This window comes from Lissotriton helveticus, chromosome 10, assembly GCF_964261635.1.
Source record: "Lissotriton helveticus chromosome 10, aLisHel1.1, whole genome shotgun sequence".
Classification (NCBI taxonomy): domain Eukaryota; kingdom Metazoa; phylum Chordata; class Amphibia; order Caudata; family Salamandridae; genus Lissotriton; species Lissotriton helveticus.
Window position 1 is genome coordinate 919376427 of NC_136071.1, and position 144179 is coordinate 919520605.

The 144179-nt window shown below is 46.3% G+C and overlaps 2 protein-coding genes across 2 annotated transcripts; one reads left to right on the forward strand and one right to left on the reverse strand.

The window, feature by feature from the left end:
* Window positions 1-10936: 10936 nt before the first annotated feature.
* On the reverse strand, window positions 10937-65037 carry LOC144784142 (vimentin-like). The gene is made up of 6 exons (XM_078662818.1): window positions 64715-65037; window positions 47898-47958; window positions 20390-20485; window positions 19839-20006; window positions 18374-18499; window positions 10937-11161 (listed from the first exon to the last, which is right to left on the reverse strand). The coding sequence occupies exons 1-6, from the start codon at window positions 65035-65037 to the stop codon at window positions 10937-10939; spliced, it is 999 nt and encodes a 332-aa protein (XP_078518944.1).
* A 1396-nt stretch (window positions 65038-66433) lies between these two features.
* On the forward strand, window positions 66434-100373 carry LOC144784143 (vimentin-like). The gene is made up of 6 exons (XM_078662819.1): window positions 66434-66756; window positions 74593-74653; window positions 93138-93233; window positions 93631-93798; window positions 95127-95252; window positions 100149-100373. The coding sequence occupies exons 1-6, from the start codon at window positions 66434-66436 to the stop codon at window positions 100371-100373; spliced, it is 999 nt and encodes a 332-aa protein (XP_078518945.1).
* Window positions 100374-144179: the final 43806 nt, after the last annotated feature.

A 144179-nucleotide genomic window follows, 5' to 3' on the forward strand; every position in this document is an offset into this window, starting at 1 on the left:
CACTCCCAGCTAATGCTGCTCACGTCCTGTTCCTAATTACTCTCTCTTGCACGTTTAATGCTATTTTGTCATTAAATTGTGAGCCAATTAAGCCTGGGCAGAGTTTGCGGAGTACTTCTTTACAGAACTCATCAAAGTGACAAAAGAACTCTTCCGTGCTATGCGGAGTTCCGCAAGCAGCAGAGTGCGTTAGGGTCATGCTGTTCATAGTGATTTTCAGCGCTGAGTGTTTTTCCCGTGCTGGAAAATCATTGCGAACTGCACCATGCGCAGTGCAAGAGGGCGCTGCTTTCTTTCTGTTGCTCGGGTAGATTTTCTACCCGAGCTGCATCTTTCTCAAAGCAAACGGAATGTTTCTCACCTTGTGCGGTTGCGAGCATACACAACCCCTCGCATTGAGAAATCGAACCCCCGTATTGAGAAGTCTCATCGGGAGGTTGATTTTCCTTGCTCGCCAACTAGACCTTGACAAGTGGGAGGGAGAAAACATCTTACCGGGAGGTGTATTTTCCTCGCTCGCACTTGCCAACTTGACGGTGATGAGCGCAAGCAAGGAAAAAACTCAGTGAAATGTGGAGTGCGGAAAACTTCGCAAACTCTGCAAACTAAAGAGGCACTTGTCAAGCAGCTCTCTACTGGTTAGTGATCAGAGGAGGATTGCAGTTGAAAACTGGAAGCCAGAGGCAGCATTGCAAAATCCCACTAGACATGTTGATGTAATGCACTTTGAGGGCTGTAGCAACTCCGGAGGCCGCAGGGAACGGGACACATGGTAAGAAACAGGGGACATAATTAAAGTCCACAAAATATGAAGAGGTGTGGACCCTTAGGGGATGAGAGCAGACGCACCATATGCCAGGGTTCTAGGATCCAGGGCAGAACTGCAACATACGATACCTGCTGTGGGACAAGGCAAAATAAAATGAATAACCATCAACATGTTCCTCCCCAGGAATCTTTAGAGCAGGGCCACTGCAATTATGCAATTTTGTCCATGTGATGTTTTCCGCATATTTATGGATTTGATGCCTTTTCCAAATAATCTTTCATCTGCCGCAAATTCTGCAGATTGTACCCAAAAAATACTCTAGCTCAAATAGATCAAAAGTTACTAATAACTCAGCAACGTATGTTATACTTATTGCTATATCTGTGTGTTAAACTGGTACTAATGTGATTAAACTTTTACCCAGGCAGTGTTAACATGTATAATTTACAAAATAATGAAGTAATACTATCACAAAATGTACTGCATTACGTATCATAATTTCCTTTTTCTTGCCACATAATTTGGTCAACCGGCAGCATATAATTTGGTACTCCCCAATGCATAATTCCAGTGGCATGACTTTAGAAGAGGGAGAATAAGACAAATGGTGCTAAGCACCTCATAGGTGTACCTGTTGGTACTTGTCCAGGTCAGATAAAACCCTGGCTTCCTGCAGTAGTATCAGAGTTGTAAGCTGTGGGCTACTTTTCCTATACAACTCCCCTAATGTCTATTTTTAACATGTGTAGCCATTGGTTCCCTCATGTCCCTCCTAAGCCAATAAAGCCCACCATGTAAGAGCAGGGCCACTGGAATTATGCAGCAGGGAAGCACTAAATTATGCAATAGAATTGACTTAATTATGCAGCATAATGCAGCATATTTTTTTAATAGTATTACTTCATTGACTTTTTTTATATTAACACTGTCTGAGCACAGATTTCACCTCATTAGTACCAGGTTAACAATCAAATACAGAAATAAATAACTGAAAGATGACCAACTAACCTTTGGTAAGGGCCTTCCAATACACGCAGACACATTTCATCATATTTTATTCACTTTTGATCTGTTTGAGCTAAAAATAATGTTTTAAGATTATGCAGCAGATGATGGATTGTGTGCCAAATCCCTAATTATGTGAAAAAAAGCTGCAGCTGCAGATTCACATATTTCGAGTGGCCCTGGGTAATAGTTTCCAGGTCCAATAGCCCAGACCACAGCTAGCTGAGGCATAAGAGTCTCACCACTGTGTGAAGTGTGGTTGATGCTCTGCTCAGAACACATTTATGTATAGTGACTCCATCTGTTTTTTTCATATTTTGGGTGATGTACCTTACTCTCATTAATAACAAACTCCAAAGCTGAGTATCACAAACCTTTACATTCAGAACACAAAGTTATGGATATTTGTGAGCCATCTTGCCGGGCACGTAGGTGAATAGCTATACCTACTTTTATACCACTGTGGCCCCTAATGTCCTTTTCTCCAGAGTTGCTTGAGTGCCCCATCTCTGATCCACAATCTGTGGGGTAAATTAAAGCAGCATCATGGTGTGACTGGAACAAAGAGCACAACCTACCCAATTCCGCCTATCTGTAACCACAGAGGCTTCTTGGGCCCAGAATACTATGATCTTGTTGAAGAGTAGCACTGCGGGGTTTGCGTTCACAGAGGAACATCATCTAAAGGCTTAGTATGGACCTCGGGCCACCTCTCCTTGGTAACATGAACAGACTGAAGCATCAGTATCCCACTGATACATACTACTCTGGGTGTTTTTCTAACACTTCGGGCCCCTTGTTATATACAGTCCTCCAAGAAGACCTGATACTGTTGAAGTTGAAGCCCCCCAGGAGGCTCTCCAACATCAATTGCTTCAGAAGACTATCTCACTCACCAGCACAATTTCTCACCGATCGGACTTCAGACACACCCCTTCACCCACCTGAGAATTCATATACTTGCATCATGACTAGCAATGTGGGCCCAATCCACAAAATCTATCAGGCCGCCTTTCTGTTGCTAAGGGATACAATAGCTATTCCACCAATTTCTAATCTGCACATAAGACAACCATCTACTGGACCATCAGTAGCATGTACAAAGGGTTGTTTCACTCACTTGGTACTAACAAGTACCTGTAACCTGATCACCGCACTAAATGACCCCATGTCACAAAGGCCACAGTGGTGGGTAGTGAATTCACTGTTGTATTTCAGCAATCATCCACTACCAGACCTAAAATCAGATGCACTATATGGTTTATCATGGGCATAACACAATCATAAGTGGTTCAGTAGAACCGTAGATTTCACCTGAAGCAATTACACATCACATGGTTACTTTGTGTGTTCATGCAGACTGGCAAGGGTGCTGAATGGGATTTAGGGGTGTGTGAATTTAAAACTTCAACACTGTAATTGGGAGATGGCATGAAACATTCACCGTCGCGAAGAAGAGTGAGGCTTCTTGTCACTCCTGCCCCTTTCCCTGGGGCTGCAAGTCTTGAGTGGCAGCAATGGAATATAATTGCTGCTAGGTGAGCCATGTTCTACCCATTAGTCCTGGCCCCTTGATATACCTCTGTAAAATAACTGCTGTCCAGAGATTTTCATTTTTGATGTGTGGTTTTGTATCATTAGAGAAGTTATTTAGTTTATTAATTTTATTTTTGAAGCTTATATAGCGCGCAGCTACCTCCAACGGAGGTGTCCCGGCGCTACGGACAGAGGGCAGTAGTGAGTATCTCAGTGTGGCTATGGGTTGGAAAACAGCCAAGTTTTTAAATTGCGCGGAAACAGGCATTCAGATTCAATCATATGAAGAGATAGTGGCAGGCTTTTCCATGACTTAGCAGTAATAACTGCAAAAGCTCTGCCCCCCATTCTGGAGTGATGAAAACGGGGAAGGCGTAGGAGGCATAGATGATTTGATCTAAGTGATCGATTGGACTGGACAAGCTTGAGCCTGACTCTGAGAAATGCAAGCCCTTGACCTTTTATTGCTCTGAATGTCAGGACCGGGTATTTGAACTGTATGCGGCTAGTCACAGGCAACCAGTTTAGCTTCTTCAGATGAGGAGAGATTGAGTGTCGATAGAGGATATTACATATCAGCATTGCCGCTGCATTCTGTGCAATCTGCAGACGTTTAATCAAATAGGCCGGAGCTCCCACATACAGACTGTTTGCATAGTCCAAGTGTGATGTTATAAGAGCGTGAATGATGTTCCTATGTGTGTCCATAGACCGTATCAAAAGCCACGGACAGGTCAAGGAGCACAAGCATAGCCGCCTCGCCTGCATCCACGCATTCGCAAGTAGACTCAGTCACCTCCAGGAGTGCAGTCACAGTACTATAACCGGACCTATATCCAGATTGCGAATCATGAAGCAGTTGTCCAGACTCAAGGTAGCCAGCAAGTTGTTCTTGCACTACTTTCTCTAGTATTTTGGCTGGTTTAGGCAAAAGGGAGATAGGCCGGTAGTTACTGAACACCGAAGGATCGGCTTCAGGTTTTTTCAAAATAGGGATCAGCATGGCCTGTTTCCATGGCGTGGAGAACAGATCAGTTTGTAATGAGGTGTTCCAGATCTAATTTAGTGGAGAAATGATGAGAGGGGCGAGAGCTAAATAATTGAACTGGACACGGATCCAACGAGGACCCAGATTTACACAACAGCATTTTTTTCAAGGATGTTTCGGTCAAGATAGTGTTGAAAGACATAAAAGCCTCCTCCTTGGGTACCCTGGAGTCAGGGGCTGGGTCTGACAGGGGTTGATTGAATGTAGCACAAATATCTATGACTTTTTCGTGAAAAAAGTTAGATAGGCCATCGCAGAGACTTTGGCTTGGGCAGGTCGAACTGGATAGTACAGCAGGTTTAGAAAACTCTTTCACTATTTTGAACAAAGTTTTGGAGGAGGTTTCAGCAGAGCTGATTTTTCCAATAAAGTACTCTCTCATTACAGTACGTTTAAGTATGTGGATTTTTTTATGGCGGTTCTATAGTAGACTTTAATGTCTGGATCATAGGATTGTCTCCAACTGCGCTCAAGCTTTTTGCAATTGCTCTTTTTAGCACGCAAGACAGGGGAGAAACAGGGTCCTGAGGGTTTTAGCCTAGAGGAAGCGATAGGTTGCATAGGGGCAGTAGTGTCAATGGCTGAGGATAACCAGGCATTGAAATTTGAGACATCAGTGTCCAGATCCCCTACTGACTGCCAGGTAGAACTAGCGAGCACGGGGCTAGTGAGGCACAAGTGATTTTGAATCATTTCCTACCATAGTCCCTGGCCTGAACTGAAATGTCGGTATGAAGGATAGTAGCCAGACTAAATGGGATTAGATAGTGGTCAGACCAAGTGAGAGGTGGGGGAGATGAAGTGGTCAGACCAGAATGATTGGTAAACAATAGATCAAGCGTATGGCCGGCCCGATGTGTGGGGTCACTAACCCGCTGGGTAAGATTGAGGTCCTCCATGGTATCCAGGAACAATCCTGCTTTGGTGCATGATGTATCATCTACGTGCAAGTTACAATCTCCTAAAATAATAAAGTGAGAGTGCTTAAGCGATAGGTCGGCGGCCGTGGTGTGTATATCAGTGAGAGATTGAGGGGAAGAACCAGGAGGATTATATACATGAATACCCGCCAAGATTGAGTTTGCGGCTTCCGAGATGCTAAAATACATGGCTTTGAGAGAACCAGTGTTAGAAAGTTTTCTAGAGACGGTCTTCCAGCTTGAGCATAGGATCACAGCAATCCCTCCCCCTGCCTTAGTGCCAATACGGTTAACCCCTACAAAATGGTAGTCCGGGGGAATGGCAAGATTGAGGTCAGGATTAGAGGAATCTTTGACCCCCCGTCTCTGTTAAAAACATTAGGTCCCAGGAATCAGTGGTAAGGGAAAGCCAGATATCTCCTGAGTGACGGGGTAGCAATCTACAGTTGAGCAGGCACGCCTTGATGAAATAGGAGGGGCCAGAGGGTGCGACTAACGGTCCAGTGGAGAGGAGAAGTGTTAGAAAGTTTTCTAGAGACGGTCTTCCAGCTTGAGCATAGGATCACAGCAATCCCTCCCCCTGCCTTAGTGCCACTACGGTTAACCCCTACAAAATGGTGGTCCGGGGGAATGGCAAGATTGAGGTCAGGATTAGAGGAATCTTTGACCCCCGTCTCTGTTAAAAACATTAGGTCCCAGGAATGAGTGGTAAGGGAAAGCCAGATATCTCTCGAATGACGGGGTAGCAATCTACAGTTGAGCAGGCACGCCTTGATGAAATAGAGGGGCCAGAGGGTGCGATTACCGGTCCAGTGGAGAGGAGAAGTGTTCTGGATGGAGCAGCAGGACCCAAATTAAAAGGGCAAGTGCCACAGCTAAAATGGTAATTGAAAGACCCAGAGAAATTGCAAAGTAACAGGGTGTTGCACCCTTTATTTCTAATTGTCAAAAGTTGGGACCTGGACCAACATATACGTGCTCCAGGGGAGCAACCAACAGCATGGCTGGGGCACGGACGGGCGCAGACAGGCTTGCCTTAGGCACGCCATCGGCACGCCAGTGGCGAGCCCACTACGCGCGTCCGCTGCACGTAGGAAATGACATGGCCCTTAAGTATCAGCAGAGGTAATGGTGCTAGATGACAAAGGACAAAGGAATATGAAAGTTTTCCTTTAATTTTTTAAGAGCAGGCAGTGGTCCGTGGGACCAGCTCTTAAAAAATGTTTTTACAAACATTCACAAAGGGGAAGAGTGTGGGGACACCTTCCCATTTGCTAATGGGTTACCACCTACTTTAAGTAAGTGGTAAAATGCAAATGTTTTGCAACCGCATTTCGGTCACAAAACATTTGTGCATTCCGAAGCGATTCGGTATTAGGAAGGGACACCCTAAACACGCCCCTTCCTAATAGTGAATGGCAAACCCATTTTGCGATTCGGTAACAGGTTACTGAATCACAATATATGATGTGCTGCATCTGAAAAGCATTTTTTGCATTTGAAAACCATTCTGCAAATCGGGCCATTTGAGAAGACAAAAATGCTTCATGCTTGTGCCCCCTGTTTGTAATGTCATGAGTAGACAGAAATACGCTCAAATTATAATAATGTTCTGATCAATAGTTATGTTGTAGAAGATGCAATTTGCTGTAGTTGTTTGTAGGAGTCTCTACACTTGCAGAATGACTGTCCTAATGATAAAGTTAGTAATATTTTGGATTCATATTTTTAATCTGTGGTTAATGTATCACTGTTTGATTTCAGCACTCGGCTAAGAAATATTGCAAAGGTTTTTAATGAAAAGCAAAGTCAAATCAGGAGCAAATATATATAAAACCTCCTTTAAGGTATTCTTTTTGAAATATTTATTAAAGCATTGGGAGTTGTGTCATACACAGTATGGAAAAAGATCTTTATTGGAAGGCGGGGTTTTTTGTTAAAAAAAACAGTATGCGGGCACAAGATATTGCTATTGCAGTTTCTGTAAACCAGACACTGTTGTAAATATGTTTTCTATCTTTCAGAAGAGGCCTCTGCTCACCAGACCTAAGTACTATCAGAACTATCTTGCGCTCTAAAATGAACTGCAAAAGGCACTTGCAATGTTGTCTTCATCTTGAACACTGCGGACAGCTTCGTCTTGCAGGTGAATGTTGTCTTTTCTGCTTCAAAGAAAATACATGCTGGGCTTTACAGATGTACCTTTTCACTCCAAATCCGGAGCATTCAGGGCGTTTTACTATGCCACAAGGGCCTCTCTTAAGATGATTCATTCTCTTCGTTATCACTCTGTTGAAAGGAATGGTTTGTCTTGAGTAGCGCATACCACAAATGAATCAATTATTAATAGAAATATTGCAACTGCATTATTTGAACTCAAAGACAATATATCAAATGCTACACTTTCCAGTTTGTATTTTACACATCCATGAGACGAAGTGAAGACAGCAACCTTAGGGCACCCTCTAGTTGTGATGACAAATAACATTTAACAAAAACATATGATTTCTAGGGTGAACGTTCAAAATTCTTGCTATTTTCCTGCTTTGGCGGGGCACTTATGTATCAGCTCCTTCGGTCTGGAAACTGACTCAGTGGTGAATCTGTGATATGAAATGCCATGATAAACAAACAAAATTAGACGGAAAAGCATAGATACAAGTGGCCCTTCCAATATGGCAACCGAATCGAAGTTCATCACGGGTGTCTCAGTTCAATGATTTCCTGCAGTTTTCGATGCAAAGATTGCTCAGGGTGTTTCAATGAAAAATCCAATTGGAGTAATTACTTTCTTACAGGACTATCAAGTGGCAGCTTAGTCATGGAATCCCGGGTTCCAGGCCACACTTTAATAGACAAAAGTATCTGCTTTTTAAGAGTGTGGTTTGGCTTACAGATATTAAAACATGGATAAAAGGAAAAAAAATCATAACTACCAAATGCACTTTTTCATAAATGCGTTATGCCTGTGGTAGCTCAGTGGCGTGTCGAAAGGCCAAAGTGTCATGGTATTACTGTGGAATGCATGTTGCTTGTCACGTTTTTTGTTAATATTTACTTACAACTTTCAGTGGTAGAAATGCGAAAAATATACATTCGAATAGGATCTTCATGTAAAGACCATCACCTGGCCAGACTCCCCAACACAGACCAAAACAGCCCAGGATCTGTTTTATGCCGTAAGGGAGCAAGAGGAGTGGTGTCGAGTGTGGCCATGCCAATCATGCTCAAAGATGCTTCTGGCATCTTGTCATGGTGAAGCAGAGTATGGTACAGAGGTCTGCTGATAAATGGACAATGCCTTATCATACATGTATTGAGATCCAAATCATGTGCAACAAAAAATGTATAATATTCTTCATTACACAGAGGAAAATGTTTTATGATATTGAAGAAGGAGTAAGAAGTGGTGTCTGAATCAGTGTAACTTACTGACCTATGGCAACTGCATGCAGGAATTGAAACACTTATCTCTTCAGAGGATCGAACACAATAATCTAGGTGGTGCTAAAACGTACCTGGCCATCTATTTTGACCAAATCTTTAATCAGATGTTGAATCTTCACGATGGTGTTCTTGGGCGATGATTGAACGTGTCCATCTGTAGAAGTTAGATATACAGTCTTTGAATGGAAGACTTCAAATGAAAGTAAACGGATTTCCCTACAAGCATGCATACAACATAACTAGAAGAAACAGTAAGTGCAGGCCACTTGCAGCGGACATACAAAATATGCACATCATCCCCAAGAGTGTGATTGAAGTTATTTACTCGTATCTGTCAAGAATCCCAGGCTAGCACCAAGCAAATCCCTCAATGAGGAATGAGCGCCTCCTCTCCTTTACCTGTGAATGTTTCTACACAGTTTATGACAATTTTTTAATCAAGTGAATCCCTCAGTGGGTGAATAATGCCTCTGCTGCCTCATCATCTATGAATGGGTATGTTACTACATAATTTATATGAACCTCTCAGTCAGTGAATAAAAGCCTTAACTCCCTATCTATGAATGAGTATCTTAGTACATACTTCATCCAGTGCACAGCAATGCTATGCCCATTGGCACATTTTACCCCTTGCTCGATGATTTGTAAGAAATGGTCCTGTGTTTCTCCATGTTAACTCTCTTTTTATTATTTTAGTCCACACGTGGGAATGTGCGCCATTTTTCCAAGTTTCTCCCATTCACCATGTGCCCATCCGGACCTCGATATGTAAACACGACAGAAGCGCTTTTCATAAAAAAGGCAGCGTTTATTCAAAATAAAACCCAATGCATTTCGGGCAGACTGTGCCCTTCGTCAGGGGTCACTGAAGATAGTCACTGAAGATATTCTTCAGTGACCACTGACGAAGGGCACAGTCTGCCCGAAATGCATTGGGTTTTATTTTGAATAAACGCTGCCTTTTTTATGAAAAGCACTTCTGTCGTGTTTACATATCGAGGTCCGGATGGGCACATGGTGAACAGGAGAAACTTGGAAAAATGGCGCACATTCCCACGTGTGGACTAAAATAATAAAAAGAGAGTTAACATGGAGAAACACAGGACCAGTTCTTACAAATCATCGAGCAAGGAGTAAAATGCGCCAATGGGCATAACATTGCTGTGCATTGGTTTGGGGGGAAAGGTCTACCCGCTTATTGGAGTTTTGTCTAAATCGCGTCATTTGGGCATGACACTGAGCCAGAAAGCACACAGATTTGTTTCAGTGCATAGTTCAAGTGAAATGTGGAGAAAATGGTATGCATCTCACCCCGATGTGTGAGTACATACTTCATGACATTTTATTCCGGAAGCGAAACTCTCAATGAGTGACTTACACCTCCTGTTCCTCATCTATGAATGCATTTGTTAATACATAGATCATGATATTTTGTTCCTAAAATGTATCCCCCAGTGAGTGAATAACATCTCTGCTCCCTCATCCACCAATATGTTACTACATAGTAAATTGCATTTTATTCATAAAGCTAAGCCCTCAATGAGTGAATGAAAGCCTCCGCTCCCTCAACTAGGAATTAATATATTACGTAGCGCATGACAATATATTTACAAGGGATTCATTTAATGTTTAATTCAATGTTTATAGGAGGTGGTGCTAATATGTATTAGTAATAGTACCATTACGATGTTATTAGCTTCTTTTGACTATTATCTAACCTGAAAGCGTTGCAAACACACTATTTCCAGTTTTCAATCGATGTACTGTACATTATAATTCGGAAATGCTGTGCAAACACCAAACATGCAGCATGTAATAGCTACTTCAAAGAAGATCAGTACTCAAAAAACAAAAAAACAAATAAATTATTGAAAACCATGTATTGCTTCTTCTAATAGGCCGAGACTGCCTCTTCTTTCTACTGATTATCTTAAGTTTATACAAATGTTACTATGCAAGCAGACAAGGTACTTTTTCGAATGTAATGTGTTACTACACTAGACATATGGTGTGAAGGATTAGCGGCGCACATGTACCCATGGTACGAGTTAGCGCTGGTGTACATTTCTTACCTTTCGTAGCAGAGAATGAGCGATCAATCCTGTAAAGACATGGAAAAGCAGATTATGGTCAATGAACTGGTGTTACTCATGAATAGTGACCACATGTAGTTGTTGTGGTATATCATGTGGTGCTCATAATGTTGGCAATCTACCTGCTCTCCTCCCCCTCCAACAGTGTCCTGTAAAATGCGATCTCAATATCCAAGGCCCTCTTAACGTTCAGCAGCTCCTGGTTCTCACGCTGCTGGCGTGCCACTGTTTCATTCATGTTCTGGATTTCAACACGAAGGTGGCTGATGATGTCTTGGTTGCAAGCAGTTTCCATCACAAAGTTATCTTCCCGCTCATGCATCTGGAGCACCAGAGACTTGTTCTGCAAACAGTGATAGGACCAGTGGTCATTCCAAGGAAACATTTCTTAATTATGACTACTTATTATCATGGCTAAATGAGAATGTGTGGGTGTCAAGTTAGGATGGGCTTTCAGAAAACTAAACCCAGCAAGTACATGAACAAGAAATCCCCCAGAAATCCCACAAACACCAGTAGTGGTTTAGCAAAAAATGATTGGGCCCTATTCTGCTATATGGACTTAGGATTAAATAATGGCCTTGGCTACCATTGTCTTAATTGCCTCTCTGTGTTTCACTTGCATCATTTTAACTTGCAATTTCATTTCATGTCACCTTAAAGCTGCAGAGTAGGAGAGTTTCAAAACAGCCTTGTTCGGAAAAGAATGTGTGTTTGAAAGCATGAGAGAGAGAAATGTGTGAAATTTAGTTCTCCGTCTCAGTGTGTGGTGCTAAAGGCAGTGGTGCACAAATGTGCAGTATGTTGTACATTGACTTTGACATGCCCTCATGTCATCTTGAATTCTGAGTTTTACACACACAAGCAGGCCCGCAGATTCAGATTGGTTTCCTCTTTCAAGGGAGTTTGCATACTTTCTGAAATGTTTTTGTACTTTCTCAAACCGATGCAAGATTAGGGAAACCTGTAGTATGGGAACGCAAAGAAATATGTGAAGCATCCTGTGCCTTGGAATGCTTGCTGGCGCCTGAAGCTATTGCAGCTGGTGAGGTATTTTCTCTGATCATTGGTTTTGAGACATATGTGCATATACATGTATATATGTATATATATATATATATATATATCCTGGTTCCACTCTCAACGCCAACATCCATACGGCGTCCACAAAAAACGAGAGAGACAGACTCTTTTCAAATTCAGCAGCCACTGAGTTTCTTTATTTTTTCAATTATTCCAAGTGCATTACCGTGCCTAACCAAACGCGTTTCGGCGTACCTGACGCCTTGCTCGCTGGTAGTGATCGTGAGGATCCCTCCATTATTTAAATTGTAAAGTACATCGTGATTGGTCAGTTCATCTTAATGGAAACAAAAAACATACTATACATTTTTATTTTGAAGGCCCGTTTTACCATCATTTCATCAGCCTTCAATTCACTTCATTTAAAACTGTTGATGTTGCGTTTTTTCAGAGCTATGCGGTTAAAGTAAATATAAATCACTTTCAAACCAGGCGATATGTAATGTCAACAAAAAGTCGGAAATGTCTGGTTTCTAATGAATGAGAGTCCCCTTCTCTTCTCATGAATCACCCTGCACATTTAAGTACACTCCATATTAACAGGCTTCTTGCTTGTACTAATTTCAGTTTCCACTAGTGTATATCTGACCAACTTATTCACTTTCTTATGTGCAAATGTGCATAAAGTGCAAATTTTTAAAAACATTTTCAGTAATAGTAAAATTTTTATCCTTCCGGCCGGAAGTATATAATTACAATTACCACAATATTCAATTCATTCTCTGTGTTCATGGGAGGGATTTGCGAGGAGCAAAAAGGCGGTTCTATGCATTGTTATGTTTTTACTCTTATACCTATATAAATACATTAATGCAATACTGCACACTGTTACAGAATTGTAGGTCCTGAATAATCACTTTCTAGAATAGTTTCACATTTCATACCTATGGGTGATTCTAGTACCATTCAACTGATATCCCGTTTTTTGTCAAATCATTGTCCAAACAAATACCTTCTACTCTCATTTGTAGTGTTACTTATTTCATATGACACACTGTAACTCCTGATTCTAGGGACACCATATAAAAAGTATAAATACATAAATAGTTTAAAACCCTTGTATGAAATATAAAAGGTTTCCCTATCTATTGCACCTCGCCAGGAATTAAAGTGCTTCGTGCTTCACTGCTATATCCTTTAATGGTATTATATTGCTCCCTTGTTAAAAATCATTATCAGTGTTCCAATTGATCGGGATATTTAAAGAAAATGGTACAAATCTTCACACGTGTTCAGGCCCTTCGGGCTCTTGCTGTCCAGCTCCATAATGCAACTGGTTTCCAGTCTGCGGAGTTCTTTCTCCCTGTCTCCCCCTCTTTTGCTGCTAGGAACATGATCAATTACAAAATATGTGAGAACATTAAGGTTGTTACCATGTTCGGCTTTTACGTGTCTAGCTACAGGGTAGCTGGGGTCCGAATTCACTGTGGCCCGTAGATGCTGTAAGATCCTAGCCTGTGCTGGAAGCTTAGTGCTTCCAACATACCTCAAACCACATGCACACGTTAAAATATACACGACATACTCAGTCTTGCATGTAAAATGCCCTTTGATTTTAATGGGCCGATCTGAGAATGCGTTTGTGTATGTGGTGGTATTGGAGCCAAATTTACAGGCCCTGCAGGACGCACATTTAAAAAAAACATTACGGGAGGACAACCAGTTATCTTTGTTAAAATTTTCAGGGCTGGTTTTCACAAGGTCAGATTTCATAGAATGGGCCTTTCTAAAAGTGAATGTGGGTTTATTTACATAGATCTCATTTAAGACCCCATCTGTCAGTATAATCGGCCATTCTTTAGCAACGATTTTCCTTATTATTTTAGACTGTCTACTATAGGTAGAGATAAACCTACAGCTTTTCTTGGTCTCATCAGATCCGACATTAGTTTCTCTTGTAGGTGCTGGATTAGGATCTATAGCAACTGGTTTAGGTTGTAAAAGTGTCTCTCTTTTAATGAGAGATACTTTATGAAGTGCAGCTTTCAAGTTTTTTTCCCGATATCCTCTTTCTAACAGTTTTTTCTTAGTAATGGTGAGGGCTTCATCACACTCTTGTGTAGAGCTACAAGTTCTTTTTACTCTGAGGAATTCCCCATATGGGAGACTTGCTATTGTGTGGCTTGGGTGAAAACTGCTTGCATGCAGCAGGGTATTTCCTGCTGTCGGTTTTACAAACAAGCTGGTTTCTATTTGCCCTGATTTTATGTTGACCTGTACATCAAGGAAGCTAATCTTACTTTCCTCTATCTGATGTGTGAATTCTAAATTCAATGAGTTATTATTCATAATGTTAATGAATTCACCAGCTTCTTCTTTTGTGCCTCTCCAGATTATAAACATATCGTCTATGAATCGCCATAGACGAACAATATGTAAGTCATAAAGGGCATGATGTTCCCGCCTGAGGACATGCTCCTCCCACCAGCCCACATGAAGACATGCGTAACTGGGGGAGAAGCATGCCCCCATAGCCACGCCCTGCTTTTGTCTATATACCTTACCATCATAAAGGAATCTGTTATTAAACTTGCACCGATGTATCATGCTGAGCAGCATTTTATTATGTCCATAATATTGAACATTTCGTTGACTAAGGAAATATTCAACTGCTGCCAAGCCATCCTCATGTTTGATACACGTATAGAGTGATTTAATGTCCAATGTTATCAGTAAGTAATCATCTTTCCATTCCACGTTGTTAAGTTTTGCCAAGAAGTCTCTAGAATCTTGAATAAATGAGGGCAATGTTCGTACGAAGTCCTGTAGGAAAAAGTCCACATATTTGGACGTGTTTTCAAAGTTGCTGTTTTGCGCTGAGATGATAGGCCTTCCCTGGAGTGGATTGATCCCTTTGTGGACCTTTGGGATTAGATAAAATGTTGGTAACTTGGGGAAATTGTTAGTTAAAAATGGGTTCTCCTCCTTGGTTATCAATTCCTCACGTGTCCATTTGTATAATTCTTTCTTGTATTGTTCATTCGTTTTATGGACCGCTGCTCCATTGGAAAGCTCATTGCAATTGGTATCATCGAGATGTCTACTAGCTTCTTCTCTCTATAAACTCTTATCCCGTAGGACGATGTTGCCCCCTTTGTCTGCCCGGTTTATTACAACGGTGTCGTTGTTCTTTAGTTTGGCCCTTAATTGAAAGTATTGCTTGTTTTTATTTGAATTTTTTGTCTTTTGAATGCACGTTTTTTGTGGAGAGATTTAAGTTCTTCCACCACTCTGTCATGGAAAACATCCACCGCGTCCCTCGGCATGACCGGGACGAATGTGGATGGGGCTTTGAATGGACTTATACCTCCTCTGTTTCCAACAATATCTTCCTCTTGCAGTAATTCTTGGGTGTTAAGAGTGGTGTCATTAGATGTATCAATTCCCAGGTTGTATAACGTTCTTAGCAGGGGGATTTCTTTTAATGCCATGTCCACTGTTCCATAAGTTTGTGTTTGCGCTTTCCGTGGGTTTTTACCTTCCGGGTTTTTGATGGTGAAGTATTTCGTTAATTTCAACTTCCTTATGAACTTGTAAATATCCACTCTAGTTTTCACAAAGTCAAAGTTGCTTTCAGGGCAATAACTGAGGCCTAAAGTAAGTAGCTGTTTCTCTGCCTCATTCAAGTCTATTTTTGTTAGATTGACGATGGTACGATCTGTGTTCCCGGTGATTTTTGTTTGTTCCAATTCTTCTTTTTCTGCTGCCAATTTCCGCGTCCTTTTGTTGGCTTGCCTCCGTTGGCGGCAGCTCCTGTTCCTTTCTGTAATGGTACGCTTTGCTTCTGTTGGTGACGCGGCCTGAGGGACTGAACTCTTTACTCTCGGATATATTCTAGTTCCTCCGCGTAAGATAAAGGGCCCAACAGTTCAGAGGCCTGTTCAGTACTGCCTCTGTCAGAATCTTCATCACTAGACAGAATGCTATATATATTATTGTCTACATGTGTTTTCATCTGAGTGACCATGCTGTGAAGTATTTCTGTTCCTAACTATATATTTATGTACATAGAGTTATTCTTCCATGCATTTATCATTTACTTGTGTTCTACTTCCCTGCATTTTTCTTGTGAATTTTAATATTGCTTGCATATACCTACATCTATCTATCTATCTATCTATCTATCTATCTATCTATCTATCTATCTATCTATCTATCTATCTATCTATCTAAATATATATGTGTGTGATCAAGAGCACGTGTTGCTCGAAACGCGTTACCTGAGAGGAGAATAAAACCTACCTTACTGCAGCCTGGGGTCCGTGTCTTCTATTGCAGGAGTGTTTTGCAGTGTTTGGAGACTTGGTTTCTATATATATATATATATACATATATATCAATCAGCAAATCTACGGACCACCTGCAGCTCTACAGAACCAGCGAAGAAGGAGAACAGACCACTGGAGTACGGCAAGATGTTCCTTTCTTTATTGCCAAGTATTACAAATGACGCGTTTCGGGGGCGAAGGCCCTTGATCACACAACGGTCACAGCAACCTTTTCCATTTTTAAATGCTTTAAAGTGCACACCCTTTTTCTCTTCCTCGTTCAATCCAACTTTATTTATCATCATGATATTTATTTTCGGGTAAGTGTATAATTAGGTTTGTATTTCTTTCCAAGCCACCGATTTCCTTTCGGATATGTATCAAACCCAGCTCATTCGCACCCCTCCAGTGGGGCTACTTATGTCACATTTCTTCTCTTCACTTTCCTTAGTTTCCTTATTCAGCTTCATCGAGGATTACTCTCTTATTACGCATGAATATATTGCTCCTCCGATTGATTCAGGCCGTGCAGGCTTAATGTTCTCAGATTTAGAATATGGCACGATTATTTTTGGCGCAATAGTTTTTCCCCGTCCCCACCACATTCTCTTTTTGGTACCGTCTCTATTCCAAAGAATTTCAACTGTTTCCAGTCCCCTTGATGGACCTGCTCCATATGTTTCACCACGGCATTAGCATGTGAGGGCAACCATACACAAAGACAGAGCTAATGCTGTGGCGAAACATATGGAGCAGGTGGGAAAAGGAAAGAGCATGGAGCACATTTAACGATCATGTGTTGAATAAAATTGTCAGTTGGAAAAGATTCATTGATGATTTATTCAAAATTTGCACCACAAACTTAAAATTTACCTATGAGATAAGCAATGAAAGATTAGTATTCTTAGATACGGAAATCTATATCAAGGATAATGAAATCCAAACAATGTTTGGATTTGATCAAGGGCACTGGATGCCCGAAACGCGTCATGGAGATCGAGGAGTGAAGAGAAATAAACAACTTTTCCGTCAAATTGTCTGGGTTTTTCGTTTCTCACAGTTCGCCGAAAGGAAATGCTGGGAGCAGTGTTGGATGTATATTATTGCACTATTCCACCAAGAAACACACACTACTCCGGAGCAGGTGCCTGTCTTTTAGGGCGTGGTAGTGGGACCACGAATTCTATTCAGCTTGAATTTCTTCAAAAGAAGAGACTGCACTCTTGAGGGAGGAAAATAACTCAATTTAATTAGACGAGTTACAGGTACAACGGAGGCGTTTTAGATTGAGCCTTCATCAACATGCTTACGTGCAGCCTCTCCATGTATTTTAAACATATCATTACCTACAACTTCCTGTGTCATCAAAAACTCATTGACATAGACATAGGACAAGAATGGAATGCATAGTCCACATTACATTTCTTGACCTCCATATTGGAACATGTCTATTTCCCACTGAAATCGCGATTAAATATTGCTTCATTATCCTTCACAGTCAATAATTTCTCTCATTGACAACGGGGGTTTCACTGTTAATTATTACATTTTATAATTATTTATTTCACATTGATTTATAATGCTAGGAAATCATATATGAAAACATTTTTGATATAACACACGCTGACATGATAGTGCTCTTTATGAGCCATTTGTTGAGTAATTCATGACATTGTTTCTTTCAATTGAAATGCAATACACCTTATTGTGTTTATTGCTTGGAATGTCTATAGCAAGTAATGTATATTGGTAGCACGATACATTGGACTAAACCAGCCAGTAAAGCAGGGTCTTGCATTACTCTCCATCACACCAGGTCTGGGTTAGATTGTAGCCTTTTATACAGTACTACATGCTAACTTGAGAATGTTATTCATATGAGGAGATAACCAAAAGTATGCACTATTTTAGTGACACATAAAATCTGATCAGAATAAAAGGCAAGCATGGTTTTCCCCGTTTCAATGTTACCGGACCCAAAAAATGTGAAGTCTGTATCATGATAGCAGCACATTGAGGCAGAAGGACCGTTACTGAAAATGGACGTGGAGCTACATGTAATGCATTTGGGGCTTACAAACAAAAATCAGCTTAAACTCTTGTACATATTATCAGAATAGGACGCTATTTTGTGAAAGGGCAAGCAAATAAAGGGAGCAAAATTGCCACTGGAAACATGGAGACATTAGATACATTTTACTCACAGTTACTTTCAGTGCATCGACTTCCGATTTCAGGGTCTGTAGCTGCCTGCGGGACTCATTTGATTCCCGTTTAGCTTTGCGCAGGGCATCATTGTTCTGGATCGCAGCTGTAGAAAGTTCTGCAAACTGGGGTACAAAAGTAGTAAATTGTGAAAATTTTAATGATATAAAATCTATATATCAGTGAGGTGCAGGCTTCATGGTCTCACAATAAGACAAGCACAAGGCCAACATTACTGTCCATGTGAATCTAATTCACTAGTAGTGCACTGCTGTTAATAAATCAGTCACACTTAGTTTAATAAAATCTTTCAAATAGGTCACAATACCATAAAACTGAGATTTCATGTTGCCAAAATTCACCAGATTGAAGGGCATCGTCCATTGAGTGCATACTCAATCTGGAGCCCAAAAACATATAATCGAAAAGCTGCTAAGTTTCTAAATACTTGTAAAATGAATGAAGTGCCATTTCAATCGTTATGAGTGCAAGTAGTGATACATGAGAAATATGTAATCAGTGGGTAAATCCATGCCAGATGTACGAAACACTAGTTGCAAAATACTGGTTGCATTCAGTGACCAGTATTTTTGTGACTAGTGTGGTATTTTACTAACAAATAGGTCGGTTCACAAAGCACTGAAGCGTAGTGGGTCACAATTTCACCTTCTTCATGAATATTAATGAGGTCGGTCACAAAATTGGGACCTACTATGATTCACTGACATCACAGGGATGGTGGACTGCTGGGGTCTGAGACTGCTTTTGAATAAAGCAATTGTTTTTTAAATGCATCCCATTTTCCTTAGGAAAAAAATAATTAGGACATTTCTTTGAAGAGTAGGCAGTGGTAAAAAAAAAATTCTGGCAACATTACCTTTTGCAAAATGTCTACCACTAGCTTTCAGTAGTAAGTCATCTATTAATGCTTTACGACTAGATTTCAGTTGCAAAACTTTCATACATTTCCACCAAATCACTATTTGCAAGGGGTGCCCTAAACATGCCCTTTAAAAATACTGATTCAGGTTTATTCACATGTCCAAATCAGCCGTGGCCTGCATTGGTAAGAGCGGAAGGGCAGAGTGAGGAGGGATTTTGACGGACGATGACCAGGGTGAATTAATTATTTATTTCATTTTCCCTGGTCATCGTCCGTTGAAATTCCCCCTCACCCAGCCCCACCACTCTTACCTGTACGGCCACAGCTGGTCCAAATTGCAATTCGGTAACGTGTTACTGATTCTCAATTGGGAATATTACATACAAAAAGACCATTTTGCAGTTGCAAATGGCCTTATTTTGTGAATCGGGCCCGGTACGACCACAAAAAGCCTTAGTGCATCTGGCTCCGAATTCTTAATAGTGGTAAAAATAATCTGTTGGTTCATGACCTTTGCCTTACGACAATGATGAATTGCCTTTTTGTCTATAATCTAATTTATATTAAATACCATTCTGTACCTTGGCCTTGTACCAATCATTTTCCTCAGAGAGGTTTTTGATTGCCATCTTTTCGTACTGTAGGCGGACCTCACCAAGGGCAGCTGCCAGGTCAAAATTAGGCACATCTAGTTCAGTGATGTTGTTGGCTGGCTTCTTGATCATATGTGACTGAAGTTCCCAGATTTCCTGCGAACACAAAAAACAGAAGTGGCGGCAAACAATTCAAGAGGACAACCCACACCTAACCCAGAGGGGAAAGCAAGCTTTGTACGTTAAAGTAAAACAGTTTAAAAACATTAGCACATGGTTAATGTCATTTTATTGCAGTGAACAGCTACTTCCTCTGTTCTTTTTTCACTCTGTCAGTGTTTAATGAAGCTTTCACTGCAGCAGAGAAAATATAAACAGATTAAAACATACTTTGAGGAAAACTACTTTATTTATTGTAGCTGTTATTGGTGTTTGATTTACTTAAAGAGCATGCAATAGCGTTGAAAGGTTTATGTTGCTCTTTTCCTTACCATAATCATGAACGTTTAAAAAAAAAACTGTCCTGCAAAATATCTTACTTCATTGTGAAGCTTCATCAAAAAGTCGATTTCTTCTTGGAGGGTCTTTACTTTACACTCCAGATCACGGCGTTCCTGTTTGACATTGTCAAGCTCCTTATTGAGACAGAAAACAATTGGAAGATGTTAGTAAATGCAGCTGTCCTCATTGTTTAGTCAACAGCAGTTTTGATACAATTTTAGGGTACTTTATGCATGCATGAAATGTAAATAATAATTATTCACTCGTCCCCTGAAATATTTAAAAGAAAATAGCAGTAAAACAATCCACCCTCCCCAATGATCTTAATGAAGACTGAGATGGTATATTTTCATGATTTCAACTCAGTGATAGGCCACAACCTCATGAAATTTAAGGAGGATTTGTTTGTGATCGCGGACTGGATGGCTTCAAACTACCTGCAGTTGAATGCCAGTAAGTCAGAAATTCTGTTGTTCGGGAGAGACCGTGATATGTGGTCTGAGCAATATTGGCCAGATCGACTAAAACCAGCTCCCCTGCATAAATAGGCAGTTAAGAATCTCGGTGTTTGGATTGACAGTGGTCTCTCCTTTGATACCCAATCTAAATCTGTAGCTGGGACCTGTTTTGGACTCTTGGGAGGTATAAAACCTCTACTTGGCTTTTTTGATTCGAAAATTCGTCAGAACATTGTTCAGGCTATGATTTTATCTAGATTGGACTATGGCAACTCTCTCTATTTAGGCGCCAATAAGTCCAGTATCTGGCGTCTGCAGAGAATACAGAACGCTGCAGCCCATATTCTCCTGGCGCTCCCAAAACCTTGCTCAGTGTCCAAATTGCTACCTAAATTACACTGGCTGCCAGTTGAAAAAAGAATCCAGTTTAAAAAACTATGGGGGTCATTAGGATGGCGGACGAACTTCCGTCCGCCATCCTATCGTGGGCAGGGACTGTCTTCCATAAGGGCAGAGGTCCTGTGCCTCGAATTAGGATGCACCCACCACAGTGCATCCCGCATTTTTAACATTGCGGCGAGCGGCGCTGAAAGCACCGTCCTCCGCAATGCCAAAAATGCATGTTGTGCGTTTCAAAGCACAACATGACAGGCACTGCGCGGTGCCTGCCATGTTGTACTTTGAAACGCAGGGGGGTACCATAGGTACCCCCTATGTGCACACCTCACCCCCCCTTCACCATGGGGGCCCACAACCGGCCCCAAAGCAAAGACTGTATGCCTTTCCGTGGCAGCACTGCCGCCACAGAAAGGCATTCCCCAAAGTACATCCTAATATGGCTGGCGGTGTCTGATAGACACCACCACCATATTAGCCCTGTTCCGCCATGGTCGCAAGGCGACCGCGGCGGAAAAGCGGTGGACGGTCTTCCCGTCCGCCGCGGACCCCCCCAGCCATCCTAATGTGGCGTGGGGTCTTTTCTGTGAGGCTTGTGGACGAATTGCCCCTGCTGGGCCGGCGGTGGCTACCGCTAGCCGGCGGGGGAAATCCGTCCTCCATCCTAATCGACCCCTATGTGTGGCTCACAGAACTCTGACTCAACAAGCACCACGGGGGCTGGCAGATCTGCAAGCCTTTTACGTTTCTCGGCGTACTTTACGCTCAGCTGACCAAGGGCTGGCTTGTATCCCCTGAGTCCTAAGAGCCAGAGCTGGAGGCCGCTCTTTTAGAACTCTCATGGCCAGACTATGGAACTAGCTCCCAGCCTCCATCAGAGGGATCCAGAATCATCTTGCCTTTCGCAAAGCCATAAAGACCTGGCTATTTCCGGTGTAACCCCTCTCCAACTTTTACAGTCTCAAGTCTTCGGTTGCACTGGGAAGCCCTGTTGCTGGAGCAGCCATGCGCATTACAAATCTTACAATAATAATAATAATAATATGGGATTATTTAAATCAATCCACAGCTCACAAAGCTAGAAAACAGAATAGTCCACAGAACTGTCCAAATATTAGGAAAACATTGGTCAAGTGAATATAAATCCCTGGGGTGGGTGGGGCAGCTTTATTCCTGCAATGTCATGTTTAAGCCTGTCACGTTTTACTATGAACTAAGATATAGCTTTCTGTTGGATCTTTAGCTTTCTTAAACAAGAATTTTCAATGCAATAGGTCTAAAATTTGTGAGAGTTAGAGCTATTAGCGTTGTAAATGACAATGGGCCAGATGTACAACTGTTTTTTGCTGTCACAAACGGGAGATCGGCCCGTTTGCAACCGCAAAAAAGGGTCATGGCATGTGCAAATGCAATTTTGCGAATCATTGCCTAACTTGCGACCACATTGGGAATTGCAAACAGTGTCTTAGACACTGTTGTACATTCACTTTTGCGAGTTGCAAATTGCAATTTGCAATTCGATGCAATTTGCGACTCACAAAAGTGAATTGTCGTATATCTGCCCAATGTCTTTTACCCATGTGTTTTGTTTTGGCGTTTGCTTGAAGCTAAATGGATGGGAAATGAGAAGGTAAGAAAGAAAAGGTGACATCTATAAAAGGGCCACAGCGCTAAGCCATGCAAAAAGTGCAGGAACACAAAGGCAACAAGGAAAAACAAGCAGCGATGGGGGTGGTGGGGTAGTGGCAAATTACATCAGGTAAGCACTGTGTGTGCTGTAGCTACAATAATTTGACAGATCTGCAGTAAAATTTAATGACTTGGCATACAATAGTTTTTAGGCACATATGATTTACCTTCTCAGAAAACAATACCTGCTGGTTGGAATGTGTCATTAGTTCTCCTTAAAACAGTCTTAAAACTCTATTGATGTTAGGTTAAATAGTAAGATGGTGTTCTAAGTGAAATTTTTATTTAATTTTTTTCAGAAATACATTTTTAGGAGAAGAACTTTCTCACGCTCCGGGATGAGGTCAAGCCTGCTTACTATACAAGCTCTCTCAGGGCAATGTGGGGTAGGTATGGCTATGTTTGGGATGGGTTACATTGCCAGGCCATTGTAACCAAGAATGCTGCAAAATGTTTTCAGTGGTTCAGGAAGTTTTTTATTTTGCCTATGGAGCCATGCCCATACATAGACGGTTTGCTGTCTTTTGGCGCCTTATGAAAGTGTTGAACCTGGTGATGAAAATGATCTACGTGTTTTTATGTATGTATTGGAGCCACCTAAGCATACTTATTGCCAGTCCTCCCAGAAAAGATGAAATATTACCCTGCAAAATGCTGTCATAACTATGGCTGGACATAGTGTGGGCATCTTTATAAACATGCAATATTTCATCCAGCAGAAAGGCTTCCAACCATATTACTCAACTGAAGCACAGTAAGCAACTTTTAAATAATATATAGCTTTTCATACTGCAGTTTTGGTATTTATACGTGCTGAAATTAATAAGCGATGCTATTGCTCAATTTACTGGCACTCAAAATCAAACTTGTATGCATGAACAACTCATTTGGGCCTCCGAGAAGTCAAAGGTGTGACGTGCGAATCATAGCAGATGTAACGCGGATCTATTTAACTCGATGGGCTTTCTGTCAGTAGATACACTGTGTTAAGGATATCATTTATACCTTTATATTTAGGCATTCCAGCCGTCTATAGCCACATATTGGTCAAAGCACAGAGGAAAAGTTTAAATACATTGGTTTGTTATTGAAAAGGCACACTTACAGAAAGCTTTCGTATGTAGAATTCGAACACAAGTGCAATGTACAACTGCAGCTCTACAAAGCGTGGAAGATATTATTTGCAAGCTTTTAATTTGCCATTATAGCTATCCATAAATCTATTATGGACGGTCTGCATTGAGAAGTAGTATTGTCCATGTGGGTTAAAGAACCCAATATGTAGTACACCATTTTGCTACTTGAGGGAATGCTCTAACCATTTTAATAGGAAGGCCCAATGTCAATACTACACAGACCTTCTACAGTACAATCATTGAAAGGAGAGCATCGCTTTATAGGTTTTGTGAGCAACGTTCAAGCTAGAGAAAAAGGATGAATCTCTGAATAAATCAGAGCTCCCAGAAGTCTCGCCACACAAAACAACACTTGGTAGTCTGTCAGCTGACAAATGGGCTCTGGTAAATATGTATACCTAGACGACAGAGTTAGTAGGTTGGTGGGAGTCTGTAGAGACCATCTATATGTTTTTTGGTACTTTAGGTGGAAACGATTCCTGGGTTTGACATTAGATGCGTCCCTGTAAATATCACTGGTACAAGAAATATTATTAAGGAAGAAACAGTAGGAGAAACACTTTGAGTTCGATAAAATGAGTACCATTGAGCTGGGTAACAACAAACATCTCGTATGCAGCGCCAAGATACCAGTAGTGGTGAAGGTGTGCCTTACAAATACACATTATATGTAGAAGTAAAAGGGCCAGTCCTCAAGGGAGGTAATGAACGAAGACAAGGCGGTACTAAGGAGGGTCCAACAACATATTAAAGAATCAGAAGCCAGCATTTACAAAGGACAAAGACACATGCCAATGAAAAATATGTGCGCAGAGTAGGCGGGCTTCAATTCTGTACTCAATACTTCATGGCTCACAGAGCAGTGCATGCACTCCCCAGGCTCAACCTAAAAAGAGGGGGTCCTGAAATATGTTTTCCCTATGCAAATTTCCATAGCACTTTTAATAAGTGAGACAGAAAAAAATGTCTCAACAGGACTTAGTGTAAATCTGTTCAGCTTTTTTTGATAAATTATTGGACAAAATATATTTGGTTCCACTAGATACTTTTTTGTAAAAATAGACTTCTGGCTGACCACAGATCGTCACAGAATATTGTGGCAGCTGTCCTGAATTATTTTGGGGAAAAGGCTGTAAGAGGGCAAGGTGACCCCGTCTCTGACCCCCAAGGCCCCGTAGGGGGGGGTCCCAAAAGGCAAGAAAGTAAAAAAAAACTAACCCAGACACCACAGTATTAAACAGCAAGTATCGGCATACCCAGCTAGGCCACCTGGTTCAAAGTCATGGTACCTCCTCTAATAAACGGACACACATTAAAGCAAGTTTTACACCACTTTCTGCTCTTTACTGGTATTATACATCTTGTATGTGCATTTTATATAACTTTATGGTCACTGGCACTCAATGAGGTGCTCCACGTCATCTTAAAACATAGCGAATACTTCAAATGAAACTGCAACTTTTTATTTCCTGTCATAACCCCTGTGCATTGCCTCTATTTGAATCTCCGATCCCAGCATACACCTTACATTAATCAAATTGAGTGAAATGTAGTATCCAGTGCTTCTGGGGATGCAGCACTCGAGGTGTTGCTCTGCCTGTACCAGTGCGCAATTTGAGCAGGTGGTTTCCGGTGTTCAGCACCATCACTTAATTGTCACCACCGCTGCTTGTGACAGTCTGCCACAAGGTGGCACTGTCTGGCTAATTTAAAGATAACCACTACAGCATTTAAATAGTAATTCAGTTTACATTAAAACTGACTATCACTTGATGCCCAAGCCGTTGTTCTAGCTTTGAGGGCCTGCAATGCACTGACTTGTCACACTTGTAGGGCGGTATGGTTAGTAGTGTGATGTTACCATCATTGGTAGCGCTGGAAGGGTGAAGGTGGGGTGCAAGCTGCAGTGGCCTCCTTACGAGAGCCCTGTAACTTACTTTTTTACAATGTATGGACTGGGGTGCACACATCAGTTAGATGCTTTGAGCTTTACATTCCGCAATTCCTTGCAGACTACTCACCGATGGGACTAGTGATCTGGCTTGCCAACTCTTAGCGCCAGGATCAGGATACCTCATATATATTCTCTCTGTCCTGAAGAAGACCCGCAAACAGAGGTTTAAAGTTGCACTCTACGCAATAAGCTGGGTCGAAACGTCGACTCATACCCCCAGCCCAGGGCGTGTACTACAACATATCACCCTGCCCTATTACCAGATGATGCCTTTCTTTGCTTACAGAAAGATGAAAGAATGAAGTTTAAAAATGTAATTGTGGACAGGCCTAACCAAACTGGTGTATGTTGTATCAATTAACCAGTGTTGATTTCAAACTGTTGAAACTACCTTTACGTTGAAAAGCCTTTACTCTGAAATCTCACCCTCCTTCTTTTCATTCATTTTTACCTCAAACTTGAGCACTTTCTTCTCTACGCCTTTTTCCCTTGAGCAACCCTCTATCTAGGAAATATGTGATAATTTCTTTACCTTCTTCTTGCATTTTTGAAAAATATATAAAACTAAGATTTCTACTTAAAAAACTGTGGCTGTGTTATTTTGCTCCTATTGGTGCATAATAATGAATGATTCTGGTTTTGATATGCATTAATTACCAGTTACTGAATATTTGAGCAGCCAAGTAACTAATATTCAAGAAATCTTCTTTTCTTTGTGTTTTTCTAAATCAGTCTGGGGCCATTAGTTTTTCAGATAATACTACACCCAGGTCCTTTGACTTTAATTGGGTTTCCCCATTAGTTGGTAATGACTTTGTTCATGCTGGTGCATGTTATTACTCTAGGGTTTGAAATCTGCACTTGTTGAAACATCTTTTTTTGAGTTTTTCAATTGCCTGGTAACATTAGCAACTAATGGGAAACATCATTTACTACGAAGGCATCCCCACGCATAACGTTTACCACGGTACACTTACCACGCAAACGTTTTTTCAACGTGGGTGCCTTCCACGACCGTCTATACCACGAAAGTACGTTCAGCGTGGGTTGGGGGGAGACGTGGTATTCCGTCCAGTCGTGCTGGGGGGGCTGGGGGAGGGTTGGGAGGGGGGCTAGGGGGGCTGGGGGGGCTGGGGGGGTCTCCCCCCCAAAAAATAACAACAATTAAGGAGAGAGTTAGATTTTAATAAAAAACGCTCTGTGGTATTAATGAAGTAAAAGGAAAGAGCCTCCCCCAAAGACGTGCAGTGTACGTCAAAAAAGAAGTCCTTTATTTATTTTGGAAGACGTGTTTTGACGCTTGTTTCCATGGTAGATGGAAGTAAGGGCTGCTGGAGAAAGACGTGCAGGTAAGACGTGGTACAATCCTTCGTTGTAAATTCCAGCGTGGTAAAACCACTTGCGATGTAAAATTCGCGTGGTTATGCCATGCGTGGAACTTGAAATCGTTGAAAAATCATATATTCGCAACTAATGTACCGAACTCTCATGACACATTATTCATCTGTTAAACGTACATTATAAAATAAAGTGCAGCATGCTAGGCTGCTTTCCCAAAAATATACTATAGCCTGAGCAGCATTAACGGAGCCCCCCATGTAAAAGCAAACAAGCTTTTGGAATTATTCATGTGGAACTGCCCGAGAGAGCCTCGTAAATGATTGGAAGTGAGGGGGGAGAAACAGCAGAGAGAGTGGGTGGAGGGGTGAGGGAAGAGAGACGACAAGGAAAGCAAAACCAGCACGGCCCGCTGGCGGAAGATAGATATGTTATAGAGATGCTGCAGTTCTCTTTGAAGACCAGAGTCAGTTCATGGCTGGGGCTGCTGCAAGGAGCAGGGAAGGCACAGACAGCAGTGTTCCCTGCTCTAGGGCAGACTGCAGGACAACCCTCCCTCTCCCTCCACCTGGCTCTGCTGTGAGGCAGGTTGGAGCCAGCTGACTGATTGGGAGGGGGAGGGGAGGGGAGCAGAGAAAGTGGGACCAAGGAGCTAGCAAATACACAATAAAACCAAAACCAGCGCGGACAATTATTAAGATATAATACTCACAAAAATACCCGAATGGTTTTAGCAACTATACCCAAATCGTACGTTGAAGCAAAAAAGAGGGGGAGAGAAATGGGGAGGATTGTGAAATGGAAAGACAATTATTGTCTTAAAGACGAGAACCCTCACTCACCAGAGGGTGACATGCTTCATCATTGGGTTCCCTCTTGCACACTGTGGTCGCAAGGTACACAGTGTGGGCTACAACTCTCCCTCCAGAGAGGAGCGTGAGGTGTTTTATTTCATCCAATGTTAAGATGAGTGAGGGGTAGAGTGCAAAAATGAATCAAAAATAGTGAGTTAAAACTATCTTCACAAAGGACACAAAACTTTAATAGTTGTCCTAGGCGGATAGAGATAAAAACAGTGGGAAAATAGGGATATGGATGTTCCATATATGTCAGGTCAACATGTTTCTGCCTTGATGACTAAAAGTTTGTGGCATTCATCAGGACCAACATATAGTCACTCTGCTACAACGTGAAAAAAAATATAAAATGACCATACTTAATATATATGGAGAGCCAAGGAACCAGCTGCAATCTGGTCCATTTTCTGTGAATAAAAACCTTTCACTTTTAAACCTGCTCAATATCCACAATATCCACAAAACCCATACACCGAGTGTTAGTGAGAACCAGGGCGATAACCATATCACTGCACACGTGTGAGATGGAATTATATCACCTCACCAATTTCTGACAGATCATCTACTTCTTCCTTCTAAGGTCCTAAATACACATGTCACAGGAATCTGGAATGTAGTGATCAAAATATTAAAATGAAACAATATAACACAAATTCTTTAGCACTTCAATTATTCACATGCGCATTCTCCATTACATAATCATGGTGTTCAATTCACTTGGTTAAACGTTCTTGATAGGCAAGCTTAAAGTCTAAGTCATCCAGGTTTAATATTTATCTTTATGGGGGACTCGAAGACTATCCAGCCAAATCATTCTACTTGAGGTGTCGCACCCGGCCGCCGGCGGACTAAAAGCCTCACTGCATCTGTCAGATCCCCTCAAAACAGTAGCGCTAGAGTCACATTAGCACTACTCCATACTTGATTTGCGCGGCTAATCGTAAAGGCAACAATGCTTTTCTTACATGTTAGCAAAGCTGCAAGGTGGGTCTTATCGACTTTCCTGGAGCCTACGGCTGCTGCATTCAGGCCAAAAGGAAACCCGCCAGGCTTTGCAAACATTTAAATACCGTGCCTTGCCGGCATATCGCATCACAGAAATATCCTAATCATATCCGGTTCACAAACAGACACATTATTATTGGAAAACCTCGGGCCACTTCCGGTTCAAGGACAATACAAGTTAAAGGCCTAACCCCAAATTTGAGTATACAGAATTTGCCTATCTATACTAATATAATAAAGAGAGTGCCCAAACCTTTGAGGCGGATAATCTCAGGAACCACAGCCCCAGTCACAACACCCAATACAGCATTGGAAAGGGCAGTTGCAGCAGAAGGACATATGCTATGCAGACGCCCACCATATACATTTAAAAGGTAAAAGAACCGTGCCAGCAAAGTAGTCCCTTGTGGGCGTGTCTGCGTTGTGCTGTGGGCGTGTGCTGGGGGCGTGACAAACGCTGGGGGCATGTGGTACGTTCTGCCCTTCATGCAATGTTTCATATCGTGTGCTGTGGGCGTGTGCTGGTGGCGTGGGCGTGTGTGGGGCGCGGGAGTACGGATAAAAAAGCGAGCGTTGTGCCCAATATTTCATTGTTTTTTCTTCCCAGGTTCTGTACATTCCAGCTCCGGGTGTGCTTGCCCCACGCTCCCAGTGACTTGCACCTGCTTTACTGTATGGATGTCAGGCATGGCACCATTCCTAAGGGCCGGAAGGAGCGTAAACAGGGGCCATTGTGCAGGAAATGTAATCTCGCCTTAACTTCCGGTGACGCCTGAAGCGCACACTGGAGATTTTCCACTTCTGTTGCGCACAGGCCTTGCGCCACGCACATCCGGACACAAGGCCCGCCTCCATGGAAATAGCAAGAAAGGGACTATCCTTCCCCGGGAATATGTGATGATATTCCGCAATTTTTATAACGCGGTACTATTACTCCGCAAAGACATCATTTCTAAAACGTTTACAACGCTTAAAATACCCCTGTACCCCAAAACCCAAACCTACCCCTGAACACTAAAAATACCCCTATACCCCAAAACCCAAACCTAGCCCTGAACCCTAAAAATACCCCTGCACCCCAAAACCCATACCTATCCAGAAAAACATGCTTTTACCATTCATGCATTTACAACGAATTTCGTTGTAAATATATGCGTGGTAAAAGCATATAAAATGTAATACCATGCGTTATAATGGCATTGCGGAGTCATGGTATTTTCGTAATGAAAGTATGCGGAGTGATGGTATGCGGAAAGAAAGTTGCGGAATAATGGGTGTTTACCCTCCCCCGGTAAGTACATTGGTGGCACGGCGGCAGACATCTCCAGCAACATACTCATATTTTTTCACCACCCATTTGAAAAATGCACAGGTCTCTCTCATTGATGGCCAGCACCGACATACACTTTTAGACACACCTCCCGCCACAAGTTCTAGAATTGCGAACTTTAGAGCTGGGGAGCTACGTTCGAATCTCAGCATCAGCTCAACATCCTGTGATTCCAGGCAAATCGCTTTGTCTCCCCGTGCCTACCACAAATGAATGTGTTCTTCTGAAATGTAAATTGTGCTCATGCCATGTTGTCGAGTTTGCGCTATAAAATATTGCAAGGAAAAATAAAGTAGGGAAACTCGAGTTCACACACTACTGAACGCGCACTCTTAAGTGCATCAACAGTTCACTGTGAATCGGAGCGTTTCACAGGCCTGTCACAGATAAGAAATGCTATCAAAACAAAATCCTACAAAACAATATACTACTGGCCGGCAGCAATTCATACCCGGACAACGTCGGGATGGGCTGCTAGTAAAGTATAAAATTGTAGAAACATTATATTTCGCAATTGTCATTATTGCAGTCATCTCGTCGTGTGAACGGAGCTGCAAGGGTATTGGGAATCGTAGTTCTAAATGATGATTTAATTGCCAGAACTACAATCACGCCGGGAAATGTAGTTTGCGACAAAAACCAATACCTGAATATCATGTTTTGGAATCAGGAGAACAATGGACAAAACTAATACCTGTCACACGTATATATCAATAATTGTTTGATTCTCAACTGTCTGTAATATACATGGGTGTACAAAACATGCTTACAATAATAGTCTCAACACGTCTGTGTTATCTATTACGCCAATTATGTTATGTAATTAGTATTACACACCATGTATTGTGCCAAAATCGAAGTGTAATCAAAATCTATATTGAACACCACGGTATATCCTCGTACAGTCCTATCTCATTACTTTTTGTACGGAATACTAATCTCTGTTCACGCCTAAACAGTACCTTGTCAAGGGGCCCCACGCTGGTATCATATCTAGGTTTATCCACCATGACCCATGAAAAATCATCCTCGGAATGGCCCATCTCTATGTTGTGTCTAGTCATGCGTGTGTTAGATTTCCTGCATCTGAAAGCACTACGGTGTTCAACCATTCTATGTTTAACTTTACGTGTAGTCATACCAATATATATTAGTGAGCCTGGGCAAGTGATCATATAAATTACCCCGCTCGTATTACAATTGGTATATATCCTGAGTTGCCAAGGTATTTTTAAGCCCATATCCAATTGTTATGTTATGTTATATTTAATTTATAGAGCGCACAGCTACTCAAAAGTGTCCCGGCGCTTACTTCAGAAAAGAGAGAAAAACACACCCGTCAGGTTAAAAAAGCAGCGTTTTTAATTTTTTCTTAAACAACAGTGGATCCTGATTGCCCCGCAGAGTCAGGGGCAGCAAATTCCAGGCCAGACCTGCTTTAGCACAAACGAATTCCTGCCAAGTCGCTGGCGCTTAAACTTCGGCGTCTGCATCAGCAGCTGAGCAGAGGAGCACAGCTGTCTCCCTGGTATATAGAAAGTGAACCTCTTCTGCAAATAGATAGGGCCTAGACCATGAAGGGCCCGATGAGCAATTGACAGCATTTTAAATTTAAGACGAGATTCAACCGGGAGCCAATGCAAAGTACGCAAATAAGTGCAAACACTATGCCTAGATGACAAACCTCCAAGAAGTCTGGCTGCTGAGTTTTGAACAACTTGCAGTTTCTTCACTAGAAATCCCGGACCGCCAACCAAAAGGGTATTGGCATAGTCTAAATGGGACAAAATCAATGCACGGACCACAGTTTCTCTGGCCGTGCATGGCAAAAAGGGAAGAAAGTTCCTCAAGATCTTCAACGTGCCAAAACAAGTGCCGGACAGTTTCTTTACTTGCGTCACAAAGTTCAAATTTTCGTGGAACCAGACTCCAAGGTTTTTGCCAGCACTTTTCCTCTCACTAGGATGAGGAAAACCAGAAGGCCAGAGCCTCTCACTGAAGTCCGTTGAGAAGGAGCCATACAGCAACACTTCAGACTTTCCTTCATTGCATTTCAGCTGTGCATTTGCCAGCCACTGAAAGACAGACAATGTTGGACCATCCCAACCGAGTCACCCTCCTTGCTCCAGGTAAACAACAACTGGGTGTCGTCTGCATAGGTCATCACCTTACCCCCCAATGACTCCGCAAGATAAAATAGTGGAGTCACGTAGATGTTAAAAAGGAGAGGGCTAAGTGATGACCCCTGCGGTACACCAGTAGTCACCCGCTTAGGCGCAGAGGCACACGGAGGGAGCCAGACCTGCTGCAGCCAACCCTCCAAAAAGGACCTAATCCATTTCAAGGCCATGCCAGAAATACCTATTTCAGATAGGCGGTCTAGGAGCAGGGAATGGGGCACAGTGTCGAACGCCGCTGAGAGATCTAGCATAACCAAAGCTGCTCTCCCGCCGGCATCCAAACATTCCCGAATCGCCTCCGTGACCTCTAACAAAGCTGACTCCGTGCTATAAGAGGCACGGAAGCCAGATTGTGCCGGACGAAGCCGACATGCCCCCTCAACAAAGTTGGTAAGTTAGAACGTAACCACCTTCTCGCATACTTTAGCCAGACTTGGCAGAAGCGAGAAAGGCCGATAGTTCTCAGGCAACAGAGGGTCAAGTGACGGCTTCTTAAGTAGGGGGAGAATCAACACATTTTTCCATCCCTTTGAAACACAAGCTTCACGCAGTGATTTATTAACCATAAGATTCACTTCTAAGTTAATAGTATCTGGCAAATCGGACAGAAGCCTTGCTGCACACGGGTCGTTAGGTGAGCCGGACTTAAGGGCCTTAAGGATTCTGAGAGAGCTGGCACAATCAACCCGCCTAAATTCAGAAAAGTCAGATTTAACCACAGGCTTAGGCAGCGCCAACCCAACACCGGAATTCCTGGTAGAAATCAAAAACGTCTCTTAGATACTAATGATTTTATCCCTAAAAAATGACGCCAAGGTGTTACACCAAGTCTCTGAAACCGGTGCCACTGCCACCTGGGCGCTAGAGGCCAAAAAACTCTGCACAATTGCAAAGATTTCTTATGGGTTGCTGTTGGCCCGCTCGATGCGAGCAGAATAGTGTAGGCCTTTGGCCGCTCCTATCACAGCATAATAGAGTTTTTGTTTAGTTCTGAGAGTGTTTTTATCAATCCGGCAGTAGCCACTGGAGCGCCAGGCTCTCTCTGCTATTTTGCACGCATGTTTCAGAGTCCTCAACTCAGGAGTGAACCACGGCCTAGAGGGGGACTCTCTCCTCAGCTTTGGCTGACATGGTGCAGACAGAGTAGCCACCGAGCTTGCAATCCAGTCAGCAAACTGAGATACATTTTCCTCCAGATCCCCCAACAGGGAAGGCCTGGAAGCTGCTAGAGAAACAATCAGCAGACCCGGGTCCATTTTCCTAATGGCTGGGGGTCGGTGGCAGGTGGCTAGTCGTGGAGAGTTCTTCATTGCCCGTGAAAAAAATATGGGAAAATGATCCGACCAGGAACCGGCCTCGGCCTTAACACCGATATAGGGAAATTAGTACAGATGGTATCCAAAATGTGCCCTCATAGGTGGGTAGGAAACATAACTGTTTGTGAAAGGTTAGCCAGATGAAGGGCAGCCAAAAGAACTGTAGAATCAGTCATGCCAGTGTGGTCCAGGTGGAGCTTGACATCACCAAGAAAAACATAATTTGAGAAACGCAGTGCACGCTCTGCCAGCGCATCCTCACAGGTATCCAGAAAGGTCCTGGATGGCCCAGGAGGCTGGTAAATCAGGGAACCCCCAAAAGTAAAGTGGTCTGAAAGTTGTAAACTAAAATCCAGACCCTCACAATCGCCCCAAAGGGTGGATATTTCACTGTGGAGGGACCAACCTTCCCTATACCAAATGGCTAGACCACCACCTCTGCCAACATGGCAATCCACCCGATGGACTTTGATACCAGCCGGTGTAGCCAAGGCCACGATGGGGTTAGAGAAGGCGTCAAGCCAAGTCTCAGTGACAAACGATATGTCCAGACCGTTGTCAGTAATCAGATCAGCAATGTCTACATAATGCTTCTTGACTGATCTAGCATTAATGAGACAGGCACTGTTATTCCCCGACCTAAGTGTGTCAGCTAACATATCAGTTGGCAGCGGCAGGGGCTCCGGTGAAAATCTAAACCCACAATCCTCACAAACATAGTCCCTAGTAGGTCCTATTTGCCCATCTCAATGGTATGGACAGGGAAGGGGTTTCAGGGATTTCAACAACTCACTTGATAAGTGGATGACATTACTGCTCCCAGAGTCATCTTGATCATAATGGCTCACCCTGAGCGCTGACTTAGCTCTGACGGCGCAGACGGGCTTGCCTTAGATGCGCCTTCAGCGCACCGTTGGCGCGCCCGTTGCTCGTTCGAGCAGACGCCATTCAAATAAGGTGTGGCTAAAGCTGGCGTGCAGCGTGCGTCATCTGGAACACTGACCGTGAACAACGCGAGTCGTGTCCAAGATGGCCGCTGTCCCGACTAACCCTCCGAGAGTGCCGCCCGATGAGGAAGGGGTATGGTGCACTCTGTTTAAAGACTTCCACACAATGTCAGCTAATAAAACAATTCCAATGCTGTATTTTAAAAAAATTCCTAAAAAGCCCCAATTCAAGCAATTCACACAAATAACCTTCCCTCCAAATTCCCTCTGTCAAACAACAAAGAACGCTTACTTTAAAATGAGGAGAGTGAGTAAAAAACGACCTTTTCCAAGCACCGCAAAGCCGCACTGACCCCGCTAAATAAGGAATTGCCTAAAGCCGGCGTGCAGCGTGCGTCATCTGGAACGCTGACCACAAACAACGCGAGTCACGTCCAAGATGGCCGCTGTCCCGACTAACCCCCCCGAGAGTGCCACCTGATGAGGAAGGGGTATGGTGCACTCTGTTTAAAATAAGGTTGTGTGCACACATAGACGTGAGTGCATCCCTGGTTGGAGGCACACCTTAGGGTTCCAAAATAAATTTAGACTCCAATAAAGTTCATGACATTGTTTTGTCAATTTATTCCATGAGAAAGTTGTTTGATATTAACATCATATCAAGGTGATGCGATCTTCAAAAGGCATAGTATATGCAGGTAAATGAGTTCCACTCCCTATGCATTTCGGGCAGAGCCCTTTGTCAAGGGGTATCTACAAAGAATGAAGAAGATTAGGTAGCCTGTTAGAGTAACGTAAGAAATAGGTGTATCATCCCTAAATAATATGTCTAGTTACTGGAAGTTGTTAAGTGCCTAAGTGGGCATGCTACTATGCTACTAACATGCTACGTGGTAATGCTGATGTGCAACAAACATGCTGCGTGAAGAACGTGGTGGCATATCCATGTATACAAGCAGTGGATAAAGCAAAGATAGTATTGCGCAGTAGATGTGGCTAAATAGCGACAAGGTCCTTGTGTCAATCAGTGATTTAATGAGTAAAAATGCTGACATGCAGTGCGCAAAGTGACGCCAATCTACTCAAGACAGGCGGTGATCTCACGAGTGAAAAAGCTGCCATGCAGAGCGTGGTGGTAGCGCGATATCAACACTCCGTGTGGGGACTTAAATATAACAAGCTGGTGTGCTTATCGGTATTGCGTGTTGAGAAACGCCTTTAAAGCTCACACCGTGGACCCTGAAAGACCAATGTTTACGTTGGTCTGCGAAAACGGTAAAAAACAACAATTAATGTCAAGAAGTGAAATATTGGAGCGAAACTCCCGTTAACAAACGAACGTGGTGCTCTCACCTCACTTACTAGGGCTAGTGGAAACTGTTCGATTAACTCCAAGGGACCGTCTTCAATCAGTGTATCACCCCGGTGAAAACCGCTGGCAGGCGACTGCTTACTAATATACGAATAAACGTGCAGGTGATAGGCTTTGGTGATGTATGCTAAAGATAGATGATGGACTAACGTGTGGTGTGTTAGACTAAAAGTAAAAGAAGGACAATGAAGAGAGTACGTAAAATGCACGTAATGTTATGAACTGTTGTAAATGTTTCGAGCATTCACTTATAAATATAGGCACTGGATCAAAGCTAGACTGTTACTGTGTGCTAGTATGTGAGGGGATAAAACTGTAAATACAAACAGGAAATGCACATAATGTAGTAAACTGTTGAGAATGTTATATGTAAACACTGGATCAAAATTAGACTGCTGCTATATGTTGATATATAGAGGGATGACCAAGGAGCATGTGTAAACATACAGTATTGTTGCATCAATACGGGAACATATTGTTATGAATTCAACAATAGGTATATAGATAACCAAAAAACTACATTACAGATAGCTACTAAATTCAGTCTGGTCATTAAGACCATCTGGCTTCATTGACTGTAATCGATAAATCCATGACATTTCTCTCTGTACGAGAAATTTACAATTGTCTCTACCTTCCACCCTCTGGATAATTTCCAATACAAGGAACTTGAATTGGGCCACGTTGTGCTTTTGTTCAATGAAATGGGCGGCTACACTGGATTTATCATTTCTAGTCCGGATGTTAGATTTATGTTCGTTAATACGCACTTTGATTTTGCGTTCAGTTTTCCCCACGTATATTTTGCCGCATGGGAATTTCAAAAGGTAAATGAGATTGGTGGAGTCACAGGTTGCATCTACTTGAAGTTTAATAGTGTTGCCTCTCATGGGGTGCGTAATGAATTACCAATTCCAATTCAAATAAGTCTTTATTTCGACTTTTAGTCATAAAAGACGTACATAAACATATTAAAATCAACATTTCATCATTATTACATCCATTTTAGATATTTACAGAGGAATACATCATTTAATCATCCAATTAATATTATCCACATATAGGGTGTTCCAACACGACCGATTAAAAAATAAATAAATACTGTGTTTGATAAAATCATTAAAATTGATACCATTTGTTTTCCTGCATGAATACCAGATTATATTTATGGAGGCTGCAATACTTTCAGCTTGTCCCTTCGTATTAACCACATCCACTTTAAAAATTTGGCAAGTGCAACCACCATACTATCAGAGCAATCGGTTTTGAGAATTCTGAGTGCTACAGTCCCACTCTGAATACCCTTTTGTATACAGATCGACCTAATCCATTTATGGCGAGGAGCTTTGTACACTCGGCACACAAACAACACATGGGCTAAGCTTTCAGAGTGTACTAGACAGAAAGGACACATATTATCATCTGTGTTACTCGACCATTTGCTAATGAATGTGTTGATTGGAAGGGTTCCTGCCCTAAACTGATGGAACAGTTTCCTATCATGTGGTATTGTGAGGAGGTCCCAATATCTCTCATACACAGGAATATGTTTCTGGTGGTTTGACTCCTTTCTGTCTGGGAGGTCGTTTCAGATCTTCGACGGAGAGACGATGTCCTCGAGCAAACCCCTGAGCTGCGGAGTACCACAGGGCTCCTCCCTGAGCCCTGTATTGTTCAACGTGTACATGGGGCCACTGGCGGGTGTTGTCGAACCATATGGCATTAAAATCGTGTCATATGCCGACGACACCCAGCTTGTGGTCTCGCTGGCCACGGGGAACAACGGGCATTCCCCAGCCGACCTGCTAAAATGTCTAGAGGACGTTAAGGGATGGATGACCAACTCCTCCCTAAAACTAAACGGAGAAAAGACGGAGCTCATGCTCCTAGGCCCAACCTCTCCTGTGCCTTTCACCTCCTTGTGGCCCAGTACACTAGGCCCCCCCCCACCCCTAAGGAAAGTGTTAAGAGCCTGGGAGTGTGGCTGGACAACAAACTCTCCTTCTCCACCCAGGCCACAAAACTGTCCGCCACCTGTTTTGGCCTACTTAGAATCTTGAGGAAGGTTCTCCCGCTACTTCCCCTAGAGGCCAAAAAGGTGGCGATACAGGGTCTCATCCAGTCTCGCCTGGACTCGAACAATGCCCTCTACGTGGGGGCACCTGAGATGACCCTCCGAAAATTGCAGGTTGTTCAAAACTGTGCAGCACGCACCCTGCTGAAAATTCCACGCACCCAGTCAGCCAGACCTGCTTTAAAAGGTCTTCACTGGCTGCCAGTGAGGCAGAGAGTGGCCTTCCAGGCGCTATGCCTGGCGCACCGCGCCTTCTGGAAAACGGGTCCAGCCATTAACACCGAACTTGTCACCCCCTACCACCCTAACAGGAACCTTCGGTCGACGGAGGCGTTCCTCGCCGTTGTCCCCAGAGTGAAGCGAGCCAGGTCTGGGGGCAGGCTGTTTTCTTTGAACACCGCCAGGCTCTGGAATGCTCTCCCCATCTCACTCCGGTCTAACCCAGACCTCCTCTCATTCCGAAAAAACTTAAAGACACTGCTGTTTGCCAAATCCTATGTACCTTAGCCTCCCGTCTCTTCCATGCTTCTACTCAGCGCTTGGACGCCTACGGGCAGCAACCGCGCTTAACAAATATTTTTACAATTTACAATTACAATTGCTCCAAAAAAACCCTAGTGAGCGATGAGCAGTATGTTTCTGGAACTCCTCTTGGGTTACGTGTGCCCAGTAAGCCTCTTTTAAAGTTTGTTTGGATGGGAAGGTGTTCTCCTCAGGTTTTTCCCATAGTTCCCCCATCCCTAAGGCCTTAAGCAAAGATTTTACCTTTCTGAACCACAATTTTTTACCCCCAGAGTCCATATTTCTTGTTTCCAGAAGCGCTAAAGCGTCATGAGAGAGTTCAGGCATGACCCATAGTCTCCTCCAATAGGCAATTGGTCTGAAGCTAGATAAGTCCTGTATTTTGCGACAGCCCAAGTCCATATACAGAGGTACAATTGGTGTTGAATGTGGGAGCCCTGTTATGCATCGCAAACATTTATTTTGTGCATTTTTTAAAGCTGTGACATCAGAAACCCCCCACAATTCTGCCCCATATAACATAGAAGATCTCACTTTTGTATCATATATTTTAAGTGCTGGGGCTATTGGTTTTGTACCTGAGGACTTAAACTCTCTCAGTAAAACACCTGCCAACTGTGCATGCTTGGTTGTTAGGTAAGACATACGTGGCTTCCACTCTAGCCGAGATCCCAATGTAATACCCAAATAGCTAAAGCTCTCTGTCTGTTCTAACAATTCACCATTCATGAAAACTCTCCCCCTTATTTTCCTGTGCCTGTGCATAACCATAAATTTCATCTTAGACACGTTAATAACTAGGCCATAGTCATTACAGAATTTTTCAAAACACCTGATTGCTTTCTGGAGCCCTTCTTGTGTTTTAGAGATTAAAAGGGTGTCATCTGCAAACATTAACAGGGGGACTGGGATGCCAATTTGTTTAGGTGCGTCTGTATATGCATCCCTATAATAATCTATGACCCGGTTAATGTATAGCGTAAATAATGTTGGTGCCAATACGCACCCTTGTCTGACACCCCTTTCTGTTGGAAATCTATCTGTGACTTGGCTCTGGTTTCCCCACCTGACCTGCGCGTAATTATTTTCGTGGAATTTGATCAGAACTGCGAGGAGTTCATGTGGCATACCTTGTTCGTGGAGCGCTCGCCACAGCCTATCTCGTGGCATGAGGTCGAATGCCGCTTTCAAATCGACAAAGGCTGCATATAGTGTGCCACCCCCAAGAATCACCCATTTCCAGTATATTGTTGAAAACCTAAAAACTTGATCCACTGTGCTGGTAGAGGGGCGGAAGCCAGCCTGAAGTGTGGACATGACCCCCGAATCCTCCATCCAATTCTGGATCCTGAGAAGTACCATCCTGGCCACAACCTTTTGAATACATGCTATTAGGCTGATTGGCCTATAATTCGCAGGATCGGCACGGTCCCCTTTTTTAAAAATTGGTATTATTTCGGCTCCCCTCCACAATTCCGGCAAGGTCGAGCCCCTTGCAATGGCATTTGCCAACAGTTCTATATACGGGACCCAGACCTCTTTACTATAGGTGTTGGTGTGATCAACACCTCAGTTACACTGGATAAGCTAGTGGAGTTTTGGGGTGAGATGCAACTCACGGCTTGTTTATGGCAGGTACTGGATGTAGACATGCAATCTCTAAGTAGAAGAGGCACACTGTCCAGAGATACAATATCATCATTGCCATTATGGCTCGCCTCGGTGGTAGAATAAACTTCTGGAGTTGGGTCAGTCAATATCCTATTCTTCATACTTTCAATCGAGCGACGACGTTCTAACCGCCGCTCTGCTAAAGTTAGTTCTTTAGAAGCTTCAGCAGCAGTTCTTATGAAAAAGTTATCCAGAGTTCCATTTGACAGACCCCCAGGTCTTTCGGACATAACAATCTCCGGACTTAACGCCGTCGTAGACATTGTAGTATTTTAAAGCGCGTAAATGGATGGACTTACTCAGACACAAGGGAAGGATGTGGACAAGCGACCAGGGGTTCTGGCCCAGTCCAGTCTCTTCAGGCCTCTGAGGGCCTAAGAGGGCCCGCCCTTTGCCCGGGCTTCGCCCCGGGCACTTCCGCGACACGGGGGTGACGCCTCTTTCAAGTACCGCCTGGCGCGCTCTGTCGCCGGGATTCCCGCCGCTAAGGCAGGCGGGAGATGTAGTTTGCCCTCTGGTGTCCAGTGCCCCCCTCCGCTCTGCGGCCGCAGGAGTGGTTGATGCGGCTGCGGGAGGGGGACGAAACAAACCCAGCAACGGTAAAAAGAGCAGCCTGCAGCGTGTGTAGCAGGTAGGAGTCCCAAGGGTTTAGAACAGCGTCCATGGAATTACCTTTAATAATGCAATTGCAGTTGTTGCAGTTTAAGCAAGGGTGAGTTCCTTTTTGAGTAGTTGTAGTAGCACAAGGTTTGGTCAATATTTCTTTGAGGGTTTTTGTCTCGCGTGTAAGCAAAGATTGGAGGAGCTTTGAAAATCTCATTAAAGTCAGATTCGACTTGTAGGATTGACCAGTGTTTTAGTATGATTTTTTTGTACATCGTGCTTGAAGTGGAGAATTTTGATACTAGCACCATTTTATTTTCCAGAGGTTTAATGGTGGGCTTTAAGGTCTCTGCTCTCGCAGTGGATTCCACGCGGTTCATGGTTTCAGTAAGGAGTGCTTCTGGATAACCTCTTGCGGTGAACCGTTTACTCATTTCCTTAAGACGTAGTTTTGCTGTGTGTGGATCTGATACGATGCGTTTAACATGTAGCATTTATGAGTATGGCAAATGTTTCTGTAGTGCTCCTTGGTGGAAGCTCGTGTAATGCAACGTATTGTTGCGATCTGTGGGCTTTCGGTAAAGGTCAGTACGAAAACCATCCTTCTGTTTAAAGACATCCACACAATGTCAGCTAATTCAACAATTCCAACGCTGTATTTAAAAAAAATTCCAAAAAGCCCCAATTCACACAATCCACGCAAATAACCTTACCCCCAAATTCCCTCTGTCACACAACAAAGAACGCTTATTTTAAAATGAGGAGGGTGGGCAAAAAACAACCTTTTCCAAGCGACTCATATGTTTGGTGAAAGGGCACACGAGACAACATCCACAAGGGAAATTACTTGTGACTGGTGAAGCCCCCCATAAAGTATTCTGTCTGGCCCCCTGTTGTGGTAGTCTCGGTCTAGTATGAACTAGTAGATCTTGCAGATTACTACTCCTTTTCAGAGCAAATAAACGCTTCTCCAATGTTAGAGAAGCTGTATTCAAAATATGCCAGGATTTTGTAACGGCCCTTTTGATATTGTCAGTCAAGTCACTGTAAGTAGTCACACAAACCATTCTCTTTTTTTCTGGTTCATCTTAAGATTCAAGCAATGCTTCTCAGTGGTTATTATGTGCTCTTTTTTCTGCTCTATACACCAAGTGAGTGGGATAATTTCTTGCAAGTAATTCTTCACTCAAATTCTTGGCTTGTTGTTTGTATCTAGCAACCTCGCTACAATTCCTACGTAGTCTTAAAAACTAACCTATAGGAAGATTCGTCAATAAGGCACGTGGTTGGAAGCTATGATAACTAAGCAGTGAATTCCTAGCCATAGGCTTTTGGTATAATTCTGTGTGGATTTTACCATTTTTAGGGTATAGCCTAAGATCTAGGTATGATACTGTCATGGTACTGGCTTCACCAGTAAATTTCAGATAAATGTCACAGTCATTCAACCAATTGGAAAACATATGAAGAGATCCCTGGTCACCTTCCCAGATGACCAGGATATCGTCTATATACTGTTTCCGCAGTTTGAGTTGAGGTTGAAAAGGATTGGTACTGGGGTATATAAACTTGGTTTCGAAGCCATGCATATATAAATTGGCCATACTAGGGGCACAAGTGCTGCCCATAGAAGTGCCCGTAGTTTGCCAATATAATTTCCCTTCATAACTTAAGAAATTTTCTTTTAAGGTTAAACTCGCACATCGCATCACAAAGGCAATCGGGGTCTGATCCTTACGTTGATGACACTCAAGTAATTATTAAGAACAAGCAACATGGCAGGAGGCAGGGCAGGGGAGGCAGCAGTAACACAACTGGGATGTTAAGAGGGGTTGGAGGAAGAATGCTATATGTAAATGTAAATGTAAATGTAAATGTAAATGTACAGGAATTTATATAGCGCAAATCACCGAGCGGTTTCTAAGCGCTTGCTTAGGGAACCCGTCCTGGTATTCCCCTGTGAGATAACCCCGGCAGGGTATCCGCAAGGTGAAAGCCAGGCATCCCGCCGCGAGGGGCCGTTGTGGAGATTAAGCAAGCTATTGCCCAGAGTCGCAGAGTGTGAACCCATGAATCGAGTAGGCACCGGAGCGAGAATTGTTGAGTCCATGGACATTTTAGGACTCAAGACCCCGCCGAGCCAGGAATTGAACCCTGGGCCCGGGCTGACCTCTGCTTCCAGGTCTGCCTCCTCTAACCAGTGAGCCACACTTCTCCACGTTAATGTAAGAAGCCAGGGCACTGACGCTGAACACAACAAACCGTACCAGAGCAGGAAACCAAGAAAAAATATGGTAACCCAGAGACCAAATAACGAACCATAGAGCAATGAGACAGTACTAAGCCCCTGCTCTGTGGGAGGAACAGAAGAGAGATAGGATGGAAAAAGAGGCTGGACTGACCACTAGCAAGAAAAAAATGTTAAAGGACACTGACATAGACAAATGAAAAGCAATATCAAAAATGGGGATGAACTTTAAGCACACAGACTGATTACAGCAGGTCTCGAAGTGGCAGCTGCGCTGTCCAGCTCGACTTAAAAAAAGGTTAAAACAAAAACAAAAAGATCAGGAGAGTGCTAAGAAAATATCTGCTATTCAATTTTCAAAAAGTGCCTTAAGAGAGTATTGCAAAGGAGCAGAGATTCCTCTCTGTGAATAACCGGTTATGTACCCGTTAATCTTTGAGCACGTTTAATAAAAGTTAGACCAACTAATGTTATTTAATGTACTTTTCTTAAATTGCTTGGGCAGAAAGGTCTGGCAACTATACACTTAACTTTTACTACAGAATTCCTGAGCTCAGGCATGAAAATATTAGGAACAAGAAAACAAACCTAATAATAATTCAAACAAGTATTTACCTGACAGCTGCAGTTCTCTTCAGGTTGCCTAGCTCCTGATTCTTCATGAGATGTGAGAACACAACAGGAGGTTGAGGAAGAAGGAAGACAAAGCGAAAATAAGCTTGAATGCACCAGTCTCTTGACTGCACCCATTGGAGGAAGGGAGAGCAGGGTGTGAAGGAAAAAGCCTGGCAGCAGCAGTCTCATGACAAAAGGGATGGAGTTGAAAGTAGGAGAAGAGGTACACAGTTACATTGTGCATGGCCTCCAGGCTACGTGTCAAAACAAAGAAGAGCAAAGAATAAACACAAGCATTTGCAATGCAAAAGGTCTCGCATTTACGAGACTTTCAGCTATTGGCAATAGCTTAAAGTCTCACAAATGCAAGAGCGATTGCATTGCAAATACTTTTTTTGTAAAAGTGCCCCATGCTGCGCTTACACATTAATGGCAGCCGAGCTCCTTTCTTTAGCCCCTTCGATGCTGTTGACGGAACCATTCCGTCATCAGTCACGGTTGAGCTGTGCTGATGACAGAATGGTTCCGTCATGACCACACCCAGTTAAGGGATGTCCAGCACCGGAGGGGAATCGGGGCAGCAGCCAAGGTGTTAGACGAGCTGTGTCCAAAGAAAGGTACACAGTGGCCATTAAAGTGAAAGCGTAGTGTAGGTCACTTTTACAAAAAAGCGTTTGTCAGGTTGACAAACAAATTTTTTTTTTTGTAAATGCGCCCCATGCTGCAGTTTCACTTTAATAGCGGCCGCGCGTCTTTCTTTAGACGTGCCACGTCTAAAGAAAGGGGCGGGCCTCCATTAACATGAAATTCTGGCAGGGGCGCTTGTAAACAAAAATACAAAAGTGAATAGATAGAAAAAATACAGACAGCTGCATTTGGTGCCACAAAAAAACCAAAGGCTTGGCCATCACTGTGGCGTGCTGTGCTATAAAAAAGAAGTGCTAGGAGAGAGCGTGTCTTGCCTTCAACAGCAGGAAGGTGAAAAACATTTAACGAAATAGTCGTCGGAGGCTATAATTAAAGACGTCCAAGTAACAACACATGTAAGCGGGCCAGTCCTTAACAGAGGCTACAAGACGAGACGTGGTGGTACTAAGAAGGGACTACTAAGCCTATTGACCAATGAAAAGCCACAGTTTACAAAAAACAATGACACAGCCAATGAAAAATATGGGCGATGAGTGGGAGGAGCTTCAAGTCCATACCCAAATGCAGCATGCCTCGCAGAGCAGTGCATGAGCTGCCCAGGCTTGACGTAAAAATAACAAAAATATATCTCCAGTGTTGATGCACAAACAGACATCTCCTGTATCTGCAAGAAAACACATAATGTATTCAAATTTGATTTTAATTGGATGAAGCCAGCTGACAAAAGTTTTTACAACTCCTATTTGCACAAGTTTGAGTGGCTTAGCTGAATCTGTGTCCAGTGATTTAGGGCTGAGATAGGGTAGGCATTATAGACACTGCAGTTCTGGTGAGAGTCGAAATTACCCGCAATTGCAGATGAGTGGGTAAAATTAAGGATTGGAAGTGATGGAGAGTAAATGTCATTTGATGGCTACCTTTATCAATTCTTACTAGTAAAGATCATTGCAACAATAAATTCCTCATGAAGACATGTTAACCGGTTAAGTCAAACAACGTAAGAGACACATAATGCATCATTATAAAGCATGTAGCGTGTTCTAACCCGATGAACGCAAACATTTAAACAATGAGAGAAACAAATGAGAATACACATAACTGTATCTATGTGTTGAGAGAAAATAAAAAATATGTTAACATTGAGAGTTTGTGATAACATTTATGAGTGCATCGAAATATGAAAATATATATAGGGGGGGGAGCACACTGCCTCTCGTCCCAGCACAGTTCACCCCTTTGCATCCTGGTAAATGCAGTACGCTTACTTTCAAAGTTGCTGTAATCTTTCACCAAAGTTGGTGCAGGTAGTGCTGTTATCTCTAAACACGTGTTTCTGTGTTTATTTTTCAAATTGGCCTGTCTGGCCTTCCGGGCACACACCCACTCAGGTCCTCTTTTTATTAGTTCCCTGATCACCCCTTACGCCCCCAGCCGCACTCTCCGTTCCTCCTCTCTATCTCTTTTGCACGTTCCCCGCTTCCGTAAATCCAGAACGGGGGCACCCGTTTTTCGGTCTTGGCCCCCCGGTTCTGGAACAGTCTTCCTCTCTCCATTCGCTCCATCCCCACCTACACCCATTTCCGCAAAGCCCTGAAAACATTTTTGTTTTCTCAGGCATTCCCCTGCTAGCTCCCTCGGATTCCTCCATTGAGTCAGGTCTAGTCCCTAGCGCCAGGAAGCCGCTTGGCCGCAGCGCGCTTTATTAAGTTTCTTTTTAATTTCATTTATCCCGTCATCAGTAGAGAGGAAAGAGTAGTAAGGAGCAGAGAAAAGTCATCAGGGGTTGCTGAAATGGTGCCCAAGTCTTCACAGGTCGCAGTACCTTTCCACAGGCACACAGGTGCATCCCAGGAGAGCTTGTCAGCTCGTTGGCTCAGGGAGCCTTTTGAACACAGGGGGGGAGGGAGCACACTGCCTCTCATCCCAGCACCGTTCACCCCATTGCATCCTGGGAAATCCAGTATGCTTACTTTCAACGTTGCTGTAGTCTTTCACCAAAGTTGATGCAGGTAGTGCTGTTATCTCTAGACATGCGTTTCTGGGTTTAGCCGTCATCAGTAGAAAGCAAAGAGTTGTAAGGAGCAGAGAAAAGTCATCAGAGGTTGCTGAAATGGTGCCCAAGTCTTCACAGGTCACAGTACCTCTCCACAGGCACACAGGTGCATCCCAGGAGAGCTCGTCAGCTCGTTGGCTCATGGAAGCCTTTTGAACACAGGGGGGGAGGGAGCACACTGCCTCTCATCCCAGCACAGTTGATCCCATTGCATCCTGGTAAATGCAGTATGCTTATTTTCAAAGTTGCTGTAGTCTTTCACCAAAGTTGGTGCAGGTAGTGCTGTTATCTCTAGACACGTGTTTCTGGGTTTGTATGATTAATGAATCATGAAACTCATTTTGTTTCTTTCCCCAGATAAACCATCAGCTGTCTTTCAATGCCTTGTACTGTATTGTGAGGCTACATGTATTAGTGAATTTGTCATTAAATCAGATTTGAAATGCAATTCTTCAACTGTCCATTCAAACTGAGGTTTTTATATAAATGTTTTCATGAATTATCTTTATCGATGCTGTCTTTTTCTCTTATACATATTTCTAGTCAAGGTGTGGACCAGTGTCTGCAAATCAGCAGAGATGTGCCAGGAAACTTGCGACACGCATCACAATCCATGCGCCACCAAAGATGCGCTGCATTTACAATGCGCTGCATCATGGCGCAATGAAATGTCGTAACGTTGGCGCAGTGCTGGAGTTGTGTCGCAGGCACGACGCAACTCCAGCACTGTACCAACCCGGCCTATCTTGCACATGGTGCGTCACTCCTTACGCCTTCTTCAAGAAGGCGCAAGGGTTTGACGCAGCGGGTTCGGAAAAGTGACCGAGTGAAATCTTGGAGATTTCCCTCAGGCACTTTTCCGAGGCGTTCCTGCGCCAGAAACCTCCCCCCTGCACCGGAACGCCCACATGAAACCTGACACAGGTTTCATGTGGTGCAGGGCTTTACAACGCGACGCATCTCCCTAGATGTGTCACGTTGTAAATTCCCTACAGCATGGCGCCAGCTTTACGCCGCCGCTGCGTCACAGAAGTGATGCAACAGCGGCGCAAAAGTGGCACATGGGACTTGTACACCTCCCCCTAAGAGACCTACAAAAGTTTAGTTGTGGAGATAAAAGTAAGTGCCCCAAACCTGTCTGTAAAACTTGCCGGTCTTCTCCGCCTTCTCTCGCTTCATTATTTCATCCTTCAGCCTGAAAACAAAAACATGACAGGAGAATCAGGAACAATTCCTCCAACAAACTTTTTGTCACAATTTGGGGTGTTATTGTGCATGTTTTCTTAATGTATATAAATTGTAGCAGGCAAAGTAAAATGTAAACTGCTCTGATTCCTATAGGGGCCTTCCTTGCACTTCATAAAAAATCTGAAAATAAAATTAAAAAGACTAAGAAACAGTCCCGGCTCCTTAAGGGAGTGCTGCGGGCGGTGGGGCGGAGCGGGGCAGGGTGGAGGGGTAGTAAACTCCAACATACTGCCGACCGGAGTTAAGTACATAAATAAATAAAACAAATTACATTGCGCGCGCTGCTACGCCATTTGCAAGGGGTTGGGTCTGAAGGATGGTGGGAGTGGGGGTGGCTGCCGATCTCTGTATTCACACCCAGCCTCCAATCTCAGCAGCACCTCTGGTGACATAACACAACTCCCACCCTCTCAAAAGATTTGACCTCAAATGCAGAGTACTGTGGGAGAGTAGTCAGTTGGTCGGCACGGGGGCATTTCAAAGTGTGAGACTATGGCACAAGTTAATTTATTTTTATTTTATTTATTTATTTAATGGATTTTTATATAGCGCAAACTGTACCCGAAGGTTTCAGAGTGCTTTACAATAGCACTTCAGAGTACATGAGTTACATAAAAGATAAAAACTGAAAAACTCTAAATTCACATAAGAATGGTAGTAAGTATAAAAGCCTACTCCAGATTCTAGTGGTTAGAGTTACGAATTGTCCAGATGTGCTTCAGGCTTGTTGGGATGGTGGCTTATCAGCGGTGCCCTATCACAATGAAGAAGCTGTCAAAACTCTTCAAAGCAGCTGCTTGGAGGCAGTAGAAGGATCCTGCCCCTTTGCCGCCTCGGTCTTCCATTCGTGTGCCACTGCGGTCGCGGCCACTCCACAAGGGCCCCCGCTCTGGATCAGGAGATCACCGGGAGGTGCGGCACCCCCGTTAGCCAAACAAAAACGCACACCTAAGAAACCCAGCTTCGGAAAGATATGCACCTGCCGGAGCAATGTCGAAAAACAAACTGTATCTAACTTCATGAGCTCGCAGCACTCAAGAATTCACAGTTTGGCAGGCAGAGGGTGTGAAAGAGTGGCCATAGCTTTATTAAAGAAGAGAGCGAGGGAAGACACGGGTAGCTGTGAGGGGGAACCAGATGTCCAAGGGACACACTCCTCGTCCAAAAGTACAGATGTTTGAGGGCAAAATCTCGAAGACGTTACCATGTGTTTGTAAACATGTTGGGATGTCAGCCCTCACGTTTTCAGAACAGAGGTCACAACCCACCATACCCATGAAACCACTCAGCGTGACATACCTTGCGCTGCCCCATGGAAGTAAAAGACGCCCTGATTGAAAAAGTGTCCTGAGTTCAAGCCATTAGTAGTAAGTGTTATATACACATCCTAATTCGCACCATGAAGATTTGAGGTGCTATTCTGCACTGAATCTGAGAGGGCACCACAGATGGAAATCAGATTGTGTCAAGTTAATAAGGTCCTTTGCATGCCCACCGGGAGGTGGCCAATAATGCTAAGGCTCGCTGCAGCCTTCACAGGGCACTCAATCATGGAGGCCCACCATGCCTAGGCTTCCAAAAGGTAGCCACAGGGTCACTGGATTATACTGCAAGAGGGTCATCAGAGGCCTTCGGGGCGCCTTCTTCTGAAAGTCCCCAGATTTTGCAAATCTCAGACTGGAGGCTGCTCCTTTTCAGTCTACATTTCATTTTGAAGAAGTTACCAAAGCAACTTCAGTTTTGTTACACCCATCCTTCCTTCTGAAACAAGCTAACAACTTTACTCTTTGAATAGTTCAGCACAGTTTATGTTCTACTATTGACGCTGGGTGGTCTTAGGGTGACAGTGTTCTTTATAAATACATTTTATACAATAAAAAACAAGCTTTCTCCTGCACTGGTGTAACAGACCTTGAGGGGCCCCTGCAAGCTACGTGGAGGGCCTCCCTCCAGACTCAATCTGGGGCTCTCCTGCCAGAGTACTGTGCTGAGGGGCACCCTGGAGAATGGGGGGCCCACCGCACCCCACGGCTGCGGGGGCCTGTGTTACGCCACTGTTCTCCCGCTAAATCCTAAAGGCATGGTCCCTCCTCCACGCAGGAGCATCTCAAGACCCATGTCTTCAAGCAATCCTCCCTCTCTATGTAACCTCCACTCTTAGACTTTCTGAAGAGTGTGATGCCATAAAATGCATTCATCCAATGGCTCAGCTTGTTTTTCTCCCTCACCAGTCCACCACTTCACATCATGCACCCTCCCCACTTTCAAGTGTAGCTTCTACCCCAGTATTTGATCACCACCGTTCCCGCAGTCCAGTATCTGATACTGCCACTCCCCATCTGGCCTTCGCCATATCATGCCTCACAGCAACCCCTATCTGTTACCTGCCGTGTTTCCCCATTCCATGTCTTCATCCATCTACCCAACACCTCCCCTATCCCCTAACAGGCACGTCATATCTACCTTTAGTGTCTTCTCCACTGCCTACGCTCCGGTCGCTGACACTCCTGCCCCCCCTTCCCCGTTGTGTTTCTGTACAAGGTTTGGTATCTTTGTAGCTTCGTTCGATGTTTAATGGTCCAAATACATACATGCATGCACCTCCACATTGCCTCTCACTGGCATCCCCTACACCAATGGGAGTGAGTAGGACTAGTTCAATCAATCAAACAATCAATCAGTGGTTTAGGTTCCAGGTTTTAACAGCGATGTGGGAAAAAGCTCTCCTGCCCGTTCTGCTTCTGCTGATGTGGGAGACCTCCGCCAGGGCGAGGTCAGCTGAGCAGAGGCTTCTCTTGGGTACGTAGAAATATACTCGGTCGTTGAGGTATTTGGGTCCGATGTTGTTGAGGGATTTGTAGGCGTGGGTGAGGAGTTTGTAGGTGATCCTCTTCTCGACGGGGAGCCAGTGAAGGGTTCGGAGGTCTTGGGTCATATGTTTGTGGTGCGGTGTCCATAGGACGAGTCTGGCTGCAGCGTTCTGGATGGTCTGGAGCTTGCTTATAAGAATTTTGTTGATTCCGGCGTAGAGAGTGTTGCCGTAGTCAAGTCTGCTGGTGATGAGTGCAAGGGTGACGGTCTTTCTGCAGTCGGGGGGGATCCATTTGAAAGTCTTGCGGAGGATGCGGAGGCGTTTGAAACTGGTGGAGGAGACAGCGTTGATCTGGCGGTTCATGGATAGGGAGGAGTCAAGGATATTGCTGAGGTTCCGAGCGTGGTCAGTCGGGGTGGGTGGGCTCCGGAGGGCAGAGGGCCACCAGGTGTTGTCCCATGCGGAGGTGCAGGGTCCGAGGATGAGGACCTCGGTCTTCTCGAAGTTGAGCTTTAGGCTGCTGTCCTTCATCCAAGCTGCTACACTTCTTATTCCTTCTTGGAAGATGAGTATGGTGATTTCTGGGTTCTTGGTGAGGGAGAGGATGAGTTGGGTGTCGTAGGCGTAGGATGCGACGCTAAGCCCGTGCTGTCTGACGATGGCAGCGATGGGGGCCATGTAGGTGTTGAAGAGCGTTGGGCTTAGTGAAGATCCCTGGGGTACTCCGCAGACGATGTCAGTGGGGGCGGAGTGGAAAGGGGGGAGTCTGATCCTCTGGGTTCTGCAGAGAGGAAGGATCGGATCCAGTCGAGGGTGGATCCTTGAATTCCTGCGTTGTGGAGTCTGGTGGCTAGTGTGCGATGCAAGACTGTGTTGAAGGCTGCGGAGAGGTCTAGGAGGATGAGGGCTGCGGTGTGTCCCTGGTCGAGCAGCATGCGGATGTCGTCGGTGGCAGCGAGGAGGGCAGTGTCTGTGCTGTCGTTGCTGCGGAAGCCAGATTGGGAAGTGTGGGACTTGGCCCGCAGGGCAGGTTCACCCCTAAACTTTTTTGCCTTATGTGTGACCCTGTGTCAGTGATTTCTGGGTCTCTGCGCACTTTCCCCTGGGTCCCAGAGTGAAAGTGCGTGCGTGTAGTATGGCTGGCCTGCCCTCCCATAGGAATGCATGGGGAATGTGTGTGTCCCTGGTAGTTCCTGATGCGTGGGGAGTGCAGGCTCGAGTTTAGTATGTGTAAACTCGTGAGAGTGAATGCTGCGAGATGGTATATGCGGCATGTATGTGTCTAGAAGGAAGTGCTACTTCTGGACATTGATGTGCGTGTGCTGTGAGGGTGCTGGAGAGTGATTGGCTGGAGCTGGCTGGCATGCCAGGCTCCAGGAAGTCTGGATGGGTCTGCCCGGTGGTGAGTGGGAGATTAGCATGAGTGATGTGTGGGAGGAGTGTACCTGTGTCCTGGATGGGCTGGGTTTTCCCCACACAATGCTGGCTCCGCCCCCCTGTGGTGTGTCTAACGACCCTAGCCTCCCCAGTGAATGAAATGGGTGGTTGGGCCATTAAGAGTGCTCCAGAGCCAGCTGAACCTGGTTTTCCCCCCACCCTGCACCTTGAAACAAAGGATTTGTTACTATAAGAAGGGGCTGTGTCCCCTTAGAAAATGTTCTGCTTTTGGATCCTGCCAGAGGGGGCTGTTGCTGCTGCTGGGGCCAGGAGGACCGCCACTTGGACTGTCTCCCTGCCTGGAGACCCAGTGTGCTGGCTCTGGCCCAGCCTTGCCCCCCCTGCCTGCCTCCAGCCCCTGCTGGAGCCCTGTCCTGTCCTCCAGTGCTGGGGAGCACTGAGGACTTCGTTGCCTGCAGCCTGAAAGCGCTGCTCTCTGCCCTTCAGCGCTAGGAGCGCTGAGATTGCCTGCCTAGCGCTTGAAAACGCTGGATTTTACCCCTAGCGCCTGGGAGCGCTTTTTGCTGCTGTTTAGCGCTTACGAGCGCTTATTTGTGCCTGCAGCGCTTGGGAGCGCTGTGGTCTGCAGAGGCCGGTGCCCACCCGGCATCCGATCGCCCCGTGTGGCGAGTTGACAGCGCGGGTGCCACCCCGCTTATTGCTGTGGTGTTGTGCCGATTTATTGATCTACGAGGGAGCCCACTCCTCGGATCATCTGGGAGCCCGCCTGCCTGCCTGAAACGGGCCGCCGCGCTGCCCGTGACGACCCGGAAGTGTTCCGGCCGGCCGGCCAATCAGAGCGCGGCCCCGGGAGAAGCAACCGGAAGTTCCGCCTCGCCGCCGGGAGAGGAGAGCCCAGCAGCGAGGAGAGCGGAGAAAAGGTGCCGGCAAGGCTCCGTCGCGGTGAGGAGAGCCCCGCCGCCCAGGAGAGCCCCGGGACCAGCGGGAGAGACCCGCCTCCGCTGGAGAGCCCAGCGCGAACCCGGTAGGTGCCTGCAGAGGAGGGGGGAGCGTCGGGACACATTGCCGGTGTCCGCCCCGCCCCCTCTCTGTAGCGCGACCTCGCGCCTTTGTGTTTTGAGCCTGAGGGCTCAGGGGGCACTTGTGAGCGACCCGAGTCCCCAAGAGGGGGACTCCAACCCGAGCCAGAGAGGCTCCACCGAGAGAAAGCACCTCCGCGTTTGTGGAGCCACGAGGTGCCCCGGGGGGCACCAGTAACGTTAGAGCCCAGCGAGGCTCTTGGCCAGCATTATTGCTTTGGGTCCCCAGAGCGAGGGACCCCCCAGCCCAGCGAGGCTGTACCTTTCTGTTGCTGGAGCCCTGAGAGGCTCAGCAGCCCCCCTTGCTGGTGAGAGAGCCTAAGAGAGGCTCACCAGTGCCACAGTGGTGGTTCTTTGAGCCCAGAGAGGCTCCAACTTTGCGCTAACTTTCCCTGCTCCAGTTGCCCAGCACTTTGTGGGCAACTGCCACGTTTAGGCCCTGACATTGGGACACCGGGACAGTCACAGGTGGTGACTGGTGAGTTTGGGGAAATTGGTATTTGTTCTGCACCTCTGAATGTATTGATTATGCGTCATGTGCCTTTACACCTCTGAATGTTACGGCATCATGTGTTTTGCTTACACCTCTGAATGGTTAGATTATTCATCATGTGTTCTCTTTGTCCTTTTTCACCTCTGAATGTTACGACATCATGTGTGTTGCTTTTGCACCCCTACAGGTAGTGTGACGTGTAGGTGGTTGTTTTCTCCCTAGTACAGGTGGTGCTAGTGAGGCCCTGTTACCAGTAATTACTGGTTGTATGCTATTACTGAAAGTATTGCTTTATTACTGAAAGTATTGCTTTATTACTGAAGGTATTGCTGAAGTGCTATTACTGAAAGTATTGCTTTATTACTGAAGGTATTGCTTTATTACTGAAGGTATTGCTAAAGTGCTATTACTGAAAGTATTGCTTTATTACTGAAGGTATTGCTTTATTACTGAAAGTATTGCTGCTAAAAGTGTTGATACCCTTGACAGTGGTTCAAGTGGCCCTGTCCTGTACAAATATCCCTTGTAAATTCCGCCCGTGCCTGTTGGCACAGTGTAACAAGATGTGTGTTTTATCTGATGTTTATTTAATATAATACAAAGGCTATTTTTATATAACCTTGTGTGGAGTTTTCCTTTGTGGTGGGCCTTTAGTTGTTGTTGCTGGGGTGCGTGCGCAAATACTTAACCTACATCGCCTCCAAGTTTAGCCTTGCTGCTCGCGCCACGTTACCTAGAGGGTGAGTAGGGGTTATCTTGGCGTGTAACTCCCTTGCCCTGACTTGGGTGTGGTGGTCTCTGACTGACTTTGGCGAAAGCCCTGGCCAGCCGGGGATCCCATTTCCAACATTGGCGGCAAGCGGTGGGATAAGGATTTGTGTTTGCGTTGTACCACAGTAGCAGCTGGCCGCACTTCAAAGCTCTACATTTGTTAGATAACCACATTTTGGGGATTATTGTTTTTGGTGAAATTCCATTGTTTCTTCTCCTGAAGAGTGTCATTTTATAATTGTGTTCAGTACATTTGTCCCCCGCCCTGCTTCCAGAGTTTGGTACCTGTGTCACTTTTGGTCAGGTTGAGAAGTCAGGGGTGGTAGAAACTGCCTTACCGATCCGAGGGGAGGGTGTGTGTGGATGAATGGTGTGTTTCCCTGGACGCATGAGTGAGTTCTTTTTTTAAGGAGAGTGTGGAAGTTTTGGAATTGTGTACTCCTACTTCAGATTGCTAGATCCCTTGTGTTGCACGTGTCTGTGAGCATCCTGTCAAGATGGAATCTCCTTTTAACCTTTGTGGCCTGTTTAAGTACAGTGTGCATGAGTTGGTACGGTTATGTAAGGAGAGAGACATCCCAGTGAGTGAGTCAGACACCCAGTCCAAGCTTAGGGATGACATGATCCTGTGGCAGAAGAGTGACTGGGAGCGTGAGCACAGTGAGAGGGAGAGGGCCCGGACCGCACACCATGAGGGTGGTGGGTCTGAGGGGAGCCCTGAAGAGTCTGATGTGGAGAGTGAGTGTGACAGTGGATGGGCGCCAGCAGAGAGTGAGTACCCCCTAGATAGGGAGTCCCTTGCTGGGTCCAGTGTCAGGTGTAGCACCCCATCCCTTTCCCTGTCCACAGAGGAGTGGGTGGATAGGAGAGAAGAGAGGGAGCACCAGCTGGCCATGGAGAAGCTCCGGTTAGAGTATGCCAGAGAGATGGCGCAGCTGGGTGTGAATGAGCGGACTGCAGAGGCTGAGAGGGCCTTGGCCAGGGAGAAGATAGCCCTAGAGTGTAGGTTATCCCCTGAGCGCAGTCTTAATTTTCTGGATCCCCCAGGGAGGGTTGAGTCCAGTGGTGGCAGCTATTTAGATTCCAGTCTAGAAATTCCCAGTTCCCCGAGTATGGTTCCTGTTTCCCCAGAGGAGGAGAATAGGTTGAGGTTTAGGAACCTTAGGAAACCGTCTCACCAGTCTTGGGTAGACTTTGAGGATGACTGTTGTGGAGCCCTGTGTGATTGGGTACGGGAGCCCACGAAATGTGATTGGGACATATTGTTTGATATGTTTCTCAGAGAGCAGTTGCTCAGTGTTGTTTATCCAGGATTGCGCCATCACCTAGTAGGGTGTGGATTGTCTGAACCATCTGACCTGGCAGAGGAAGCAGACCGCTGGGAAAGGGCCAGAGGTTCTGTAGAGTCATTGGTGAGTGACTCCGACAGTAGTGGGTCAGGGATCTTCCAGCCCAGCGTGGTGGAAGAGGCTCAGTGTAGCCCAGCTAGGTCCCAGTATAGTGAGAAGGGTGTAGGGGCTGACTGCCTGGCTCAGTGGAGCAGAAGTCAGTGGGTGGCTGAGAGCCCCCAGAGGCCCGAAGCCCTGTCTCAGAGCCTGGGTGGATTCTTGAGGGAACACCAGGTTGGGGACCTAGGCTGTCCTGTTAGCCCATTTGAGGAGGATCTCCTAGTGAGTAGAGGACCTGGAGCGTCTGTAACCAGAGCTCCTGTGGTTCTAGAGGCTGGCAGTACCGCTCCGGTAGGGAGGGTACAGGAGTCCAGCGTGAGGAGTGATTGGGGGATGAGTTTCCCAGTGGATGCACCAGTGGACCAGAGACTAGCCAGTTGGGCTAGATCTTCTTGGAGGGACCCGGGTGGTGCCACTTCTGGTCTGGGGGATCGTCACGCACTGTCAGGTGGACAGAGGGCGGGAGATCTGCGCCAGACAGACAGTCACACAACAGATGTGTCATTTGTTAGCCTCAGAGGGATTGTGTGTGAGTCCCAAGAAGTCCTGGAGTGCCAGGCAATTGTTCCACCAAAGGTTTTAGACCGGAGGTTGGATGGCCAGGTTCAGGATCAGCCTGACCTGAAGGGTAGGACGACTGTAACCAGTGTCCTGACCGGTTCTTCCTCCAGAGGAACTTCTCCAGGTGGGAGAGGGCAGACCTCTGGAAGGGGGTGCAGAGGGTGGGAGAGCCCAACTCTGACCCCGGTGCAACCTGAGGGGTTAAACCCTAGGTTGGAATGGCGTTCTAGGTGTCCCCCTCGCACGGGGAGGAGGAACCCTAAAAGAAGAGGAAAGGGGAGGAGAGCCTTCCCTGAGACTCCTGGTCCACCTGAGGGTGTAGACCCTAGGCTGGAGAACCAGTGGCAGTCTAGCCCTGTCTTGCAGACAGGAGGAGTGGAGAGTGGCTACTATGTGCCAGGGGTTACTACCCCCCACTTCGTGAGTAGGCAGGAACCAGTGGCACCTGGGTGGCCTAGGGCCTGGTCCTGGCCGCGGACAGCTGAGGAGTACCAGTGGGGTAGCCCAGTTGGTCCTTACAGTAGCTTTAGAAGGAACCCTAGGGGTTCACCATGGCATAGAACAGGAGGAGGTCCCGGCAGTGGCGGGCCTGCATCCGTGTTCTATCGCCCCAAGCAGGGAAGTCCATCACGGTGGTGATTGTTCTCCCCTGCGTTTTGGCTGGAAGGGGGTTATGTGGGACTTGGCCCGCAGGGCAGGTTCACCCCTAAACTTTTTGCCTTATGTGTGACCCTGTGTCAGTGATTTCTGGGTCTCTGCGCACTTTCCCCTGGGTCCCAGAGTGAAAGTGCGTGCGTGTAGTATGGCTGGCCTGCCCTCCCATAGGAATGCATGGGGAATGTGTGTGTCCCTGGTAGTTCCTGATGCGTGGGGAGTGCAGGCTCGAGTTTAGTATGTGTAAACTCGTGAGAGTGAATGCTGCGAGATGGTATATGCGGCATGTATGTGTCTAGAAGGGAAGTGCTACTTCTGGACATTGATGTGCGTGTGCTGTGAGGGTGCTGGAGAGTGATTGGCTGGAGCTGGCTGGCATGCCAGGCTCCAGGAAGTCTGGATGGGTCTGCCCGGTGGTGAGTGGGAGATTAGCATGAGTGATGTGTGGGAGGAGTGTACCTGTGTCCTGGATGGGCTGGGTTTTCCCCACACAATGCTGGCTCCGCCCCCCTGTGGTGTGTCTAACGACCCTAGCCTCCCCAGTGAATGAAATGGGTGGTTGGGCCATTAAGAGTGCTCCAGAGCCAGCTGAAACTGGTTTTCCCCCCACCCTGCACCTTGAAACAAAGGATTTGTTACTATAAGAAGGGGCTGTGTCCCCTTAGAAAATGTTCTGCTTTTGGATCCTGCCAGAGGGGGCTGTTGCTGCTGCTGGGGCCAGGAGGACCGCCACTTGGACTGTCTCCCTGCCTGGAGACCCAGTGTGCTGGCTCTGGCCCAGCCTTGCCCCCCCTGCCTGCCTCCAGCCCCTGCTGGAGCCCTGTCCTGTCCTCCAGTGCTGGGGAGCACTGAGGACTTCGTTGCCTGCAGCCTGAAAGCGCTGCTCTCTGCCCTTCAGCGCTAGGAGCGCTGAGATTGCCTGCCTAGCGCTTGGAAACGCTGGATTTTACCCCTAGCGCCTGGGAGCGCTTTTTGCTGCTGTTTAGCGCTTACGAGCGCTTATTTGTGCCTGCAGCGCTTGGGAGCGCTGTGGTCTGCAGAGGCCGGTGCCCACCCGGCATCCGATCGCCCCGTGTGGCGAGTTGACAGCGCGGGTGCCACCCCGCTTATTGCTGTGGTGTTGTGCCGATTTATTGATCTACGAGGGAGCCCACTCCTCGGATCATCTGGGAGCCCGCCTGCCTGCCTGAAACGGGCCGCCGCGCTGCCCGCGACGACCCGGAAGTGTTCCGGCCGGCCGGCCAATCAGAGCGCGGCCCCGGGAGAAGCAACCGGAAGTTCCGCCTCGCCGCCGGGAGAGGAGAGCCCAGCAGCGAGGAGAGCGGAGAAAAGGTGCCGGCAAGGCTCCGTCGCGGTGAGGAGAGCCCCGCCGCCCAGGAGAGCCCCGGGACCAGCGGGAGAGACCCGCCTCCGCTGGAGAGCCCAGCGCGAACCCGGTAGGTGCCTGCAGAGGAGGGGGGAGCGTCGGGACACATTGCCGGTGTCCGCCCCGCCCCCTCTCTGTAGCGCGACCTCGCGCCTTTGTGTTTTGAGCCTGAGGGCTCAGGGGGCACTTGTGAGCGACCCGAGTCCCCAAGAGGGGGACTCCAACCCGAGCCAGAGAGGCTCCACCGAGAGAAAGCACCTCCGCGTTTGTGGAGCCACGAGGTGCCCCGGGGGCACCAGTAGCGTTAGAGCCCAGCGAGGCTCTTGGCCAGCATTATTGCTTTGGGTCCCCAGAGCGAGGGACCCCCCAGCCCAGCGAGGCTGTACCTTTCTGTTGCTGGAGCCCTGAGAGGCTCAGCAGCCCCCCTTGCTGGTGAGAGAGCCTAAGAGAGGCTCACCAGTGCCACAGTGGTGGTTCTTTGAGCCCAGAGAGGCTCCAACTTTGCGCTAACTTTCCCTGCTCCAGTTGCCCAGCACTTTGTGGGCAACTGCCACGTTTAGGCCCTGACATTGGGACACCGGGACAGTCACAGGTGGTGACTGGTGAGTTTGGGGAAATTGGTATTTGTTCTGCACCTCTGAATGTATTGATTATGCGTCATGTGCCTTTACACCTCTGAATGTTACGGCATCATGTGTTTTGCTTACACCTCTGAATGGGTAGATTATTCATCATGTGTTCTCTTTGTCCTTTTTCACCTCTGAATGTTACGACATCATGTGTGTTGCTTTTGCACCCCTACAGGTAGTGTGACGTGTAGGTGGTTGTTTTCTCCCTAGTACAGGTGGTGCTAGTGAGGCCCTGTTACCAGTAATTACTGGTTGTATGTTATTACTGAAAGTATTGCTTTATTACTGAAAGTATTGCTTTATTACTGAAGGTATTGCTGAAGTGCTATTACTGAAAGTATTGCTTTATTACTGAAGGTATTGCTTTATTACTGAAGGTATTGCTAAAGTGCTATTACTGAAAGTATTGCTTTATTACTGAAGGTATTGCTTTATTACTGAAAGTATTGCTGCTAAAAGTGTTGATACCCTTGACAGTGGTTCAAGTGGCCCTGTCCTGTACAAATATCCCTTGTAAATTCCGCCCGTGCCTGTTGGCACAGTGTAACAAGATGTGTGTTTTATCTGATGTTTATTTATTATAATACAAAGGCTATTTTTATATAACCTTGTGTGGAGTTTTCCTTTGTGGTGGGCCTTTAGTTGTTGTTGCTGGGGTGCGTGCGCAAATACTTAACCTACATCGCCTCCAAGTTTAGCCTTGCTGCTCGCGCCACGTTACCTAGAGGGTGAGTAGGGGTTATCTTGGCGTGTAACTCCCTTGCCCTGACTTGGGTGTGGTGGTCTCTGACTGACTTTGGCGAAAGCCCTGGCCAGCCGGGGATCCCATTTCCAACAGGAAGTGTCTAGGATGCAGTTTTCTTCAATGAGGGCGGTTAGCTGGGCGTTCATGAGTTGTTAGGTGACTTTGGCAGTGAACGCGAGGAGACATATAGACTGGTAGTTCTTCAGGTCCATTGGGTCGGCCGTTGTTTTCTTGAGGAGGGGTTTCACCTCTGCGCGTTTCCTGTCTTCAGGGCAGGTGCCGGTTGAAAGGGAGGAGTTGATAGTGTGTCCTAGTTTGGGATCGATGGCAGCGGCAGCCCTGTGGAAGATGTGGGGGGGGGGGCAGTTGTCCGTAAGGGCTCCTGAATGTGTATTCTTCATGGTTGAGGAGAAGAGCTCGGCAGACTCCTTAACCCAGGAGGTGATGGTCGGCTTCTTGACGGTGGTGGGTGGTGTGGTGATGTCTTCTGCAGGCTCGCTGAAATTGTCGTATAGGGCCTGGATCTTCAGGTGGAAGTTGGAGCTGAGTTTGTTGCATAGTTCCTGGGAGGGTGCGATGTCAGTGGCTTCGCAGAATGGTTTTGCGAACTGCTGAATGACGTTGAACAATTCCTTCATGTTGGATGCGTTGGTCTTGACTTTGTCTCTGATGAAGTTTCTTTTGGTGTCCCTTATACGCTGGAGGTAGTCTTTCATGGCGATCTTGTGAAGGTTTCGTGCTTCCGAGGCATTCAGGTTCTGCCAGGTTTTCTCCAAACGTCTGCAGGTACGCCTGGCTTCTTGGAGTTCGGTGGTGAACCAGGCGGCCATTGGCGGGCGTTGTTTGGCGGTGTGCCAGAGAGGTGCCAGCTTGCCGGCACAGCAAGAGACCCAGTGGTGGAATTCCCTGGCTGTGGAGTTGGGGTCGGTGGTAGAACTGGGGGGGTCTTGGAGGAGGGTGGAGTTCAGGTGTTCCTCAGTGACCTTGCTCCAGTTCTGTTGAGGCAGGCGCAGGGCAGGCTTGGGTGCGGTGAAAATAACAAAGTGACCCGCACAAGGAAAATTATAAACAGATTATATTTTTTGCTAGATAATGCAATAGTATTTTCAGATTTACAACATGAACGCTTTCCAAGGAGAAGTAAGATCCAAGTCTTGAGAGTTGTATTAGAAGACTTTTTATTCATGAAAAAATATATTGGAGAATCAGAAAATTGCTAGCTGCCAACGCGTTTCGTCACCACCGTGACTTCTTCAGGGCTCTAAAATCAGTAGAACTGTGATAGATAGAGCTTGCGTCGCTTGGACAGAAATACATCAATGAAAAAACATTAAAAATCCTCTCTCCTAGTTCCCTTTGTATTTATTCTGACTTCTCAGTTATTTCCTCTGTTATACAGCAGTTTTCAGTATTAACATCTGTGTCACAGGGATAATGTCAAGGGTAGTCTGATATATCCCCAATAGTGTCTTGCTTATTTTTGTATGTTCAGGTCTTGTGGTGTTATGGGACCATCAGAATTTCTTCAGTAAATGGCGGGCATCTGGTTAGGGCTCTCCTAGTTACCCTCTTCTGTCAGATAGTCTCGTCAACCTCTTAACCCACACCTGCCTCGGGAGGGAAAACCCGGCAGCGCGCGTTCCTGTCCTCTGCTCCGCGCGCCTTGCTCAGCGTGGCACGCGCATGAACAGACCTAACGGGTTTTTCCTCCCGAGGCAGGTGTGGGTTAAGAGGTTGACGAGACTGTCAGACAGAAGAGGGTAAATAGGAGAGCCCTAACCAGATGCCCGCCATTTACTGAAGAAATTCTGATGGTCCCATAACACCACAAGACCTGAACATACAAAAATAAGCAAGACTTTATTGGGGATATATCAGACTACCCTTGACATTATCCCTGTGACACAGATGTTAATACTGAAAACTGCTGTATAACAGAGGAAATAACTGAGAAGTCAGACTAAATACAAAGGGAACTAGGAGAGAGGATTTTTAATGTTTTTTCATTGATGTATTTCTGTCCAAGCGACGCAAGCTCTATCTATCACAGTTCTACTGATTTTAGAGCCCTGAAGAAGTCACGGTGGTGACGAAACGCGTTGGCAGCTAGCAATTTTCTGAATCTCCAATATATTTTTTCATGAATAAAAAGTCTTCTAATACAACTCTCAAGACTTGGATCTTACTTCTCCTTGGAAAGCGTTCATGTTGTATATCTGAAAATACTATTGCATTATCTAGCAAAAAATATAATCTGTTTATAATTTTCCTTGTGTGGGTCACTTTGTTATTTTCATTGTATGTGATGTTTTGTATCACTATTTAGGGGGTGTTCACGGGTCACGCCCTCGACCAATACGCACAGGCTTTTGAGTACTAGATATAGGACTATATATAGTGGAATAGTGTGCAGGTAGAAAATAGCTCTGACCCAATCTTGTTGTGTTGTTCAGGCTTGGGTGCGGTGGTGTTGTTGACAGTGAAATGGACGCAGTGGTGGTCTGTCCAGAGGGGCTGGGTGGTGTGGCTGAAGCGGATGTTAGATCCTCCTGCAAAGATGGGGTCGAGGGTGTGTCCAGCTCTGTGGGTGGGCCTGTTGAGAAGCTGTTTCAGTCCTAGGCTGGTGAGGTTCTCAAGGAGAGTGGTGGAATCGGGATCCTAGTTGTTCTCGAGGTGGAAGTTCAGGTCCCCGAGCAGGATGTAGTCGGTGGAGGTGATGGTGTGGGGTGCGGCGAGCTTGGTGATGGTGGTTGCGGGCTGGGTGTGGGGTCCCGGTGGTCTGTAGATGAGGGTGCCACATGGCGTGGTCCTGGGTCTGGAAGTGGAGATGTTCTGTGTTGGAGTGTGGGTCGCTGGTGCTGGATGTGGAGAGCCAGAGGGGGATCTTGTGTGCGATGGCGAGTCCTCCTCCCGGGAGGTGTGGGCGGTCCTTTCTCTGGATCGTGTAGCCATCAGGGATAGCTCTGGCGATGTCGGGGCCGGAGGTGGCGTTGGTCCAGGTTTCCATGAAGAATGCGATGACGGGCGAGAGGGGGTTGATCAAGTCCCAGATCTCCACGGCGTGACGGTGTAGAGAGCGCATGTTGAGAAGGATGCAGTTGAGGGTTTCAGTGGGTCGTTCAGTGGGAGGTCCTTCGGTGGCTGTGGGCGTCATGTCGATGGTAAAGGACCTTCGGCTGTGCCCGCACGAGAACTGCCCATGGGTCTTGCTGGGCGCGGATCTTACACAATCGGTATGTGTGAACTGGGTCTACAGCCGGGTTGTGGACCTCTAGAGCAGCGCTCCATCTACCAGCAGCAGTCTCCCTACCTCTTCCGTCCAAAGAAAAATGTATAACACTTGTTCTAAAGGCTGCTGGTGCCCTTGCCTGCTTTTTTTTCTTTCCATAGCGCTCCATAATCTTGCCCCCCACACCTTCCCAAATATTCAATATAAAGACAATTAAGGAGGACAAGTTGGTGGCATGCCTTAATCCGCCCACCCACCTTCCTCCTACTCCTCCCAAATTATCAATTGCTAGACACTTAAAGAAGACGCTTGGGAGGGGGTGCCAACGTTGCTTTTACCCAAACTGTTCCCTGAGCAATGGCCGGCTCAGGACAACCCTCTGACCTAGCCCTGAGAGGCTTGTTACACTCCTTAAGAATCCAGAAAGGCTTTGCCAGTTAATGCTATAGTGGGGTGCCCCTCTGGACCCGCCCTCAGAAGCTGGGCATGGTGGTCAGCAGGTTTACACTTATTGCTACAGTGGGATGCCCCTCTGAGGATTGGTATGGTCTGTTGCAGGGTACAAGTCCTAAAAAAAGAAGTAGGGGGGGTCTAACCTAGTTAATCAGTATGCAAGTGGCATCACAAAGCGTGGCATCGCAAGCGTGTGACATAACGGCGCGTGACATTACAGTGCGTGACATCAAAGAAACTGGCATCACAAGAAGTGATATCAGATTTTAAGCTCTCACATATATGTTTAGCAGGTGTATCATGAGCACATTTCGAGTATACTTGCAAACCCTCCTGATTTAGGCAGAAGATTCACACTTTTGTACGCTACATATAAAACAATGTTACCTTTTGTCAGCATTAAGCTTTCTCTAGCCCTAGTGCTTTAAAAAGAATAGTGATATTTAAATTATTACAAGGCCCCCTCAAGGGTAATAAGCGTATATAAATGTAATTTATTTTGTGCAAATACTGGGAAAGGCCAACACACCGGACGTTCTAACAGTGCATGAAAATCTCCTAAACAGAGCATGAATAAAGTGAAAAGCTGCCGCTCCTAAGTATGTGTGCAGTGCTAACAAAGTGCGAGCCTTTGTTTCCCCTCTACTGCATTTGCATCAGGTGTGAGGCTCCTGACTGCTGCCAGCCAGGAAACTCCAACAAAAGGAGGCTTGATGACCCCCGAGAATCGGCCTTTGTTGTGGCCAGTATTCTAGAAGGAGTCAGAAATAAGAGAGCCCCATCCCCGCCTGCACGTTGTTGTGATGGAAAGCAGATAACAACGTGCAGGCGCTGCTGAATGTGTCCCGGTGTTTGGAAATTACATCGGGACGAATTCAGCATCTTTTCTTGTGGGGCCCACCTCCTTGGCAGGGTGGACGGCATCCACCCTTTGAAAGAAGTGGGGGGACGCCGTCCACCCCGACTCGTGCCCTGGGCTGGTCCTTTGGTGTCACAAAGGTTGCCAGCTGTTGCTAGATAGTAATGCGGTCCTTCGAAAGACCCCCTCAGACACCATCCCCTTACTTCTTTTGCAGCCGCTGGATTTCGTCGCTAAAGTTGAGGCGGTCGGCATCGACGCGGGTCTTCTCGTTGGTGAGCTGGTCCACCTGCCTGCGCAGCTCCCGCAGCTCCTCCTCGTACAGGTCGCCCACGCGGGTCTTGCCCTGGCCCTTCCGCTTCTCCAGCTCGGCCACGAGGCTCTTGTTCTGCTGCTCCAGGAAGCGCACTTTGTCGATGTATTTGGCGAAGCGGTCGTTCAGCTGCTGCATCTCGACCTTCTCGTTGATGTAGGTGAACGTGAACTCCTGATTGGTGGCATCTGCCAGGGAGGTGTCCAGAGTGTTCATGTTGCTGCTGCGGTGCTCCCCTGTGCTTCTCTGTGCTCCTCTCTGGTGCGCTCAGTCGGTGCTGAGGGGCGGCCGGGGACCTCTTTTAATACTCTCATGAGGGGACCGCATCCGCAGAGGCAGCGACCACAGCCAATGGGAGGACGGAGCGGCCCCAATCTGCCAATCAGCGCCAGGGTGTGACCAGGACCGTCCGGGCAGGACCAGCAGCAGGTCCACACAACAACAACAACGACGACTGATCACTATGAATGCAGCACGCCACCATCCTGCTGCAGCAGCCAATCCTGGCGCACCGCTAACAGCGCCACTGCGCCAGGATTGGCTAACGAGCAGCGTACTATCTGCCCATATTGTGCCCGGGACCCCGGGTCCCTGCCTGTGTGTCTGGGTGATATGGAGGGGGGGGAGGGAAGGTGTACCAGTGTACGCATGCGCGGCCAGTCTCAGTATTGCCTTCTCCTGGGTTTCACATGCGCAGCGTGTGTGAGTGTCATACGCTATTCTGGCTGCCTGTGCGCTGCAGCCCCGCCCACCGGCCCACTTCCTTAAAGATGCCCGATTCTGTCGGGCCGGTAGTGCGCTTGAGTCAGTGCGCGCCACTATTTACAAAAAAAACATTTTTTAATGCATGTTGGCACTGCAGTGCGGTCGTACATGGCTAGTGGGGCGTTGCCCCAACGCCCCCAATGGACGCACCGCCACTGTTGGGGGCATCCCGTGTCTGAACTGTCCTCTTTAACACCACATTTTGCTTTTACTGTTACTTGCGCACCCGCGCAGGCATCCTTCAGCTGCTCTCCCCATCCTCTACCTAGGTGGCCAGAGAGGGATGTATGCTGGGCAGGGGGCCCTCTTTATTGCCAAGGGGGGGGGGGGGGGGGGGGGACTTGATAAACTGTAGCGTTGCAGGAATGGGCTTTGTACTAGGAAGTAATCCACATATTTGGGCTGCAATATAGGGAGAAGGGTGGGAGGCTTCGGAAATAGATGCACTACCGACATTGCCTGTCCCGCGAGTCTCAAAATGTTAAGATGCGGAGCATGCGACGTTAAACTTTCTTTTCATGACTGTGATGCAGCTGTCCCTCCTTCTTGCACTGTGCTGAGGAGCCCGCCTCCCTCCCAGTGAAGACAGAATTTGGAACAAGCCCCACCTCTGCCCAGCCGCTGCACCCTGGACCTGCTGCTGGTCCTGCCCGGACGGTCCTGGTCACACCCTGGCGCTGATTGGCAGATTGGGGCCGCTCCGTCCTCCCATTGGCTGTGGTCGCTGCCTCTGCGGATGCGGTCCCCTCATGAGAGTATTAAAAGAGGTCCCCGGCCGCCCCTCAGCACTGACTGAGCGCACCAGAGAGGAGCACAGAGAAGCACAGGGGAGCACCGCAGCAGCAACATGAACACTCTGGACACCTCCCTGGCAGATGCCACCAATCAGGAGTTCATGTTCACCTGCATCAACGAGAAGGTCGAGATGCAGCATCTGAACGACCGCTTCGCCAAATACATCGACAAAGTGCGCTTCCTGGAGCAGCAGAACAAGAGCCTCGTGGCCGAGCTGGAGAAGCGGAAGGGCCAGGGCAAGACCCGCGTGGGCGACCTGTACGAGGAGGAGCTGCGGGAGCTGCGCAGGCAGGTGGACCAGCTCACCAACGAGAAGACCCGCGTCGATGCCGACCGCCTCAACTTTAGCGACGAAATCCAGCGGCTGCAAAAGAAGTAAGGGGATGGTGTCTGAGGGGGTCTTTTGAAGGACCGCATTACTATCTAGCAACAGCTGGCAACCTTTGTGACACCAAAGGACCAGCCCAGGGCACGAGTCGGGGTGGACGGCGTCCCCCCACTTATTTCACAGGGTGGATGCCGTCCACCCTGCCAAGGAGGTGGGCCCCACAAAAAAAGATGCTGAATTCGTCCCGATGTAATTTCCAAACACCGGGACACATTCAGCAGCGCCTGCACGTTGTTATCTGCTTTCCATCACAACAACGTGCAGGCGGGGATGGGGCTCTCTTATTTCTGACTCCTTCTAGAATACTGGCCACAACAAAGGCCGATTCTCGGGGGTCCCAAGCCTCCTTTTGTTGGAGTTTCCTGGCTGGCAGCAGTCAGGAGCCTCACACCTGATGCAAATGCAGTAGAGGGGAAACAAAGGCTCGCACTTTGTTAGCACTGCACACATACTTAGGAGCGGCAGCTTTTCTCTTTATTCATGCTCTGTTTAGGAGATTTTCATGCACTGTTAGAACGTCCGGTGTGTTGGCCTTTCCCAGTATTTGCACAAAATAAATTACATTTATATACGCTTATTACCCTTGAGGGGGCCTTGTAATAATTTAAATATCACTATTCTTTTTAAAGCACTAGGGCTAGAGAAAGCTTAATGCTGACAAAAGGTAACATTGTTTTATATGTAGCGTACAAAAGTGTGAATCTTCTGCCTAAATCAGGAGGGTTTGCAAGTATACTTGAAATGTGCTCATGATACACCTGCTAAACATATATGTGAGAGCTTAAAATCTGATATCACTTCTTGTGATGCCAGTTTCTTTGATGTCACGCACTGTAATGTCACGCGCCGTTATGTCACACGCTTGCGATGCCACGCTTTGTGATGCCACTTGAATACTGATTAACTAGGTTAGACCCCCCCTACTTCTTTTTTTAGGACTTGTACCCTGCAAAGGACCATACCAAGCCTCAGAGGGGCATCCCACTGTAGCAATAAGTGTAAACCTGCTGACCACCATGCCCAGCTTCTGAGGGCTGGTCCAGAGGGGCACCCCACTATAGCATTAACTGGCAAAGCCTTTCTGGATTCTTAAGGAGTGTAACAAGCCTCTCAGGGCTAGGTCAGAGGGTTGTCCTGAGCCGGCCATTGCTCAGGGAACAGTCTGGGTAAAAGCAACGTTGGCACCCCCTCCCAAGCGTCTTCTTTAAGTGTCTAGCAATTGATAATTTGGGAGGAGTAGGAGGAAGGTGGGTGGGCGGATTAAGGCATGCCACCAACTTGTCCTCCTTAATTGTCTTTATATTGAATATTTGGGAAGGTGTGGGGGGCAAGATTATGGAGCGCTATGGAAAGAAAAAAAAGCAGGCAAGGGCACCAGCAGCCTTTAGAACAAGTGTTATACATTTTTCTTTGGACGGAAGAGGTAGGGAGACTGCTGCTGGTAGATGGAGCGCTGCTCTAGAGGTCCACAACCCGGCTGTAGACCCAGTTCACACATACCGATTGTGTAAGATCCGCGCCCAGCAAGACCCATGGGCAGTTCTCGTGCGGGCACAGCCGAAGGTCCTTTACCATCGACATGACGCCCACAGCCACCGAAGGACCTCCCACTGAACGACCCACTGAAACCCTCAACTGCATCCTTCTCAACATGCGCTCTCTACACCGTCACGCCGTGGAGATCTGGGACTTGATCAACCCCCTCTCGCCCGTCATCGCATTCTTCATGGAAACCTGGACCAACGCCACCTCCGGCCCCGACATCGCCAGAGCTATCCCTGATGGCTACACGATCCAGAGAAAGGACCGCCCACACCTCCCGGGAGGAGGACTCGCCATCGCACACAAGATCCCCCTCTGGCTCTCCACATCCAGCACCAGCGACCCACACTCCAACACAGAACATCTCCACTTCCAGACCCAGGACCACGCCATGTGGCACCCTCATCTACAGACCACCGGGACCCCACACCCAGCCCGCAACCACCATCACCAAGCTCGCCGCACCCCACACCATCACCTCCACCGACTACATCCTGCTCGGGGACCTGAACTTCCACCTCGAGAACAACTAGGATCCCGATTCCACCACTCTCCTTGAGAACCTCACCAGCCTAGGACTGAAACAGCTTCTCAACAGGCCCACCCACAGAGCTGGACACACCCTCGACCCCATCTTTGCAGGAGGATCTAACATCCGCTTCAGCCACACCACCCAGCCCCTCTGGACAGACCACCACTGCGTCCATTTCACTGTCAACAACACCACCGCACCCAAGCCTGAACAACACAACATGATTGGGTCAGAGCTATTTTCTACCTGCACACTATTCCACTATATATAGTCCTATATCTAGTACTCAAAAGCCTGTGCGTATTGGTCGAGGGCGTGACCCGTGAACACCCCCTAAATAGTGATGCAAAACATCACATACAATGAAAATAACAAAGTGACCCACACAAGGAAAATTATAAACAGATTATATTTTTTGCTAGATAATGCAATAGTATTTTCAGATATACAACATGAACGCTTTCCAAGGAGAAGTAAGATCCAAGTCTTGAGAGTTGTATTAGAAGAATTTTTATTCATGAAAAAATATATTGGAGATTCAGAAAATTGCTAGCTGCCAACGCGTTTCGTCACCACCGTGACTTCTTCAGGGCTCTAAAATCAGTAGAACTGTGATAGATAGAGCTTGCGTCGCTTGGACAGAAATACATCAATGAAAAAACATTAAAAATCCTCTCTCCTAGTTCCCTTTGTATTTAGTCTGACTTCTCAGTTATTTCCTCTGTTATACAGCAGTTTTCAGTATTAACATCTGTGTCACAGGGATAATGTCAAGGGTAGTCTGATATATCCCCAATAGTGTCTTGCTTATTTTTGTATGTTCAGGTCTTGTGGTGTTATGGGACCATCAGAATTTCTTCAGTAAATGGCGGGCATCTGGTTAGGGCTCTCCTATTTACCCTCTTCTGTCTGATAGTCTCGTCAACCTCTTAACCCACACCTGCCTCGGGAGGGAAAACCCGTTAGGTCTGTTCATGCGCGTGCCACGCTGAGCAAGGCGCGCGGAGCAGAGGACAGGAACGCGCGCTGCCGGGTTTTCCCTCCCGAGGCAGGTGTGGGTTAAGAGGTTGACGAGACTATCTGACAGAAGAGGGTAACTAGGAGAGCCCTAACCAGATGCCCGCCATTTACTGAAGAAATTCTGATGGTCCCATAACACCACAAGACCTGAACATACAAAAATAAGCAAGACACTATTGGGGATATATCAGACTACCCTTGACATTATCCCTGTGACACAGATGTTAATACTGAAAACTGCTGTATAACAGAGGAAATAACTGAGAAGTCAGAATAAATACAAAGGGAACTAGGAGAGAGGATTTTTAATGTTTTTTCATTGATGTATTTCTGTCCAAGCGACGCAAGCTCTATCTATCACAGTTCTACTGATTTTAGAGCCCTGAAGAAGTCACGGTGGTGACGAAACGCGTTGGCAGCTAGCAATTTTCTGATTCTCCAATATATTTTTTCATGAATAAAAAGTCTTCTAATACAACGCTCAAGACTTGGATCTTACTTCTCCTTGGAAAGCGTTCATGTTGTATATCTGAAAATACTATTGCATTATCTAGCAAAAAATATAATCTGTTTATAATTTTCCTTGTGCGGGTCACTTTGTTATTTTCACCGCACCCAAGCCTGCCCTGCGCCTGCCTCAACAGAACTGGAGCAAGGTCACTGAGGAACACCTGAACTCCACCCTCCTCCAAGACCCCCCCAGTTCTACCACCGACCCCAACTCCACAGCCAGGGAATTCCACCACTGGGTCTCTTGCTGTGCCGGCAAGCTGGCACCTCTCTGGCACACCGCCAAACAACGCCCGCCAATGGCCGCCTGGTTCACCACCGAACTCCAAGAAGCCAGGCGTACCTGCAGACGTTTGGAGAAAACCTGGCAGAACCTGAATGCCTTGGAAGCACGAAACCTTCACAAGATCGCCATGAAAGACTACCTCCAGCGTATAAGGGACACCAAAAGAAACTTCATCAGAGACAAAGTCAAGACCAACGCATCCAACATGAAGGAACTGTTCAACGTCATTCAGCAGTTCGCAAAACCATTCTGCGAAGCCACTGACATCGCACCCTCCCAGGAACTATGCAACAAACTCAGCTCCAACTTCCACCTGAAGATCCAGGCCCTATACGACAATTTCAGCGAGCCTGCAGAAGACATCACCACACCACCCACCACCGTCAAGAAGCCGACCATCACCTCCTGGGTTACGGAGTCTGCCGAGCTCTTCTCCTCAACCATGAAGAATACACATTCAGGAGCCCTTACGGACAACTGCCCCCCCCCCACATCTTCCACAGGGCTGCCGCTGCCATCGATCCCAAACTAGGACACACTATCAACTCCTCCCTTTCAACCGGCACCTGCCCTGAAGACAGAAAACGCGCAGAGGTGAAACCCCTCCTCAAGAAAACAACGGCCGACCCAATGGACCTGAAGAACTACCAGTCTATATGTCTCCTCGCGTTCACTGCCAAAGTCACCTAACAACTCATGAACGCCCAGCTAACCGCCCTCATTGAAGAAAACTGCATCCTAGACACTACCCAATCTGGCTTCCGCAGCAACGACAGCACAGACACTGCCCTCCTCGCTGCCACCGACGACATCCGCATGCTGCTCGACCAGGGACACACCGCAGCCCTCATCCTCCTAGACCTCTCCGCAGCCTTCAACACAGTCTTGCATCGCACACTAGCCACCAGACTCCACAACGCAGGAATTCAAGGATCCACCCTCGACTGGATCCGATCCTTCCTCTCTGGCAGAACCCAGTGGATCAGACTCCCCCCTTTCCACTCCGCCCCCACTGACATCGTCTGCGGAGTACCCCAGGGATCTTCACTAAGCCCAACGCTCTTCAACACCTACATGGCCCCCATCGCTGCCATCGTCAGACAGCACGGGCTTAGCGTCGCATCCTACGCCTACGACACCCAACTCATCCTCTCCCTCACCAAGAACCCAGAAATCACCATACTCATCTTCCAAGAAGGAATAAGAAGTGTAGCAGCTTGGATGAAGGACAGCAGCCTAAAGCTCAACTTCGAGAAGACCGAGGTCCTCATCCTCGGACCCTGCACCTCCGCATGGGACAACACCTGGTGGCCCTCTGCCCTCCGGAGCCCACCCACCCCGACTGACCACGCTCGGAACCTCAGCAATATCCTTGACTCCTCCCTATCCATGAACCGCCAGATCAACGCTGTCTCCTCCACCAGTTTCAAACGCCTCCGCATCCTCCGCAAGACTTTCAAATGGATCCCCCCGACTGCAGAAAGACCGTCACCCTTGCACTCATCACCAGCAGACTTGACTACGGCAACACTCTCTACGCCGGAATCAACACAATTCTTATAAGCAAGCTCCAGACCATCCAGAACGCTGCAGCCAGACTCGTCCTAGGGACACCGCACCACAAACATATGACCCAAGACCTCCGAACCCTTCACTGGCTCCCCGTCGAGAAGAGGATCACCTACAAACTCCTCACCCACGCCTACAAATCCCTCAACAACATCGGACCCAAATACCTCAACGACCGAGTATATTTCTACGTACCCAAGAGAAGCCTCTGCTCAGCTGACCTCGCCCTGGCGGAGGTCTCCCACATCAGCAGAAGCAGAACGGGCAGGAGAGCTTTTTCCCACATCGCTGTTAAAACCTGGAACCTAAACCACTGATTGATTGTTTGATTGATTGAACTAGTCCTACTCACTCCCATTGGTGTAGGGGATGCCAGTGAGAGGCAATGTGGAGGTGCATGCATGTATGTATTTGGACCATTAAACATCGAACGAAGCTACAAAGATACCAAACCTTGTACAGAAACACAACGGGGAAGGGGGGGCAGGAGTGTCAGCGACCGGAGCGTAGGCAGTGGAGAAGACACTAAAGGTAGATATGACGTGCCTGTTAGGGGATAGGGGAGGTGTTGGGTAGATGGATGAAGACATGGAATGGGGAAACACGGCAGGTAACAGATAGGGGTTGCTGTGAGGCATGATATGGCGAAGGCCAGATGGGGAGTGGCAGTATCAGATACTGGACTGCGGGAACGGTGGTGATCAAATACTGGGGTAGAAGCTACACTTGAAAGTGGGGAGGGTGCATGATGTGAGGTGGTGGACTGGTGAGGGAGAAAAACAAGCTGAGCCATTGGATGAATGCATTTTATGGCATCACACTCTTCAGAAAGTCTAAGAGTGGAGGTTACATAGAGAGGGAGGATTGCTTGAAGACATGGGTCTTGAGATGCTCCTGCGTGGAGGAGGGACCATGCCTTTAGGATTTAGCGGGAGAACAGTGGCGTAACACAGGCCCCCGCAGCCGTGGGGTGCGGTGGGCCCCCCATTCTCCAGGGTGCCCCTCAGCACAGTACTCTGGCAGGAGAGCCCCGGATTGAGTCTGGAGGGGGGCCCTCCACGTAGCTTGCAGGGGCCCCTCAAGGTCTGTTACACCAGTGCAGGAGAAAGCTTGTTTTTTATTGTATAAAATGTATTTATAAAGAACACTGTCACCCTAAGACCACCCAGCGTCAATAGTAGAACATCAACTGTGCTGAACTATTCAAAGAGTAAAGTTGTTAGCTTGTTTCAGAAGGAAGGATGGGTGTAACAAAACTGAAGTTGCTTTGGTAACTTCTTCAAAATGAAATGTAGACTGAAAAGGAGCAGCCTCCAGTCTGAGATTTGCAAAATCTGGGGACTTTCAGAAGAAGGCGCCCCGAAGGCCTCTGATGACCCTCTTGCAGTATAATCCAGTGACCCTGTGGCTACCTTTTGGAAGCCTAGGCATGGTGGGCCTCCATGATTGAGTGCCCTGTGAAGGCTGCAGCGAGCCTTAGCATTATTGGCCACCTCCCGGTGGGCATGCAAAGGACCTTATTAACTTGACACAATCTGATTTCCATCTGTGGTGCCCTCTCAGATTCAGTGCAGAATAGCACCTCAAATCTTCATGGTGCGAATTAGGATGTGTATATAACACTTACTACTAATGGCTTGAACTCAGGACACTGTTTCAATCAGGGCGTCTTTTACTTCCATGGGGCAGCGCAAGGTATGTCACGCTGAGTGGTTTCATGGGTATGGTGGGTTGTGTCCTCTGTTCTAAAAACGTGAGGGCTGACATCCCACCATGTTTACAAACACAGGGTAACGTCCCCGAGATTTTGCCCTCAAACATCTGTACTTTTGGACGAGGAGTGCGTCCCTTGGACATCAGGTTCCCCCTCACAGCTACCCGTGTCTTCTCTCGCTCTCTTCTTTAATAAAGCTATGGCCACTCTCTCACGCCCTCTGCCTGCCAAACTGTGAATTCTCGAGTGCTGCGAGCTCATGAAGTTAGATACAGTTTGTTTTTCGACATTGCTCCGGCAGGTCCATATCTCTCCTAAGCTGGGTTTCTTAGGTGTGTGTTTTTGTTTGGCTAACGGGGGTGCCGCACCTCCTGGTGATCTCCTGATCCAGAGCGGGGGCCCTTGTGAAGTGGCCGCGACCGCAGTGGCACACGAATGGAAGACCGAGGCGGCAAAGGGGCATTAATTTTATTTTCAGATTTTTATGAAGTGCAAGGAAGGCCCCTACAGGAATCAGAGCATCTTACATTTTACTTTGCCTGCTACAATTTATATACATTAAGAAAACATGCACAATAACACCCCAAATTGTGACAGAAAGTTTGTTGGAGGAATTGTTCCTGATTCTCCTGTCATGTTTTTGTTTTCAGGCTGAAGGAGGAAATAATAAAGCGAGAGAAGGCGGAGAAGACCGGCAAGTTTTACAGACAGGTTTGGGACACTTACTTTTATCTCCAAAACTAAACTTTTGTAGGTCTCTTAGGGGCAGATGTACAAGTCCCATGCGCCACTTTTGCGCCGCTGTTGCGTCACTTCTGTGACGCAGCGGCAGCGTAAAGCTGGCGCCATGCTGCAGGGAATTTACAACGTGACACATCTAGGGAGGTGCGTCGCGTTGTAAAGCCCTGCACCACATGAAACCTGTGTCAGGTTTCATGTGGTCGTTCCGGTACAGGGGGGGGAGGTTTCTGGTGCAGGAACGCCTCAGAAAAGTGCCTGAGGGAAATATCCAAGATTTCACTCGGTCACTTTTCCGACCCCGCTGCGTTAAACCCTTGCGCTTTCTTGAAGAAGGCATAAGGAGTGACGCACCATGTGCAAGATAGGCCGGGTTGGTACAGTGCTGGAGTTGCGTCATGCCTGCGACACAACTCCAGCACTGCGCCAACGTTACAACATTTCATTGCGCCATGATGCAGTGCATTGTAAATGCAGCGCATCTTTGGTGGCGCAAGGTTTGTGATGCGTGTCGCAAGTTTCCTGGCGCATCCCTGCTGATTTGCAGACACTGGTACACACCTTGACTAGAAATATGTCTAAGAGAAAAAGACAGCATCGATAAAGATAATTCATGAAAACATTTATATAAAAACCTCAGTTTGAATGGACAGTTGAAGAATTGCATTTCAAATCTGATTTAATGACAAATTCACTAATACATGTAGCCTCACAATACAGTACAAGGCTTTGAAAGACAGCTGATGGTTTATCTGGGGAAAGAAACAAAATGAGTTTCATGATTCTTTAATCATACAAACCCAGAAACACCTGTCTAGAGATAATAGCACTACCTGCACCAACTTTGGTGAAAGACTACAGCAACTTTGAAAGTAAGCATACTGCATTTACCAGGATGCAATGGGATCAACTGTGCTGGGATGAGAGGCAGTGTGCTCCCTCCCCCCCTGTGTTCAAAAGGCTTCCATGAGCCAACAAGCTGACGAGCTCTCCTGGGATGCACCTGTGTGCCTGTGGAGAGGTACTGTGACCTGTGAAGACTTGGGCACCATTTCAGCAACCTCTGATGACTTTTCTCTGCTCCTTACAACTCTTTGCTTTCTACTGATGACGGGCTAAACCCAGAAACACATGTCTAGAGATAACAGCACTACCTGCACCAACTTTGGTGAAAGACTACAGCAACTTTGAAAGTAAGCATACTGCATTTACCAGGATGCAATGGGGTGAACTGTGCTGGGATGAGAGGCAGTGTGCTCCCTCTCCCCCTGTGCTCAAAAGGCTCCCTGAGCCAACGAGCTGACAAGCTCTCCTGGGATGCACCTGTGTGCCTGTGGAAAGGTACTGCGACCTGTGAAGACTTGGGCACCATTTCAGCAACCCCTGATGACTTTTCTCTGCTCCTTACTACTCTTTCCTCTCTACTGATGACGGGATAAAGCCAGAAACACGTGTTTAGAGATAACAGCACTACATGCACCAACTTTGGTGAAAGATTACAGCAACTTTGAAAGTAAGCGTACTGCATTTACCAGGATGCAATGGGGTGAACTGTGCTGGGACAAGAGGCAGTGTGCTCCCTCCCCCTATATATATTTTCATATTTCGATGCACTCATAAATGTTATCACAAACTCTCAATGTTAACATATTTTTTATTTTCTCTCAACACATAGATACAGTTATGTGTATTCTCATTTGTTTCTCTCATTGTTTAAATGTTTGCGTTGATCGAGTTAGAACACGCTACATGCTGTATAATGATGCATCATGTGTCTCTTACGTTGTTTGACTTAACCGGTTAACATGTCTTCACGAGGAATTTATTGTTGCAATGATCTTTACTAGTAAGAATTGATAAAGGTAGCCATCAAATGACATTTACTCTCCATCACTTCCAATCCTCAATTTTACCCACTCATCTGCAATTGCGGGTAATTTCGACTCTCACCAGAACTGCAGTGTCTATAATGCCTACCCTATCTCAGCCCTAAATCACTGGACACAGATTCAGCTAAGCCACTCAAACTTTGTGCAAATAGGAGTTGCAAAAACGTTTGTCAGCTGGCTTTATCCAATTAAAATCAAATTTGAATACATTATGTGTTTTCTTGCAGATACAGGAGATGTCTGTTTGTGCATCAACACTGGAGATATATTTTTGTTATTTTTAGGTCAAGCCTGGGCAGCTCATGCACTGCTCTGCGAGGCATGCTGTATTTGGGTATGGACTTGAAGCTCCTCCCACTCATCGCTCATATTTTTCATTGGCTGTGTCATTGTTTTTTGTAAACTGTGGCTTTTCATTGGTCATTAGGCTTAGTAGTCCCTCCTTAGTACCGCCATGTCTCGTCTTGTAGCCTCTGTTAAGGACTGGCCCTCTTACATGTGTTGTTACTTGGTCGTCTTTAATGAAAGCCTCCGACGACTATTTCGTTAAATGTTTTTCACCTTCCTTCTGTTGCAGGCAAGATACGCTCTCTCCTAACACTTCTTTTTTATAGCACAGCACGCCACAGTGATGGCCAAGCCTTTGGTTTTTTTTGTGGCACTAAATGCAGCCGTCTGTATTTTTTCTATCTATTCACTTTTTTATTTTGTTTACAAGCGCCCCTGCCAGAATTTCATATTAATGGAGGCTCGCCCCTTTCTTTAGACGTGGCACATCTAAAGAAAGACACACAGCCGCTATTAAATTGAAACTGCAGCATGGGGCGTATTTACAAAAAAAATATTTTGTTTGTCAACCTGACAAACGCTTTTTTTGTAAAAGTGACCTACACTACGCTTTCACTTTAATGGCCACTGTGTACCTTTCTTTGGACACAGCTCGTCTAACACCTTGGCTGCTGCCCCGATTCCCCTCCGGTGCTGGACATCCCTTAACTGGGTGTGGTCATGACGGAACCATTCCGTCATCAGCACAGCTCAACCGTGACTGATGACGGAATGGTTCCATCACCAGCATCGAAGGAGCTAAAGAAAGGAGCTCGGCTGCCATTAATGTGTAAGCGCAGCATGGGGCACTTTTACAAAAAAAGTATTTGCAATGCAATAGCTCTTGCATTTGTGAGACTTTAAGCTATTGCCAATAGCTGAAACTCTCGTAAATGCGAGACCTATTGCATTGCAAATGCTTTTGTTTATTCTTTGCTCTTCTTTGTTTTGACATGTAGCCTGGATGCCATGCACAATGTAACTGTGTACCTCTTCTCCTACTTTCAACTCCATCCCTTTTGTCATGAGACTGCTGCTGCCAGGCTTTTTCCTTCACACCCTGCTCTCCCTCCCTCCAATGGGTGCAGTCAAGAGACTGGTGCCTTCAAGCTTATTTTCGCTTTGTCTTCCTTCTTCCTCAACCTCCTGTTGTGTTTTCACATCTCATGAAGAATCAGGAGCTAGGCAACCTGAAGAGAACTGCAGCTGTCAGGTAAATACTTGTTTGAATTATTATTAGGTTTGTTTTCTTGTTCCTAATATTTTCATGTCTGAGCTCAGAAATTCTGTAGTAAAAGTTAAGTGTATAGATGCCAGACCTTTCTGCCCAGGCAATTTAAGAAAAGAACATTAAATAACATTAGTTGGTCTAACTTTTATGAAACTTGCTCAATGATTAATGGGTACATAACCGGTTATTCACAGAGAGGAATCTCTGCTCCTTTGCCATACTCTCTTAAGGCGCTTTTTGAAAATTGAATAGCAGATATTTTCTTAGCACTCTCCTGATCTTTTTGTTTTTGTTTTAACCTTTTTTTTTGGTCGAGCTGGACAGCGCAGCTGCCACTTCGAGGCCTGCTGTAATCAGTCTGTGTGCTTAAAGTCCATCCCCTTTTTTGATATTGCTTTTCATTTGTCTATGTCAGTGTCCTTTAACATTTTTTGCTTGCTAGTGGTCAGTCCAGCCTCTTTTTCCATCCTTTCTCTCTTCTGTTCCTCCCACAGAGCAGGGGCTTAGTACTGTCTCATTGCTCTAAGGTTCGGTGTTTGGTCTCTGGGTTACCATATTTTTTCTTGGTTTCCTGCTCTGGTACGGTTTGTTGTGTTCAGCGTCAGTGCCCTGGCTTCTTACATTTAAATATAGCATTCTTCCTCCAACCCCTCTTAACATGCCAGTTGTGTTACTGCTGCCTCCCCTGCCCTGCCTCCTGCCATGTTGCTTGTTCTTAATAATTACTTGATTGTCATCCACGTGAGGATCAGACCCCAATTGCCTTTGTGATGCGATGTGCGAGTTTAACCTTAAAAGAAAATTTCTTCAGTTATGAAGGGAAATTATATTGGCAAACTACGGGCACTTCTATGGGCAGCACTTGTGCCCCTAGTATGGCCAATTTATATATGCATGGCTTCGAAACCAAGTTTGTATACCCCAGTACCAATCCTTTTCAACCTCAACTCAAACTGCGGAAACAGTATATAGACGATATCCTGGTCATCTGGGAAGGTGACCAGGGATCTCTTTATATGTTTTCCAATTGGTTGAATGACTGTGACATTTATCTGAAATTTACTGGTGAAGCCAGTACCATGACAGTATCATACCTAGATCTTAGGCTATACCCTAAAAATGGTAAAATCCACACAGAATTATACCAAAAGCCTATGGCTAGGAATTCACTGCTTAGTTATCATAGCTTTCAACCACGTGCCTTATTGACGAATCTTCCTATAGGTTAGTTTTTAGGACTACGTAGGAATTGTAGCGAGGTACAAACAACATGCCAAGAATTTGAGTGAAGAATTACTTGCAAGAAATTATCCCACTCACTTGGTGTATAAAGCAGAAAAAAGAGCACATAATAACCACTGAGAAGCATTGCTTGAATCTTATGATGAACCAGAAAAAAAGAGAATGGTTTGTGTGACTACTTACAGTGACTTGACTGACAATATCAAAAGGGCCGTTACAAAATCCTGGCATATTTCGAATACAGGTTCTCTAACATTGGAGAAGCTTTATTTGCTCTGAAAAGGAGTAGTAATCTGCAAGATCTACTAGTTCATACTAGACCGAGACTACCACAACAGGGGGCCAGACAGAATACTTTATGGGGGGCTTCACGAGTCACAGGTAATTTCCCTTGTGGATGTTGTCCCGTGTGCCCTTTCACCAAACATATGAGTCGCTTGGAAAAGGTGGTTTTTTGCCCACCCTCCTCATTTTAAAATAAGCGTTCTTTGTTGTGTGACAGAGGGAATTTGGGGGGAAGGTTATTTGCGTGGATTGTGTGAATTGGGGCTTCTTGGAAATGTTTTAAAATACAGCGTTGGAATTGTTGAATTAGCTGACATTGTGTGGAAGTCTTTAAACAGAGTGTACCATATCCCTTCCTCATCGGGTGGCACTCTCGGGGGGGTTAGTCGGGACAGCGGCCATCTTGGACACGACTCGCGTTGTTCACGGTCAGTGTTCCAGATGACGCACGCTGCACGCCAGCTTTAGCCACACCTTGTTTGAATGGCGCCTGCTCGAACGAGCAACGGGCGCGCCAACGGTGCGCCGAAGGCGCACCTAAGGCAAGCCCGTCTGCGCCCGTCAGAGCTAAGTCAGCGCTCAGGGCAAGCAATTCTGCTCGAGATGACTCTGGGAGCAGTAATGTCATCCACTTATCAAGTGAGTTGTTGAAATCCCTGAAACCCCTTCCCTGTCCATCCCATAGAGATGGGCAAATAGGACCTACTAGGGACTATGTTTGTGAGGATTGTGGGTTTAGATTTTCACCGGAGCCCCTGCCGCTGCCAACTGATATGTTAGCTGACCCACTTAGGTCGGGGAATAACAGTGCCTGTCTCATTAATGCTAGATCAGTCAAGAAGCATTATGTAGACATTGCTGATCTGATTACTGACAACGGTCTGGACATATTGTTTGTCACTGAGACTTGGCTTGACGCCTTCTCTAACCCCATCGTGGCCTTGGCTACACCAGCTGGTTTCAAAGTCCATCGGGTGGATCGCCATGTTGGCAGAGGTGGTGGTCTAGCCATTTGGTATAGGGAAGGTTGGTCCCTCCACAGTGAAATATCCACCCTTTGGGGAGATTGTGAGGGTCTGGATTTTAGTTTACAACTTTCAGCCCACTTTACTTTTGGGGGGGGTCCCTGATTTACCAGCCTCCTGGGCCAGCCAGGACCTTTCTGTATACTTGTGAGGATGCGCTGGCAGAGCGTGCACTGCGTTTCTCAAATTATGTTTTTCTTGGTGATGTCAAGCTCCACCTGGACCACACTGGCATCACTGATTCTATAGTTCTTTTGGCTGCCCTTCCTCTGGCTAACCTTTCACAAACAGTTATGTTTCCTACCCACCTAGGATGGCACATTTTGGATACCATCTGTACTAATTTCCCTATATCGGTGTCAAGGCCAAGGCCGGTTGCCTGGTCGGATCATTTTCCCATATTTTTTTCACGGGCAATGAAGAACTCTCCACGACCAGCCATCTGCCACCGACCCCCAGCCATTAGGAAAATGGACCCGGGTCTGCTGATTGTTTCTCTGGCAGCTTCCAGGCCTTCCCTGTTGGGGGATCTGGAGGAAAATGTATCTCCGTTTGCTGACTGGATTGCTAGCTCGGGGGCTACTCTGTCTGCACCATGTCAGCCAAAGCTGAGGAGAGAGTCCCCCTCTAAGCCGTGGTTTACTCCTGAGTTGAGGACTCTGAAACATGTGTGCAAAATAGCAGAGAGAGCCTGGGGCTCCAGTGGCTACTGCCGGATTGATAAAAACACTCTCAGAACTAAACAAAAACTCTATTATGCTGCGATAGGAGAGGCCAAAGGCCAGCACTATTCTGCTCGCATCGAGCGGGCCAACAACAACCCATAAGAAATCTTTGCAATTGTGCAGAGTTTTTTTGCCCCTAGCACCCAGGTGGCAGTGGCACCGGTTTCAGAGACCTGGTGTAACACCTTGGCATCATTTTTAAGGGATAAAATCGTTAGTATCTAAGAGACGTTTTCGATTTCTTCCAGGAATTCCGGTGTTGGGTTGGCGCTGCCTAAGCCTGTGGTTAAACCTGACTTTACCTTTTCTGAATTTAGGCCGGTTGATTCTGCCAGCTCTCTCAGAATCCTTAAGGCCCTTAAGTCCGGCTCACCTAACGACCCGTGTGCAGCAAGGCTTCTGTCTGATTTGCCAGATATTATTAACTTAGAAGTGAATCTTATGGTAAATAAATCACTGCGTGAAGCTTGTGTTTCAAAGGGATGGAAAATGCGTTGATTCTCCCCCTACTTAAGAAGCCGTCACTTGACCCTCTGTTGCCTGAGAACTATCGGCCTATCTCGCTTCTGCCAAGTCTGGCTAAAGTATGCGAGAAGGTGGTTACGTTCCAACTTACCAACTTTGTTGCAGGGGCATGTCTGCTTCATCCGGCACAATCTGGCTTCCGTGCCTCTTATAGCACGGAGTCAGCTTTGTTAGAGGTCACGGAGGTGATTCGGGAGTGTTTGGATGACGGCGGGAGAGCAGCTTTGGTTATGCTAGATCTCTCAGTGGCGTTCAACACTGTGCCCCATTCCCTGCTCCTAGACCGCCTATCTGAAATTGGTATTTCTGGCATGGCCTTGAAATGGATTAGGTTCTTTTTGGAGGGTCGGCTGCAGCAGGTCTGGCTCCCTCCGTGTGCCTCTGCGCCTAAGCGGGTGACTACTGGTGTACCGCAGGGATCCTCAAAGAAAGGGAGGTTCCCCTGTCACGTGTGTCAGGGAGGGGAATATTCAGTCATAAAAAGTTGAAGGTCCCTGTTATAGTTGTAGCAGACTAGGATCGCTGAGAGAAAGCTAGGGGGGGGGTTTGTTTAAGTTTTTGTCTATTTGTCAATTAAACAAGGGATTTTACAAGGCAAACTTTGACTGTATATTTGCTCATTTTATTACTACTGGACCTCGTCCCGAACGGTTGCTCCCCCACGCTCCCTGGCTCCTGCTTGCAATCTTCTTTCCAGCGCCCACAGCTGAAGCGCTTTCAATCGGCCCTCGTGTGTGGTATCGTAGCTCTTGTGATTCTTTAGCTTCACTTATTCATAGCGCTTTGTGCTTTGCTCATTGTGGTAGCGCTTTAACATAACTGCATTTGCCCACAGCTGAAGCACCTTCAATCAGCCCTCGTGTGTAAAATCATAACGCTTTGTGCTTAGCTCATTTTGGTAGCGCTTTAACTTAACGGCATTTGGTAGCGCTTTTACATATTCGCAGCAGTATTCAGTCCTTTGCGCTTTCACTGCCTACAGTGCATTCCTTCATTGCTGGCATTGTACTGTGTTGGTTTCGATTCCTATCCCTCCCACCATTTTGTTGTTGTGCTTTCCCCTGGCCCGCCTCCCCGCTACCGCCTCCCAACTGACCCGCCCACCCACGAACAGAGCGTCCTCCACCTCCAAGAGAAGACTGTGACCGCCTGGACCTCGTCCCGAACGGTTGCTCCCCCACGCTCCCTGGCTCCTGCTTGCAATCTTCTTTCCAGCGCCCACAGCTGAAGCGCTTTCAATCGGCCCTCGTGTGTGGTATCGTAGCTCTTGTGATTCTTTAGCTTCACTTATTCATAGCGCTTTGTGCTTTGCTCTTTGTGGTAGCGCTTTAACATAACTGCATTTGCCCACAGCTGAAGCACCTTCAATCAGCCCTCATGTGTAAAATCATAGCGCTTTGTGCTTAGCTCATTTTGGTAGCGCTTTAACTTAACGGCATTTGGTAGCGCTTTTACATATTCGCAGCAGTATTCAGTCCTTTGCGCTTTCACTGCCTACAGTGCATTCCTTCATTGCTGGCATTGTACTGTGTTGGTTTCGATTCCTATCCCTCCCACCATTTTGTTGTTGTGCTCTTCCCTGGCCCGCCTCCCCGCTACCGCCTCCCAACTGACCCGCCCACACTCCGCCCCCTCCACTAACCATTAAAAGCAGATGTCCCAACGCGCAGCGTCCACGCGCTGCGGCCGCGCGGAAGGTGCGCCAAAGGTAAGCCCGTCTACGCCCGTCCGTGCCTGGACCGCACCTAGCGCCAGACCCCCTGGTCCCCGCACCACCCACCCCTCCCTCATTACGTACAACGCATCCATCCTCCTAGCACTAAACGCCGGCCGACTCCCCAACTGCGCCCAAGCCGCACCTGGACACACCCATGGACCCTTCACATGCAACTCCTGCAAGTATGACGGCACCAAGACCAACTCCACATCCACAAACACCAAACAGAGATCCGCCACTAACCACCTTAAATGCATCCTACTCAACACCCGATCGGTCCACAGCCACGCCATCAAACTTTGGAATCTACGAGACACCATCTCTCCAGACGTCGCCTTTCTAACAGAAACTTGGATGAACGCCTCGTCAGCCCCAGACATCACCATAGCCATCCCGGAAGGCTACAAGATCACCCGGAAGGACCGCGTCAACCAGACCGGAGGAGGCATCGCCATTGTACATAAGAACACCATCCGCATCACGACCAGCTCGGACGTCAACCTCTCTAGCGCCGAACACCTTCACTTCCAGATCCACACCGACCCCAAGACCACACTCAGAGGCACCCTCCTCTACAGGCCACCAGGACCCCGTGCACAATTCACTGAAGACATCACTGATTTTATCACCCAACACGCCCTCTCCTCCGAAGACTACATCCTACTGGGAGACCTCAATTTTCACCTGGAAAAGAGGAACGACAACAACACCACCACCCTTCTGGACAATCTCGGCAACCTCGGACTCAAACAACTTGTTAATACCCCCACACACCACGCAGGACACACTCTCGACCCTATCTTCACCTCCAGCAAACATATTTCCTTCAGTCACACCACAGTTCTCCAATGGACGGACCACAGCTGCGTTCACTTTGTTTACAAGAAGACCACAACCCACAACCATCCTCAACCTTCCCTGCGAAGAAACTGGAACAAAATCACCATCGACCAGATCTCCACATCGCTTCTTCAAAACCCCCCTGCCCACTCATCGAACACCAACCAAGCAGCCATTAACCTCACTCAATGGCTAACCAACACCGCCGACAACCTAGCACCTTTGAAAAAACGTCAAATCAAACTAGGAAGCAAAAACGCCCCCTGGTTCAACGAGGATCTTAAGAAATCCAAGAAACTCTGTCGCTCCCTTGAGAAGACCTGGAAAAAAGACCCAAACACCAACACCAGGGACGCCCTCAAAAACGCCACGCATACACCACCAATTGATCCGGACTGCCAAGAAAACCGCATTCAAAGACCGACTAGACAAAAACGCCCACAACAGCAAAGAATTATTCAACATCGTCAAAGAATTTACCAACCCCACTGCCAACTCCAACGACATCACCCCCTCTCAAACCCTTTGCGACTCCCTAGCTTCGTTCTTCCACGACAAAATCGCAGACATCCACAACAGCTTCGACAACAAACCCGGAGACCAACACACCCAACCCTCTGCCGTACCTTCACCCCCCTTGAACATCCTTAATGACTGGAACCCAATCTCCACTGATGACACCATCCGCCTGATGAACTCCATCCACTCAGGATCCCACACAGACCCATGCCCTCACCACATCTTCAACAAAGAAGACTCCATCATAGCACCACACCTCCGAGACGTCATCAAATGCTCCCTCAACTCCGGCACCTTCCCAGAAAGCTGGAAACACGCCGAACTCAGCGCCCTTCTCAAAAACTACCGTCCCATCTCGCTCCTTCCATTCCCGGCCAAGGTCATCGAGAAGGCTGTCAACAACCAGCTCGCCACCTTCCTCGAAGCCAACAAATCCCTCGACTCCTCACAGTCCGGCTTCCGAGCCAAATGTAAATGTAATGTGTATAGGCATTTATATAGCGCACTACTTACCCGTGGGGTCCCAAGGCGCTTCGACCGCTGCGAAACCCTTCCTGGCTTCCCTGAGAGATGGTCCCTTAATGGGTATCTCCAGGGTGAGACCAGGCATCCCCGGCGGTCTGGTGGGGCCGTTAGTGAAGATGAGGCAAGCTAATGCCCAGAGTTGCCGAGTGTGAACGCTGATCAGAGTGGGCACCGAGGCGAGAGAATTATCGAGTCCGCTGACCCTGGTCCAGAAACCTGCCGCGCCGGGAATCGAACCCTGGTCCCGGGCCGTCCTCTGCTCTCGGGTCTGCCGCCTCTAACCAGTGAGCCACACTACTTCACAGTACTGAGACCGCACTCATCGCAGCAACAGACGACATCCGAACTCTACTGGACAATGGAGACACAGTCGCCCTCATCCTCCTCGACCTCTCCGCAGCCTTCGATACAGTCTGTCATAACACCCTGTTACAACGACTCAGAAACATCGGAATCCAAGGAATAGCACTGGAATGGATCACCTCATTCCTTGCCGGAAGAACTCAGAGAGTACGCCTCCCACCATTCAAGTCAGAGGCCACTGAAGTCATCTGCGGCGTGCCACAAGGATCTTCACTCAGCCCCACCCTCTTCAACGTATACATGAGCCCCCTAGCGACCATCACACGCCAACACAACCTCAACATCATCTCCTACGCTGATGACACTCAACTGATCCTCTCACTCACCAAAGACCCAAACATCGCCAAAACCAACCTACATGAAGGAATGAAAGAGGTAGCCGAATGGATGAAGCATAGCCGTCTGAAACTGAATTCAGACAAAACAGAAGTCCTTATCTTAGGTACCTCCCCCTACGCCTGGGACGACTCTTGGTGGCCAGAAGCCCTTGGAAAAGCACCCATCCCGACGGATCACGCACGGAACCTAGGCGTCATCCTGGATTCCTCACTCTCGATAACCAGACAAGTCAACGCCGTCTCTTCATCTTGCTTCAACATTCTTCGCATGCTCAAAAAAACATTTCACTGGATCCCTACCGAAACTAGAAAAATGGTCACCCACGCACTGGTTACAAGCCGCCTGGACTACGGAAACACCCTTTACGCCGGTACCACCGCAAAACTCCAGAAAAAACTCCAACGCATCCAGAACGCATCAGCCAGACTCATATTAGACATCCCACGTAAAGAACACATTTCTGATCACCTGAAAGACCTCCACTGGCTCCCCGTCAATAAGAGGATAACTTTCCGCCTCCTCACTCACGCACACAAAGCTCTTTACGAACTTGGACCCGAATGCCTCAATACACGTCTTTCCTTCTACACCCGCTCCCGCCAGCTGCGTTCTTCCAACCAAGCCCTCGCTGCTGTTCCCCGCATCAACAAAACCACCATGGGAGGAAGATCATTCTCCTACCTAGCAGCCAAAACCTGGAACTCACTTCCCATGCACCTTCGCCTCACTCAAAACCACCTAATATTCAGAAAGCAACTTAAAACTTGGATATTCGAGAAGTAATTCCCCACCCCTCTTCAAGCGCCTTGAGACCCTCTGGGTATGTAGCGCGCTATATAAATTTATTGACTTGACTTGACTTGACGTTGCCACTACAGGTGGTATTTTAAATTGTTTTGTATTATGTTTTAGATTGTGACCCAGATGGGAGGCTTAAAATAACTCTTGTATATTTTTATAATAATTCCTTGTAGCAGTGCCATTTACTCTTGTGTACTTTAGTAATTTGATTATATTTAGCTCTGTAGTTTGCCTTGTGAAATCCTTTGTTTAATTGACAAATAGACAAAAACTTAAACAAACCCCCCCCCCTAGCTTTCTCTCAGCGATCCTAGTCTGCTACAACTATAACAGGGACCTTCAACTTTTTATGTACCGCAGGGGTCATCACTTAGCCCTCTCCTTTTTAACATCTACGTGACTCCACTATTTTATCTTGCAGAGTCAGTGGGAGGTAAGGTGATGACCTATGCAGACGACACCCAGTTGTTGTTTACCTGGAGCAAGGAGGGTGACTCGGTTGTGACAGTCCAACATTGTCTGTCTTTCAGTGGCTGGCAAATGCACAGCTGAAATGCAATGAAGGAAAGTCTGAGTGTTGCTGTATGACTCCTTCTCAACGGACTTCAGTGAGAGGCTCTGGCCTTCTGGTTTTCCTCATCCTAGTGAGAGGAAAGGTGCTGCCAAAAACATTGGAGTCTGGTTCGACGAAAATCTGAACTTTGTGACGCAAGTAAAGAAACAGGCCGGCACTTGTTTTGGCACGTTGAAGATCTTGAGGAAGTTTCTTCCCTTTTTGCCATGCACGGCCAGAGAAACTGTGGTCCGTGCATTGATTTTGTCCCATTTAGACTATGCCAATACCCTTTTGGTTGGCGGTCCGGGATTTCTAGTGAGGAAACTGCAAGTTCTTCAAAACTCGGCAGCCAGACTTCTTGGAGGTTTGTCATCTAGGCATAGTGTTTGCACTTATTTGCGCACTTTGCATTGGCTCCCGGTTGAATCTCGTCTTAAATTTAAAATGCTGTCAATTGCTCATCAGGCCCTTTATGGTCTAGGCCCTATCTATTTGCAGAAGAGGTTCACTTTCTATATACCAGATAGACAGCTGCGCTCCTCTTCTCAGCTGCTGATGCAGACGCCGACGTTTAAGTGCCAGCGACTTGGCAGGAATTCTCTTGTGCTAAAGCAGGTCTGGCCTGGAATATGCTGCCCCTGACTCTGCGGGGCAATCAGGATCCACTGTTGTTTAAGAAAAAATTTAAAACGCTGCTTTTTTAAGCTGACGGGTGTGGTTTTCTCTCTTTTCTGACGTAAGCGCCGGGACACTTTCGAGTAGCTGTGCGCTCTATAAATTAAATATAAAATAACATAACAGTTGGATATGGGCTTAAAAATACCTTGGCAACTCAGGATATATACCAATTGTAATATGAGCGGGTAATTTATATGATCACTTGCCCATGCTCACTAATATATATTGGTATGACTACACGTAAAGTTAAACATAGAATGGATGAACACCGTAGTGCTTTCAGATGCAGGAAATCTAACACACGCATGACTAGACACTACATAGAGATGGGCCATTCCGAGGATGATTTTTCATGGGTCATGGTGGATAAACCTAGATATGATACCAGCGAGGGGCCCCTTGACAAGGTACTGTTTAGGCGTGAACAGAGATGTGTATTCCGTACAAAAAGTCATGAGATAGGACTGTACAAGGATATACCGTGGTGTTCAATATAGATTTTGATTACACTTCTATTTTGGCACAATACATGGTGTGTAATACTAATTACATAACATAATTGGCGTAATAGATAACACAGACGTGTTAACACTATTATTGTAAGCATGTTTTGTACACCCATGTATATTACAGACAGTTGAGAATCAAACAATTATTGATATATACGTGTGACAGGTATTAGTTTTGTCCATTGTTCTCTTGATTCCAAAACATGATATTCAGGGATTGGTTTTTGTCGCAAACTACATTTCCCAGAGTGATTGTAGTTCTGGCAATTAAATCATCATTTAGAACTACGATTCTAAATACCCTTGCAGCTCCGTTCACACGACGAGATGACTGCAATAATGACAATTGCGAAATATAATGTTTCTACAATTTTATACTTTACTAGCAGCCCGTCCCGACGGTGTCCAGGTATGAATTGCTGCCGGCCAGTAGTATATTGTTTTGTAGGATTTCGTTTTGATAGCATTTCTTATCTGTGACAGGCCTGTGAAACGCTCCGATTCACAGTGAACTGCTGATGCACTTAAGAGTGCGCGTTCAGTAGTGTGTGAACTCGAGTTTCCCTACTTTATTTTTCCTTGCAATATTATATAGCGCAAACTCGACAACATGGCATGAGCACAATTTACATTACAGAAGAACACATTCATTTGTGGTAGGCTCGGGGAGACAAAGCGATTTGCCTGGAATCACAGGATGTTGAGCTGATGCCGAGATTCGAACTAAGCTCCCCAGCTCTAAAGTTCGCAATTCTAGAACTTGTGGCGGGAGTTGTGTCTAAAAGTGTATGTCGGTGCTGGCCATCAATGAGAGAGACCTGTGCATTTTTCAAATGGGTGGTGAAAAATGATGAGTATGTTGCTGGAGATGTCTGCCGCCGTGCCACCAATGTACTTACCGGGGGAGGGTAAACACCCATTATTCCGCAACTTTCTTTCCGCATACCATCACTCCGCATACTTTCATTACGAAAGTACCATGACTCCGCAATGCCATTATAACGCATGGCATTACATTTTATATGCTTTTACCACGCATACATTTACAACGAAATTCGTTGTAAATGCATGAATGGTAAAAGCACGTTTTTCTGGATAGGTATGGGTTTTGGGCTACAGGGGTATTTTTAGAGTTCAGGGCTAGGTTTGGGTTTTGGGGTATAGGGGTATTTTTAGTGTTCAGGGGTAGGTTTGGGTTTTGGGGTACAGGGATATTTTAAGCGTTGTAAAAGTTTTAGAAATGATGTATTTGCGGAGTAATAGTACCACGTTATAAAAATTGCGGAATATCATCACATATTCCCGGGGGAGGGATAGTCCCTTTCTTGCTATTTCCATGGAGCCGGGCCTTGTGTCCGGATGGGCATGGCGCGAGGCCTGTGCGCAACAGAAGTGGAAAATCTCCAGTGTGCATTTCAGGCGTCACCGGAAGTTAAGGCGAGATTACATTTCCTGCACAATGGCCCCTGTTTGCGCTCCTTCCGGTCCTTGGGAATGGTGCCATGCCTGACCTCCATACAGTAAAGCAGGTGCACGTCACTGGGAGCGCGGGGCAAGCACACCCGGAGCTGGAATATACAGAACCTGGGAAGAAAAACCAATGAAATATTGGGCACAACGCTCGCTTTTTTTCCCCGTAATCCAGCGCCCCGCACACGCCCACGCCCCCAGCACACGCCCACAGCACACAATATTAAACATTGCATGAAGGGCAGAACGTATCACACGCCCCCAGCGTTTGTCACGCCCCCAGCACACGCCCACAGCACAACGCAGACACGCCCACAAGGGACTACTTTGCTGGCACGGTTCTTTTACCTTTTAAATGTATATGGTGGGCGCCTGCATAGCATATGTCCTTCTGCTGCAACTGCCCTTTCCAACGCTGTATTGGGTATTGTGATTGGGGCTGTGGTTCCTGAGATTATCTGCCTCAAAGGTTTGGGCTCTCTCTTTATTATATTAGTATAGATAGGCAAATTCTGTAAACCCAAATTTGGGGTTAGGCCATTAACTTGTATTGTCCTTGAACCGGAAGTGGCCCGAGGTTTTGCAATAATAATGTGTCTGTTTGTGAACCGGATATGATTAGGATATTTCTGTGATGCGATATGCCGGCAAGGCACGGTATTTAAATGTTTGCAAAGCCTGGCGGGTTTCCTTTTGGCCTGAATGAAGCAGCCGTAGGCTCCAGGAAAGTCGATAAGACCCACCTTGCAGCTTTGCTAACATGTAAGAAAAGCATTGTTGCCTTTACGATTAGCCGCGCAAATCAAGTATGGAGTAGTGCTAATGTGACTCTAGCGCTACTGTTTTGAGGGGACCTGACAGATGCAGTGAGGCTTTTAGTCTGCCGGCGGCCGGGTGCAACACCTCAAGAAGAATGATTTGGCTGGATAGTCTTCGAGTCCCCCATAAAGATAAATATTAAACCTGGATGACTTAGACTTTAAGCTTGCCTATCAAGAACGTTTAACCAAGTGAATTGAACACCATGATTATGTAATGGAGAATGCCCATGTGAATAATTGAAGTGCTAAAGAATTTGTGTTATATTGTTTCATTTTAATATTTTGATCACTACATTCCAGATTCCTGTGACATGTGTATTTAGGACCTTAGAAGGAAGAAGTAGATGATCTGTCAGAAATTGGTGAGGTGATATAATTCCATCTCACACGTGTGCAGTGATATGGTTATCGCCCTGGTTCTCACTAAAACTGGGTGTATGGGTTTTGTGGATATTGTGGATATTGAGCAGATTTAAAAGTGAAAGGTTTTTATTCACAGATAATGGACCAGATTGCAGCTGGTTCCTTGGCTCTCCATATATATTAAGTATGGTCATTTTATAATTTTTTTCACGTTGTAGCAGAGTGAGAATATGTTGGTCCTGACGAATGCCACGAACTTTTAGTCATGTTGACCTGACATATATGGAACATCCATATCCCTATTTTCCCACTGTTTTTATCTCTATCCGCCTAGGACAACTATTCAAGTTTTGTGTCCTTTGTGGAGATAGTTTTAACTCACTAGTTTTGATTAATTTTTGCACTCTACCCCTCACTCATCTTAACATTGGATGAAATAAAACACCTCACGCTCCTCTCTGGAGGGAGAGTTGTAGCCCACACTGTGTACCTTGCGGTTGCCTGTCATGTTGTGCTTTGAAACGCACAACATGCATTTTTGGCATTGCGGAGGACGGTGCTTTCAGCACCACCCGCCGCAATGTTAAAAATGCGGGATGCACCCGCCACTGTGGTGGGTGCATCCTAATTCTAGGCACAGGACCTCTGCCCTTATGGAGGACGGTCCCTGCCCACGACAGGATGGCGGACGGAAGTTCGTCCGCCATCCTAATGATGGCGGTGCCTGTCATGTTGTGCTTTGAAACGCACAACATGCATTTTTGGCATTGCGGAGGACGGTGCTTTCAGCACCACCCGCCGCAATGTAAAAAATGCGGGATGCACCCGCCACTGTGGTGGGTGCATCCCAATTCAAAGGCACAGGACCTCTGCCCTTATGGAGGACGGTCCCTGCCCACGACAGGATGGCGGACGGAAGTTCGTCCGCCATCCTAATGACCCCCATAGTGTTTTAAACTGGATTCTTTTTTCAACTGGCAGCCAGTGTAATTTAGGTAGAAATTTGGACACTGAGCAAGATTTCGGGAGCGCCAGGAGAATGGAGGCTGCAGCGTTCTGTATTTTCTGCCGACGCCAGATACTGGACTTATTGGCGCCTAAATAGAGAGAGTTGCCATAGTCCAATCTAGATAAAATCATAGCCTGAACAATGGTCTGACGAATTTTCAAAACAAAAAAGCCAAGTAGAGGTTTTAATCCTCCCAAGAGTCCAAAACAGGTCCCAGCTACAGATTTAGATTGGGTATCAAAAGAGAGACCACTGTCAATCCAAACACCGAGATTCTTAACTGCCTAATTATGCAGGGGAGCTGGTTTGAGTCGATCTGGCCAATATTGCTCAGACCACATATCACGGTCTCTCCCGAACAACATAATTTCTGACTTACTGGCATTCAACTGCAGGTAGTTTGAAGCCATCCAGTCCGCGATCACAAACAAATCCTCCTTAAATTTCATGAGGTTGTGGCCTATCACTGAGTTGAAATCATGAAAATATACCATCTCAGTCTTCATTAAGATCATTGGGGAGGGTGGATTGTTTTACTGCTATTTTTTTTTAAATATTTCAGGGGACGAGTGAATAATTATTATTTACATTTCATGCATGCATAAAGTACCCTAAAATTGTATCATACATGCTGTTGACTACACAATGAGGACAGCTGCATTTACTAACATCTTCCAATTGTTTTCTGTCTCAATAAGGAGCTTGACAATGTCAAACAGGAACGCCGTGATCTGGAGTGCAAAGTAAAGACACTCCAAGAAGAAATCGACTTTTTGATGAAGCTTCACAATGAAGTAAGATATTTTGCAGGACAGTTTTTTTTAAAACATTCATGATTATGGTAAGGAAAAGAGCAACATAAACCTTTCAACGCTACTTCAGTGAATTCTGTTGCATGCTCTTTAAGTAAATCAAACACCAATAACACCTACAATAAATAAAGTAGTTTTCCTCAAAGTATGTTTTAATCAGTTTATATTTTCTCTGCTGCAGTGGAAGCTTCATTAAACACTGACAGAGTGAAAAAAGAACAGAGGAAGTAGCTGTTCACTGCAATAAAATGACATTAACCATGTGCTAATGTTTTTAAACTGTTTTACTTTAACGTACAAAGCTTGCTTTCCCCTCTGGGTTAGGTGTGGGTTGTCCTCTTGAATTGTTTGCCGCCACTTCTGTTTTTTGTGTTCGCAGGAAATTTGGGAACTTCAGTCACATATGATCAAGAAGCCAGCCAACAACATCACTGAACTAGATGTGCCTAATTTTGACCTTGCAGCTGCCCTCGGTGAGGTCCGCCTACAGTATGAAAAGATGGCAATCAAAAACCTCTCTGAGGAAAATGATTGGTACAAGGCCAAGGTACAGAATGGTATTTAATATAAATTAGATTATAGACAAAAAGGCAATTCATCATTGTCGTAAACCAAAGGTCATGAACCAACAGATTATTTTTACCACTATTAAGAATTCGGAGCCAGATGCACTAAGTTTTTTTGTGGTCGTACCGGGTCCAATTCACAAAATAAGGCCATTTGCAACTGCAAAATGGTCTTTTTGTATGTAATATTCCCAATTGAGAATCAGTAACATGTTACCGAATTGCAATTTGGACCAGCTGTGGCCGTACAGGTAAGAGTGGTGGGGCTGGGTGAGGGGGAATTTCAACGGACGATGACCAGGGAAAATGAAATAAATAATTAATTCACCCTGGTCATCGTCCGTCAAAATCCCTCCTCACTCTGCCCTTCCGCTCTTACCTGTGCGGGCCGCGGCTGATTTGGACGTGTGAATAAACCTGAATCCGTATTTTTAAAGGGCATTTTTAGGGCACCCCTTGCAAATAGTGATTTGGTTGAAATGTATGAATGTTTTGCAACTGAAATCTAGTCGTAAAGCATTAATAGATGACTTACTACTGAAAGCTAGTGGTAGACATTTTGCAAAAGGTAATGTTGACAGAAATTTTTTTTTCCCCTGCCTACTCTTAAAAGAAATGTCCTAATTATTTTTTTCCTAAGGAAAATGGGATGCATTTAAAAAAACAATTGCTTTATTCTAAAGCAATCTCAGACCCCAGCAGTCCACCATCCCTGTGATGTCAGTGAATCATAGTAGGTCCCAATTTTGTGACCAACCTCATTAATATTCATGAAGAAGGTGAAATTGTGACCCACTACGCTTCAGTGCTTAGTGAACCGACCTATTTGTTAGTAAAATACCACACTAGTCACAAAAACACTGCAACCAGTATTTTGCAACTAGTGTTTAGTACATCTGGCATGGATTTACCCACTGATTATATATTTCTCATGTATCACTACTTGCACTCATAACGATTGAAATGGCACTTCATTCATTTTACAAGTATTTGGAAACTTAGCAGCTTTTCGAATATATGCTTTTGGGCTCCAGATTGAGTATGGACTCAATGGACGATGCCCTTCAATCTGGTGAATTTTGGCAACATGAAATCTCAGTTTTATGGTAGTGTGCCCTATTTGAAAGATTTTATTAAATTAAGTGTGACTGATTTATTAACAGCAGTGCACTATTAGTGAATTAAATTCACATGGACAGTAATGTTGGCCTTGTGCTTGTCTTATTGTGAGACCATGAAGCCTGCACCTCACTGTTATATAGATTTTATATCATTCAAATTTTCACAATTTACTACTTTTGTACCCCAGTTTGCAGAACTTTCTACAGCTGCGATCCAGAACAATGATGCCCTGCGCAAAGCTAAACGGGAATCAAATGAGTCCCACAGGCAGCTACAGACCCTGAAATCGGAAGTCGATGCACTGAAAGTAACTGTGAGTAAAATGTATCTAATGTCTCCATGTTTCCAGTGGTAATTTTGCTCCCTTTATTTGCTTGCCCTTTCACAAAATAGCGTCTTATTCTGATAATATGTACAAGAGTTTAAGCTGATTTATGTTTGTAAGCCCCAAATGCATTACATGTAGCTCCACGTCCATTTTCAGTCACAGTCCATCTGCCTCAATGTGCTGCTAGCATAATACAGACTTCACATTTTTTGGGTCCGGTAACATTGAAACGGGGAAAACCATGCTTGCCTTATATTCTGATCAGATTTTATGTGTCACTAAAATAGTGCATACTTTTGGTTATCTCCTCATATGAATAACATTCTCAAGATAGCATGTAGTACTGTATAAAAGGCTACAATCTAACCCAGAACTGGTGTGATGGAGCGTAATGCAAGACCCTGCTTCACTGGCTGGTTTAGTCCAATGGATCGTGCTACCAATATACATTACTTGCCATAGACATTCCTAGCAATAAACACAATAAGGTGTATTGCATTTCAATTGAAAGAAACAATGTAATGAATTACTCAACAAATGGCTCATAAAGAGCACTATCATGTCAGCGTGTTATATCAAAAATGTTTTCATATATGATTTCCTAGCATTATAAATCAATTTGAAATAAATAATTATAAAATGTAATAATTAACAGTGAAACCCCCGTTGTCAATGAGAGAAATTATTGACTGTGAAGGATAATGAAGCAATATTTAATCGCGATTTCAGTGGGAAATAGACATGTTCCAATATGGAGGCCAAGAAATCTAATGTGGACTATGCATTCCATTCTTGTCCTATGTCTATGTCAATGAGTTTTTGATGACACAGGAAGTTGTAGGTAATGATATGTTTAAAATACATGGAGAGGCTGCACGTAAGCATGTTGATGAAGGCTCAATCTAAAACGCCTCCGTTGTACCTGTAACTCGTCTAATTAAATTGAGTTATTTTCATCCCTCAAGAATGCAGTCTCTTCTTTTGAAGAAATTCAAGCTCAATAGAATTCGTGGTCCCACTACCACGCCCTAAAAGACAGGCACCTGCTCCGGAGTAGTGTGTGTTCCTTGGTGGAATAGTGCAATAATATACATCCAACACTGCTCACAGCATTTCCTTTCGGCGAACTGTGAGAAATGAAAAACCCAGACAATTTGACGGAAAAGTTGTTTATTTCTCCTCACTCCTCAATCTCCATGACGCGTTTCAGGCATCCAGTGCCCTTGATCAAATCCAAACATTGTTTGGATTTCATTATCCTTGATATAGATTTCCGTATCTAAGAATACTAATCTTTCATTGCTTATCTTATAGGTAAATTTAAAGTTTGTGGTGCAAATTTTGAATTAATCATCAATTAATCTTTTCCAACTGACAATTTTATTCAACACATGATCGTTAAATGTGCTCCATGCTCTTTCCTTTTCCCACCTGCTCCATATGTTTTGCCACAGCATTAGCTCTGTCTTTGTGTATGGTTGCCCCCACATGCTAATGCCGTGGTGAAACATATGGAGCAGGTCCATCAAGGGGACTGGAAACAGTTGAAATTCTTTGGAATAGAGACGGTACCAAAAAGAGAATGTGGTGGGGACGTTGAAAAACTATTGCACCAAAAATAATCGTGCCATATTCTAAATATGAGAACATTAAGCCTGCACGGCCTGAATCAATCGGAGGAGCAATATATTCATGCGTAATAAGAGAGTAATTCTCGATGAAGCTGAATAAGGAAACTAAGGAAAGCGAAGAGAAGAAATGTGACATAAGTAGCCCCACTGGAGGGGTGCGAATGAGCTGGGTTTGATACATACCCGAAAGGAAATGGGTGGCTTGGAAAGAAATACAAACCTAATTATACACTTACCCGAAAATAAATATCATGATGATAAATAAAGTTGGATTGAACGAGGAAGAAAAAAAGAAAAAGATTCACAAATAAAGCGGGACTGAGTTGAACATTGGAACAAGCCATGCTGATAAAATATAAAGGGGATTTTATCCCATATAAAATGCCAATAGTTTAAATTGTCACGGTGGAGAAATTCACGTTTAAAGGAGTAATAAGACTAACTATATTCTCCAGAATGCAAAGGGATACTTGTGACTCAAACAGGAAATGATGGCGTAGCGGTTTGAATACTTGAATAGAGAGTTGACAAGTGGTCAGTTGATCGTTGGCAAGGTATTAGGAGGTACCGAAACGAGTAGATCTAGTCTCGCTGATTAACTCTATTGAATGAAGGAGTAAGAAACAAAAACAAATTGCAAAAAGTACTTCAAGAGTGTGGCCTATTTTTCTTTCCTGTCTGGAAGGATTGTGTGGAAATATGAAGCGGCAGGGTTCCGCCACAGGGGATCGCACCTGCATGGACTGCTGCAGAATCCAGTGAAGGGGAACAAAGGTGGAAGAAATATACATATATATATATATCTGTATTTAAACTGAGATTGTATTTATTATAACATTGCTGCTATATTTATATCCATTTTATGGATGTATTCAGCAAATAAGTAAATATACACAAGTATATATTCGTTTTTGTGGAGTTTACAAAGTATGTTCTCACTTTCTATGGTCACATGATCAAGTAACATGATTTCGGTGGGTGTGCACTTTAAAGCATTTAAAAATGGAAAAGGTTGCTGTGACCATTGTGTGATCAAAGGCTTTCGCCTCCGAAACGCGTCATTTGTAATACTTGGCAATAAAGAAAGGAACATCTTGCCGTACTCCAGTGGTCTGTTCTCCTTCTCCGCTAGTTCTATAGAGCTGCAGGTGGTCCGTAGATTTGCTGATTGATATATATATGTATATATAGATATATATATATATATATATATATATATATATATATATATATATATATATATATATATATATATATATATATGTGTGTATACATATATATTTAGATAGATAGATAGATAGATAGATAGATAGATAGATAGATAGATAGATAGATAGATAGATAGATAGATAGATAGATAGATAGATAGATAGATAGATAGATAGATAGATAGATAGATGTAGGTATATGCAAGCAATAGTAAAATTCACAAGAAAAATGCAGGGAAATAGAACACAAGTAAATGATAAATGCATGGAAGAATAACTCTATGTACATAAATATATAGTTAGGAACAGAAATACTTCACAGCATGGTCACTCAGATGAAAACACATGTAGAAAGTACTATATATATATATATATATATATTGCATATTCGTTATCCTCCAGACGACGCCCGTAGTCCAGAGCCATCACACCAAAGGAAAAACGGAAGACCCAGATGCAGTGAGTTACTTTATTTCTTAGCACGCCACGGCAGTATAACGTTTCAGCCTACACAGAGGCCTTGGTCACATGGCGCACTGACAGAGTTGCGTGAAATTTAAAGTGCACATGCATTCTAAAAACAACAATTTGATTGGTTAACTGTTTTCAAACCAGGGGAGTGTCCTTAAAGCCATACACAGCGTAATGCATTATCTATTGGACTACAAATTTATCCTTTTATAGCAGCTATTGCATTGATAATTGTTTTAAATACAATATATACATATTCGACACACCAAAACATTATTTACATATAAAAATATACTATCATAATAGAAAAATATATATATATATATGTCTATCCAAAGTTTTTTATATATTTACAACTATTTACATAGTGCACAATTAATGATTACTTTTTTTAAAAAATAAGTTAATGTGTACATTTCATTATCTCCATTGTTCGGATATGTGTGCAAAATACGCTGTTTGCTGTATTAACGGCTTGTGCTAAACCTGACAAACTAGGAACCCATTGGTAAAACCTAAGGAATGCCATTTCAACATCAATGGTTAGCACAAAACAAAACCCCTGTTACGTTGTAACATTAGAATGCATTACTAAACAAGTGATTAAAAACAAATGTTTTAGCTCAGTTAGTTTTTTGCTTTGTATAATCAACCAGCTATACCTCCAGGTACATATATATGTATATATATGTATATGCACATATGTCTCCAATCCAATGATCAGCAGAGAAAATACCTCACCAGCTGCAATAGCTTCATCTGGGGTCAAGAGACTTCTCAAGCCTGGAAATGCTTCATCGAACGGGTGTGCCCGTCCCTCAGTAGGAGAACCCGATTTCCAAGTCAAAAGACTCCAGTTTTATACTGTTCTGAATGCACCAGAAACTTAGTGAAGCTGGCCAGGTGCCAGCAAGCATTCCAAGGCACAGGATACTTCACATATTTCTTTGCGCTCCCATACTACATGTTTCCCTAATCTTGCATCGGTTTGAGAAAGTACAAAAACATTTCAGAAAGTGTGCAAACTCCCTTGAAAGAGGAAACCAATCTGAACCTGCGGGCCTGCTTGTGTGTGTAAAACTCAGAATTCAAGATGACACGAGGGCATGTCAAAGCCAATATACAACATACTGCACATTTGTGCACCACTGCCTTTAGCACCACACACTGAGATGGAGAACTAAATTTCACACATTTCTCTCTCATGCTTTCAAACACACATTCTTTTCCGAACAAGGCTGTTTTGAAACTCTCCTACTCTGCAGCTTTAAGGTGACATGAAATGAAAATGCAAGTTAAAATGCAAGTGAAACACATAGAGGCAATGAAGACAATGGTAGCCAAGGCCATCATTTAATCCTAAGTGCATATAGCACAATAGGGCCCAATCATTTTTTGCTAAACCACTACTGGTGTTTGAGGGATTTCTGGTTCATGTACTTGCTGGGTTTAGATTTCTGAAAGCCCATCCTAACTTGATACCCACACATTCTCATTTAGCCATGATAATAAGTAGTCATAATTCAGAAATGTGTCCTTGGAATGACCACTGGTCCTATCACTGTTTGCAGAACAAGTCTCTGGTGCTCCAGATGCATGAGCGGGAAGATAACTTTGAGATGGAAACTGCTTGCAACCAAGACATCATCAGCCACCTTCGTGTTGAAAACCAGAACATGAAAGAAAAAGTGGCACGCCACCAGCGTGAGTACCAGGAGCTGCTGAACGTCAAGATGGCCCTGGATATTGAGATCGCATTTTACAGGACACTGTTGGAGGGGGAGGAGAGCAGGTAGATTGCCAACATTATGAGCACCACATGATATACCACAACAACTACATGTGGTCACTATTCATGAGTAACACCAGTTTATTGACCATAATCTGCTCTTCCATGTCTTTACAGGATTGATCGCTCATTCTTTGCTACGAAAGGTAAGAAATGTACACCAGCGCTAACTCGTACCATGGGTACATGTTCGCCGCTAATCCTTCACACCATATGTCTAGTGTAGTAACACATTACAGTTGAAAAAGTACCTTGTCTGCTTGCATAGTAACATTTGCATAAACTTAAGATAATCAGTAGAAAGAAGGGGCAGTCTCGGCCTATTAGAAGAAGCAATAAATGGTTTTCAACAATTTATTTGTTTTTTTGTTTTTTGAGTACTGATCTTCTTTGAAGTAGCTACTACATGCTGCATGTCTGGTGTTTGCACAGCATTTCCGAATTGTAATGTACAGTACATTGATTGAAAACTGGAAATAGTGTGTTTGCAATGCTTTCAGGTTAGATAATAGTCAAAAGAAGCTAATCACATCGTAATGGTACTATTACTAATACATATTGTTGCTATCCGTGCAATACAAAAAAATCGTGGTTCAGGCGTTAATAGGATCACGACTTGATTACGCTAACGCCTTGTATGCGGGATTGCCGAAATATTTGTTGACAAGACTACAAATAGTTCAGAATTCGGCTGCAAGAGCCATTTTTGGCCTTCCAAGTAGAGCTAGAGCCTCCAATCTGCTCAAAGAGTTACACTGGCTCCCCATCTCTAAAAGAGTCATTTTTAAAACTCTTACTCTGGCGTTTAAAGCCCTTCACTCTGTAGGTCCTAATTATATCAAGAAGCGAATGGCTTTTTATGCACCTAGGAGGATGCTGCGATCGGCTACTTCAGCTACGATTGTGGTCCCGCCCATCAAACGTGCTCGGATGGGAGGACGGTCTTTCTGTTATCTAGCGGCCCTCCATTGGAATGGGCTCCCGATCTCGTTGAGGAAAGCCAACAGACTGGTGGCCTCCTGATCTGGGCCCAGTCCCTGAGCCCAAAACAGTGATCAAGAACCTAGGAGTCAGACTAGAACCAGAGCTGACTATGAAACATCATGTCTCCATTACGGTAGGAACATGCTTCCACGTAATAGGTCTCCTCTGGAGGATTTTTCCTTTCCTTCCGGATTCTTATAGGAGAACCCTGGTTCAAGCTCTGATTATCAGCCGCCTTGATTACTGCAACGGCCTCCTGGCAGGAGCTAACGAAGAGGTCCTCAACCGCCTACAGGTGGTACAAAATACAGCAGCGAGGTTGGTGCTCAATGCTCCCCCTAGGTCTCCTTCTAGACCTCTATTGCACAAACTTCATTGGTTGCCAATACGGCAGCGAGTGAATTTTAAGATCGGCTGTATAATCCACAAAGGCCTCAATGAATTAGGACCTGAGTATCTTGCTACTAAGTTTGTTCCCTACGTTCCTACACGTACCCTTAGGTCTGGTGAACAGCTCTTGTTGAACATTCCAAAAATCACCAAAGCAAGGCAAGGAGGTAGGACCTTGTCTGTGGTAGGCCCAAGCTTTTGGAATTCCCTCCCGCTTTCTTTAAAACAGTGTGGGAGTCATCTAGAATTCAGAAAATGTCTGAAAACTTTTCTGTTTAGCCTATGCTAAGCATTTATCCGCTGGTTTTTACTAGACCTTTGGTATTAAAGTGTTAAAATATCTCCCCGTAGCTCCATCTAAGCTCTCCACTCTAGGTGTCATAAGCGCGGAGATACTCCTTCGGGAGTTTATTCATAGCGCTATAAAAACCTATAAATAAATAAATAAATAAAATAAACAGTCTCCTCGTCTTTAGAAAGGAGCTTAAGACGTGGCTCTTTTCCGCGTGACTTCCATGACCACTTATAAGCCGCTGTCTGGATGTTTTGGGACTCAGGTCTCTTTGCCAAAGCGCCGGGACACCCTTTGGGGTAGCCGTGCGCTATAGAAGAGATCGCACATAACATAACATAACATATTAGCACCACCTCCTATAAACATTGAATTAAACATTAAATGAATCCCTTGTAAATATAATGTCAAGAGCTACTTTTTTCCTAGGTGAGGGAGCGGAGGCTTTCATTCACTCATTGAGGGCTTAGCTTTATGAATAAAATGCAATTTACTATGTAGTAACATATTGGTGGATGAGGGAGCAGAGATGTTATTCACTCACTGGGGATTCATTTTAGGAACAAAATATCATGATCTATGTAGTAACAAATGCTTTCATAGATGAGGAACAGGAGGTGTAAGTCACTCATTGAGAGTTTCGCTTCCGGAATAAAATGTCATGAAGTATGTACTCACACATGGGGGGTGAGATGCATACCATTTTCTCCACATTTCACTTGAATTATGCACTGAAACAAATCTTCGTGCTTCCTAGCTCAGTGTCATGCCCAAATGACACGATTTAGACAAAACTCCAATAAGCATGGAGACCTTTCCCCCCCAACCAATGCACAGCAATGTTATGCCCATTGGCGCATTTTACTCCTTGCTCGACGGTTTGAAAGTACTGGTCCTGTGTTTCTCCATGTTAACTCTCTTTTTATTATTTTAGTCCACAGGTGGGAATGTGCGCCATTTTTCCAAGTTTCTCCTGTTCACCATGTGCCCATCTGGACCTCGATATGACAACACGACAGAAGCGCTTTTCATAAAAAAGGCAGCGTTCATTCAAAATAAAACCCAATGCATTTCGGGCAGACTGTGCCCTATGTCAGGGGTCACTGAAGAATAAATAACAATAAAACGAAATCAGTACGCAGTATAATAATAATATATCACAAAATCGTGCTGTAATGTAGCGTGCTCACATTCTTTACAATGTCCCACATTTACCTCAAATGACAAAAATTACAAATACTAGTTTTACTTGCCAATTATCTTACTAATCAAATGTCATCTGCAGCCTCTTATTTTTTACTGTTTCGCCCTCTTTATTTGACAAAAACTTCCCCGCAATGGATGCCGAAGCACAACCTGCGCACTGTTAAATAGACCTGTTTTCCCCATTATTCCCGAATTCTCGAGCACATTATCAACCCCGATTTAACTTCCAAGCAAGATGTTGACTCTCTTAACCCCAATAGTTTACCCTCCAAAGTTGTCCCCCCTCTCTGAGTCTAAAAAGAGGCTGTTTCTCATGCGCTATAACGGCTCTCTCTCATACCTGTGACAAACGCTGCAAATCCTTCAACCTCATTCGTGCCAATAAATAAATATGTACTCCTCAAACTGGCGTCTATTTAACCGGATATCCTCTCTCTTTGCTCCTCCCTCTCTACACCTTACATACTCCATTTCCCGCCCCCATCAAGCGCTTCTGTCGTGTTTACATTTCGAGGTCCGGATGGGCACACGGTGAACAGGAGAAACTTGGAAAAATGGCGCACATTTCCACATGTGGACTAAAATAATAAAAAGAGAGTTAACATGAAGAAACACAGGACCAGTTCTTACAAACCATCGAGCAAGGGGTAAAATGCGCCAATGGGCATAGCATTGCTGTGCACTGGATGAAGTATGTACTAACATACTCATTCATAGATAGGGAGTTAAGGCTTTTATTCACTGACTGAGAGGTTCACATAAATTATGTAGTAACATACCCATTCATAGATGATGAGGCAGCAGAGGCATTATTCACTCACTGAGGGATTCACTTGAAATTGTCATAAACTGTGTAGTAACATTCACAGATAAGGGAGAGGAGGCGTTCATTCCTCATTGAGGCATTTGCTTGGTGCTAGCCTGGGATTCTTGACACATACGAGTAAATAACTTCAATCACACTCTTGGGGATGATGTGCATATTTTGTATGTCTGCTGCAAGTGGCCTGCACTTACTGTTTCTTCTAGTTATGTTGTATGCATGCTTGTAGGGAAATCAGTTTCCTTTCCTTTGAAGTCTTCCATTCAAAGACTGTATATCTAACTTCTACAGATGGACACTTTCAATCATCGCCCAAGAACACCATCGTGAAGATTCAACATCTGATTAAAGATATGGTTAAAATAGATGGCCAGGTACGTTTTAGCACCACCTAGATTATTGTGTTCGATCCTTTGAAGAGATAAGTGTCTCAATTCCTGCATGCAGTTGCCATAGGTCAGTAAGTTACACTGATTCAGAGACCACTTCTTACTCCTTCTTCAATATCATAAAACATTTTCCTCTGTGTAATGAAGAATATTATCAATTTTTTGTTGCACATGATTTGGATCGCAATACATGTATGTTAAGGCATTGTCCATTTATCAGCAGACCTCTGTACCATACTCTGCTTCACCATGACAAGATGCCAGAAGCATCTTTGACCATGATTGGCATGGCCACACTCGACACCACTCCTCTTGCTCCCTTACGGCATAAAACAGATCCTGGGCTGTTTTGGTCTGTGTTGGGGAGTCTGGCCAGGTGATGGTCTTTACATGAAGATCCTATTCGAATGTATATTTTTCGCATTTCTACCACTGAAAGTTGTAAGTAAAGATTAAGAAAAAACGTGACAAGCAACATGCATTTCACAGTAATACCATGACACTTTGGCCTTTCGACACGCCACTGAGCTACCACAGGCATAACGATACCCAGCTGGTGGTCTCTTTGACGCGGGCCGAAGACCCTGCGGGCACGGTGGATCTGGTGGGCTGCCTGAGTGAAGTCAGCAGCTGGATGACCCTGTCTTGTCTCAAACGTAATGGGGACAAGACAGAGGTCATGCTGTTGGGTCATTCGGCTCCATCTGTGGTCGACCAGATCTGGCCAGCTTGCCTGGGCTCTCCTCCAGTCCCTAAGGATGCTATTAAAAGCTTGGATGTCTGGTGATAAGTCCTTGACGTTTGACCATCAAGCTGTCGTGCTATCTGCCACCTGTTTTGGCCTCATTAGAATGCTGAGGAAGATCCTTCCTTTGCTACCATTTGAGGCAAAACAAATTGTTGTTCAGGCATAGATTCTCTCCAGATTAGATTTTGGAAATGCACTCTATCTTGGAGCCCCAGATTTTACACTGAGGAAGCTACAGGTGATCCAAAATTGTGCGGCCCGGACCCTGCTTCAAATCCCTCGCAGGACCTCTCTTAAACCAGGATTAACAAAACTACACTGGCTCCCTGTAAGAGATAGGATTAGTTTTAAATCTCTCTGTGTTGCTCATCAGGCATTCTGGGAAACTGGCCCAGCAATTAGTCGTCCCTTAATCACCCCTTACCTCCCTAGCAGACAGCTACGGTCTACCAATGCTTTTCGTGCTGTCGTGCCAAAGGTTAAACGGTCCAGAGCAGGAGGTCGTTCCTTTTCCCTGAATGCAGCTAGGCTTTGGAACGGTCTGTCACTGTTTCTCAGGTCCAACTCAGATCTTACCTCTTTTAGGAAGCACCTGAAAACTTTTTTGTTCAATAAATAGACTGTTTTTTCTTGTTTTGTCACACACTCAGCTGTCTATACACTGTTAGTTTTAGCGCTTGGACGCCTCTGGGCAGCTATTTGCGCTCTATAAAACACATTTTCATTTCATTTCATGAAAAAGTGCATTTGGTAGTTATGATTTTTTTTCCTTTTATCCATGTTTTAATATCTGTAAGCCAAACCACACTCTTAAAAAGCAGATACTTTTGTCTATTAAAGTGTGGCCTGGAACCCGGGATTCCATGACTAAGCTGCCACTTGATAGTCCTGTAAGAAAGTAATTACTCCAATTGGATTTTTCATTGAAACACCCTGAACAACCTTTGCATCGAAAACTGCAGGAAATCATTGAACTGAGACACCCGTGATGAACTTCGATTCGGTTGCCATATTGGAAGGGCCACTTGTATCTATGCTTTTCCGTCTAATTTTGTTTGTTTATCATGGCATTTCATATCACAGATTCACCACTGAGTAAGTTTCCAGACCGAAGGAGCTGATACATAAGTGCCCTGCCAAAGCAGGAAAATAGCAAGAATTTTGAACGTTCACCCTAGAAATCATGAGGCAGATTTATGAAGGCCTTGCGCCGCCGGTGCGTCATTTTTAACATGGGAAAAAGTGACGCACCGGCGGCGCAAGGCCTTCATAAATCTGCCCCCATGTGTTTTTTTGTGTCCGTTAAATGTTATTTGTCATCACCACTAGAGGGTGCCCTAAGGTTGCTGTCTTCACTTCGTGTCACGGATGTGTAAAATACAAACTGGAAAGTGTAGCGTTTGATATATTGTCTTTGAGTTCAAATAATGCAGTTGCAATATTTCTATTAATAATTGAGTCATTTGTGGTATGCGCTACTCAAGACAAACCATTCCTTTCAACAGAGTGATAACGAAGAGAATGAATCATCTTTGAACTCGGGCTTAACAGAGGCCCTCGTGGCATAGTAAAACGCCCTGAATGCTCCGGATTTGGAGTGAAAAGGTACATCTGTAAAGCCCAGCATGTATTTTCTTTGAAGCAGAAAAGACAACATTCACCTGCAAGACGAAGCTGCCCGCAGTGTTCAAGATGAAGACAACATTGCAAGTGCCTTTTGCAGTTTATTTTAGAGCGCAAGATAGTTCTGACAGTACTTAGGTCTGGTGAGCAGAGGCCTCTTCTGAAAGACAGAAAACCCATTTACAACAGTGTCTGGTTTACAGAAACTGCAATAGCAATATCTTGTGCCCGCATACTGTTTTTTTTAACAAAAAACCCCGCCTTCCAATAAAGATCTTTTTCCATACTGTGTATGACACAACTCCCAATGCTTTAATAAATATTTCAAAAAGAATGCCTTAAAGAAGGTTTTATATATATTTGCTCCTGATTTGACTTTGCTTTTCATTAAAAACATTTGCAATATTTCTTAGCCAAGTGCTGAAATCAAACAGTGATAAATTAACCACAGATTAAAAATATGAATCCAAAATATTACTAACTTTATCATTAGGACAGTCATTCTGCAAGTGTAGAGACTCCTACAAACAACTACAGCAAATTGGATCTTCTACAACATAACTATTGATCGGAACATTATTGTAATTTGAGCGTATTTCTGTCTACTCATGACATTACAAGCCAGGGGACACAAGCATGAAGCATTTTTGTCTTCTCAAATGGCCCAATTGGCAGAATCGTTTTCGAATGCAAAAAATGCTTTTCAGATGCAGCACATCATATATTGTGATTCAGTAACCTGTTATCGAATCGCAAAATGGGTTTGCCATTCACTATTAGGAAGGGGCGTGTTTAGGGTGTCCCTTCCTAATACCGAATCGCTTTGGAATGTACAAATGTTTTGTGACCGAAATGCGGTTGCAAAACATTCGCATTTTACCACCTACTTAAAGTAGGTGGTAACTCATTAGCAAATGGGAAGGTGTCCTCACACTCTTCCCCTTTGTGAATGTTTGTAAAAACATTTTTTAAGAGCAGGCAGTGGTCCCACGGACCACTGCCTGCTCTTAAAAAATGAAAGGAAAACTCTCATATTCCTTTGTCCTTTGTCATCTAGCACCATTACCTCTGGGCCATGTCATTTCCTACGTGCAGCGGACGCGCGCAGTGGGCTCGCCACTGGCGTGCCGATGGCGTGCCTAAGGCAAGCCTGTCTGCGCCTGTCCGTGCCTGTTCCAGGACCAGCGCCAGCCATGCTGTTGGTTGTTCCCTTGGAGCACGTATTTGTTGGTCCAGGTCCCAACTTTTGACAATTAGAAATAAAGGGTGCTACACCCTGTTACTTTGCAATTTCTCTGGGTCTTTCAATTACCATTTTAGCTGTCGCACTTGCCCTTTTAATTTGGGTCCTGCTGCTCCATCCAGAACACTTCTCCTCTCCACTGGACCGGTAGTCGCACCCTCTGGCCCCCCCTATTTCATCAAGGCGTGCCTGCTCAACTGTAGATTGCTACCCCGTCATTCGGGAGATATCTGGCTTTCCCTTACCACTCATTCCTGGGACCTAATGTTTTTAACAGAGACGTGGGTCAAAGATTCCTCTAAACCTGACCTCAATCTTGCCATTCCCCCGGACTACCGTTTTTTAGGGGTTAACCGTATTGGCACTAAAGCAGGGGGAGGGATTGATGTGATCCTATGCTCAAGCTGGAAGACCGTCTCTAGAAAACTTTCTAACACTGGTTCTCTCAAAGCCATGTATTTTAGCATCTCGGAAGCCGCAAACTCAATCTTGGCGGGTATTCATGTATATAATCCTCCTGGTTCTTTCCCTCAATCTCTCATTGATCTACACACCACGGCCGCCGACCTATCGCTTAAGCACTCTCACTTGACTATTTTAGGAGATTGTAACTTGCACGTAGATGATACTTCATGCACCAAAGCAGGATTGCTCCTGGATACCATGGAGGACCTCAATCTTACCCAGCGGGTTAGTGACCCCACACATCGGGCCGGCCATACGCTTGATCTATTGTTTACCAATCATTCAGGTCTGACCACTTCATCTCCCCCACCTCTCCCTTGGTCTGGCCACTATCTAATCCCATTTAGTCTGGCTACTATCCTTCACACCGACATTTCAGTTCAGGCCAGGGACTATGGTAGGAAATGATTCAAAATCACTTGTGCCTCACTAGCCCCGTGCTCGCTAGTTCTACCTGGCAGTCAGTAGGGGACCTGGACAACGATGTCTCAAATTTCATTGCCTGGTTATCCTCAGCCATTGACGCTACTGCCCCTATGCAACCTATCGCTTCCTCTAGGCTCAAACCCTCAGCACCCTGTTTCTCCCCTGCCTTGCGTGCTAAAAAGAGCAACTGCAAAAAGCTTGAGCGCAGTTGGAGACAATCCTATGATCCAGACATTAAAGTCTACCATAGAGCCGCCATAAAAGAATTCCACATACTTAAACATACTGTAATAAGAGAGTACTTTATTGGAAAAATCAGCTCTGCTGAAACCTCCTCCAAAACTTTGTTCAAAATAGTGAAAGAGTTTTCTAAACCTGCTGTACTATCCAGTTCGACCTGCCCAAGCCAAAGCCTCTGCGATGGCCTATCTAACTTTTTTCACGAAAAAATCATAGATATTTGTGTTACATTCAATCAACCCCTGTCAGGCCCAGCCCCTGACTCCAGGGTACCCAAGGAGGAGGCTTTTATGTCTTTCAACACTATCTTGACTGAAACATCCTTGAAAAAAATGCTGTTGTGTAAATCTGGGTCCCCGTTGGATCCGTGTCCAGTTCCATTATTTAGCTCTCTTGCCCCTCTCATTATTTCTCCACTAAATTCGATCTGGAACACCTCATTACAAACTGATCTGTTCCCCCGCCATGGAAACAGGCCATGCTCATCCCTATTTTGAAAAAACCTGAAGCCGATCCTTCGGTGTTCAGTAACTACCGGCCTATCTCCCTTTTGCCTAAACCAGCCAAAATACTAGAGAAAGTAGTGCAAGAACAACTTGCTGGCTACCTTGAGTCTGGACAACTGCTTCATGATTCGCAATCTGGATATAGGTCCGTTTATAGTACTGTGACTGCACTCCTGGAGGTGACTGAGACTATTTGCGAATGCGTGGATGCAGGCGAGGCGGCTATGCTTGTGCTCCTTGACCTGTCCGCGGCTTTTGATACGTCTAAGGATACACATAGGACCATCATTCACGCTCTTATAACATCACACTTGGACTATGCAAACAGTCTGTACTTGGGAGCTCCGGTCTATTTGATTAAACATCAGCAGATTGTACAGAAAGCAGCGGCAAGGCTGATATGTAATATCCCCTATCGATACTCAATCTCTCCTCATCTGAAGAAGCTAAACTGGTTGCCTGTGACTAGCCGCATACAGTTCAAATCCCTGGTCCTGACATTCAGAGCAATAAAAGGTCAAGGGCTTGCATTTCTCAGAGCCAGGCTCAAGCTGTCCAGTCCAATCGATCACTTATATCAAATCATCTATGCCTCCTACGCCTTCCCCGTTTTCATTGCTCCAGAATGGGGGGCAGAGCCTTTGCAGTTATTACTGCTAAATCATGGAATAGCCTGCCACTATCTCTTTGTATGATTGAATCTGAATGCCTGTTTCCACGCAATTTAAAAACCTGGCTGTTCTCCAACCCTTAGCCACGCTGAGATACTCACTACTGCCCTCTGTCCGTAGCGCCGGGACACCTCCGTTGGGGGTAGCTGCGCGCTATATACGCTTCTCTAGTGATACAAAACCACACATCAAAAATGAAAATCTCAGGACAGCAATTATTTTACAGAGGTATATCAAGGGGCCAGGACTAATGGGTAGAACATGGCTTACCTAGCAGCAATTGTGTTCTATTGCTGCCACTCAAGACTTGCAGCCCCAGGGAAAGGGGCAGGAGTGACAAGAAGCCTCACTCATCTTTGCGACGGTGAATGTTTCATGCCATCTCCCAATTACAGTGTTGAAGTTTTAAATTCACACACCTCTAAATCCCATTCAGTACCCTTGCCAGTCTGCATGAACACACAACGTCACCATGTGATGTGTAATTGCTTCAGGTGAAATCTACGGTTCTTCTGAACCACTTATGATTGTGTTATGCCCATGATAAACCATATAGTGCATCTGATTTTAGGTCTGGTAGTGAATGATTGCTGAAATACAACAGTGAATTCACTACCCACCACTGTGGCTTTTGTGACATGGGGTCATTTAGTGCGGTGATCAGGTTACAGGTACTTGTTAGTACCAAGTGAGTGAAACAGCCCTTTGTACATGCTACTGATGGTCCAGTAGATGGTCGTTTTATGTGCAGATTAGAAATTGGTGGAATAGCTATTGTATCCCTTAGCAACAGAAAGGCGGCCTGATAGATTTTGTGGATTGGGCCCACATTGCTAGTCATGATGCAAGTATATGAATTCTCAGGTGGGTGAAGGGGTGTGTCTGAAGTCCGATCGGTGAGAAATTGTGCTGGTGAGTGAGATAGTCTTCTGAAGCAATTGATGTTGGAGAGCCTCCTGGGGGGCTTCAACTTCAACAGTATCAGGTCTTCTTGGAGGACTGTATATAACAAGGGGCCCGAAGTGTTAGAAAAACACCCAGAGTAGTATGTATCAGTGGGATACTGATGCTTCAGTCTGTTCATGTTACCAAGGAGAGGTGGCCCGAGGTCCATACTAAGCCTTTAGACGATGTTCCTCTGTGAACGCAAACCCCGCACTGCTACTCTTCAACAAGATCATAGTATTCTGGGCCCAGGAAGCCTCTGTGGTTACAGATAGGTGGAAAAGGGTAGGTTGTGCTCTTTGTTCCAGTCACAACATGATGCTGCTTTAATTTACCCCACAGATTGTGGATCAGAGATGGGGCACTCATGCAACTCTGGAGAAAAGGACATAAGGGGCCACAGCGGTATAAAAGTAGGTAGAGCTATTCACCTACGTGCCCGGCAAGATGGCTCACAAATATTCATAACTTTGTGTTCTGACTGTAAAGGTTTATGATACTCAGCTTTGGAGTTTGTTATTAATGAGAGTAAGATACATCACCCAAAATATGAAAAAAACAGATGGAGTCACTATACATAAATGTGTTCTGAGCAGAGCATCAACCACACTTCACACAGTGGTGAGACTTTTATGCCTCAGCTAGCTGTGGTCTGGGCTATTGGACCTGGAAACTATTACCCAGGGCCACTCGAAATATGTGAATCTGCAGCTGCAGCTTTTTTCACATAATTAGGGATTTGGCTCACAATCCATCATCTGCTGCATAATCTTAAAACATTATTTTTAGCTCAAACAGATCAAAAGTGAATAAAATATGATGAAATGTGTCTGCGTGTATTGGAAGGCCCTTACCAAAGGTTAATTGGTCATCTTTCAGTTATTTATTTCTGTATTTGATTGTTAACCTGGTACTAATGAGGTGAAATCTGTGCTCAGACATTGTTAATATAAAAAAAGTCAAAACAAGGAAGTAATACTTATGCTGCATAATTAAGTCAATTCTATTGCATAATTTAGTGCTTCCCTGCTGCATAATTCCAGTGGCCCTGCTCTTACATGGTGGGCTTCATTGGCTTAGGAGGGACATGAGGGAACCAATGGCTACACATCTTAAAAATAGACATTAGGGAAGTTGTATATGAAAAGTAGCCCACAGCTTACAACTCTGATACTACTGCAGGAAGCCAGGGTTGTATCTGACCTGGACAAGTACCAACAGGTACCCCTATGAGGTGCTTAGCACCATTTGTCTTATTCTCCCTCTTCTAAAGTCATGCCACTGGAATTATGCATTGGGGAGTACCAAATTATATGCAGCAGGTTGACCAAATTATGTGGCAAGAAAAAGAAAATTATGATACGCAATGCAGTACATTTTGTGATAGTATTACTTCATTATTTTGTAAATTATACATGTTAACACTGCCTGGGTAAAATTTTAATCACATTAGTACCAGTTTAACACACAGATATAGCAATAAGTATAACATACGTTGCTGAGTTATTAGTAACTTTTGATCTATTTGAGCTAGAGTATTTTTTGGGTACAATCTGCAGAATTTGCGGCAGATGAAAGATTATTTGGAAAAGGCATCAAATCCATAAATATGCGGAAAAAATCACATGGACAAAATTGCATAATTGCAGTGGCCCTGCTCTAAAGATTCCTGGGGAGGAACATGTTGATGGTTATTCATTTTATTTTGCCTTGTCCCACAGCAGGTATCGTATGTTGCAGTTCTGCCCTGGATCCTAGAACCCTGGCATATGGTGCGTCTGCTCTCATCCCCTAAGGGTCCACACCTCTTCATCTTTTGTGGACTTTAATTATGTCCCCTGTTTCTTACCATGTGTCCCGGTCCCTGCGGCCTCCGGAGTTGCTACAGCCCTCAAAGTGCATTACATCAACATGTCCAGTGGGATTTTGCAATGCTGCCCCTGGCTTCCAGTTTTCAACTGCAATCCTCCTCTGATCACTAACCAGTAGAGAGCTGCTTGACAAGTGCCTCTTTAGTTTGCAGAGTTTGCGAAGTTTTCCGCACTCCACATTTCACTGAGTTTTTTCCTTGCTTGCGCTCATCACCGTCAAGTTGGCAAGTGCGAGCGAGGAAAATACACCTCCCGTTAAGATGTTTTCTCCCTCCGACTTGTCAAGGTCTAGTTGGCGAGCAAGGAAAATCAACCTCCCGATGAGATTTCTCAATACGGGTGTTGGATTTCTCAATGCGAGGGGTTGCGTATGCTCGCCACCGCACAAGGTGAGAAACATTCCGTTTGCTTTGAGAAAGATGCAGCTAGGGTAGAAAATATACCCGAGCAACAGAAAGAAAGCAGTGCCCTCTTGCACTGCGCATGGTGCAGTGCGCAATGATTTTCCAGCACGGGAAAAACACTCAGCGCTGAAAATCACTACGAACAGCATGACCCTAACGCACTCTGCTGCTTGCGGAACTCCGCATAGCACGGAGGAGTTCTTTTGTCACTTCGAAGAGTTCTGTAAAGAAGTACTCCGCAAACTCTGCCCAGGCTTAATTGGCTCACAATTTAATGACAAAATAGCATTAAACGTGCAAGAGAGAGTAATTAGGAACAGGACGTGAGCAGCATTAGCTGGGAGTGTATGGCATTGATTGAGATTCCAAGAAGAGAGCAGAGGTCTAAACCAAAAAAATCAGTACATTTTTAGAACATGCCAAACCTTAAGGCCTTAAATGGAGTTTTTCTAATGGCATATAATGTGAACAATTCTCAAATATGAAGGTATAAATGAAGGAAGTGACTCAAATAGGGTCACCCGGGTCACTCACAACCACCTCTCGTCCTTCCAAACCAAATGAAGAGTCGATCAGACAGTAGAGAATATAAACCAAAATTATTTATTAGTATTGCGCTATGGCGGAGTCCAGTCTGACCAGCCTCCTGAGATAGCTGCTGAGGGACTGACTCCCCCCAACATAACATCAGATATTATACATTTCCCATTCTCTAAGAACCCGCCCAGTCTGGAAAATTCCAATACAGGCACTGCAAACAAAAGATGGATGAGGATGAGCTACGGTCCTGAGACCGGGTACATGTTATCTCTGTTTCAAGGCTGCTCTACTTGCGCCCACCATTCTGGAAGGTGGGAATGAGCCTATATAACAAGAAAGGTATGCCATAATAGAGAGTACATTCTTTAGTGCAGCGAAACTCGACCTTGGAGAATGACAGGAAAAATGCATCGAGGCAGCTTTCTGCTGAAGCAACTAAGCTTAGTTTTGGTCATAGAACAAAATGGAGCCGCTAATAAAATGGAGCCATGAATGCTAACTTAATGAGAACAGAGCATGAGCAATAGGATAACATTTCAATTCTAACAGACCCTCCTTATAGGATTCAATGCTAAATTTGATTATTGCTATCAGGTAAGGGTCTTACAATTCTAAAGGGTGTGAAAAGATCGAACATAGGCAGCATTTGTTAACTCAGCTGCCTTCTAGTGAAAGCTAAAACTCTCTACTATGCGTAAAAACATATTAGAAGTCTAGACATATACCATTAATATAAAAAAAAGCCCTCATCAATGCACATCAGATCCTGGATATCCTGCTGAATCATGACCCTGTTCTTCGAATCATGTTCCAAGTGTTTGTGGCGAGGTGTCAAGATTTGCACACAGCAGGCACAACAGGCAGGGAGGCAATGTATGCAGAGACGACATGCTAGAATGATACCAGCTATGGTAACCAGGAAAATGAGAATCTTCCAACCCCAAGATGTGAATAGGCCCCACAACTACCCTGTGAGGACCATGTGCTATTCCCTTGATGTATGTCAGATGCAAGCCTATGGAGCTTGCATCTGGTCTGGTATATGCACACAGCAGCAACTTACAATGACGCGACAGGCCCCACCCCGATCAGCAAGGATAACGTCTAACACCGTCCTGTTCTGAAGGGCAACAAGCCTCGTAGCCTGGACCTCTATAGTAATATTGGTCAAAATCCCTGCAATAGTGTTAATGGCCCCTTCCACCACTCTTGTGAGCCGTCAAATGTTAAGACTATTGGACACAGGGCGCCAATAGGGTATCATACCCTTCATAGCATTAGTCAACTGCTGCAAAGTGGTGTCGGTCGGATCTATGTCATCTGTGCTGATCATTCTTTTAAACCGGAGCACATCTGCATTCCTACACTGGAATCGATGGTCCTTATGGTAAGTGGGCGGATCTGTATGTAGAAAGGTGAGGCAGATTTAGATCGTTTACCCTTTAAGTATTGCCCGGCGTTAGCCGCCTCTCAAACCATTCAAGAATACCAAACAAAGAGGCAGGCGCTGGAGACTGGAAGGCAGGAAACAGAGGTTTATTCCGACGGAGCAGAACACGTCAAATCAGACAACGGGGTATCTTCTCGAGGTGCTCTAACAACATCTCTGAGGCCTGGCCTCTTATACACAGTTTTATGGCTTTATTGCAGGTTACATGTTATTGTTAATACTTTTGAAGTACGGAAAGGCATTCCCGGAATCCCCGCTTCAGGCTCGTTCCCAAGCATATCTACAGTAGAGATTCCCACCCCAATCTCAGCATGTGATGGCTATCGCGCAGCTGGACATTCCGCTGGGAACGGGGATGCGTGTGATCAGTCGGATCTTCGGGGTGCGAAATCGTTGATTAATCTCCGCTCCTTTGATGGGGGTGAGTTTCCTACTGTAGGAGGCAATAAACTACATCTGCGGGGCCAGGTGGTGGTCTGGGAACTGTTCGGAAAATCGGGTAGGGAGGAAGAGGTTATCAAAGGAAGTGAGATGAAAGGAGTGTGGGGGTTCAGCGCGGGATGTGGCTCCGAGGCTGGGTCACGCTGGAGATGCGTTTATGATTCAAGGGGGAGAGATCGGGGCCTGTCGGAGCGCGGGGGATGCTTGCGAGGCCAGAGGGTGAGGGGGGAGAGACGCGCTGGCTATCGATAGTGGGCAGAGAGGTTATGGCAATCAAAATGGCTGCTGCTTACGCGCATGTACAGATCTGGAAAGGACAAGATGGCGCCGATAATGTTTACGCCACAATCTAGATTTTAACAGTCCTCCCTTTTCAACATATCTAGCCAGCTTGTCAATCTATGTCTATCCCCCTCATGTTACGTACTTCAATGTCACACAGAGCTTTCATGCGCTCAGCTTCAAAGTTCGGAGTCTTAGGGCAAATGCAACTAACAAACAGTGAGCACAGAGGTGGCAAGCATTGAATACCCAGGCAGAGTCCACATATTACAATGGCAGGTATTAATATAATCATGAACAATTTCCATCCCCAGTCTTTTACAGCACTCCAGAACCAACTCCCAAGCGACCATCCGTCTTGTTCTTGATGAACTTCTGTGGAGAGTCTGTGGAGGTGTTCAATGGCCTTGTAGACTGAGGGTGAATTGTCTGGTATGTAGGTACAACAGCTGGACCCGATGATACGGCATGCTCCTCCACGGTCCGCCAGAACCACATCTAGAACAAGGCGGTTTTGAAGAGCCACCAGACGGACCGCCTGAAGCTCGGCCGTGTTGTTGGTGAGGACACCAGCGGTAATGTTCATTGTCGTTTCGACTGCCTGGGATAAGTGTCGAATGGCACGACTGTTCGCCATCGGACCCCAAAGTGGAACAAGTCCTTTTATTGCATCCAGGAATTGTGCTCCAGTGGAGTCGGCCTGTTCAATGTCTTTTGCTCGTTTTTGTCGGTGGTGGTTTGCCGGGGCCACGTAGGTTGGAGGAAGAATGAAGGCAATGTAGCAGGTACCTCCCCAGCCCTTCGGGAGCCAGGTGTAGGCTTTTGTACCGCAAACAAAGTACATATTCGGAGAGGTGACAAAAGAGGGTGGGTCGGTTGAGTCCAAAGTTCTGGTGATGCGGCAAGTGCTGTGGCCCACCATTTGTGTCCCATGGCCTGTGATGCATACAAGTCCCAAGACGTTGACGACAGATAGGGCCACAGTCAGGGTGGCAGCTGTTCATTTCCGAAGGTAAGAGAAGGTGGGTCTGGCTGGATTGTTGAATATTTGCATCTCCACCCTTTCTTTGGCGGGGATGTCCAAGTGAACGGAAGCATTGGAGGATAGAGGGCAAAAGGGAGCAGCAGTTCTTCCGGTTTTGTTCAGCCAGACTCCATGATAAAAGTGTGACATGGTTTCGCTGGAAGTGGCATTGTCTCTGTAGCTTTCTTGCAAGAGGATCAGCTAAGCAAGGCAGGAACCATGAGAACGGTGAAGGGATGAAGGGGATAGAATGTTCGGTGGCATGTGGTATCAGCCCACAGATCCAGCAGTTGGTGGCGCTGGCGGCAAGGTTGTGTTGGTGTAGCAACTGCACGAAGGAGTTGTTCCAGAACTCCTTACGCCTTTCTCGGATTTGAGGTGAAAGGGAGACCAGATAGTGTTCTTTCATGGTAGTGGGTTGTGCAGTTGTTAGGAAAGTCTTATGAGCCGGTGTGCTCTCTTCCACGACCCAGAGGGTAGTCATGAGGAGGAGGCAAAAGAGGAGAGCGATAAGAAGTGCAATAGTCTTTGAGCTGTGTAACCTGTCAGCCTTCGGGTTTCTGTAGTGGATCTTCGGATATCCGGTTGCTTCCATCATCTTCGTATCTGGCGCTTCCATCATCTTCGAGGTGCTCGGTAGTGGGCAGAACCACAGACTTCGTTTGGCTTCTCTCCTGGCAGCCTTTGTAGTGTTAGGCCGCCGCTCTGAGAATGGTAACTTAGTCAGTGGTCTACATAGCCGAAGCTCCCTCCTTTCGTCGCAGGTTATACCCTTCTCTGGATGGTACGGTGGGATCGGGATATTCTGTCAGTTCAAGTGTCTCTGTACCAGGGTAACAGCTCAGGGATGGTCGGTCTTTGCTCAGGAGCTCTTCTTGGGTGTCCACGTCTTCGGTCGTCGTTAGAGTCGAGGAGATCTTCTTACAGTGGTGCGCATTTAGCCAATTCTTCTTCCCCTCCACTCGAAGTGCTGTTCGGGTGGTGATCAAGACTTGCCAGGGGCCCGTCCACGGGGGTTCCAGACTCTTCGCACGCTGAAAGTTGCGGATTAGGATGAAATCCCCCGGTCAGATCTCATGCCCAGGGCCCCTGGAAGCATCGGGGATGGCCTGCAGCACCTGTTGATGGATAACAGACAGTGTTTTGGTCAAATTGTACAAATAATCAGACATAAGGACGTCCGGAACATCGTGGATGGAGGACGGTTTTGGTGCAGACCAGATGCTCATAGGTCGGCCAAAAACAACCTCGTAAGGAGTCAAGTGGTGCTTGGTGGGGGTGGAAAGCATGGACAACAATGCCAGTGGGAGAGCGTCTGGCCATTTTAGTCCGGTAGTAGCCACTATTTTGGACAGCTTAAGTTTCAACGTGGCATTATGTCGCTCAACTAGTCCAGCAGATTGGGGGTGGAAAACTGCGTGGAATCTCTGTTTCACTCCCAACCCTTTTATGATAAGTTGGATGACTTCGGCTACGAAGTGGGGGCCATTGTCGCTCCATACAATTCGACAGAGGCCGTAGCGGGGGAAGAATTCTTTCAGTAGTACCTTTGCAGTAGCAATGGCCGTGTTGTCGCAAGTTGGATAGGCTTCTACCCATTTGCTAAACGCGCATACAACAACAAGTACATATTTTAGCCCTCGGCACCTTTCTAGTTGGATGTAGTCCATTTGTAGGACTTCAAATGGATGATCGGGGACCCCAAACCCTCCCCCGGGTACGACAGTTCCTTTCCCGGGGTTGTGTTGCAGACATACTAGACATTGTTGGACTAGACGTTTAGCTGCGTCGGTGATCTTGTCGTTGTGCCAAACCTTGGAGACAAGTTCGGCCATAGGGGCAGATCCTATGTGTGCAGGGGAGTGTGCCATGGTCAGTAGGGGAATCAAGTACGAGTTGGGTAACAGCCATTTGTTTGTGTCTTTTGTCCTCCAGCAGCCTTCATCATCCTTCAGTCCCACCCGTGCCCATTCAGTCAATTCGTGTGGTGAGCTAGCCATCTGGATGTCTCTAATAGTCTCCCTAGCGTCCGTCCATTTTTCTGCTTGTGACCTAGTCACATACATGCGTGTCGTTGTCCTGTTCTCAGCTGTCGTCCTGGCAGTAATGTCAGCTAGTGCATTCCCTCGCCCAATTATGTCCGTCACCTTTTTGTGTGCCTGGCATTTGATTACAGCAAGTTGCTTGGGAAGAAGGACTGCTTCAGTCAGAGCGGAGACTAGATCTCCATGTAGGATGGGTGTGCCATGTGAGGTCAAGAATCCCCTTTCCTTCCACAGGAGCCCGAAATGATGAACTACCCCGAAGGCATACTGGCTGTCCATGTAAATGTTTGCTATCGTCCCTGCTGCTAGGATACAGGCTTGTGTGAGGGCAATCAGTTCTGCGGCTTGTGCCGATTTTTGTGCAATGCAAGCGGTCTCAATTACAGTTCGAGCCGTGGTGACTGCGTAAGCAGCTGAGGTGGTGCCATCGGGGAGTTTGATACAGGAGCCATCTACCCATAGTTCCCCGTCGGGGTCTGAAAAATCAGTATCTCGGAGGTCGACTCTACTCCTAGTCTGTTCGTCCGTAAGGGTCACACAGTCATGTATGGGGGGTACATTGGGGTCGTTTTCAGGCAGGGGTAACAAGGTGGCTGGGTTCAGAGTGGTGCATCTTTTCAACGTAATGTGGGGTGCAAGCAGAGTCAGATCGTACCCAGTAAGTCGTGCACTAGTCAGATGCTGTGTCTTAGTCTGGTTTAGGAGGGTGTCGACGGCATGGGGCACTAACACCGTAAGGGAATTCGAGAGTACGATCCCCTCACTTTGTCGGATAGAGATTGCAGCGGCAGCTACATCTCGAAGGCAGGCAGGCAAGGCTCTGGCTACGGGGTCAAGAGTGGCGGAGAAGTAGGCACATGGACGTTGCTTGGGGCCAATGGACTGAGTCAGGACAGACAAAGCACATCCCTCCCTTTCGTGAGTGTAGAGAGAGAAGGGCTTCGTGTAATCGGGAGTTCCTAGGACTGGAGCGGAACAAAGGGCGTCTCGTAGTTCTTTAAAGGAGGATTGGCATTCAGGGGTTCAAGGGAGCGGGAAGGGGACATCTTTGGCTAGCAAGGAAAGTAGCGGTTTCACAATGAGGCTGAAGTTTGGCAACCACTGCCGACAGAAGGAGGTGAGGCCTACTAGGGAGCGGACTTGTTTCTGAGTCTTAGGGACGGGGGTTTTTAGAATGGTCTGAATTCGGTCGGGTGTAAGTTTCCTCCTGTCTTTGGATAGGAGGTGGCCTAGGTAAGTGACCTGGGGTTGGCAGAATTGCAACTTCTTCTTGGAGACCTTGTGGCCATTTTCCGCGAGGAAGTGTAGGAGTTGGATGGTGGCTGTGACTGCAAGTGGAGTGGTGTCGGCCGCCAAAAGGATATCATCGTCGTATTGGATCAACACCACTCCATCCGGTAGCTGGACTGCATCCAGTTGTCTCTTGAGGGCCTGGCTATAGATGCTGGGACTTTCAGTGTAGCCTTGGGGTGCTCTACAAAATCTATACGAGCGGGATTTTAAGGTGAAGCCGAAAAGGTAGAGGCTGTCTGGATGGATGGGAATGGAGAAGAATGCGTTTTTGAGATCGATGACCGTGAAGGTGGTGGCAGTGGAAGGAATCAGAGTTAGAATGGTGGTGATGTCTGAGACTACGGGGTACTGAGGTACAACTACCTTGTTAACTTCTCGTAGGTCGATGATGAAGCGGTACGCCTTCTCATCTCCCTCGCCCTGCTTCTTAACAATGGGTAGGATAGGGCTGTTGCAAACGTTGCTAACTACTTCCTCTACCACTCCTGCATCTATTAGTGACTGGATGATCTCTACCAATGCCTTCTCGCCTTCGGGCGATATCCGATATTGCAGGAGTTTCGGGAGCATCGTGTCTTGTCGAACAGTTATATGTACAGGGTCAATCATCATGCGTCCTACGTCTGAGCCAGTCTTTGCCCATAGATACAAAGGTAAGGTGTCGAGAAGGGACAAGTCAGCATCGGTAATGGAAAACATGTGTCGTGTGGGACAAGGTCTGAGCAGTGTCGGGTTGTCGTACAGAATGACTCGAACTCCGTCTTATGAACACCTAATAGTAGCTCGGTAATGTTTCAACAAATCGAGTCCCATAATGGCGTCGGGGGTGTTGGCGGAGAGCAAGAATGTCGTGTCAGTGATGTTACTATCCAGGTCAAAAGAGATTGGTGTGGACAAGGGATTAGTGGAGGGCGTTCCATCAAAACCTATTGATGTTACGTGTGAGCCAGACAAGGGTGCCCTTGAAATCAGTCGTTTAGATAACGCACTACGTGTTGCGCCAGTGTCTACCAAAAATGGAGACTTCGTACCCAGGACCTTAGCGGTGACATAAGGACCTTGCTGGTCAACATAGAGATCAACTGGATCCCTTCCTTGCCCTTGGCAGTCCTATGCAAAGTTGTGAGAATTGTCGCAGTCAGTCTCTTGGCACTGGTTCTGTCGGGGACGGTCAAATGCGTTTGGTTTGCTTGGTTTGTCGTTGTTTGTGTTCCCTTGTCCCTGTCCTCCCTTCACTGACCCACCCGCTAAGGCTCTTGTTTCCTTATTCCTTATCGTTTCTTGTAGAACCGGGCACTGGGATTTCCAATGACCAAATCCTTTGCAAAATGCACACTGGTTTTCGTCTAGGTCTGTTCGTGGAGCGTTGGGTGCGGATGCGCTGTTTCTATGGGGTTGATTCCTAAGGGCATTCGATTGGTAACTTCCTCTGTAATGTTCTCTGCCACTAGTTGTCCCTTGCAGCTGAGCAATCATCACCCTTTCTTTCAGGTCCTTTTTCTTTTTCTCAGTCGCCCTATCGTTCTCGTTCTTTTAATGTTCGTAGTACTGGGCCATCTGAAGGATAGCCGCAGGTTTGGAGGCTGCCCAACTACTCTCGCTAGTCTGTAGTTTCTGCGAGACCTCCTGCGATAAACCCTTAACGTAATTCTGGACAAACAGGTGATGTCCGGTTGCGGTGGTCATGTCCTGGCCACTGTATTCGGAGAACACTGTTTCAAACCGGGAGAAGTATTCTGATACGTCTTCCTGGGGTTTCTGGCGGCAGGCCGTTACTATCGACCAGTCCACTTTCTTTTCTGGGATTAGGGTTTTCAATTTCTGGACGATCTTGTCCGGGAGATCTAAAATGGCTTTCAAAGGTTTCTGTCCAGGTTCTCTCTGTTTATCTATGCCCTCGAGTTGTGACCAGGTATGTCCAAGCAGCTCAAGGTGGTCGACTTTCCGGATTTGCTTCCACACATCAGCTGGCAGACATAGCCCGAAAAACAAGTCGAGATCCGCCAGAGTCATAATCGTCGAACCCAATGCCGTACCTAATTCGGTATAAAAGGCAGTGGGGTTCTTTCGTAGATCAGGCAAGGACTTTCGGAAAGTCAGGATGTCTTGCCGATCCCATGGTTGATAGACCCAGTTATACACTACTCTCCCTCGTGCATCTTGGTGATTAATATCATCGTGCGTTCCCGTTCCCAGTGGGGGAACCCAGTAGGGAGCCGCTTCTCTTATAGGCATCATCGTGTCAACTTTTTCTGCTCGAGGTTTGGTCGCTACGGGAGTTGTAGCGTTAGCGTCTAACCTTTGTTCGGTGAGGTGGCGGAAAACTTCAAGCGTACGCACGAAGAGGTCTGTCACATCACACTCGCCTTCCTCTCCTATGTCAACTTTTCTATATAGAATCGTAAGCCTCTCAGGACCCTTGTCGTGGTATCGGTCTTCGTAGGCATTAAGGGTATGATAACAAAAGCGCGCGACAAAGTGTCGCCTGTGGTTGTCGGCATATGAATTGTACATATCCGTTACATATTCTCCGCTCTCTTTTCGTTCTACTAGTATCTTTACTACCTTATCGATCCCTACTCGTTCATCCTTGCTTAATCTGTTCAGTCTAGCGGAGTCTTTCTTTCTAACTACAGGGTCTCTTAACGTTACTGCTTGTACTGTGCTGAATGCGAGGGGTTCGGTCGGCGCGGAGGCCGTGAGGACCGAAGTTCCTGTGCTAGTCTCGCTTGTACTCGGGGGTTGCGGGTGTTGTACTAGAGGTTGGGAAGGGGCATATGGAGGGGGCATGTAGATAATCGAGGGACCTAATAATAAATCATCGTTTGTTCGTTGCTTAGAGGGTAACTCAGGGTAAAGCGTGGAAGGTGTTCTAACGGGACACTGGCCCGTGATTTTGGACTCTCGCTTCTGTTTGGCTTCCTCTTTCTCCTTTATCTCTTCTTCTAACTTTCTAGCGGCTAGGTGAGCTGCTTTCCGTAGTTCTTTATCTAACCTGGCTTCGTTTCTCTTTTTTCGTTGCTCTGCTTCTTTGCGCCACATGCCTAGACTGTCAAGCATAGTGGACGTTGTTTTATTGCTACGAAGGGCTGTTTCCAGCGCGTTTATTTTGTCGTTATCAAAGGATCCTATCAGTGGCCACTGACTTTCCTGATCCTTTCTTGTATATTTATGCCATAGTTTACTATAAGCTATGGCGACTAGTCCATATCTAGTGAACATGTCCCTATTAGGGGTGCCTTCCAATGGAGCTGGATTGTTCATCTCTAATAAACGGTCCGGGTTGACCCAACTACTAACCAATGGGGAGAAGATAGGCATGACGGATTACAACGGGAGACAAAAGTCTGCACTACCTATCTTTTCACTACTTGCAAAGACTAGACAGAATATTTCTATTCTACGTTATTTGCAAACAGAGAATACCTCCAAAAAGAACCAATTCCAAACAGTCAATGTTCGGACAAACAATCAATCAATGAGGAATAAAATAGGCACGACGGGTTACAATGGGGGCAAAAGCCTGCGTTACCTACACTTCACTATCTGCAAAGGGAGAGAGAATATTCCTATTCTTCCCCGTTTGTAGGCAGAGAAGATCCTTAAGAGAACCAACTTCGAACAATTCAATGTTCGGTCAAACAATCAATCAATGGGGGGAGAAAAACAGGCACGACGGATTACAACGGGAGACAAAAGTCTGCGTTACCTATCCTTCACTATCTGCAAAGGGAGAGTAGTCAGCCCCGTTTGCAGACAGAGAATCTCCCAAGAACAAACAAATGAGTAAATACTAGTATTTTTCAAACAATCAAACAATCGTTTCGCAATTTGTCATGTTACACGACCTTACCCGGACCGTATGGACAGTTTCTTGTCTTCCGCTTCCAGCGCCTGGTCGTCCTCTATTCTTCGTAATTGCCACGGCACTCCTGATGGTTCCCAGTCAGGACCGTAGATCACTCGAGAGAGGTCTGTTCGGAACCAGTGAAGTTCGGATGATCGGCTGCCAGACGAGGGTCTATCGGGCAGGTGCACTTCCCGATCGTTGCAGTCATTCACTCTGTCGTCAGGACCTCTCCCACTGGATCCACGTGTCGCTGATGGGCCCCACGTTTTGGTCGCCAATTGTAGAAAGGTGAGGCAGATTTCGATCGTTTACCCTTTAAGTATTGCCCGGCGTTAGCCGCCTCTCAAACCATTCAAGAATACCAAACAAAGAGGCAGGCGCTGGAGACTGGAAGGCAGGAAACAGAGGTTTATTCCGACGGAGCAGAACACGTCAAATCAGACAACGGGGTATCTTCTCGAGGTGCTCTAACAACATCTCTGAGGCCTGGCCTCTTATACACAGTTTTATGGCTTTATTGCAGGTTACATGTTATTGTTAATACTTTTGAAGTACGGAAAGGCATTCCCGGAATCCCCGCTTCAGGCTCGTTCCCACACATATCTACAGTAGAGATTCCCACCCCAATCTCAGCATATGATGGCTATCGCGCAGCTGGACATTCCGCTGGGAACGGGGATGCGTGTGATCAGTCGGATCTTCGGGGTGCGAAATCGTTGATTAATCTCCGCTCCTTTGATGGGGGTGAGTTTCCTACTGTAGGAGGCAATAAACTACATCTGCGGGCCCAGGTGGTGGTCTGGGAACTGTTCGGACAATCGGGTAGGGAGGTAGAGGTTATCAAAGGAAGTGAGATGAAAGGAGTGTGGGGGTTCAGCGCGGGATGTGGCTCCGAGGCTGGGTCGCGCTGGAGATGCGTTTATGATTCAAGGGGGAGAGATCGGGGGCTGTCGGAGCGCGGGGGATGCTTGCGAGGCCAGAGGGTGAGGGGGGAGAGACGCGCTGGCTATCTATAGTGGGCAGAGAGGCCATGGCAATCAAAATGGCTGCTGCTTACGCGCATGTACAGATCTGGAAAGGACAAGATGGCGCCGATAATGTTTACGCCACAATCTAGATTTTAACAGGTATACACTAGGGATAAGACCCCTCAGGAAGCCAGACATGACCATGAGAACCACAAACAAAATAAACATCAGGGGTCGGTATGAAGGACGAACTTTCTGCTGCTCACAAATTGTTAGTGGCATTGCACCTGCTCTCCCCTACTTCTACCCTCCCAGTCCCCTGGACACAGAAAGCAGCCGTTACATTAACCACTGACAGCGGTATCGTCTTATCTTCAGTAACATTATGGGCCTGAAAGGACTGAAAATATTCTGAAGTGTTGAATTGCAGGAAATTTTCCATTTCCACACTGGACCATGTTCTATTTCTCACACTTGTGTGTGAATGCATGCAAGAATTTAAGAATAATCTACCAAACGGCTGTTGACCTGTATTGGCTCTTGGTGGACCTCTATGCTGAAAGCAAACCTTTCGGACCATGATGCGGGAATCAGTACTCTTTCGTTCTAAGGTATCAACTCGGGGAGATGAACGTACCATACTAAAAAATGCAAACCATCCCTCTGAACTATTGATATAAGACAATGGCATGGACAACAAGTTCCCACTTTTATGAGTCACTAAGGGCAGTAACCCACATTCCCAGCACTTTGTCATGTCATAGGCATTGTGTATTTGGTGCAGAGTTTGGATGAACACATTATCCTTATAAGACTTTCTGTGCTTCTGTTAGAAGGTGGTCTGACACTATGGGCCACCCAGATTGTTCCCTTCTTGAGCACCTAACTGTTGAGCTTTTACTGTGGGGGAGCCTCATAAGTTGGGACTCACCCACAGTGAACGCATGATGAAAGAGACTGCATGGGGATTTTACCGGTGTCCCCCTGGCTTGACCAGGCCCCTGCGCAGCCACAGGAGGAAGGGGCACCGGGCTAGTTGCATGCATGCACGTGTGTACATGCGTGTGCACACGTGTGCAGGCTGTTTGGGGAGGTTCTTGGCGTGCACAGCCCCAGAGCAGATACAAGGTGAATGGTGTGGCAGGACTTATGCAGAATTGGGTGGTGACATGGAATAGGTTTTATACAATGGGGAGAAACATGCCAGGAAAAGTCAGTGTGTTTTACTGTTTTCACTTCATTATTCTCCTCTGGGGATGTGGAGCCCATGGGCTAGATTAACTTTCCCAAGGCCTACTGTTATGTATCATTTTAGGACCCTAGTGTAATTTTCCCGATTCATGCCCATATATAGGTATAAATCACCCTATGCTTATAGAGGCATAGAAGGCATAACCATATTTAGACATGGCCCATGCAGTCCAAATACGGCATGGCTACTTCCACTAGTTCCGAAAATCCACAACAATTTCTTGGAAAAACTAGCCTTCAGCAGTCAGGGAAATCCCCTTGATTGAATATTGATTTCTCCAAGAACTCATGGAGTTTTCAAAGAACTGCGAGTCTTTAGTGACGTTATTATGTCCAACCTTACGTTAAACTTGGCACCTTCAAGGTATAATTATGGCCACACTTGCCATAGCAAACACACAGTGGCTTAGAGCAGTTTGACTATCTACTTGCCCGACGCAGCTCGCTACAGCAAGTGCCGAAAGAAGCTGACCCTCCAGCAGACGCACTGGGAAAGACGCTGTCTTCTCTGGCCAAGAAATCCAGCTCCAGTGTTTCCAAGCTACCCTTGCGGGTTATTGGGAAATCGAGTCCTGAGAGAGAGATACCAGCCCTCTTCATTCTAAAACCAAGGTACGGAGCTGATTAGAACCCTGAGAGAAATCTTGGATAGATTCTTAGCAGTAAATACTAAACCTATGCTACACCACTCTTACTTCTTCCCTCATACTAGACTTAGGTTAAGTACACCGGGGTAGGCGTATTTTAGAAGCACCAGTGGAGTACGTTTTAGTCTTTTATATATTTTATGTATTTACCTATGGCTTAGAAACCATGCCATGCTATTACAATATTATTTTGTAATACTCTTTTAACTGTACACACTTTACTTCATGCTAAGTATTGCGATTGTAGCAGTTCATTTCTTTTGCATGAGAAAGAAGACTGTTCAATAAATACCCTTTTATTGAAAACGCCCGTCTCTATTTCTCTGCACCTGGTGAAACGAAGCATGCACAATTGACTGAGTGAAATAACTATCTATTGTTTCCGCGACTCTAGAGATATATTTCTTATTCTTGGGAAACAAAGTTGTCATGTTTATGCAGTTGTCAGAAACTAATCCCTTCTTGTTTATTCGAGAACATGTCTAGTGACCTATGAGCTAGCTGGCACTCACAATTAAGATTAATGTATTTGATAGAGACCTAGTTGACTTAAGTCCTATGTCAAAATCTATAGTATATGTTATTCCAATGCGCAGAGCCTATTGGGAATATAGGAACTACACTACACTACAGATTCCAGACACACACTAAAGTCCACTGTAACGCTTGTGAGAAGAAGTATTCTGCAGAGTCCAACGTCATATTTGTACTGCTTTTGGGTCATCCAGAAATGTAATGTTTCTCTGAGTCAACCATAACCAAGGCCTGGCTTGGGACTGGCCTCAGCAGGCTGGATTGATCACCTTTCTTCCACGAGCTAAGGCCTCCTCCACAAGGAAGAGAAGATGGGTGGAGCTACAGGCTCCTCCATCAGCAGCTATCACTGGGTGCCAGGCACTAGGCTGCACCAGGGAGAAGGCAGCCCTGGGGGGAAGGGCCTTTTTCAGAGACCATGTGGCAGGAGACCCTGGACGACGCCATCTTGAACCAAACCAGAGGCCTGGGCAAGAAGGAGGGAGCAGGGGCAGAGAAGTGCTGTGTCGCTGTGTGATAGGGCAAAGAGAGGATTCCTGCCAGCCTCCTCCCTAACTTCTTAAAAAGAACTTGCACAGAAAGAGAAGGTCTCTCTGGGGTGTGGTCTGCTGAGGTAGATGGTGCTGGATCCTAGTGCAATGGGCAGTTGGAAGGAGGAACCCCCTGACTTCCCCCAGGATCCTGAACAGCACCAGGAGAAGAGTCCAGGACCAGTGTGCAGAAGCAGGGGCCTCTGCGCAGGGAGAAGAGAGGCCCAGCAGGACAGCAGGCGAAAGACTGGCGCAAGGAGTCAGTGAAGACAGTTCCCTGCTGAATCCCCCTCTCAGAGACCCAGAGGGCAAATGAGACTGCTCCCAGTGGCTGGGGAGCTCCACCAGGAGCAAGAAGAGGCCAAAATCGACAAGATCGGTCCCCTGGGGGCTGAGATTGGGCCCCAGAAGGTAAGCGACCTTTGACCTTTGGCTAACTGACGATGAAGTGCGTGGGCTCCACCGCCGGTCGAGAAGATGCCCCCGGGGTGGGTCAGGTCCCGGGGGCTGCCCCCAACACGTAGTAAAGTTGGGAAGCACCAAGATGTCTGGAGAAAGGCATCCCCTGGAGGTGAAGAGGTGTAATTGCACCTGTAGTGCATTTCCTAATATTATTTCTTTCAGAGGGACTGAAGGTCACGTATAATGTGAAATACCTGTGTAAAGTGATGTCATAAGCAAAGTGGGGTTATGTTGCCAGCCATTCCTGCTAGGGTGTCTGCTGTATATGCGTAATCCTGTGATTTCATCTGTGATGCCTTTAGAGGCTGTAATTGCAATGCATTCTAATGATCCACAAATGTGATGAGTAATATCATTCTAAAGTGGTGCTTTCACATGTATTCTTGCTGCTGCGCTTAGGTGAACAACCAGGACTGCCAACCCTTAAGATATAGAGGTGTAGGGGTGCCCCAAAAAATGGGACAAAAAGTGGGGACATTGGAATGTACATAGTGGTGATATCTGTACTTCCCCCACTGCTGATGTGGCCATGGATAAGGCTGGACCCCGACGTCGTAATGATCCTTGATGTAATATCTTTTATGTTTTGCCCATTATGTTTGATTCTGTACTGTAAAGAATGCTAATTGGATGATGACTCTGCTTTTTGTTTTCAATAAAATATTATTTAAAAAAAAGATATAGAGGTGTATACTTCATAGTCAGTAGTGAATGATCAGTCGGGGTTGTGTGTCACCAAGGCAGGGTTACCTATTTTCAGTGCTTTTTGAGATGATGGGAGGGGTCGCCACTGGGATGGTGCCAGTGAGCAGGGCCCTCGTTCCAGGTTATGTTCAACTACCTGCATTGGGGGCAAGATGATGTGCATACATGGGAGTGATGCTACTAGGCCCCGCCCCCTGCGGGTGGGGTGGAGATGTTACGCAATGTCACAAAGTAAATATATCTGTAAATTGGTACATAGTATTGAGTAGTGTGCGTGTTTAATAAATGTACTCTTACTTTTATAAAGCAAAGTACAGACTGGACAATCAATTATTGAGTGTTATTTCTACGCATCTGCAAATGGCGATTACTAGCCCACACCACCTCCGTTTTGTAAGCCTCAGACTGCTCTGCAACGCTACCCTCTGAGAGTCAGGTGCTACAATTGGGTGTTTGGTTCCCAGTGAAGGACAAATGTAGTCATGTTATTTGTGCAGGCCTCAAAGATGCTGCCTCTGTTTCCAACAGCTTCTCTTTGTGAGGTGCCAGAGTGACAAATATATGTTCAGGAGGAGTATGCAGAGGATCTTTCTCTTCAAAGGAAAAACGCTATTCCAAGAATTGTTATTAGTGAGATCACAACAATTGTTACAAAAACTATTTTACTTTTAACAGACCAAGTGGACCAAACAGGCCCATCCCGTTCAGAACGCAGGGCTGCAAAAGGCTGTTCTTCCTCCCGAATGGGTGGACCAAAGGGGCACATCTTCATTTTCTTTAATCAGAGGAAAAAACTTTTAATGGTGCCAAATTGGGATAAAGCAAAGAAATGGGGCAAAGTTCCCAGTGTCCTTATAAGTATCGCTGGTGGACTCCTATTGTTCCTTTTCATTGGTGCCATTAACCAGCACTTTCAGGAGAAGTGCACAGTCGCAACCCTTTGAAAAGTACATCCACAGTGGTGCCATTGAGTGGCACTGTTTCCAGTGGGCTACACGATGGCAGCCTAGTCTTCCAGGGATCCCACATCACTTAGGGCGATACAAGCACATCTTCTGACCTGTTCAATGTCTGAGCAAAGCACCACTCTCCCTTTTCATCAACTACCAAATCGTACCGTAGAAAAAGTACACCCTATTCTTCTCACTGAAGTCCATCCCGATTAATAAAACTGTCCCTTTGGTGCACTGTTCCGCCGTCTGGAACGCAAATTGTACCTAGCTGCTCCAGGCACTGAGTGGTCAAGGAAAAGGGGGTCAGACTCAAAGGAACCAAGGGGCAGAGGCTCGGGTACAGATGAGCCTTCAGGCAGGGGTGCAATGGACTGGGACTCAAGCACAGTTGGACCAAATGCCTGGGGCTCCTGGATGGCCTTAATCTCAGGTGGCACTGTCTCATTCAGCACAGTGTGGCTCTCCTTCTCAGTGGGTGCCCACATCAGGCATGCATCCAAAACAGGATTTAAGCGTGGTATCTGCTTTGTTTCAGAGTTAACGATCCCATCAAGTACCCAGCGGTCATAAGGCAACAGCAGGGGTCCCTGTTTACAATGGGTACTGTGTATCCAGTTCTTCAGCCCGTAGACCTTCACTGCTGGTCAGGTGGCGAGGAGGACCTGGAGATGTCCCTTCCAACGTGGACCCAAGCTGCTTTTCCTCTGATAATTCCTCACCAGGACCCAGTCACCGGGTCGGATATCATGGCCTGGCCCCTCTAAAGTGGGTGGTAGAGTTTCAGAAATCTGTTGGTGAAAAGAACGCACATTTTCAGTCAAATCATAGAGGTAATCCAAAAGTAAGGGGTATTCTATTTCAGAGAATATACAAGGTCGCAGGAGGCCCCAGACCTTTACCAGGCACCCAGACAAGATCTTGTATGGTGACATCCTGTTCTAGAGTGGGCTTTTGTTCTATTGGACAACAGCGCTAGGGGTAAAGCATCTGGCCACTGCAATACTGTGCTCTCTTTATTCTTTGCCATTTTCAGTTTGAGAGCATCATTGTACTTTGCAACCAAGCCTGTCGATTTGGGATTGGGTGCAGCATGGAACTTTTGCTTGATGTGCAGCCCATCGCACACCAACTGGACAACTTTCAAATTAAAATGGCTTCCATTGTCACTTCAAATCAAACGGGGCAAATCAAAGCGCTGGAAGAACTCTTTCAAAAGTGTCTTCGTCATCACCTTGACTGTATTCTCTTTAGTGGGGTAAGCTTCAATCCATTTACTAAATGCACACACAACTACTAACACATATTTCAGATTTTTAACACGCTCCAATTTTATGAAATCGACCTAGAGAACCTCAAAAATGAAGGAAGGTGGTGCAAAACTGCCTGAAGGTGTAGTGGTACCTTTTCCAGGGTTGTGCATCATGCATACCATGCATACTTCACTAAGTGAGCAACAACTTTAGGAATGTTGTCATTCTGCCATACTGGGTCTAACAATTTACATATCCCTTTCACACTAATGTGGACTGGCCCATGCAGCATAGTAACCACAGGAAGGACATATGCATCTGGTAGCATCCATCTCTGTTTTCCTGATTTGTCAGTCTAGCACCTATCCTCGTCCAACAGGGCATACTTTCCTGCCATACTGCTACCTCCTCAATCGTTGCCTCGCTCTGTATTTCCTTGACATTGTCTAAAGTGTCCTCAAACATGGTGACCTCGGGCACACACCTGGCAGGACCCACTACAAAAATCTTTCTCATCTTGGTTCAGGCTGTCTCCTTAGTTGTCTGATCTGCAAATGCATTCCCCCTCCCCACATCATTGGTGATTGCCTTATTGGCACAGCAATTCACTATACTCAACTTCTTAGGGAGTGTCAGGGCAGACAAAAGCCTATGTATAAGGGGCCCATTCTGGATACGTGACCCATGAGACGTGATTAACCCTCTCTCTGCTCAGAGCTGCCCAAAATTATGAGCGACTCCAAAGGCATACTGACTGTCAGTATAAATATTGACAGTCAGTCCCTCACTCAGCTCACAAGCCTGAAGAAGGGCAACTAACCCTGCAGATTGGGCCGATTGGTAGGGAACTCGTGATGTTTCGACCACTGTACACAGTGTAGTGAAGGCATACGCAGCCGCTGTAGTGCCATCTGGTAATTTAAAACAATAGCCATCGACATGTAGTTCCCTTTGAGGGTCAGATAAGGAAACATCAGTCAGGTCTACCTGTCTCTTCCTCCGTCCGAAACAGACAGTCATGTATGTCTATTTCCTCATTCTCAGTAGGGAGGGGTAGCAACGTGGCAGGGTCCAGAGTAGCACATCTTTTTATTGAAACATGCTGGGCAAAGAGTTTTAACTCATAGCCTGTCAGATGTTTTCTAGTAAGGTGCTGCGCCTTGGTCTTCTTCAAGAGAGTATCCAAGGAATGGGGAACCATAACTGTGAAGTCAGTATCAAGTACCAGCCCTGGCGATTGTCGAATAGAGATGGCCACCGCCCCGACCGCTCTTAGACAACTCGGGAGGGCTCTTGCGACAGGGTCAAGAAATAAAGAGAAATAAGCACACGGCCTCTGCTTACCTCCAAAGGCCTGTGTTAAGACAGAAAGCACACAACCATCCGTCTCGTGTACGTACAATACAAATGGCTTGCCATAATCTGGCTTGTCAAGCACAGGTGCAGAGCAAAGTGCAACTTTCAATTGCTCAAAAGACTTCTGACATTCATGCATTCAGGGCAAGAGTTCATGCACATCTTTAGTGTTTAGTGCAAGCTAATGCTGTGTTAGTAACGAATAGTTAGGAATCTATTGGCGACCATAGGAAATAATGCAGATGAAAGCTCGCACATCCCTCTGAGTTTTAGGGATGGGCATTTTGACAATAGCACTAATGCGTTCAGGTGTTAATCTCCAACCCTCCTTTGACAGTTGGTGACCTAAATAGGTGACCTCCTGTCGACAATATTGGAATTTTTAAAGGAATACTTTATGTTCATGATGGGCCAAATGTAGCAACAATTTAACCGTTGCATCTTTTCAACCTTCTTTGGTATCCGAAGCGATCAAGACATCGTCCATGTACTGCAGTAACACGTTACTTGGGGCAAGTGCAAGAGAGTCCAATTGGGCTTTTAGGGTTTGCCTATATATACTGGGTATTTCTGTATAGTCTTGAGGAGCTCATCAGTATCTAAAACTTCTGCCAACGAGGATAAAACCGAACAGGTAACGGCTATGAGGGTAAATTGGGATGCTAAAGGACACATTTTTCAGGTCAGTGACAGAAAAGAATTTTGCAGAGCGAGGGATCATAGTCAGTAGGACAGTAATGTCGGAGACCACAGGGAATTGAGGGACCACAATTTTGTTAACAGCGCGTTGGTCGATCACAAAGTGGTTGTTCTCTGGGTGATTGTTGGACTTGGCCCTTCTGGCGAGTTCACCCCTAAACTTTTTGCTTTGTGTGGTGACCCAGTGGTAGTGATTTTTGGTTTCTGCGCACTTTACCACTGTGTCACAGGGTAAAGTGCGTGCGTGTAGTGAGGTTGGCCTGCCCTCCCATAGGAATGCATGGGGAATGAATGTGTCCATGGTAGTTCCTGATGCGTGGGGAGGGCAGGTGCGAGTTTGGTGATGTGCGGACTTGTGTTATTAAATGCTGCGCAATGATGTATGCGGCATGATTGTGTCTAGTGTGGAAGTGCCACTTCTAGGCATTGGTGTGCGTGTGCAGTAAGGGTGCTGGCGTGTGATTGGCTGGAGCTGGCTGGTGAGCCAGGCTCCAGGAGTCTGGATGGGTCTGCCCCGGTGGTGAGTGGAGAGATTAGCATGCTGATGTGAGGGAGGGGTGCACCTAGGACCTGAATAGGGCTGGGCTTTTCCCACACAATGCTGGCTCCGCCCCCTGCGGTGCGACTGATGACTCTAGCCTAACTAATGAATAGGAAGGGTGGCTGAGCACATCAAGAGTGCTCCAAAACCAGCTGCGACTGGTTTCTCTCCCACCCTGCACCCAGACAAAGGTTTTCATGTATAAAAAGGGGCTGTGTCCCCTTACAAAATGTTCTCTTCCTGGATCCTTTTCCTGAGGGGGCTGCTGCTGCTGGCCACCAGGAGGACCGCCACTGGGGATTGCCTACCTGCCTAGGAGGACCCTGTGAGCTGGATCCTGGGCCCAGCCTTGTCCCCCAACCTCCTGAACGACTTTTTGCTGTTCTCTGGAACTTTGTTCCCTGCCAGCGCCTGGGGAGTGCTGGACTCCCCCTCAAACTAGCGCATTGCGCCACTGGTGCGGCGATCCGGTCCCTGAGGGATTCCCCGGCGTGGGAGCACACTCCGTTTATTTTGCCGATTTTTAAGATCCCTAGCGGGTGTCCACCCCGCCAGGGACCTGGTGCCATTTTGTTCCCCCAAGCGAGTGCCCACCTCGCTTTATTATTAATTTAGAATGGGAGTCTACCCCGTATTTTGCCCGTAAAATCACCGCCGGCCGTCCCGGGACACCCCTGTGACGTCATTCCCCGGGCCGCGCTGTGATTGGCTGCCGGCCCGAGGTCTGACGCGGAAGTCAGACAAGCTGTGGCATGACGGGGCCAGGCCTGCCACAAACAGGAAGCCAGAAGCTGCCGGGAGCCCACCCCGCGCTCCGGTGTGGAGGAAGGTTGCCTGGAGCCTCTGAGGCTCCCCAAGGAAGTCCTAGCCCCCGTGCTTGAAGGGGGACCGACGACCGGAGAAGGAGTCCCCGCGCTACCCACAGAAGCAGCCAGCAGCCTGCGAGGTTCCTCCGAGTCCCGTCGGTTCGGGGAGCCACGAGAGGACGCCGCTGCAAGACACCGATGAGTGGGGCCCGATGCAGTATAGGAGAGGGGGGCGTCGGGGCACATTGCCGGTGCCCGCCCCCCCCGTGGTGCCCGCTCCCCAAGTGCTGAGGGCATTTTGTTCATTAGAGCCCAGAGAGGCTCAGGGGCATATTTGTTGTTTAGAGCCAGAGAAGCTCCTTGTGGCATAGTTGCTTCGAGTCCCCAGGAGGGGGACTCCAACGGTGGGACCATTTTGTGTTTAGAGCCCACAAGGGCTCAGGGGGCACATTTGTATTTCAGAGCACCGAGGCTCCCAGCCCACATTGTTGGTTGAGCCACAGGAGAGCCAGGAAGCACGCTGGTGCCATGCTCGAGTTCCCAGCTGCCCAGCACTTAGTGGGCAGCTGCCACATTTAGGCTTGTTCTTTGGCTGCCTGCAGCCGGCCCTGACATTTGGGACACAGGGCGTTCTAGCCCCAGAGCGGCCAGTTGGCCTGCGGACAGTCACAGGTTGGGGCTTATGTGATTCTGCGCAATTGTTCTGTGTTGCACCTCTGAATGTGTTTCTATGCGTCATGTGCTTTTCCCTACACCGCTGAATGTATGTTTATGCATCATGTGTTTTCTTCTCTACACCTCTGAAAGTTGTGATGCATCATGTGTAATGTTCTTATGCCTATACCCCTAAATGTATTGTGATACTTAGGTGGTTGTTCTTTCTAGTACAGGTGTCCCTAGTGAGGTCCTGATTCCCTGCGTAATATTTTCCTAAGGTGGTTAGGGTTGTGTAGCTTGTACTTACCTGTTACCAGTGAATACTGGTTGTGTGCTATATGTTCTAATTTGTGCTGCAGTGATTCTATATTCTATGTTCTAAGTGCTAATTCTACCAAGTGCTAGTTCTAAAAGTTCTGATTCCTGACAGAGGTCCATGTGGCCCTGTCCTGTACATATATCCCCTGTAAATTCTGCCCATGTCTGTTGGCACCTTGTAAAGTGTGTGTTTTTATCTAATGTGGTTTGGTATAATACAAAGGCTATTTTTTATATATACCCATGTGTGGAGTTTCCTTTGTGGTGGGCCTTGGGTGTTGTTGCTGGCTGCGCGCAAACGCTTTACACATCGCCTCCGAGTTAAGCATTACTGCTTGTGTCACGTTACCAAGGGGGTGAGCAGGGGTTATCTTGGTGTGTTACTCCCTTTCCCTGACTTAGAGTGGTGGTCTCTGAATGGTTTTAGAGAGAGACTTGGCCAGCCGGGGATCCCATATCTAACATTGGCGGCAGCGGTGAGGATAAGGATTTGCGTTTGCGCTGTACCGCAGTGGCAACTGGCCGCACTACAAAACTCTGCATTTTAGATGACCACATTTTGGGGATTATTGTTTTTGAAGTTCCATTACTTCTTCTCCTAAGAGTGTCATTTTCAAATAGTATCCAGTACATTTGTTCCCCGCCCGCTCCCAGAGTTTGGTACCTGTGTCACGTGTGGTCAGGTTAAGAAATCAGGGGTGGTAGAAACTGCCTTACCGATCCGAGGGAGGGGTTGTGTGTGGATGAATGGTGTGTGGCACCAGACAAGGGAGTGTCAGTTCTCTGTGATAGGGAGCTTGCTGAATCCTTTTGTGAATTTTGTACTCCTGTTTTAAGCTCAGATCCCTAGGTTCCCTGTCTCAAACTTTTCTCAAGAACGTCCTCCAAAATGGAGCCTGCTTTTGATTTCTGTGATCTATTTAGATACAGTATGTGGGAGTTGGAAAGGTTCTGTGGAGAGAGAGAGACATAGGGGTGGATGAGTCAGACACTCAGTCCGAACTTAGGAACAGCCTGATCCTATGGCAAAAGGGTCAATGGGATCTTGAGCACAGTGAGGAAAGGGCCTGAGCCTCACGCCATGAGGGTGATGGATCTGTGGGGAGCCCTGAAGATTCTGAAGAAGAGGGAGAAGATGACGGTACCTGGACGCCAGTAGAGAGTGAATACCCCATAGATAGGGTGTCTCTCGCTGGGTCCAGCGTAGGAGGCAGCGCCTCATCCCTTTCCCTGTCCCCAGAGGAGTGGGAAGATAGGAGGAAAGAAAGGGAGTACCAGCTGGCTTTAGAAAAGCTCAGGTTAGAGCATGCCCAGGCTATGGCGCAGCTGGGTGTTAAGAAGCAACAGCTAGAGACTCAGAGGGTCTTAGCGCAGGAGAGGATAGAGGAGGCTGAAAGGGCCTTCACCAGAGAGAAAGTAGCTCTGGAGGGTAGATTATCCCCTGCATGCAGTTGTAGTTTTTTGGACTCCCCAGGGCGGGTTGAGTCCAGTGGTGGCAGCTATATAGACTTCAGTGCACTAAGTCCCAGTCCCAGTTCCCAACGTATGGTACCTTGTTCCCAAGAGGAGGAGAACAGGTTGAAGTTCAGGAAACATAGGAAACCACCTCACCAGCAGTGGGTGTATTTTGTGGATGACTGTTCGATGCAATGTGGGATTGGCTGGCGGCTAACTTGGACGATGAGCGGGATGGAGTAGTGAATATGTTTCTCAAAGAGCAGTTACTCAGTGTTTGTTGTCCAGAGTTGCGCCAGCACCTTTTGAAATCTGAATACTTTTGTCCTTGGGCGCTTGCAGAGGAAGCAGAGCGCTGGGAAAGTGCTAGAGGTGCTGAGGAGTAATTGGAGAGTGACTCTAACTGTAGTGGGTCAGGGATCTTCCAGCCCAGCGTGGTGGAAGAGGCTCAGTGTAGCTCAGCTAGGTCCCAGTATAGTAAGGAGGGTGTAGGGGCTTACGGCCTGTGTCAGTGGAACGGGAGTGAGTGGGTTACCAAGAGTCCCCAGACGTCCGAAGCCCTGCCTCAGAACTTGGATGGTTTCTTTAGGAAACACAAGGTTGGGGACCTAGGCTGTCCTGTTAGTCCATTTGAGGAAGATCTCCTAGTGAGTAGAGGACCTGGAGCGTCTGTAAACAGAGCTCCTGTGGTTCTAGTGTCTGGCAGTGCTGCTCCAGTAGGGAGGGCACAGAAGTCAGAAGTGAGGTGTGGTTGTGGGATGAGTTCCCTAGTGGTAGAACCAGTAGGTCAGGGACTACCCAGTGGGGTTAAGTTCCCGTGTAGTGACCATGGTGACACCACTACTGTTCTGGGGGATCTCCGCGCACTGTTAGGTGGACAGGGGACGGGAGATCTGCGCCACACAGACAGTCACTCGACATATGAGTCATTTGTTAGCCTCAGGGGGATGGTGTGTAGGTCCCCAAAAGTCCTGGAGTGCCAGGCAACTATTCCACCAAAGGTTTTAGACCAGAGGTTGGGAGGCCAGGTTCAAGATCAGCCTGACCTGAAGGGTGGGACGTCTGTAACCAGTGTCCTGACCGGTTCTTCTTCCAGGGGTACCGCTCCAATTGAGGGGATGCAGGACTCTGGAAGGGGGTGCAGAGGGTGGGAGAGCCCACCTCTGACCCCGATGCAACCTGAGGGGTTAAACGCTAGGTTGGGAGAATGGCGTTCTAGGGGGTACCTCTCGCAGGAGGAGGAGGAACCCTAGGAGAAGAGGTAGTGGGAGGAGAGCCTTCCCTGACACTCCTGGTCTGCCTGAGGGTGTAGACCCTAGGCTGGAGAAACAGCGGCAGTCTACCCTGTCTTACAGACAGGAAGAGTGGAAAATGGCTACTATGTGCCAGGGGTTACTACCCCCCACTCTGTGAATAGGCAAGGACCGGTGGCACCTGGGTGGCCCAGGGCCTGGTCTTGGCCGCGGACCGCTTGGGAGTACCAGTGGGGTAGCCCAGTGGTTCCAGACAGTGTTTTTAGAAGGAATCCCATGGGTTCACCATGGCATAGAACAGGAGGGTGTCCCTGCAGTTGCGGGCCAGCGTAAGTGTTCAATCGCCCAAAGCAAGGAAGCCCATCACGGTGGTGATTGGTCTGCCCTGCGTTTTGGCTGGGTTGTGTTGGACTTGGCCCTTCTGACAGGTTCACCCCTAAACTTTTGCTTTGTGTGGTGACCCAGTGGTAGTGATTTTTGGTTTCTGCACACTTTACCACTGTGTCCCAGGGTAAAGTGCGTGCGTGTAGTGAGGTTGGCCTGCCCTCCCATAGGAATGCATGGGGAATGTATGTGTCCATGTTAGTTCCTGATATGTGGGGAGTGCAGGTGCAAGTTTGGTATGTGCGGACTCGTGTGATTAAATGCTGCGCAATGATGTATGCGGCATGATTGTGTCTAGTGTGGAAGTGCCACTTCTAGACATTGGTGTGCGTGTGCAGTAAGGGTGCTGGCGTGTGATTGGCTGGAGCTGGCTGGTGAGCCAGGCTCCAGGAGTCTGGATGGGTCTGTCCCGGTGGTGAGTGGAGAGATTAGCATGCTGATGTGAGGGAGGGGTGCACCTGGGACCTGAAAAAGGGCTGGGCTTTCCCCACACAATGCTGGCTCCGCCCCCTGTGGTGCGACTGATGATCCTAGCCTAACTAATGAATAGGAAGGGTGGCTGAGCACATCAAGAGTGCTCCAAAACCAGCTGCGACTGGTTTCTCTCCCACCCTACACCCAGATAAAGGTTTTCATGTATAAAAAGGGGCTGTGTCCCCTTACAAAATGTTCTCTTCCTGGATCCTTTTCCTGAGGGGGCTGCTGCCGCTGGGCGCCAGGAGGACCGCCACTGGGGATTGCCTCCCTGCCTAGGAGGACCCTGTGAGATGGATCCTGGGCCCAGCCTTGCCCCCCAACCTCCTGAAGGTCTTTTTGCTGTTCTCTGGAACTTTGTTCCCTGCCAGCGCCTGGGGAGTGCTGGACTCCCCCTCAAACTAGCGCATTGCGCCGCTGGTGCGGCGATCCGGTCCCTGAGGGATTCCCCGGTGTGGGAGCCCACTCCGCTTATTTTGCCGATTTTTAAGATCCCTAGCGGGTGTCCACCCCGCCAGGGACCTGGTGCTGTTTTGTGCCCCCCAAGCGAGTGCCCACCTCGCTTTATTATTGATTTAAAACAGGAGCCTACCCCGTATTTTGCCCGTAAAATCACCGCCGGCCGGCCCGGGACACCCCCGTAACGTCAATCCCCAGGCCGCGCTGTGATTTGCTGCCGGCCCGAGGTCTGACGTGGAAGTCGGGAAAGCTGTGGCTTGACGGGGCCAGGCCCGCCAGAAACAGGAAGCCAGAAGCTGCCGGGAGCCCACCCCATGCTCCGGTGTGGAGGAAGGTTGCTTGGAGCCTCTGAGGCTCCCCATGGAAGTCCTAGCCCAGTGGTTGAAGGGGGACCGACGACGGGAGAAGGAGTCCCCGCACTGCCCACAGAAGCAGCCAGCAGCCTGCGAGGCTCCCCCGAGTCCCGCCGGTGCAGGGAACCACGAGAGGACACCGCCGCAAGAAACCAGTGAGTGGGGCCCGGTGCAGTATAGGAGAGGGGAGCGTCGGGGCAAATTGCCGGTGCCCGCCCCCCCGTGGTGCCCGCTCCCCCAGTGCTGAGGGCATTTTGTTCATTAGAGCCCAGAGAGGCTCAGGGGCATATTTGTTGTTTAGAGCCAGAGAGGCTCCTTGGGGCATAGTTGCTTCGAGTCCCCAGGAGGGGGACTCCAACGGTTGGGCCATTTTGTGTTTAGAGCCCATGAGGGCTCAGGGGGCATATTTGTATTTCAGAGCCCCGAGGCTCCCAGCCCACATTGATGGTTGAGCCACAGGAGAGCCAGGAGGCACGCTGGTGCCAGGCTCGAGTTCCCAGCTGCCCAGCACTTAGTGGGCAGCTGCCACGTTTAGGCTTGTTCTTTGGCTGCCTGCACCCGGCCCTGACATTTGGGACACAATGCGTCCTAGCCCCAGAGAGGCCAGTTGGCCTGGGGACAGTCACAGGTTGGGGCTTATGTGATTCTGTGCAATTGTTCTGTGTTGCACCTCTGAATGTGTTTCTATGCGTCATGTGCTTTTCCCTACACCGCTGAATGTATGTTTATGCATCATGTATTTTCTTCCCTACACCTCTGAATGTTGTGATGCATCATGTGTAATGTTCCTATGCCTATACCCCTAAATATATTGTGATATTTAGGTGGTTGTTCTTTCTAGTACAGTTGTCTCTAGTGAGGTCCTGGTTCCCTGCGTAATATTTTCCTAAGGTGGTTAGGGTTGTGTAGGTGGTACTTACCTGTTACCAGTGATTACTGGTTATGTGCTATATGTTCTAATTTGTGCTGTAGTGATTCTATATTCTATGTTCTAAGTGCTAATTCTACCAAGTGCTAGTTCTAAAAGTGCTGATTCCTGACAGAGGTCCATGTGGCCCTGTCCTGTACATATATCCCCTGTAAATTCTGCCCGTGCCTGTTGGCGCCTTGAAAAGTGTGTGTTTTTATCTAATGTGCTTTGGTATATAACAGAGGCTATTTTTTATATATAACCTTGTGTGGAGTTTCCTTTGTGGTGGGCCTTGGGTGTTGTTGCTGGGTGCACGCGCAAACGCTTTACACATCGCCTCCGAGTTTAGCATTACTGCTCGTGTTACATTACCAAGGGGGTGAGCAGGGGTTATCTTGGTGTGTAACTCCCTTGCCCTGACTTAGAGTGGTGGTCTCTGACTGGTTTTGGTGTAGAGCCTTGGCCAGCCGTGGATCCCATTTCTAACAGTGATCATCAGGTGAATCTAGAGAAGCCTCTTTTAAGATTGGAAGAATAGGGCTATTACACACATTTTCAGTCATCTCTTCAACCACACCTGACTCAATGGTGTCTCGTACTATTTGCAGCAGAGCGCTCCCCTGCTTGTGGTATTTTATATTGGGGAATACGGGGCAAACTGGCTTTTGGCATTACATGAATGGAAACCCATCCTTGAATACAGCCAGGAGATGGGCATCTTTGGACATACACTGCTTAGTGCCACCTACTTTTGGGCCTACAGCCATATAAACACCGTCTAGGGAACAGACAATGGTAGCATGTAGTCTTTTTAATAAATCCAAACCCATTAGATTTTCCCCCAACTCAATATGAGCAAAACCGGTGAATCCACAGTAAAGGGGCCAATAATCAAAGCGAGGGGTTTAGAAATGGGGGTCACAATTGGCACACCTGAAAAGCCTACTGAAATATTATTTTGGCTAGACAGAGTTGCCCCGGGGACCAGCGAACGAGAAACAGTGCTATTCATTGCACATGTGTCCACTAAGAATTTTTTTAATGACACTTGCAAATACTCAGTGACATAAGGACTGCTCAGATCTACAGGTATCTGAACTGGTCCCTCACCTTGTCCCTGGCTGTCCTAGCTGTGAGAAAATCCTGTCATTTCATCCAAGTCATGATCATCATGGTAATACTGTCTACTTCGCGGGTCATCAAAATATTTCTGGTCAGAACGACCTTGCGACGTCCCACCTTCCTCAGTCCTGTCTTGAGCACTTACTTCATGACCCTGTCCACGAGACCCTCGTTCTCCAGGGGCTGCACCCTTCTGTAATAACACCAGACACTAAAACACACAAAAGATGATAGACGGAATGTTGCACAATGGCAAAACCTTCACCCTCAGTCACAGATCTGGGTTTAATCCATCGTTATTTTGCTCACCAAGCCACCCCAGTTCAGACATGGCCTTATGCAAATCCGTCTTGACCCTGTGCCTCATGAGAATAGTCCAGACCGAACTACCAAGCCATATCTTCCCTGGACCGGAATCAAGCACCCTAGGACCGGTTTCTGGCTATCAGCCTCCATCAGCCAGGATAGCTTGACTCCAGTGGCGTAGTGAGCACGGGACCCACGTCTGGGCATACCCTTCCCACATAGGGTGAACAGCAAAACACACAAGATGATGGATGGAATGTTGCACAATGGCAAAACATTCACCCCCAGTCACAGATCTGGGTTTAATCCATCGTTATTTTGCTCACCAAGCCACCCCAGTTCAGATATGGTCATATGCAAATCAGTCTTGACCCTGTGCCTCATATGAACAGTCCAGACCGAACTACCAAGCCATGTCTTCCCTGGACCGGAATCAAGCATCCTAGGACCGGTTTCTGGCTATCAGCCTTCATCAGCCAGGATAGCTTGACTCCAGTGGCGTAGTGAGCACGGGACCCATGTCTGGGCATACCCTTCCCACATAGGGTGAACAGCAAAACACACAAGATGATGGATGGAATGTTGCACATTGGCAAAACATTCACCCGCAGTCACAGATCTGGGTTTAATCCATCGTTATTTTGCTCACCAAGCCACCCCAGTTCAGACATGGCCATATGCAAATCAGTCTTGACCCTGTGCCTCATGGGAACAGTCCAGACCGAACTACCAAGCCATGTCTTCCCTGGACCGGAATCAAGCATCCTAGGACCGGTTTCTGGCTATCAGCCTTCATCAGCCAGAATAGCTTGACTCCAGTGGCGTAGTGAGCATAACACCGGAAACTCGCAATGCCAGTGTCCTTCCTCTTTGCAGTATGCACACTGATTCGGCCCTACAGATGCAGCGTTCCCACCGCTTCCCCATGACACCTGCTGCAACAATACCTTTGTCTTTAACTCCTTGTGCTTCTTCTCAACCTTCTCTTTCTCCTTATTTTCCCTGTGTTCATAGTACTGTGCCATATTCAATATTGCAGAAGGAGAAGCAGTCATCCAGGTGCTTTCTGAAGCCTGTAACCAAGCTGTAATCTCCGGGAGTAGGTTGGTAACAAATCTATTAATGTATAACCGGATACCCCCTTCAACTGATAAATCCTGCACACTAAAATACCAAAACACACACTTGTATTCCATCAAAAAATCAAGCAGACTTTCATCTTCCTTCTGACGGCATGCTGTTAACTTGTCCCAGTCTACCCTTCTTGGT

Excerpts from the sequence above, each read along its gene's own strand:
- LOC144784143 (XM_078662819.1), top strand. The coding sequence starts at position 66,434 with ATGAACACTCTGGACACCTCCCTGGCAGATGCCACCAATCAGGAGTTC. Across the intron at positions 93,799-95,126 it reads ATGATTGGTACAAGGCCAAG|TTTGCAGAACTTTCTACAGC; the intron begins GTACAGAATGGT and ends TTTGTACCCCAG. Across the intron at positions 95,253-100,148 it reads TCGATGCACTGAAAGTAACT|AACAAGTCTCTGGTGCTCCA; the intron begins GTGAGTAAAATG and ends CACTGTTTGCAG.
- LOC144784142 (XM_078662818.1), bottom strand. The coding sequence starts at position 65,037 with ATGAACACTCTGGACACCTCCCTGGCAGATGCCACCAATCAGGAGTTC. Across the intron at positions 47,959-64,714 it reads ATCCAGCGGCTGCAAAAGAA|GCTGAAGGATGAAATAATGA; the intron begins GTAAGGGGATGG and ends TTTTGTTTTCAG. Across the intron at positions 20,486-47,897 it reads CCGGCAAGTTTTACAGACAG|GAGCTTGACAATGTCAAACA; the intron begins GTTTGGGGCACT and ends TGTCTCAATAAG.